Here is a 121121-nt window from a genome sequence, read left to right as displayed (position 1 = left end):
TCCTCTCTTCAATGGCTGTATGTCAGGAGGTTTTTCCACCTTTCTCCATGACTTCTTTGCTGACTCCTATGGTCTCTCTTGTTCCATGCCTGACCTGCTCAGAAAGAGGCATTTTGTACAGGTGAACGAGCAGCTTTGGAGGAAGGGGCTGCTGATAGCATCCATAGAGAACAGACACGCCCCAGGCCTCTCTCTAAATCTTGTATTTCTGGAGAAATAAGAAAAGGAGGCTCTTCACATGATCAGTGCGAAGAGCCTGAACATGGTTAGCGGGGACAGTGGGCTTAGCCCGCTCTCCCCGCAGATGATCAAGGCAGCAGCCGCGGGTGGCCGGATCGGCTGCCCACACGGAGCCAGTGGGGGATGTGGGGATCGGGGGCTGCGCAGCCCCTGGAAGTTCCAGGATGCCCCATGTGATGCTGGAGAGACACCCCCCCCCCAAGCCCGGGAGTCTTCTCGTGTGTTGCCGCGGTGCGGAGTCTTACTGCAGCAATACATGATCAAAAAAATGCGGTTAACAGTGGTTCTCACGCTCGCCCAAAAGCGGGCTAGGGCTCCCTTAGCCTGCTTTTGGCCGATCGTGAGAATAGCCTCAAAGTGTGCAAGCAAAATTCAAGCCTATTGCTTCCTCACTAGGAAGTAAACTTGAGAGCTGGTCTTGTGGTAGCAAGCATGACTTGTCCCCTTAGTTAAGTAGGCTCTGCCCTGGTTGCATATGAATGGGAGACTAGAAGTGTGAGCATTGTGAGATATTCCCTTTAAGGGATGGAGCTGCTCTGGGAAGAGCAGAAGCTTCCAAGTTCCCTCCCTGGCTTCTCTAAGATAGGGCTATGAGAGATTCCTGCCTGCAGCCTTGAAGAAGCCACTGCTGCCAGTCTGTGAAGACAATACTGAGCTAGATTGACCAAGAGTCTGACTCAGTATATGGCAGCGTCCTATGTTTCTATGTTCTTGCCTTCCCATGTACTTGTCAATGAGAGCAAAGGCAGTGGAATGAGGCCTTTGCTCAGTGGAAGGGCATATGGTTCAATTCCTGGCATCTCCAGGTAGAGCTGGGAAAGACTCTTGTCTGAAACCTGGAAAGCCGCTGCCAGTAAACATAGGCCATGCTGAGCTGATGGTCTGACTCAGTATAAGGCAGTTTCCGATATACTTATGGAATAAGTGACAAGCTCAAGGCCTTTATCTGTCCGTTTTATAAAATCAAAATGTTATACCATATATATTATTAATTCTCCAAGATGGGCCATGCGTGGGGACGTGGTAGAAAGGAGGCGATTGGCTGACAGAGGGGCAGAGAGTTCCGGAGCAGCAGGGAGTTTTGCGGGGTGGCTGGAAAGCAGTTTGACAGTTGGCTCGGGGGCGCCGTGAAGCAGCAGGGGGCTCGGAGGCTGGGGGTGGCTTTGGGAGCAGGACAGTTGGCTCTGGGGGCTGCGGGTGGCAGGCGGTTGGCTGAGCTGCGCCGTGAAGCAGCAGGGAGCTTGGAGGCTGTCAGGCAAGCGGGCAACAGCCCTTGGCAGTGGCAGGGGGAAGCAAGGACTGCGAGACAGAGATAGAAAGATGGAGGACAAAGAGAACGAGTGAGAGACTTGCGGGGCGGGGAGAGCGGGCAAGAGAGTTGCAGGGGAAGAGTGGGCAAGAGTGTTGTGGGGGGCAGCGAGAGTGAGCGAGAGCATGGTGGGGGCGGCGAGAGTGTTGTGGGGGTGGCGAGAGTGAGCGAGAGAGTTGTGGGGGCGGCGAGAGCAAGAGAGAGAGTTGTGGGGGTGGGATGCCACAGGCTCAGTGCAAGACCGCACAGATGCTCTGTGCAGGGTCAGCTAGTTAATGTTTAAAACACATAACTTGAAAAATCTTAGGCTACCGGTATTTAAATTCTGGCTGAGCAGGCAGGGCCCTATTGAACTAGCCCTCACCCATGACAGACCCTGAGGCTCTGAAACGTCTGAAAATCTCCTGAATGTTGGCTTCAGTGATGCTTCTCACTTTATGTGGTAGACGCACTTCCCACGTATGTTCTGTAATTTACACCAGGCCACTTCCTTCCTGTGCAGTTGAAGGCTGGGTGAAGCAAAGACCAATGTGAAGGCTGGTGGCAAGTTGTAGCTTAGAATAAGAAGGTCTCTTAATTGGCCTCCTCAAATACAGGCTGCAGCTAGGATGTATGCTGTGGCATGTTTGTTGAATATAATGTGTGAATAATTGAATGTGCATATAGTTGTGCATGTGCACACCCGTACACAAATTGCATGTTCATAGAACACAATGTGTGAATAGGCCTATCCTGTCTAAATCAGCTCTAACATCAAGTGTGACAGAAGTTTCATTGGTGCTTTGTCCCAATGCCTGGTTATTGGTTTGCTAGACAGGAGATGGCCATTCATTTTATCCGATAAGGAGATAAAAGTTTCCCATTGGATAAAATTCCATGCATAATGTTTGCTTAGCTGAGAATGAGTTTCAAGTGTAAGGAGATGATATCTTCAGCATTATTACCCTATATAAGGTATGTAGAACAAGAAGCTCTGCTTGATGGGGTCATGGGGATTATATTTTAACACTTTCCAAAACTGCAACTTGTGTGCAATTGCAGAATGCACAACCCTGCTTATTACATTTGGATCTGCTCTCAGTATTTAAAAAACCACTGAGAAAGCCAGAACTGATTTGTCCTAGATAAAGCATTGTAATATTTTCCATTCTGCTATGGATTTACTCTCACACTCTTTCTCACTACATAGTAGGGATGTGCACGAACCAGTTTGGTAGCCCAGCAGCGGGGGGGGTTACTTTTAAGGAGCAGGGAGGGTGCTCCCCCCCCGCCATGTTTCCTCCACCGGTGCTGTGCCCCAAATCGCGGGTATGGGGTGGCAGCATACCCTCTTGTACCCTCAGCAAGAGGGTACACTTTCATCCTGCACCAGCTATTTGGGACACAGTGCTGGTGGGGCAAACACGGGGGGGGTAGGGTTAAGAGCACCCTCCCAGCTCCTCCCAGTTAAGCCCTCCCCCCCGCCGAACCGGCCATCTGCTGGTTCATGCACATCCCTACTACATAGGTGTGATTTTCCAATAAACAATCTGATATTGAAATAAATGTGGGAGAGGGGGTTCAATTAAGTTATCCTGATTTAAATTTGCTTGCAAAAATGTCCATTATTTTATAGTATTCTAATTTTATTTTATTTAGCATTGCCAATTAGAGCTACCTTTTAAAGGGACAAAGATAAAGTATCAAACTAATTTGACAAGCGGATACATAGCATTATTGCCTTAACATTTCTCAGGAAAACATACGATTTATGAGTAAGGTATTGCTCATATCTGAATTAAAAAATGAAATGTAGGAATGGTCAAGATTGAAAAAGTCATATCTGCACTGTTCCTTGATTTTGAATGTTTACAAAATCTCATTTAAACTCTAAACTAACCTGAGCACACACACACCCCGCACCTCTCCTTCCCTCAAGGAACAGTATAGCTGGAGAGAGTGTATAACTGCTTATCTCCATGTCTGTTCACCTGCCATTTCCCTGAGCAGATTGTCATCTCCTAGGCCAAGGTGTGTGGTGGCCGTGTGTGGTGGTGGTTGGGGAGACAATGCTAGTGTTTGGGACCCAGGACCTGGGCCAATCAGTTCATGAGCAGCAAAGTTCCAGATTTCACAGCATGCCCGGTGGGTTGGTTCCAGGGGCAGAGCTCTAATAGTGCAGATGGGTTCCAAGAACCCGCACAACCCTGCCTCCAAGGCTGCTTTGCTCGCCTGCTGACAGTTCTTCTCCTGCAGCACGCTCCTCCAGCCCACTGCCACTTCATGTTCAACCCCAGCGGCACCACATGGAGTTGGAAATGGCACACACTGTTGCTGGGATGAGGAGGCCACCACCCACCACCATCGTCATGCATGCCACCGCCACCAGGGTAGGGCGTGTGCTGCTGCCTGGAGGAGAGAGCTGCCTGTGAGAATGCCCTATGCCCTCCCTATGCTTGTTTTAGCCTGTGCCTCCCTATGAGCAGTGGCTAAAATCCTGACTGTGCTTCTGAAAAGTTCAACTCACGCATCTCCACTGCTGGCTCAGCAGTGGGGGCAAATTTCAGTGACCTCCACTTCCCCCATAAGTGCTTTCTACCATCTGAAATATGTCCCTGAGGGTTTCAAAGCCATCGGGGACATAATTTTGAGTGACACAGAGGGCTTCCAGGGGAAGGGGAAGTCACTTGAAATTCCTCTGCACACACACTAGCACTGGTGCCGTGTCTGGAACTCTTCAGAAGCATCGCTGCTTCTCTTGTTGCAACAGTGCTTTATTAGTCAGGACATCAGCCCCTGGCCTGGCACATTATGCTGCAAAGCACAAGAGGGAAGGCTGCCACAGCAGCCTCCTCTTCTCTCCTTGTGCTTCTTACAAGCTTTGCAGGGAGTGTGAGGAAAGGCACTACAGTCTGATTGGTCCTGAAGAGTTGCTCCAATGGCAGCAGTGGGGGGCATCTTGCCACCCTGCTGGCATTACATTAATATGTTGCTTGAGGGGATTGCTTCACCTCGCCTCATGGAAGGTCTGCCTCTGGCTCTGTGATGGAGAACTATATAGTTACTAGATTTGTGTTTTTAATGCTGCAGGGCTAATAGCAGCTCTAGAGATGACAATGTAGATCTGGAAAACAGTGTGTGGGGGGAATAGTTAAACCCCTTTCCCACGGTACTGCTGTTTGGATCAGAATCAGAGCCTCACCCTACCCACAGCTGTTCAGAGTAAAAGTAAATAATGTGGGGTGATACAATCATAGCTCTCCTGTCACATGTTGTGAGGCCTTCAAAGCAGCCCTCTCAAAGTCTGGACTTAATTATACTAGCTGATATCCAGACTAAGTTAGTCACTAGTACTATTTAGGATTTACTCTAGAGGACTACTTAATTTCAGGAGATCTGCTTAGGAGTAATTTAGTTTGGGTGTCAGGCATTAAATGCCAAACAACTCTATAGGTTTTCTATAATTGTGTTTCTCAGCCATTTAAGTAGCAACTGCCCACTAATTTCAGAAAAATGTAAGATACGCCTCAATTTTCAAGTGTATTTTCTATTTGCACTAATGTATAGAAGAGCTGTGTTTTTAGGGCCATGATAAGACAGAAGCCCAATCTGCTGTGGGTAGGGTAGCCATCTTTTACACCAGGGGTGCACAACTTGGATGTTCCTGGGCTAGAGCTGATGTTGGCCAACACTAGGAGGGCTGAACACAGTACCACACAAAGCACAGCATGCCCAGTTATTGCAGGGAAATATAAAGTGCTCAGAGGCGTTCTTACCCCTGGACTTTCGGGCCAAAGTCCAGGATCTCCATACCCCCTAGAGGCCCCCAAGTCCTTTTTAGTCTGCTCCAGGTGATGTGGGGGCATTAAAAATGTGTTAAACATACTGTTTGGGTGGGTGGGTTCCTCCAAAAGCCTTTAGGTCTAGGCTCCAAAATTACCTAGGTGCATCTCAGAAAGTGCTGTGTGGCACACCTTTTTTCTTTTTTTGCCATTTTTTGAGAGCATGAAACCAGTTGTAGGCAGTATCCAGCAGCAAAGACTGAGGAGCAAAGCTAAGCAGGCACTCTTCCCTCCATCCTGGGCTTCTTCCCTCTCTCCCACTCAACTTGTATCCGCTGCGTGTCTCCTGGACCACATGTTGTGAAACCATGTTCTATGTATCTCATGTCCTGCTTGTCTTCTCTTGTGCAGCACCTTTTAATTTGACCATGTCACAGGCTGGATGGAGGTGAAAAGGAGAAGCACTACTTTCTTTGTTAGGTGACGCAGGTGATAGCACAGGCCCAGCTGCTCCCCTGCCTTTTCCCAACTGGTGTAAAATGGAAGATGGTTGGAAAAGCAATGCAGATCTTTGTTTCCATATGAAGGTTCGTCATTGGTCTGGAAAAGTAGACACATTTACCAAAGTGAACGGTAGAATTCTAAAATATCTGCTGCTGGACTATAAATAGTGGGTTTCTTTCCCCATTCCAGTGGGGCGATTCCCCTTCCTTTTCCATTGTTACCCATTCATGAACTGGCATCTTGGCATTCCTAAAGGTTGTTGTTAGCAGAAGTCCTGGAGCAAAAAGTGTGTCTGATACCTTTTTCTTTAATATAATGGAGATAGGAACATTGGAAGCTGCCATATACTGAGTCAGACCATTGGTCCATCTAGCTCAGTATTGTCTACACAGACTGGCAGCAGCTTCTCCAAAGTTGTAGGCAGGAATCTCTCTCAGCCCTATCTTGGTGATGCTGCCAGGGAGGGAACTTGGAACCTAGATGCTCTTCACAGAGTGGCTCCATCCCCTAGGAATATCTTACAGTGCTCACATGTCAATCAAGTCTCCCATTCATATGCAACCAGGGCAGATCCTGCTTAGCTAAGGGGACAAGTCATGCTTGCTACAAGACCAGCTCTCCTCTCCTAGGTGAAGATATAGTGAAGCTTCTTACTGATATGATGATGATGATGATGATGATGATGATGATTTTATTATTACTTCCCCTCCTTTTCCAGGCAACTGTGGAAGAATCATTTAATTGCTGCACACTTTGAGTATTTTGACAGAGTTTATCAGGAAAAGACGCAGAGCTCACAAGGAATTTCCCCTTAGGAACAACCTGGAATGAAGAGAGCACAGGGCTTAATTTCTGAACTGTACCAGGACTCCAGTCTGCCTTGGTCTTTTGCCCTATGATCTTTTCTCTAATCCTACATCTGTAGAGGCTTACTGCAGCACTGGTTTTGATTTTTAATTACAAGCTACTTGGAAGGCCTGTTGGGTGAAAAGAAGTATTTAAATATTAATATTAATAAAATAGTCCCTAGAGAGGAGAGGAGAAAGGCATATGTTCAGAGGCCCTCTCTCTATCATTATTATTTCACATGTTTCCACAATTTTGGATGTGAAGGCACATTATGCTGCAAAGCACAAGAAGGCACATGATGCCTCATGCAAAGGCACATGATGCAGACACCTTCCTGAAGCTAAGCAGGGCTAAGTCTGGCCAGTGCCTGGATGGGAGACCACTTGGGAACCGTAATGCATGCTGCTTTGACTGCCATGAAAGAAAGGCAGCATATAAGTATAATAAATAAATAGCTTCCTTATTATTATACATATTATTAAGGCAAACAGCAAACAAGGGAAGGAGGGAGCTGGTCTTGTGACTTGTCCCCTTTGCTAAGCAGGGCCCGCCCTGGTTGCATATGAATGGGAGACTACATGTGAACACTGTAAGATATTCCCCTTAGGGAATATCTCTGGGAAGAGCGCTTGCATGCTTGCATGCAGAAGGTGTTAATGGAAGGGTGACTGGTAGGTGCCCCCAATATTCAGGCTTGTGTGAGGAATTAGCTGTTAAAGGGGTCAGTTTTAATTTGTGCAAATGTTTGGATTCAAGAAATGACTGGATTTGAGACAAGGATATAATTTCAAAATTAAAAGGAAGCATTTATTTAGAAAAAGGGGGATACAGGAATAAAACGGTGTGATTAAGGCAATAAAAATACGTTACTAAGCAATTTAACTATAGCAAGGCGTTTCTAACTTTAAAGAGCGACAAAGTACATTTCTGAACAGACCAACTACAATGAGGCGTTTTTAGCTTAAGGTCTAATTGTGTATCAGCTGTGGTGGCACAGTGGGGGAAGCAGCTTGCCTAGAGTGTAAGAGGCTGTTAGTTCAAATCCCCGCTGGTGTGCTTCCCAGACTCTGCCTAGTAAATACATTTGTAGTCCCCTTTATTGGGCAGCAGCGATATAGGGAGGTGCTGGAAGGCATCATCTCATACTGTGTGGGAGGAGGCACTGGAAAACCACTCCTGTATTCTGCCAAGAAAGTCACATGGAATGTAATCGCTAGGAGTCAACACCAACTCGACGGCACAATCTTTCCTTCTCCCCCACCTCTAATTGTGTAAGTTTCCCAGGCGGGCAAGAGAAAGATGCTAAGAGGGGAAGGGGAAAGTTTGAAAAGAAGTTATCGATTGGGGTCCTGAGAGCCGGATGACCACTTTGCTGCGCCTGTCTCCAAGCAGCTGAGCTTCAAGCAGCTAGACACTCATGTCCTTCGGGGATGGCCAGATGGAGAGCAGAAGGGTTGCAAGGATCAATATAAGGAGGGATGCCCACGAGAATGGCTTCTCTGTGGGTCCAGCTTCCTATAGGTGCGAGGCAAGCTGGGTGGATTGGCACAAGGACCGATCCAAATAGTGATTTCAAGCTCCTTGTTGGTTGCAAGCGAGCATATGGAGTGCTCAGTGGGGCCCCAAGTATAGCATACGAGGGAGCATGAAGGTTGCTGGTTGGAGTCCCAAGTCCAGCACACACAGTGGAGTAGACAAGGAAGCATGAAGATTGCTTGCTGGAGTCTCTGCTGGAGTCCCAAGTGTAAAGCACAAGGGAGCACTTGACGTAGCGTGGGTTGGAGTCTCGAGTGAGAGGCACAGGGGAGCACACTGGGTCATGGAGCTGGGGATACTTCGATCCCAAAACGTGTCTTGGGGGCACTTTCCTATTGTCATGCTTTGCTGTCTAGAATTGTCCCGGTGGACCTGCACGGAACCGCATTGTTGCTGATGGTTCTTCCTGGGCGTGACAATGTGGGCATCACCTTTTGTGTGTAAGGCTGTTTGGGATGAATATCAGAGTATGCAGGTGTGTGAAAGGATCTCTGTGCCGGGATGGGCTCTCCAATAATCCCCTCAGTCGTTTCAATGGGTACACCTCTGAGCCAATGTCACGGACTCATCTCCTCTGTAATGGGGAGATCATTATTCCACCACCTTCCTTACTGCTGGCACAACCGGATGGTTAAGGGGTGTTAGCTCCTACGAAAGGAGGGGAGTGAGGTGGTTCACTTTAAGTACAGTGTGTCCTTGAAAGTTAACTCAGTACAGACTACTTAGCTCGGACTCCCATCTGGGGAGAGGGGGAGCATCTTGTCCCCATTCCAACTTGCTTTGTTTGCAGCCAAATCCAGGAGCAACTAGCCCACTGCCAACTAAGTGACTTGTCCCCATGTGTACCATAAACTGGGAGCTCACATTGCGGTGCAGCTCCTGAGCATATACAAAGTGCAATCTCCAAACCTGGAGATGCAAGCCAACAGGGAGGCTCCTGGTAGCTGGGTAGAATCAGTGTAGCTGGTAACAGAGGTTCCAAGTTCCCTCCCAGGCATCTCCAAGACAGGACAAGAATTTTTTTTATTGAACCAACAAACTACCAAAGCATACAGTACGTTGCCAAAGCACAATTATATACAAAGTGGTTGTTTGTACATCATATATCTACAAAGATTGACACACAAGGTTTGAGAGAGATTCCTGCCGGCCAGGGGCGTAACTACTATTAGGCAAGGGGAGGCGGCTGCCTGGGGCCCCCCACGCCTCGAGGCCCCCCCCCGAGGCAAGTCACATGACTATATGTTATGAAGTGTGTGTGTGTGTGTGTGTGTGTGTGTGTGTGTGTGTGTGTGTGTGTGTTTCAGCGAGGGGCCCATTTTAAAATTTTGTCTTTGGGCCCACTCCAGCCTTGTTACGCCCCTGCTGCCGGCAACCTTTGAGAAGCCGCTGCCAGCCTGTGTAGGCAATACTGAGCTAGATGGACCAATGGCCTGACTCAGTATATGGCAGCTTCTTGTGTCCCCATGTCCCTAAGGGAAAATATGGATGCATTCCAAATACAAGTATAATGGATGGTGCCCAGACTAACAAAGCCCTTGTCCAAATGTGTTATGCTAGTGCAAGGCTGTTGCACTAGCTAGGTGAGTTTGTGCTAGCACAGGGGTGGGAAAACTTGGCCCTCCAGCTGTTGCTGAACTACAACTCCCATCTTTCCTAGCCTCAATAAGTTGTGGCTGGGGATGATGGGAGTTGTAGTCCAACAAAAGCTGGAGGGCCAGGTTTGCCCACCCCTGCGCTAGCGTAACAAGGTACACAACCTGTGGCATGCCTCATATGTTCTGCAGGGAACTTTTGCACACAAGAACAGTTCCAAAAATCCCAGTGACCTTCACGCAGCAACACCATCTTTTTGTACCAGCACAACTTTGCTTGTTGCACAAGCACTTTTAAAGTCTGGATTTCTTTGGAGAGTGGGGGGCTGTGAGTCAAAGGTCCTGATAGGGGTAGTGAGGAGATCAGATTTCACATTTTGATTTGCACCAATTAGCTGATTTGCTTGGCTACAGGTTTCTATACAAATCTTCTGACTGATTAATCTTATTTGCTCTTTCATCTGCAAAGCTGGAACCTGATCAGAGCGGAGTCATTTGACTTTCCTCCCAATTGCCAACTTTTTGGGTATAAAAATCCCCTTCCCACCCTATCCTTTTTTCCTTTCAGGCTTTAGCTCTGCTGGAACCAAAAAGGATGGAAAGTTTTTGCGTGTGTGTGTGTGGGTTGTTTTTTTTTAATTTTCCTGGAATTGAAACAGGGACTGAAAGGAAAACCTTGAAGAAAGAAGCCCCTCCCCTCGTTGGCCTATGAAATGCTGCAGACACATTACCAGCCTCTGTGTGTGTGTGTGTCTGTCTGTCTGTCTGTCTTTCTAGCTCTGAATTGCTAGAAAGAGAGGTGCTGGGATCACACCCGCCTGGGGTCACAGCCTCACTGGTCTATAAATCAACTTCTTATCTCATATCCCAGAAGTATAACGACCGGTTGTGGTTATACACTGGTGAGGGAAGGATGTTGGTCTCGATCCCAAACTGGGTGATTAAACAATGGTGAAGTAAAATCCACAATCTCTTACTTCCCTGCTGTTTTTAGATGAATGTATCCACCTAATGGTTTCTTTAATCCCGTGGATAGCTAGGTATTAGCTGTGGTAGCTGCATGCACTGGTGTCCATTCATCGAGGAGATATAGAATATGGAAAAGAAAAGAAAGAATCCCACTGAGGTTTTTGCCTGTCCACTCTTGAACATGAAACCTCCTTGTTCAGTGACAGGCAGAAGCCTGCCTTGGATTCGTCAGAGTTGAACAACTATAGGCCTGTCTCCAACCTTCCGTGGCTGGGCAAGGTAATTGAGAAGGTGGTGGCCTCCCAACTCCAGGCAGTCTTGGATGAAACCGATTATCTAGACCCGTTTCAGACCGGCTTTTGGACAGGCTATGGGGTGGAGACTGCCTTGGTCAGCCTGATGGATGATCTCCAATTGGGAATGGACAGAGGAAGTGTGTCTCTGTTGGTCCTTTTAGACCTCTGGGCGGCTTTTGATGCTATCGACCATAGTATCCTTCTGGAGCATCTGAGGGTGTTGGGGGTGGGAGGCACTGCTTTGCAGTGGTTCCACTCTTACCTCTCAGGCAGATTCCATATGGTGTCCTTTGGGGACTGTTGTTCTTCAAAAAAACTGAACTTCGGTATGGTGTCCCTCAGGGCTCCGTATTGTCTCTGATGTTTAATATCTACATGACACTGCTGGGAAAGATCATCAGGAGATTTGGTGAAGGGTGTTATCAGTATGCTGATGATACCCAAATCTTTTTCTCCATGTAGACATCATCAGGAGAAGGCATAACTTCCCTAAATGCCTGCCTGGAGGCGGCGATGAGCTGGATGAGTGGTAACAGGCCGAGGCTGAATCCAGATAAGACGGAGGAACTTATTGTGCAGGGTTGGAACTCAGGAGATGATTTTAATCTGCCAGTTCTGGATGGGGGTCACACTTCCCCAGAAGGAACAGGTATGCAGTCGGGGGGTGCTTCTGGATCTAAGTCTCTCCCTGGTGTACCAGGTTGAGGCAGTGGCCAGAGGTGCCTTTTATCAGCTTTGGCTGATATGCCAGCTGCGTCTGTTTCTTGAGGTAAATGACCTCAGAACAGTAGAACATCTGCTGGTCACCTCCAGACTTGACTACTGCAATGCACTCTATGTGGGGCTGCCTTTGTACATAGTCCGGAAACTACAGTTAATCCAGAATGCGGCAGCCAGGTTGGTCTCTGGGTCATTTCGGAGAGACCATATCACTCCTATCTTAAAAGATCTACACTGGCTGCTGCTAAGTTTCCAGGCAAAGTCTTGGTTATAACCATAAAGCCCTAAACAGCTTGGGCCCTGTGTATTTAAGGGAACATCTTCTTTGCTATGAACCACAGCGCTCATTGAGATAATCTGGAAAGGTTCATCTGCAGTTCCCACCGGCTCATCTGGTGGCTACTTGGGGACCTGCCTTCTCCATTGCTGCCCCGAGGCTTTGAAACACGTTTCCTGCTTAAATTAGAGCCTCCCCATCTCTTACAACTTTTAAATAGGCAGTCAAGATGCATTTTTCACCCAGGCTTTTAATCAGATAGTTTTAATTGTGTTTTAATAGTTTTAATGTTTTAAATTTTAATTGTTGAAATGTTTAAATCTTTTTATTGGTTGTTTTTATTGTTTTGTTGTAAACCATCCAGAGAACTTGCATTTTGGGCAGTATAAAAATGTGATAGATAGATAGATAGATAAATCTTTGAATACCAGGTGTTGATGACAAAGAAAAGAGGACTGTTTCTTTCATGCCCTGCTTGTGAATTTATCTGAAGGCACCAAAGGCCTATCTAACAACAACAACAATATTGATAATAAAATGCAGCCACCCCAGGTCCTTGGGAAGGACTCAATGTCTAGATAAAACAAACCAGTCAATAACACCTGTCTGACTGTGTAAACAAATAATAAAAATTATAAACTACTTTTCAACAACAACAAAATGTTATCAGAGCAGTTTACATAGCAAAAGGAATGAGGAAATGGTTCCCTGCCTCAGAGGGGCTCACAGTCTAACATAACAAATGAGTTTTCAGTGAAGTTGGGGAGTGATGGTGCAGCACAAACCACTCTAGGGAGAGGATTCCAGGCCCTGGGGGCAGTCACGGGAAAGGCCCTGCCCACTGTTGGCAACAGAATGTGGGCCTTTGTTCTGCTCCAGCAGGGCTCTTCTAATGAATTTAGAGCATGGAACCAGCAGGTGGTAGTTTCCTTGAATTAATTAGTGGCTACAATCTTTCACTGTAGGTTAAATTAAACCCATTCTGCTTAAGTAGGTCTTGGTCAAAGCCTAAGGAGAGTGATTAATTTCTAAATAGGTGCTGGGGCTCAACTTCGTCTGTAAACCATACCCTGGAAGTCCCGATCTCAAATTCTTGACGCATGGGGCTAGTTGTGACTACTCACTACAACACTCTGCACATGCCTGGAGACTTGTTTCGATATTACTCCACACATCTGCTTGGAGCCTGACGTTTGAAAATGTCCCTCGAATGGCCAGTGAGGCTTCAGCCCCCAAACTGGCCCAGCCTGAGATGTATTCAAACGAAATCCTTTCCATTATAACTGGGAAAGTTACCAAAGCCCACTCAGGGGTTCATTTGGAGAGAGGTGCCGGAGCCCCAATCTGTGCAGGAGGAAGGCATTTAACCAGACAGCCTTCCTTCCGAATGTGTGGCTTACGCTCACTGTGCTGAGAGGAAGTCACTCTGCACGAGCTCAGAGACACACACTCGCCTCTCCACCATCTCGTAGCAAAAGCTGAGCCCTGGAAGTGGAAATTCGGTTCAGGGGCCGATCTCCCTTGAGCCGCGGCTCCAATCGACTCTCGATCCTGGCTCGGGGGCCTTGTGGATCGCCTCAAGGGCACAGGGAGGCGGAGAGAGGAGACGGCGGCCGAGACTGGCCCCCTCCCCTCCCCATTCACTCACTCGGCGCTGCCGCAGTCGCGTCTCCACGTGCCCTTGGCCGGGCTCCGGCGGGGACTGCAGCTGCAGGCAGCCGAGGCGTCGGGGGCCGGGATTTCTGCCAGGGGTGGCTCCAGCTTGGGCTAGCCGGCCAAGGCGGCGGGGGGGCGGGGGCCGCAGCTTGCAGTCTGGAGGTTGCAACAGAAGCGACAGCAGCAGCCACAGCAGTAGATCAGGCGAGAGCCCGTCCCGTCTGTGCGTCCGCCTGCCTGCGCCATGGTGAGCCAGCGTGCGCTCTGCTTGGGGGGCCGGCGGGGGAGAGATGGGGGGCGCGGCGGTCTGTCTCCCGGGGACTCCTCGCGGGTAGGCAAAGGTGGCCGAAGGATTCTTCGAGGCTTTCTCGTCCCCGCCCCCTCCCCCGGTCCTGAAGGACGGGCACTAGCGGTGCAGGGGAGGGCTGGGCTCCCGGCAGGGCATTGCAATGGTCGCGGCGGGGGCGCGCGCATGGGTGGCCCGGGTGGGTTGGTGGGAAGAGATCCGCGGCACTGGGAAGCCCGCAGCACTCGGGTGCCAGGCTGGGAGGCAGCGGGGGAAGAGTTCTTGCCAGGGGTACACCACGTATGACAGCCTGATCGGTGTTTACTCGCAAGGAAACGCCGGGGCTGAAGCTTGCTGGACGCTCCTCGCCATGCTCTTTAATCGGGGTTGTAAAACGGCCTCGGAGGGACATTTGTTTCTTTCTCCTCCCTGGCTTGGAACGCGTGCTTTATGGGTGAAGTGGAGCTTCCAGTCGGCATTGTGTGATCTTGGGTAGGAGACAAGATGCTTGCCTTTACCTCGGGTTAATTAACACGGAATGCCGGCGGGCGAGTCTGGGCATCGTGAAGCGCACTTCCCAAATGATGCTCCCGCAGAGGCTTCCTTTTGCATTTCTGGCACCCCTGCAAACTGCCCTGGGTTACAGCACACACATCTCTAACTTATGCCTTGGCAGCTTTGTTGAATGGGAAGGTGGGGCACAGATATGCATTATAATGAACAATAATGCTCCTACTTAAAAATTGGTGCGCTTCATTCTGTTTTCTGTCCTGGCTGCTCCCATTAGCAATATTTACAGTTTGTTCTAGACCAAAAAAAAAGGTGTTGATACAATCCATTATGGGGAAAAAATGTGCTTGGATTTTGGCCACGACTGCTAGGAGCTCCTGAAAAGTTGGATCTGATGGAGGGAACTGATCTCATCTCTGAGCCCCGACCAAACAAAGCTCAGGTTCATCTCCCCTAGTAGAAGATGGCAACAGTATCTTTTTATGCGCATTTAAAAACATAAAACCAGAACTATGATCTGAGGGGAGATGGGCCACAAGGAGCACTTCTGGCCTAGAGCAGGTATTCCCAACGCTGGCCCCCCAGATATGGTTGGACTACAATGCCCATCATCCCCAGCTACAATGGTCAAAGCCATGGTGGCTGGGGAATGATAGGAGTTGTAGTCCAACAACATCTGGAGCCCCTAGGTTGGGAACCCGTGTCCTGGAGGATGGCTGTGAACACCTGATGATGTGAAGAAATCCCAGGAGTACATTCTGAGGTCTTACAACAGACCATATGCATCTCTGCCAAGGTCCTTCCGGCTTCCTCTCGGGCCCTGCCATTGGCACAGATCTGGTTGGCGAGGGGACCAGGACTGGGCCTTTTCAGTCTTCTGAATGGTGCCCTATAGGTGCTTTGCCCGTCTCTCTCCCCCCATGAGCTTGAAAACCCTCTTCTTCCAAGAGGCATTTTAAATCTGGTTTTGATTGGTTTTCCAGTTTGATCAATGTTAGTCTTGGTGTCACTGTTTTTAATATTTGTTGCTGCTTCTTTTAATTATGTGGTGAGGTGTTTTTTGTTTTTGTTTTTGGTATTTGTTGATTTTATTGTAAACAACTCAAGTAAGCGGGGTAAAAGAATTTGAAGTAAATAAACACATCTTTGGCATGCACCTTTTAAAAAATTGTGAGGACTGAACTACACATTACACAAAAAAGCATGGGAAACCCCACAGGCTGGTTCTTTTAAGGAAAAGCAGCCTCTGGTCGGGGGAGGGATGTGTGTGTAAAAGAGGTGGTGGAGAAGGGTCCCCCCCCTTTCCCTTGCCTAACCATTTTTCCTGCTGTTTTCTCCCCATGCAGTTCCAGATGTGGGTTTTGAAGGGAGAACATGCATTTAGAACTGTGTAGTGGGGAGGGGAAGAGGTTTGAGGAGGGACAGTCGCGACAGTAAAACCAACAGTGAAACCGCAGGTGGGGAAAGGGTTAAGCGACCCCTCCCTCCCCTGCTGCTTCTCTGCCCCCTCCCAAAGCTCCTTCTCCTTTGAAGAAGCAGCTGCTGGGTTTTGTTGCACATGTTTGCATGTGACATAGTTTGGACAAAGTGGGCCTAGCAAAGGTTTTGCTGATCTTCTGAGGGGGGAAGACCAAGGGCTGAGAGCCACCTCTTCCCTTAGCTCCCAGGGGCGGCTATGCCTAGGGGTCCCTTCCCCCTTCAGACACCCCTCTGGGATGAGGTTGCAGTACTGCAGGTGGTCCCTCTGGTCCCTTGCTTCATCTGTTGAAAATGGAAGGTGCCCGAAATTAACCCTTTTGGTCTGAACTGGAAGCCTTTGAAAAGCCCCTAATGATCCTTGATACCTCAAGGGTGGAATTGGCCACGTAGCTAAAAGATGCTGCACTTGTTCAGAGGTAATTTTTCAGCTTCTTTTGTCTCCATAGCAACCATTCCCCAGGTACAGGGGTGTGTGTTGAAACATAATTGTGTGAGCCAATGGTGGGTGAATACCTCAGCAGCAATTTCTGCCACCAAAGCATTACTTCCGAAAGCTGGTGAGCTAAAAGGATTAACCTATATAATCATGGTGTGGGTTTGTGTTTTTTTTAAAGTGGGTCTCAAGTATCTTTGAGAGAAAATTTCAGATCCCAAAGATACATTTTGATCTGGAGTACTCTTTATCAGGGAATATCTTTGAAATAGAATACATGATGTTTAATTTAAAAGAGATGTGTATCTAAAACTGTAGTAACTACTTACCTTTTAGAATTTTGCAAAATAATTACAGTATATAGCATATATTTACAAATACATTTATCAGATAAATAGAAATAATAAATTCATTTTTAATAGATTTAGAACAACTCACACAAAAAGAAGTTAACCATATAAAATCCCAGATGTCAAGGTGCCTAGAGATTCAACTGTGGTGCCTATACTTGGATATTTGGAGGAAATTTTGCTAAGTGTTCATTGTTTGGCTGCTAACCTTTTGGGCTGGCTTCTAGATCTAAAGGAAATTCTTTAAGGCCTGATTAATAGAGCTCCAATTTATGATTGTTAAAACAACATTTCATGTGAATATCTTTTTGACAAGGATGGGCCCCCTTTACATGCTACTTAAGTCAGGGCAATAATTTCAGTTTTTAAAATCTGTATTCCCTATTTAATAATAATTTTAAAATTGTAAGCTCCAGCCATTACTAAGAAGGTATTGTAAACTTGTATTCTATTTTCATAGGTTGGAGGGATATAGGATTCAAATCAAGCCTGTAGTGCCAGCAGGTCTCAAAACTTTGCCAGTGTAGAGGAGGCTGATAGTCTATGCCCACACAGTATCAGGGTTATGCTAGTATCAGCAGGGCTACAGAATTGTTTTGCAAGAACATTATGAAGAGGAAAGTTAGTCCCCTCACCAGTGAGGCTGCTTGGAATAGATGTGTAGTCAGACTTCTCTAGAGAAATAAAGAACAAGTGTGTTCTCCTTAGTCAAGGAGCCTTTTCCTGAAATCTTCTAAAACTCCTCTGATCATAGAAGCTGCCACTGAATAACATGTATCTATGCACCACTGGTTTCTGCACTATATCTCTGGGTACCTGGTGGTACTGGAGGCAATTTCTGGTTGTTTTTGGAAACAGAGTGCTGGACTAGGTGGGTCCATGGTCTAATTAAATCAAAGGAAAAAACGTTTGGTTTAAGGGATAGTTATGGGTGTGGCAGCTCCAAAAAGCACGTGTATTTGCCCCATGATTTTCATGCCATGAGAGCATGAGGTCTGATGTCTAGTTTGAGATATTGTTCTGGTCTATAAAATCACCTAGCCACCTAATGATACAGTGGGGAAATGACTTGATTAGCAAGCCAGAGGTTGCCGGTTCGAATCCCCACTGTTATGTTTCCCAGACAATGGGACACACCTATATTGGGCAGCAGCGATATAGGAAGATGCTGAAAGGCATCATCATCATCATTATTTTTATTATTTATTTGATTTCTATACCGCCCTTTCAAAAATGGCTCAGGATGGTTTACACAGAGAAATAATAAATAAATAAGATGGATCCCTGTCCCCAAAGGGCTCACAAGCTAAAAAGAAAAATAAGATAGACACCAGCAACAGTCACTGGAAGTACTGTGCTGGGGGTGGATAGGGCCAGGTACTCTCCCCCTGCTAAATCAAGAGAATTGCCACATTAAAAGGTGCCTCTTTGCCAAGTTAGCATCTCATACTGCGTGGAGGAGGCAGTGACAACCCCCTCCTGTATTCTAGCAAAGACAACCACAAGGCTCTGTGGTTGCCAGGAGTCGAAACCGACTTGATGCCACACTTTACTTTTCTTCACAAAATCACCTAATGGCGCTGGGAAGTAAGTGGGGAAGTAACCTGTCTAGAGAGCAGGAAGCTGTTGGTTCAAATCCTTCCTGGTGTGTTTCTCAGAATATGGGAAACTCCTATATTGGGCAGCAGTGATATAGGCAGGTGCTGAAAGGCATCATCTCACACTGCGTGGGAGAAGGCAATGGTAAACCACTCCTGTATTCTACCAAGTAAACCACATGGCTCCGTGGTCGCCAGGAATCGACACTGACTCGACGGCACAACCAACCAACCAAATCATAACCATGGAAACACAATTTGACTAGGTCCTCCATGTTCCAATATACTACCTGCATAGGCTAGTGGTGACAGCAAAAGCTGGGAATTAGTGTTATCAACAATTGCCTTTTTGTTGGCTTTGGCTGGTTTGCCAGTTATGTCTTTCCCTAGCGAAATCTCACCAAGCCCTGGCCACTTCCAGCTTGGATTCCTGCAATATGCGGTGCAGAGGGTTGATCTTGAGAAGTGTTCCGAAACCTCAGCTGGAACAGAATATGGCTGCCTGACTAGTGACAAGGATGCACATTCCTCTCATTTTGTGTGTGCTGTGTATTGGTTACCTATATTTTTCGCCTCAATTCAAAGTGCTGGTGCTTACCTTTAAGTCACGGCTCTCAAACTTGTTCCCTAGATGATGTTGGTCGAAAACTCCCATCATTCTCGGCCACTGCGGCTGAAGAGATTATGGGAGTTGTAGTCCAACATCTGGGGACCCATGTTTGAGAACCCCTGCCCTAAGTGGTTAGGGATCTGGGCAACTTCAGCACTTCCTTTTCTAGGATGTGTCGGCCCATATGCTCCAATGATGTGGCCTGCTTTGAGAACCTTTGCCATGGTGGGTTCAGTGGGCTTCTCTGTTAGGAGCAGGACCTTCTGGGTAGTAGTACAGACCTTGTAGAATATCCTTTTGTTGGAGGCCATGTTGTATCTGTCAGATATCAAGTTAAAACCTAGCACTTTTTTTGCCTTTGGATTGGGCTGATGCTATACTGGGCTCAGCTGGGTGATCTGGGTAATTTTCTCTTTTTTGTGCTGGAATTGCAAATATTTTTTTAAAATATTTTATAGAGCTTTGCTTTATTGTATTTTTATCATTGCCATAAGCCACCTTCTCAAGAAAGGCAGGGATATAAATGTTTATAAAGAAATAAAATTCTTACTTAAGATGCCCATGTTCCATATACCCCTGAAAAGAGTGGACTGTGTTTGGTAAATTCATCCAAGCATGATTCTATCTTCCTCAGTAGCCTCATTCAGACCTTAAAAATCATGCCGCTGTAACTGTGTATAGTGATGCAAATATGTTGGAAGTCCCACCCTCAACCTGTCAATCACCACTGCTCCCCACTGCTCATGCTTAGATTGGCATTTGTGTGAATAGGGAAGCGACCTATCCATGGTGGTGGGCGCTTCCGTGATCTTGAGGCTGGGGCAATAGGATTGGGCGCTTCCCTATTCACACAAATACTGCTCTAAGCAGGAGTGCAGGGAATTATGGTGATAGATGGTCTGGGGCGGGACCTCTGACCCATTTGTGTCGCACTACATGGTTACAGCAGCACATTTATAAATGTCTAAATGGGGCTAGTATGTCATCACTTTAGAAATGATCATTTGAACCTTGACTAATCTCCTTGCAATGACCTGCCTCTGCTGAAAACTGCTGCTGTGATTATGGTGTGATGTTGGGTGACAAATAGCTTTGCCTCTGTGGCATTTGATGTGTGATGGCTTTTTCACACAGGTCAAGTCATTGCGTCACATTCCTTGTATGATGAGCATACATGTGTGAACTTGCACAAAGACATGGTTTAACCTGAGCCAGTTCTGGTTTTCCCAGGATCAGCCCTTGTAGCATAGCAGCCAGGAGCTGTGAAACAGGATGTCCCCAGCTGAAACTTTGCCTCTGCTTTGAACTTGCTAGATGGTGTTAAACATGCCACTTTCTCTCAGCTTCAGACCTTTGTCTATAATATGGGGATAGCAATAGCCCTAGTGAGACATCATGTGTCCATGCGTTCAGGTGACATGTATTTGTGTGAATGACGGTGCATGCGTTTCTTTTAAAAGTGAATTGGGTAAAGGTCCCCTCAAATGCAGGGTACAGAGATAGAAAATGTATTACTCTTCATACACTGAACATAGTAGTCCTCTTCAGACGTTCCAAAACAAAACAAAACAGGGAGGGAACTCAGTACTCAAGTACAGCATTCCAAGAGCCTGCACAAACTTTGCCCCGCAGCTGATGTGTTTGAAAGCTTCAGGCCCCTGCATTTAGTGTCTGCAGAGACAAGTACTGTAAGCATGAAGCAATTCTTCCAGGCATGGAAAGATTCTCTTCACGTGTGCAAAGCGTGTTCAGTGCTGGGCCAAGACTTTTGAGCATGCTGGTGCCGGAATGGGGTTTTCAGGTGTGTTCTTGGAATGCTATACTTGAGCATAGTTTTCTGGAACAACTGAAGACAATTGCGTGAATCACTGTCCGTGTGCACAGATTGTGCATTGAACGACGTAGTGTATGAACAGGGCTAATATTGACCTAGCTTATAAGAACAGCCCTGCAGGATCAGGATCAGGCCCAAAGCCCATCTAGTCCAGCATCCTGTTTCACACAGTGGCCCACCAGATGTCCCTGGGAAACCCACAGGCAAGAGCTGAGGGCATGCCCTTTCTCCTGCTGTTACTCCCCTGCAACTGGTATTTAGAGGCATCCTGCCTCTGAGGCTGGAGGTGGCCTATAGCCCTCAGACTAGTAGCCAGTAATAGACCTGTCCTCCATGAATGCATCTAAACCCCTCTTAAAGTCATCCAGGTTGGTTACTGTCCCCACATCTTGTGGCAAGAGAATTCCAGAGGTTAATTATGCATTGTGTGCCTTACACAAGCCTTATCGGCTTGTAAAGATGATCGAGAATATATGTGAGGCACTTGGAGTACTTCAAAAGCACTATATGAATGCTAAATGATGAAAACAGGAGACTGCCTTTTACTGAGTCAGGCCACTGGTCCATCTGGGTCAGTATTGTCTGCAAGGGATGGCAGTAGCTCTCCAAAGTTTTGGACAGGGCTCTTTTCTCTCCCTGTGGGGAGATGCCAAGGATTGAACCTGGGACCTTAATCTGCATGCAAAGCCGGTACAGCCTCCCCGCTGATCATGATGCAGAGAGTGTCTCCTCCTTACTACTGAGTGACCTCAGCTAGCCCTCAACACCCTGAGGAATAGGAACGGACTCCGTTCAGCTTAGAAGCCCTGCCTTCTCGTGAGTTTGGGGTCCTTGAGCCTCCTCCTTGCCCAACGCATGCAAATATGTGGCACCGCTATTCCGACGTGTGCTAGTGATTGTGAGAACTGAGCTGGAGGATGTGGTCACGCAATTCTGATTCATCCGCCTGAAACGAAAGAGCGAAATGGTTTGTTTTGTGCCGAATACAGAGGATGGAAACGCTCCGGGGTGGTTGCAGTCTGCCCAGCTTTGCTGTGCACCTGCACAGAACTCTTCTCCAGGCAAGGCAAGGCAGGAAGCTTTCTGGGTAATGCTGTATGCTGGCTACCCTACCTGGCCAGCATAATCGGCCCCCAAAATGGTGTGGAGCATTTAGGTTGTGGGATGGTCTTCCGACTTAGAAACATAGGAAGCCGCCATATACTGAGTCAGACCATTGGTCTGTCTAGCTCAGTATTGTCTTCACAGACTGGCAGCAGCTTCTCCAAGGTTGCAGGCAGGAATCTCTCTCAGCCCTATCTTGGAGAAGCCAGGGAGGGAACTTGAAGCCTTCTGCTCTTCCCAGAGCGGCTTCATCCCCTGAGGGGAATATCTTGCAGTGCTCACACATCACGTCTCCCATTCAGATGCAACCAGGGCAGACCCTGCTTAGCTATGGGGACAAGTCATGCTTGCTACCACAAGACCAGCTCTCCTCTCCATGACTTGTTTACATGAGGGAATCCCCTTGATCCCCCCCTTCAGGTGTGTCTCTGTTATGGTGTAAAACTGGAGCTGTTGTGGCTGATGGGAATATAACGCTTCCAATGCTCTGTGAGTGCCTTTGAGACTGAGAGAGAGAGAGAGATTGAGAGAGAGAGAGAGAGAGAGAGAGAGACTCTGAGAAGGAAGTGGGCGGTGGGGAGTGAGGGGGGGGGAGATACTGCCATTGATATTTCTGGAGGAGGACGGCTGTCTGTGTTTCTGCCAGCCGCCCTTCTCGCTGGAACCGTCTGCCTTGCACACCCTCCAGGACAGTGAGCCAAGAAGGGGCCTCCCCACTCCTTCCTGACTCCTGCCAGTGTCTGTGTGGGAAGGGGGCGGTGGGCGGGGGGAGCTGCCTCTTCCTGCCGGGGATAGAAAACTTTCCCTCACAGTGGCTGGCTTTGAGTCTGTACTTTCCTGCCGCCGTGCCAGAAAGTGGCAAGCGCTGTGGGGGCGGGCGGGGGGGGGGAGATGCACATGCCTTCTGCCATTTTACAGAACAGGCTTGGGTTGGGGCTCAGCGGGGCTTGATCCCAGTCGCCTTTTTCCTTCGCTTTGGAACGGAGAAAGTGGCGTTGCCAGAGTGCAATGCAACCAGGTCAACCAGGTTGTCTTTTTGAGCCTTGTTGTTGGGGGAAGGAGACCGTGACTGAACTCAGAGCCAGCGTGGTGTAGTGGTTAGAGTGCTGGACTAGGACCGGGGAGACCCGAGTTCAAATCCCCACTCAGCCATGAAACGAGCTGGGTGACTCTGGGCCAGTCACTTCTCTCTCAGCCTAGCCTACTTCACAGGGTTGTTGTGAAAGAGAAACTCAAGTATGTAGTACAGCGCTCTGGGCTCCTTGGAGGAAGAGTGGGATATAAATGTTAAAATAATAATAAGAAGAACTGTACCATCTCCACAACCTACAAAAGCATTGGGCTGTTGTGGTTACCTGCGGCAACAAGCTCAGGATAGCTTTGTGCTTTGAGTGCCTTCAGGAGAGCACTCGAGACACCCTTGTTTAGCCAGGTTTTTAGTTGATTTAAAACCTGATTTTAAATTTTGTTAAAAATCTGTTTTTAACGGTTGATTTCAAGTTTATAGATGTTTTAATTAGTTGTCAACTGCCTTGAGACCTGGTTGTAGGGGTATGCAAATGTCTTAAATAAAAATAAATAAATATCTGAGAGGGTCACACCACTTTATGGTAGAACATCTGCTCCCTTCTTCAACTCTGGTGTCTCCAGTTTGTTTATTTTATTCATTCATTCATTCAGTTTCTATATTGTCCTTCCTAAATTGGCTCAGGGCGGTTTATATTAAAATCAAAAACACATAATAAAACAATTAAAATTTTCAAAAAAATAAACCAGATTAAAACTCATTAGAATTAAAACTAGATATGAATAGAACGTCAGGCTAAAAAGTCAGGCTTTAAGGCTTTCCTGAAGGCCTGTAGGTAAAACATCTCACATAGCAAGCATGTGAAATACTTTCTCTGAAGAGCCACAATCTGCCAGGCAAAACAAAAAGATGCCCAGGGTCTTTGGACTATTGCTTGATTTTTGAGTCATGCTTTTAATTTTTTTAAAATGCCTCTGAGCATATGCAGAGTGCCTTTCCCTCATCACATTGCATCCTCCTGAATCAGCCTGTGTATATCTGAGTATAGGTAGAAGGGCTTCCAGGGAGGCTTTTAGACCAGCCCATCTTCTTTTTATTATCATTTTAAAATTATTTACATTTTATATCCCACTCTTCCTCCAAGGAGCCCAGAGCGGTGCACTACATACTTAAGTTTCTCCTCACAACAACCCTGTGAAGTAGGTTAGGCTGAGAGAGAAGTGACTGGCCCAGAGTCACCCAGCAAGTATCATGGCTGAATGGAGATTTGAACTTGGGTCTCCCCGGTCCTAGTCCAGCACTCTTAACCACTACACCATACTGGCTCCAAAACTGGGCTTGTCCGGGATTTGAACCCGAGACCTCTCGCACCCTAAGCAAGAATCATACCCCTAGACCAACGAGCCTCATTTAGAAACTTAAGTACGAAGATCGTCCCACTTCGTAAGGATGGTGTGAGCATTGACACCTTCATTGTAGAGTAAAGAGATTATGGCACCAAGAAGTCCGTTCTAAGGACCTGCAGTGCTCAACCCCCTCTAAACCTTTTTGGAAAGGTTAACTGGAAAGTGGAGTTCCCTGTCACCTACAAAATTCATGTTCACATTTCTGGCCTAGTACCTGGAGCACCTTCCTAATTCTATAGTTTTCGGAATGCTCAGAACAAAGCTGGGATATATGAGCAAACTCATTTGATCTGGATTCTGGCACCAAGGCAAGAAAGCAGGGTTTTGTGTTTTTTTCTTCCTGCCTGCAGTGACAAAGGAACATTTTGAAATTCTGTTCCAGTACTAGGTGCGGATGTAGTGCATGCTAGGAACCGGTAGGCATGGTGAGAAAAGAGCTATTGTGGCTTTTTATTAGGTACGATTGGAAGATTTGGCATAATGGCTGCCTCTTGCTGCTGGCCCCCTTCCCTCACTGTTCTCTCCCCCCCACCCCCATTTCCTTTGCTGGGTGGAGCTGCGGAAGGAATGAGCTCACAGCTGCTAATGTATTCCAGATGGAGCCTGGGTTGTTCTGCTCTTAGGCCTTGGCACCTTCCCAAGCGCTTTCTTTCACGCTGCCCCTTCATGCCCCTGATTCTTTTACACATTGCTGATCTCTGTGTGCATCACTGTGTGCCACTTCTTTGCTACCCCGTCCCATCTGGCGGGCCACTAGGGGGCAGCGGTCTGTCCCGAGGCACAAAGCTATCCCGAGCTAGTTGCTGCAGGTAACCACAACAGCCCAATGCTGTTGTAGGTTGCTGAGCAAGGCAGACACGGGATGAGGTCAGGTAGAACGGGCCCTGGCACCAGTGCTGCATCACGGGTTGTGGTGCGTCACACAAGAGCCAGGCAACAACAAAGGGACATTGCACTTGTACAGAGACAGGGCAGTGTGGTAGCACCGGTGCAACTGTTTGGGGCCAGGGTCGGTGGTGTTGATTATTGCAGGGCATTTGATGGTGTGGTGATCTGCATAGATTGTCCGATGGTTGCATTTTAGGATTGGGGAAGCAGGACAGGCCCAGGAGGGCTGTTGGTTGTTAACCATTTAACCAATTCTCATTCTCTCTCTCTCTCTCTCTCTGATGTGTTCACAGGAACCCGAACCAGTGGAGGAATGTGTCCAGAGCACACTGGCTGCCTTGTATCCCCCCTTCGAAGCCACTGCCCCCACCCTGCTGAGCCAGGTCTTCGAGGTGCTAGAGCGGACGTACCAGCACGACGCCTTGCGCTACACCCTGGACTTCCTTGTTCCTGCCAAGCACATTTTGGCTCGTGTCCAGAGTGAAGCTTGTGTGAGTCCCCGCCGGAGTCCCTCGAGTGCCTCTGAGTGGGAAATGGAGCTCTGGATGGGGCAACATAAAAGCAGTCTGTTCTGATTCTGGAATCCCAGGGTAGACCTCCCTCTGCAGTGTTCATAGATCTAAAGCTTGGCTCGGGAACCATTTCTTGCATTCTAGGGCTCGGTCCTAGAATGTGGTTGAGTCTTGGCATCATTGCTTTGCCTCAGCCCTGTGCATCAGTCAAGTGTTGGCAGATGTGGTTTTGCAAGGGGAAAATATTGTCTGTTCTTAGGGGGTTTAGGATGCTTAATCCATAACTGGGCTTTCTCTCTTTCTCGATACCCAAAGCTGTGTACATTCTGCGATTTCATGATATAGAAACGGTGCAGTTCCTATATAACGAGAACCTTAGGGTGCAGTTTCTGCATCCTGAGAATCTCAGCTTTTATGGAAAAACCCAATAAAATTTTTCGGCCTTAAGATGGTGAAACTATTCTTAAAAGGGAAATGGCAGATGAAGTGTCAGGCACCAGAGGGAGGAACTGAGCAGGATTTCTTATGGTCAGGGGGAAGCTCTTTGCTCCTTCTCATGATTCACGGAAGTAGGCTAAATAAATCAATAGATGCAAATTTGCATGATGCATACTGGTCACTGAATTCAGGGTTTCTTGGTGCAGATATTTTTGGGCGCACAAAGTATACACAGCCCTGGGTGCAATGATCTCATGTTCTCTCTTTCCCAACTCTTCAGGCCCAGTACAGTGGCTTTGTTTTCTGCCACGAGGGCTGGCCACTGTGCCTTCGGGAGAAGATTCTGGTGCAGCTGGGATCATTGCCCTGGCAACGCCTGTGCCCTGGAGACTTCTACCTGCAAGTGGTGCCTCACCGGGAGTGTGCCCCACGCCTGGTGCTGAAGTGCCTGTCGCTGGAGGGCCGGGGCATCCAGGAGCTGCCAGTGCCCCCCGACTCCTACCCTTTCCTCTTCACCGTTGAGTGGCTCAACGGCATCAACAAGGAACGCCGGGTGGGACGCCTGGAGCGCTGCCTGCTGGCGGCAGGGGAGAAGGTCCTGAGCCTGCCCTGGCCTGAGCTGGTCTATCCCCAGTTTGTGCACAAAGACGGCTTCATCGTGGGCCAGCGCTGCCCTGCGGACTTGGCTCCCGAGGCGCTGGGGGCACGGAGCCCCGGGGACGGACGCCATTCTGGCGGGGAGAGCCGGGAGTCCGAGGGAGAGTACGTTCATCTCCTGGAGGTCAGCCCCACCTTCCACCAAGCACCCAGGATCCCTGAGCCTTTCGGTGCGCAGATCCAGACCATGCCTGCTCGCAAGGGACACAACAAAAGCCGCAGCCGGCGCCACCGGGCCTGGCTCCATCATAAGTCCGGGTGTGGGGAGAACTTTGCCTTGCGTAAAGCCTGCAAAACCCAGGAGACTGGGCGGTCTGGCCAGGTGAATAGCGCGCAAGGGGAAAAGGTCGGCCAGCAAAGAGGAGCTCCTAGTCCGGTGCCGGGTCGAGCGTCCGAGGTCTCTCAGGCAGTTGGGAGCCAGAGTCCTGGGCTGCTAGAGCAAAGCCAGAGTCCCTCTGGGACTGAGACCCGGCCAGCCATTTTTGGTGGTGGTGGTGGTGCTGTTGCTGAAGACTCGGGGCTAGGGAAAGCAGAGCTGCCAGGGCCTGTCAACCAAGACCCAGCTCCTTCTAGGGAGGACAGCAGTGAGAACCCGTCTCCAACTTCAGCGACGCCCAAACGCACTGCCAAGGGAAACCGCCGCAAAAAAAAAGGTGCAGGGAGAGGGGCTGGTGGCCGACTCAGACAGGGAGGTGATTTGGCTAGCCAAGAAGCCGGGCCTGATCTGAAAGATCCTGGAAAGCAGGATGTCTGCACCGGTACCGGGAAACAGGATTCTAGAAATGGAGAACGCAGCATTAGTACCAGAGAGCAGGCAGTCAGCACTGAGGAATGCTGTGTGGGCATCGCCGATTGTAATGGAACCCGAGAGAAAAGTGGCAGCACTGGAGAGGAGGGTGTTGGCACCAGTGAGCTGGTTGTTGGCATACAAGAGTGTTGTCTTGGCACCAGAGGATCAGAGACTGGCACAGAAGATGTTTCCATTGGCATAGAGGGCAGTAGTATTGACAACAGAGAGAGGAGCATTGACAGAGAAGGCCCAAGCCTTAGTGCCAAAGAGCAGGCTACTCTAGTTGGTGCTGGAGAACCAAGCATTGGCCCAGAGGAGCAGCCTGTTAGCATCTCAGAACAAGGGATTGACAATGAAGGACAGTGCCCAAGAGAGGAGGGCAGCGTGGCTGCTATTGAAGAAGCAACGCTTAATGAATTGCCAGAGAAGAACAAGCCAAGTCTTGATGGGAGAAAGGAAGGTCTAAGTGTTGCATCTGAGCAGGGGGCAGAGGAAATGCAGGATAGTCCTTGGCTTGCTGCAGCTCATCCTGAGCAGACTGTAGACTGGGATCTTCTGCGATCAGGTGTCTTTGCCCTAACTGGTAAGTCAGTAAGTGAGCACTTCTGGGCTGGAAGCATCTTCTGGAAGGACTTGAGGTTGGCTTGTCTATCCTTCTTGTGGCTCTTAGAAGGTTCAGATAACCTTATCCTCTTTTAGGGCTTCTATATTCACAACGGTGTGAATATGCAGTGGTAGGATTATGGGGAAACTGAGTTTGATAGCAAATGCACCTCAGCTTTCACTGCAGATTGAATGGTTTTAAACCTGTCAAGCTGCTGTTCCAGGCAATGCTATTTTTGTCAGGGAGGGCATAGCTATTGCAGGAGACCCAACGTCTTCTTCTCCCAGGTAGTGGATCTATACACTTTCTGGGCATCATAGCTCTGTGGTGAAATACATGCTTGGCATGCAGAAGGCTCCAGGTTCAATCCTCAGCATCTCCAAGTATTGCTGGGGAGAGAATATTGAGTTAGATGGACCAGTGGTCTAACTCAATACATAGGTTACATAGGTAGCTATCTTATACTGAGTCAGACCATTAGTCCATCTAGCTCAGTATTGTCTACTCTGACTGGCATTGGCTCTCCAAGGTTTCAGGCAAGAGTCTTTCCCAACCCTACCTGGAGATTCTGCCAGGGATTGAACCTGGAACCTTCTGCATGTAAGGCAGATGTTCTATCACTGAGCTACAGCCCCATCCTCAGTATAAAAAAGCTTTCTGTGTTCATCATATTCCTTGGAAATCATATTGCTCAAACAACAAACTCTGCCCTTTCCCTTTTCTAGGTGTAACCATAGCTACTGCAGTAATAGGTGTAGTATGGATCATGGTTATGTGAATGACACAGACGCCTATTGGGTGATGCCAGTGAAGTCACTGCAATAAGAGACATTGACCCATGTTGCTTAGAGAATTCTACATACCCCAACACTGCAAGTGCACAATTCTCCCTTTGCTTTTTTCTCTTTGGAGACGGTGTAGTCCCAGTCTTGTGCTGGGAAACATGTCTACTCCAATATGGTTATTCCCCCACTTCCTTCCTGCCATGGTAAGGCTGCCTTTGCCCCGCTCAGTTACATGGGGATGGGGATATACTCAGTGTGTCTAAGGCTAAGAGAAACCGATAAACTGCTGCAAAGTTGGTTTTAAAGTGGCTCTTAACTCAGAGGTGGCTCTACTAATGAGGCAAAGTAAGGAGGCCACATCAGGAGGTAGATTTTGGTTGCCATTAAAGATGACGGAGTGGAAGACAGCCAGATCTTCCAGGAAGTTCTTCTGTGCAAGCCCCACTGAAATGCAAAGGAGCTGTGTGAGAGCAGAGGACACAGTTCATGTGAGAAGGATGGTGAGAAGTCTGGAAACCAAGTCCTGAGAGGAACAGTTGAAGAAACTGCACATGTTTAGTCTGGAGAAGGGAAGACTTGAGGAACATAGGAAGTTGCCTTCTACTGAGTCAGACCATTGGGTCCATCTAGCTCAGACTGGCAGCAGCTTCTCCAAGGCTGCAGGCAGGAGTCTCTCTCAGCCCTATCTTGGCGATTCCAGGGAGGGAACTTGGAACCTTCTACATGCCAGCATGCAGGTGCTCTTCCCAGAGTGGCCCCATCCCGAGGGGAATATCTTACAGTGCTCACACATGTAGTCTCCCATTCAAATGCAAACCAGGGTGGACGTGCTTAGCAAAGGCGGCAGTGCATGCTTGCTACCACAAGACCAGCTCCCCAGAGAGATACAAGAGCTGTCTTCCTGTCTTCAAACATCTGAAGGGTTAGGAACACCAGAAGCCGCCTTACACTGAGTCAGCTCAGTTTTGAGTCAGCTCAGTTTTATCTACACCAGGTCTGCTCTGACCCTTCTGCAGGTGTTGGCCTACAATTCCCATAATCTCTGGCTGTTGGCCACTGTGGCTGGGGTTTATGGGAGTTGTAGTTCAAAAACAGCTGGGGTGCCTAAGTTGAGCAGGCTTGGTCTACACTGACTGACAGTGGCTTCTCCAGGTTTTTAGGCAGGTGTCTTTCTTGGCCCTACCTGGATTGAACCTGGGACCTTCTGTGTGCAAAGCAGAACGTCTACCACTGAGCTATGACCCCATCCTCATATAGAAGAAGGAACAGAAGTGTTCCCTGTTGTTCCTGAGGGCAGGACTAGGACTAGAGGGTAGGACTAGAACAGGTTGGAATCACAAGGAAACAGATTCAGGCTAGTCATCACTGGGAAGAATTTCCTAACTGTAAGAGTTGCTTGAAAATGGTACAGTCTGCCTCATTCAGTGGTGGGCTCCAGAGAGGTTCCCAGCAGCCAGGAGACACAGTTGGGCAGGGGCTCCCCAGTGCCGAAACCATGCCAGCTTCATCTTCAAGGCCCCCCATTAATTACCTCTGGGGGTGCGGGGCCTCACCGCTAATTCACATCTTCACCACCAGGAGAGCGGCAGGGGTGGGTAGGCTTCTTCCTGGTTTCCCCCCACTCTGCTACTGCTGGAAGCACGTGGGCTTCCCATCTTCCAAACAGTGCAGGTGTGCTGTTTGGAGGAAGGGAAACCTGCACGCTGGCATTAGTATTGTCGGGGGAAGCCCGCCCACCGCTGCCGCTTCCCTGGCAGCAAAGATGGGAAGTAGCGGCAAGTGCGGCAGGGTATTGGGGTGACGGCAACTTGTGGACAAGGGGGGGACTGCCCTGGGGGCCCGTGGGGGGCCTCTCAAACCATGTGGGCCAGGTGCAACTGTCCTCCCTTGTCCAATGGAAGCTACACCCATGGTGGGCTCAACTTTGCCAATAGCTTTCAAACAGATCTGTCAGGAATGTTGCAACAGCTTCCTGTACTGAGCAGCGGGGTTGGGCTAGAAGGCCTCTAAGATCTGTTGCATCTGTAAAAGCCAGTGATTTCCCTGAAGCTTGTGCTGGAGATCTTCCCCATGAATTGCCCCCATGTGGAACTTGCTTCCAAGTCGGGATGCATAGGACCGGGCTGCAAGGTTTGCAGTGGCGTGGTGCCCAGCCTCCTGTTAGGAAGCACAACCCAGGTTGCCTCTGCCTGTGCTCGCGGGACTTCTGCCGAACCACTGTTCTTAGCCTGACTGCCCTTTATCCAGCATTTTGCCGTCTTACGAAACATCACGAGGTCTGAGCAAAACAAGCCTCCTTGCTCGCCACATCGCGATGCCTGCCAAAACCGCTGCCTGACCCGAAGCCACAAGACATAACCCAAAATAACACCAGACCCTGATCGTGTTACCAAAGGGCTGTGGCTTGAATGGGAGGCAGACCTCCTAGAGGGGACAGTCACGGAGGGGAAGCGTAAACAAAGCAAAGGAAGGGACGGGGGGGGGGAAGAGGGAGAGCTTAGGGGAGCACTGGAAGAGGCAGCAGACAGGCAGAGCAAAGAGAGGACCCGATTCGGGGACAGCTTGCAGCATATCTCACCCCCTTGCTGTCTTACCCACCAGGTCTTTCTAGTCGACTTTTCTCCAACAGCAGCCGAGCAGGCACCCCTTGTAGGGATGTGCACAAGCTGCTCATGCAGTACCTTGTGGGGAGGGGGAGGGGGAGGTACCGTTAAGATGCAGGCAAGGAGCTCCTGACCTGCTTGCCCTGCCCCGTTGCTTCCTGTCCCCCTGGCGCTTGTTTTAGAAACAGCTGTGCGGGGCTGCAGCACTACTTCCTGCAGTCCCGTGTGGCATTGGCAGGCACGTGGCCAGGGTGCCTGTGTGGTCAGCCGCACAGTGCTGTGTGTGTGCCAATGTAGTCCTGCTCGGCTGTTTCTAAAATGAGCGCTGGCGGGTGGTGGGGGAGTGGGGGTGAGCAGGTCATAGCTCCTTACCTGCATCTTGATGGTACCCCTTCCGGCCTGTTGAGACGGCTTGAATGCCGGCGTTCGAGCCTGTTCAGCGCTTGAATCTCATCCCTAACCCCTCGAAAGGGAGGGTTTGTGACTGTAGCTCAGTGGAGTGACTGAGCATCTGCTTTGCATGCAGAAGGTCCCAGACTCAATCCTTGGCATTGCCCAAATAGCGCTGGGGCGGCAGGGTGGGGGTGGGGAGCCCTACCTGAAACCCTAGAGAGCCCTTGCCAGCTAGTGCAGACAGCACTGAGCTCGATGCAGGGGTGGGCCAAGATATTGTGGTGCCTGAGGCAGGGCACCAAATGCTGTCTTGTCCTTCAGCCCTGGGGCCTTGCAAAACTGGCCAGGGTCCGGTTGGCCCCAAATTGCTGCTCTGATATGGGGGCACATTCTTGCCCAGCTGGCACCCCAATAATCTGCAGCCTGAGGTGACTGCCTCAGCTTGCCTCATGGAAGGGACGCCCCTGACTAGATGGACCTCCGGCCTGATATGGTATAAGGCAGCTATTTATGTAACCTAAATCAAAACTCAGAAGCAGGACATATTAGAGAGAGCTATCTCCTCTTGGTTGTTCCCAGCACGTGGTAATCTGAGAGATATTGCCAATGAACATAGAAGCTCCATTTAGCATCATGGCTGATAATCATTGCCCTTCTGTGAGTTTTCTTTCATCCTCCCATTGCTATTTCAGTCTTCCATCCAGATTTTTCACTTTTTGTGCCAGCAATCAGTTTGCAGCAGCAGCTAACCAGCTGGCTCTGGAAGCTCACAAGCAGGGCATGAGAAGCAAAAACATTGCCTGCTGTCTGTCACCAGCAGCTGGCAATCAGAGCTACACTGCCTCTGAACATGGAGGCTTGATTGATTGACTGATTGATTTATATACCGCCCTTCCAAAAATGGCTCCGGGCGGTTTACATCATTACATTACATTTTTAGCTATCAGACCTTTGATTAACTTATTTTCCACCGATATATCTAGTTCTTTTAGCCCTTGGTCAAAATTAGAGTGGATCATACCCCATTTGAGAAGTGGGGGGGGGGATCATAAAACTGTTTACCCTCAAACCATCTGCAGAGATACTGAGAAGTGTGATTGCTTGTTTTTTAAAAAACCCAGGGAAGATCTTATGTGTTCATCGTCTATGCTTTTTTCTCGCAAGACATGGAAGAAATCACTTCTGGTCTAAGCACCTATGGACATAAAAGCATGCTTACGGTATAACAAAGGCATGTTGTGGGGTCTCTTTGACTCCTAGTGCCTGAACTGCACTTTCTGTTAACATGGAGTGTAATGGGGTTGTTGATACTCCAAAACTGATAAAAAGGGCACTTTCAGATAATATTACTAGGAGGTGGTGGATGAAACACCACAGGACACTTAACATCATTAAGGTTGATCCTGACCTGGAAAATTGAGTTGCATAAAGTTTTATTATTATTATTTTCCTTCTCAAATGGGGTACAGTCCACCTTGATGGTGATCAAGGGTTAAAAAGCCCTCTACCCTAGTGGGAAAATGCAGTTTATTTTCAATGAATCTGCTAGAGACATTTGGGTTCACCATATCAGCTTAGTGATGACTGAACATTGCCTGTGTAAAACAGCTGTCGTTTGAAAAGACCCCTTAAGGTGGATGTATAAGAACATGGCATCAAAAACCACGGGAAGAGGTTAAGTATCAGTGGTAAGAAATTCTGTGGTAGTGTTGCTATGTGGGGGGTACATTTATATTAAGCAGGGAGACAACAACTGGTCCTTTTCAGTCCCAGCACAGCATCTCTCCAATGGCTGTTGCTGGTGTCTACCTAGTTTCTTTTTATACTGGGAGCCCTTTGGGAGATAGAGGACCATCTCCTCTGTGTTATTCTTTTTCTGTATAAGCTGCTCTGAGATCTTTTTGCTGTTGAACCTTTTGGGTGAGATTTCCCTGAATAATAATAATTAAGGGTGTGTGTGAAGTGAGGTCCGAGCACAGGTTTGGCGCTGCAGGGAAGGAAATGGTGAGCAAGAGCTTTAAGAAAGAGGAGAGCAGGTCCTTACTATCCCATGCAGCTTCCTGCTGAGACGGCATGTGTCCCAAGTGCTCACACACAACGCCAACATGCACATAGTGTCCATGCATGCGTGGGTGCCATTTGCATGGTCAACATGGTGTTGCTGACCATGCACATGGTGGCCGTGCTGAACCTGTGCTCGAACCTCGGTTCGTGCACACCCTTAATAATAAGAAAATACAATCTATATGCAGACTTAACTTTCATGTAATTTCCATATTTGCAAACCAACTACAAATCCTAAAAATAGGGCACTGGTTCTTCTGAGAGATCTTTTCAGGGTCTGGCTATCTGGAGACATTCCCTTGCCTCCAGGGGAAAAAAACCCCAAACCCTCTCTATATATTGTGTGTTGCATAGCTGCTGCTGTAGAGCTAATTGGAACTTACAGGAAGCTTGACAGAAGATGGCAGGAAATGGAATTTTTGGATCACTGGGAAATTATAGCTTTTTTCCAAATCTGAATGGCAGCATACCTCTGGTAAGATGAGGTATGAGGAAGTAACTTTTTTTATGAAGAATGAGCTCAGGGGCTCTTCCTATAATATATATATTTTAAAAATCTGTTTGGGTTTAGGAGATGGACATGGCTTGCTTAAAATCAGTGGCTTATGCTAAAATCCATCCTCTGCTTCTCTTTTAATCTGGTATGTATATGTTTATCCAGTGCTTTTCTATCAAGCATTACTCAAGGCAGTGTACAATGAAACTTAAAATACAAATACAAAAGACAGTGGCTGATGCCCAGACCTGAAGCGCCAGGGCTACAGGAGAAGTGTTGCTTATGTAGTGGTGGGATGCATTTCAATGACCTCCCCTTCTTGTGGAAGGACTGGATGCCTTCTGAAATTATGTCCCTGAGGGCTGTGTGACCCTCAGGGACATATAATTTTGGTGAGTTCATCAAAATCCACCCCCTCACATGAGCAGTGGAACTGAATTGGGCAAACTCTTTAGGAACACTGGTGTGTCTCCTGTAGCACTGGATGGATGTCAGTGATGGTCCCTGAACCCTCTTCCAGCATGTAACCACACATAACATTTCTTCCTTGCATTTGGTCCTTTCCACACATTACATGGCAATGCAAACCCAGTATTTGTAGAATGTAAATCCAAGTTTGCAACCAAGTGTACACTTGACAGGGTGCTGCAGCCAATCCTGGCTCTCTAATGAAATTGCCAATACAAAGCTTTAAGATGTACATTAAAACACACACGCACACACAAGCTCTGATTTTACTCAACTGGTAACTGTTTTGTTCTGGTTTCAACTCAGTTTTCCCCTCTGAACCCTGTTCTAAGATTTCTTTGGTTTTATCCTTTTCTTCTCCAGAGTAATTTCATACTAATATGATTACGACAAATATTTATATACCACTTTTCAACAAAAGTTTCCAAAGCAATTTACATAGATATATATATATATATATATAATTTTTTAAAATGGCTCCTGTCCCCAAAGGGCTCACAACCTAAAAAAGAAATATGAGATCGATACCAGCAGTAGCCTCTGAAGGCCGGATGTTGTGCTGGGCATGGATAGTAAATTCTGTGGAACTTACTTTGCTTTAGTTTCATCCCCACGTGCTCAGAGAATCTAGATCAGGGCTGCACAACTTGGGCCCTCCCACTGGTTTTGGGCTACGATTCCCATAATGGTGGCCAGTAGTCAGCCATGGTGGCCAGTAGTCAGGGATTATGGGAGTTGTAGTCCATCATCTGCAGGAGGGCTGAAGTTGTGCAGACGTGATCCAGATGAAACTCCAAATGCAGTTTCTTCCTCTTCATGATCCCTTGTTTTGATGCCTCAAGCACTGTATGCTGAGAATGGCTATCCCATCTGCCCTTCCACAGAGCCTGTGTTGGATTAGAACATTCTAGTCAGACGAGGAGGACACATTTACTTATACTCATGGCACAGGCCGAGGCATTTCCATAGGAGAAATTTACGCTGGGCAAGGGGAATTAATCTTTCTTTGCAAGGCTTCGGGGCTTTCACCTGTACTCTTCGTAGAGATTGGAAAAACCTAGGACGCTGCCTTTTACTGAGTCAGACACTTGGTCCATGTAGCTCAGTATGACCTTCACTGACTGGCAGCAGCTCTCCAAGGGTGCAGGCAGGGCTCTCTCTCAGCCCTATCGATGCCAGGGAGGGAACTTGGAACTTTCTGCATGCAAAGCAGATGCTTTGCTACTGAGCTACAGTCAACATGGACAACATAATTTTCCACAGGGAAAAAAACATTTATTTATGCTTTATGGCCCTATTATTATTATTATTATTATTATTATTATTATTATTATTATTAATTCGATTTCTATACCGCCCTTCCACAAATGGCTCAGGGCGGTTTAAACAGACAAATAACAAACAAATAAGATGAAACCCTGTCCCCAAAGGGCTCACATTCTAAAAAGAAACATAAGAGAGACACCAGCAACAGTCACTGGAAGTACTGTCCTGGGGGTGGATAGGGCCAGTTACTCTCCCCCTGCTAAATAAAGAGAATCACCATGGTAAAAGGTGCCTCTTTGCCCAGTTAGCAGGGGTTCAGTCCAGGGGGTTCCCAACGTGTGGAACTCCAGATGTTGCTGAACTACAACTCCCATCATCCCCAGCTACAGTATTGTGGCTGGAAATGATAGGAGGTGTCGTTCACCGACATCTGGAGTACCACAGATGGGCAAGTCCTGGCCCAATCCACACAAACAAGCAGCAATGCAGAGGCTGCTCTGCACAGCCAGGAGTAGCGCTCTCTCAGCACTTTTGTTTGGTGCTCTGCAATAGTGAAAATTGTGTGCCTTCAGCCACCATAGAGGTAAGAAAAATACCAGAGGGGTGCACACCCTGAATTTCTGGTACTAAACTTCTTCATCAGCCCCACTGCCTGTTAAGATCATCTGAGGAGGTCTGGTTGCAGATGCCACCGTCTCGGCTGGTGATGATTCAAGACTGGGCCTTTTCTAGAGTTGCCTTGGGACTCTGGAACGTGCTTCCTAACGAAATTAGAGTTTTCCCTTCTCTGAATGTTTTTAAGAAGGACCTAAAAACATACCTGTTTAGTCAGGCTTTTTAGTTGATAGTTTTAAAGCTTTGGTTTTTAAAATCGTTTCATTCATTCATTCATTCATTCATTTATTTTATCATTATTTATTTAATTATATCTCTGTAATGCCTGATATGTACATCTCTAGGTGGTGTACAAATTCAAAATATTTCAAATTCACAGATTAAAATACAGGATGATAAAAACAATACAATAAAATAGTTACTACAACAAGTTTTCAGAATTATTAAAAATTCTATTTAAAAGCCTGCGAAAACAGGAGAGTCCTGAGGTTTTTCCTGAAAACAAACAGAGAAGGAGATGCTCTTGTTTTAGTAGGGAGCATATTCCAAAGCCCTGGAATATAATTATGTTAATGTTTTGATGGTTTTATATTGTGAAACGCCCAGGGACTTGTTTGTATGGGGCAGTATGTAGACTAAATAAACAAACAGAACGCCATCCTTGTGCAGGGTTCCTTGTGGATGAAAAAGAGGAGCTGTGCTCTACCCATACATCTTTTTGATGCTTTGGTGATCCACGTTCCAGGCAAGCTCAGGGTCAGTCAGGACCTCTAGGGTAGGGCTGTGCAACTTCAGCCCTCCTGCAGATATTAAACTCCCATAATCCTTGATTATTGGCTACTATGGCTGGGGATTGTGGGAGTTATAATCCAACAACTGCTGGAGGGCTGACGTTGTGCAGCCATGCACTAGGCAGTTACACAGCCTCTGTGCAATTTGGATTGTGTGTGCTTACCTCTGGGGTTTTATGTTTGGTGGAATCAGGCCTGAGAGTGTCCTCAGGTCCACGGCAGACGGGCAGTTAGCGATGCCTCATGGCCTCCTTGTGTTTCGCCCCCAACAGGAGGGGTGGACAAGGCAGGGCGGTCCTTGCTGACTGTGGTGCCACAGCCTCTTCGGGATGAGCTGCCCCCAGGACAAGAGGATCTGGTCAACACCTTGAAATACCTACACTCACTTCTCAGGTAAATGTTGGTCTCTCAGGCAGGTGCACTCCAGCAGAAAACTGTGTCTACTTCAGAGCTTACAGCTGCACTATTCCTGTGTACCAGATATAAGTTAGGTTGTCAGGATTTCCCCAACAGCTCGAGGAGGCAGGCTGGACAGCCCAGGGAATTTTCCTCAGCTCCCTCATAAAACCACCACCCGAAAGGAGCTGTGGGGTGGGAGGAACGATTAAAAGTCAAATTGATTTCAAACCAGCTTCCATCTGTAATGTACAGTTGTTTTTGACACATGACCAAAACTTCCTTTGAGCCAGTATTTGTTTGCAAATATTGGAACAGAGGAAACTGCCTTATACCTTATGTAGACATTACTGAGCTAGATGGACCAATGGTCTCAGTCAGACCATTGGTCCATCTAGCTCAATAATGTCTACACAGACTGGCAGCAGCTTCTCCCAGGTTGCAGGCAGGAGTCTCACTTCTGCATGCAAGGATGCAGGTGCTCTTCCCAGAGCAGCCCCATCCCCTAAGGGGGATATCTTACACTGTGCTCACACATGTAGTCTCCCATTCAAATTCAAACCAGGGCAGACTCTGCTTAGCAAAGGGGACAAATCCTGCTTGCTACCAGAAGACCAGCTATTGTTAATGACTTTATTATTATTATTATTATTATTATTATTATTATTATTTTATTAATTATTATTACAGTTACTACTACTACAACTACATTTATATCCCCCACTCTTATTCACAGTCCAGAGCAATGTACATGGTTTATCCTCACAACAACCCTGTGAGATAGTTTCGGCTAAGAGATAGTGACTGGCCCAGAGTCACCCACTGAGTTTTGTGGCTGAACGGTTATTTGAACTCGGGTCTCCCCAGACATAGTCCAGCACTCTAACCACTAGCATAGGGGTGAAAAGGATGAACTGTGAGCTTAGTAGGCCCAGGTTCAAATCCTGCCTCATCTGTGAAGAATTCAGCAGGTGACTTTAAGCAGATTACTTGTGTCTCATCTTCTGCCCCCTAATCTGTAATATGGGGATAATACCAGTCTAACTTATGGGGTTATTGTTAAAGATCACAGAGATCTATATGAAGTCCTCTAAACACTTCGGGAAATCCCTATAATAACAGTACAGTTGTACAGTGCTTTCTTACCACTGATTATCTGCTTCTTAAGTCAGTAGAGACAGCCTCAGTTTCTGCATCCATAGAATGGGTACAACTGTGTCCGATCATAGGGTTAATTCAAGGCCAATATAAGGGAATGCTTCTAACTACCTCATAGCCTTTAGAATTGCTTACAAGTGAACTGTGCTGGCCGGATTCCATACACTGCAACCCTCCGCCAGCCCTTTGATTACCATGTCTTAACTCCTGCTGACATAATGGTGAGAACAGCAGCTCAGTTTCTCCCTTCTCTCTTCACTAATGTTCCAGGCAAGAGAGGAAGGCCCTTGGGCTGACAGTGCTGTTGGATCTGAGCCAGGTGGATGACTGGGCCCTCCAGGCCCCTGTGCTGCTTCCTGCTCTAAGAACCTTCCAGGTATGTCATCCTGATTTAACTACCAGAGCTCTCTTTCCATAGCTCCACGTTCTCTGCCCGTTCAGAGGATAGGCGGTCCAGTAGGTAGGCAGCTGATGAGCTGCCTATGCTGCACTTTCTACTGTTCATAAGCCTATTTTTAATTTTTTTTAAAAAAAGTCAAACTAACAGTAATTTATTACTGCAAAAAGTAATGATCTGAATTACTTTTCAGTAATCAGCATCGCAGCTCCAAGAGGCTTGGAAATTGGAATGCACTATGGTTTATTTTTTTAAAAAGAAAAAGTAATTAAAGGTCATCTTTTCCATTTCTCTGCCCAGGCCATCAAAATGGTCCTGTGTCAAAAAGCTTTTCAGTGTTCAAAAATGCGGTCAGAAATAGGCTTTGACATTTTCAAAAATTAGCAGTTTCATCACTGCATAGCAGTTACCGAGAGCTTCCTAGATCAGGACTGACCAATCTGAGGCTCTCTAAATGTTGTTGAACTACAACTCTCACCATCCCCAGCCACAGTAAATTGCAGCGGGGGTTGATGGGAGTTGTAGTCCAGAAACAGCTGAAGATCCTCACTTTGGACACCCCTGTTTGGGATCATTGGACTTCTCAGGCCTCTCCTCTGGCCTGACCCCAGCTGGGTGTCCTCCCTGCTTGAATCTCACAATCTCCTTCAATCCTCTGTGCCCATCCCATTCTGCTCTTGTGAAAATGAGTCTCCACGAAGCCTTTATCCTTTAGGAGGGTTCTCCACCACCGGTGACTCAGCTGCTGGTAATCCTTCCCCCCGATGACCGTTTTGTACCCCACGAAGAGGAGCTGGTCTTGGAACCTGCTGTGGTAAGTACCTCTGGTGGGGGTGAGGAGGAGGTTACATTGGAAGCTGTGTGTCCCCAACGGTGGAAAGGAACAATAGAGATTATGCTCAGAAACGGATGGGTCATGCATGGGCGGCTCTACAGTTGAGCAAATGAACACCAGCCGCCACTAGGGAGAGCTGTGCCCAGATTTCCAACTTAAATCATAAATTCCCCATTGGAATCAATGTGAAACTAAAAATTATTAATAACTGGCTTAACCCGCGCAGGGCATCTGTGCGCTAGTACTTGATTGCCCCCCTCACCTCCTGCCACAGCCCCCCTTCATCCTCACCTGAGCCGCACTCCTGCTCCATCCCGTTACTTCTATCCCCTTCACTCCTCTTGGTTGCGGCTGCAGCGTTGCTGGCGCCTATTGGCCAAGCTGCAGCCCTCTATCCCCAGAGACCTCCCCACTCTCACCCGAGCCCCACTCCTGCTCATCCCCACAGGAGCAGCAGCAGCGGTTGACCAGGCCCTTCCTTGCTGCTGCCACTGCCATGGCCGCACGTTCCCCTCCAGCTGCTGATAGGTCCAGGCCCGTGCCTTGCCTGCCTGCCTCCCTCCACCAATGGCTTCAGTAGTCCCAAATGGCAGCAGTGGTTGACTGGGCCCTTCCTTGCTGCCACTGCCATGGCCACTCATTCCCCTCAGGCCGCTGACAGGCTCAGCCAATCCCTCACCCTTCCTTCTTTCTCTCTTCCCCTCCCTTCTTTTCTTTCTTTCTCTCCCCCCAACTCACTCTTCCCCTCTTTCTTTCTCTCCCTTCTTTTCTTTCTCTCTCTCTCTCTCCCCCTTCCTGAGTTAACAGATCTTGTGCATCTTGTTTCCTCATCTAATTCACACAACGGCAGCCTCCTTCTCCTGAAGGGGCTCTTTCCCGACTCACAACTCCTCCGTTCACAGTCCCCTGCCCACTATCCTTTTTAATATATATATATACACATACATACATACATTTTCTCCTCTACAATCAAGAACATCTTCCAAACAGTAACAGTTGCATTCCAACTGACCTTAACCATCACAGGCTCCTCCTCCCTATCTGCATATGGAATCCCCACTGCCCAATCACCACAGTGCCACAGGCTCCTCCTCCCTATCTGCATATGGAATCCCCATTGCCCAATCACCATGGTGCCTCTGCTCTTACAGGCTCCTCCTCCCTATCTACATATGGAATCCACACTATACAATCACCACAGTGCTTCTGTTCGCAAACTCTCGTGAGAGCTGCACACTTTCTGAAGGTGTGCACACTTAATCCTCAGTGATTGGTCTGAAAAGGCCAGAAGGCTAGAAATGGAATCAAGAAGCCATTTCTATTAGCAAATGGCTTGCTTCTTAAGGTCTATTTCCACATTGGTGGTGTTTCACAAGTCCTGAAGCAAAGCAGCAATTCTTATGTTCCTTAGCTCACACCAGAATTTTTGTTATGCGTTTGTTGCTTTCTTAAGCTTGTAGGACACTATGAATTGCTTTATGCTTTTTAAGCCAAGCCATTTCCTACAAATAAAGATTGCTCCCCACATCCAGTTCTCTGCACAAGTCTGCTCCTATGCAAGACAAAGGTCTATTTTTACTTACCTTGAAGAAGTATCTATTTTTCTCTTGTGAAAACAGATAGATTGCATTTCCTTGTAAACTAGAAAATTACCATTCAGTCAGCAAAATGGTAATCAAAATGGCCAGATCACCATTTACTTATCATAGATGCCTTCTGTGATTGGTTTGAAAAGGCCAGTGAGCTGGAAAGGAAACCAAGTAGCCATTTGCTTTGGCAAGAAAGGACTTAACCTCTTCTGGATTTACTTCCATGTTTGTGGTGACCAACTGTGATCTTTTACATTTCTCCCTTCCTGAAAGAGTTCAACAATGTGCATTATCAGAACTTTTTGTTATGAGTTTGTTGCTTTCTTAAATTGATTGAAAACCACACATTTCAAGCCAAACCATTTCCTGCTAATAAAGTACATTGTGACAGTGTTGCTTCTTATTCTCTTGGAAAGAAACCAAATGGCTGCTTTCTTTAGCAATAAAGCACTTACCTTTCTTTGTGTTGGTGAGGTTAATATCTGAAGTTTTTCGGTTCCCTTTTTTCAGACACACTGCAACAAGTTATGTTTCTTATTTTGCATCATTCCTTACCTTGCATTATAATTTTTTGAGTTTGTTTTCTTAAACTTGGCAGAATCTATGATTTATTTTAGATTTTCCAGATGATTCCCAAAATGATGGTTGTCTTAATATTGTCCTTTTATCTTTCGTTTCCTGTTTTCTGGTCTATTTCCAGGGTGAAGATTCTTTTCCAGGCAGTGTGTTATCTTTTCCCTTACTATCTCTAGAATTAAGCCTTGGTAAAGGTTATTTACAGAGCCAAACAAATAAAGGAAGCAGAGGAATTTGGCATTTAGGATGCTGAAATATTATCCTTATCTACTGTATCACTTGATTTCAAATCAGCACTTACACATTTCTATTCTAGAACAGAAAGATACTTCTTACCTGGCAGCCTTACCACTCATTTGTATATTTAAAAGGAATACAAGTGCTTGCCGTGATTATCCCATCTGTTCTTGGGATAGGAAGAGAAGAACCAAGTTGCCCCTATGAGATGCTTCTTCTTCTGCATCTTCCACACCTTGATGGCTAAAGCCTGATGATGGAACTTTATAGCCATCACCAAGGAGACAATGAGTGCATCTCATTTAACAGAGAAATCACAGGCAATATCATACTTGCCACCTGCAGAAGTGGGGGCAGAGTGTCATCCTTCAGCACAGGGGAGAGATGTAGCTGGTGGGGGCACCAAGCATATACATGCTTTATATCAGTCCTATCCTAGGATTTCTAGTTTGAAGAGAGTGCTGATAATTTTCAGAGTTATTAAACTTTTTGAGTTTCCCATTGATCTCTAAGGGGAAATTATCTGATGAGGCCCATGTTCAATTCTTGCACACAGGCCCCTCCAGAGATTGTTACACCACTGGGATCATGGTGGAGATGGGGTGGGGAAGAGAAAGGGGTGTCATGAGGATTTGAAATATTTTGTATCAGGATCAAAGCGTGGCTCACTATACAAAAATGCTTAGTAGGCCACACACATTACCCAATTCCCACCATTTTAGCAGCTTCCATCAGGTTTGTCATTTATTTACCCCAAGGCTGCACAGCTTCAGCCCTCCAGTTGTTGAAGGACTACAACTCTCATCATCCCTTGCCACAGTAGCCAATAGTGAGGCATGATAAGAGCTGTAGTCCAGCAACAGCTGGAGGGCTGCAGTTGTGCAGCCTTGATTTGCCCCCAGACATTCCATCCAGAAGAGCTATGTAAAGTGATAGTGGCCCCTACTGGTAGTGGAAGGAATAATGACACAATGCACTTCTATACACTTGAGTGCTATTCAGTTACCTCAAGTGTACTTTGTGCTTAAGCATACTGCAGAGTGAAAGAGGGAAGAAAGAGAATAATTTTCCTTTAGCCAAAATGTCTAAATGTTCCATTGTCTATCTAATTAAATTTATTTATTTAAAATATTTATACCCCGCCCCTCCAGTACACTGCTGGTCGGGGCAGCTAACAAAATCAGCAAACTCAATACACTATAATAACAATATAAAACAGAAACTAGAACAAATCTCAGTTAAAACCATAATTTAAAATTATAAGTTAAAACATTACAAGTTAAAAATACCACCAGACATAGTTACAGCTAAAATGTTGAAATGCCTCTTTAAAAAGATGTGTTTTCAATAATTTCCTAACGATTCTGAGGGAAGGAGCATGATGGAGCTCTTCTAGGAGGACTTTCCAAAGCCAAGGGGCCACAACTGAAAAGGTCCTGCCTCTAGTCCCCACCAGTCAGCTTTCTCTTAGGCCCTGTGGGGCCAGGAGCAGGGCCTGGGATGCTGGTCAGAGGGCCCTGGAAGGTTTATATGAGTGGATGTGGTCCGACAGATACTCCAGCCTGTATCTCTGCACTGCAAAGCGTGCATGTTTGAGCTTGACCTGATTTTCTCCCAAGGTTCATAGCTGGCAGTGGTTGGGTGGAGAAGTTATAGTTGGCCAGCGTTGCACACAGGTGGGTCCTGGGAATGTCTTATGCCAGATACCATTTCTTTGACCCACAGGAGGTGCGGGTTTTCCCCCTTTCTGAACTGCCAAGTTATGTGGCTCTGGACCAGCTAACCCCGGCGCTAGGTGGGACCTTGCACCACTCCCCATCCAAATGGGTGGGGGCACACCAGGTAAGAGAAACTTGCAATGAAATGGACCTCATATTGCCCCAAGAGATTCACTTGTGGTTCATTCCAGACTCCTTCCGACACTATACAAAATACTCCGCCCCACACACCCATTCTCTCCCAACTGTGCATCAAGGGAAATGTATGTATTTAGCTACTATCAGCAGGTAACCTTTCCACAACTGACTCCTAGATTATCCCTGAAACATATAAGAACTTCCTTCCCTGTCCTCAGCCCCCTCATCTGGGTCCTGCACTACTGATTGGCCTCTCATGAGCTCATGGGCCACTAACCAAAAGTAGTGTACAACCACACACCACTGTGAATCCCCTGGGATTTGGCCTTTTTATCCATGGTTTTGTTTTGAATCTGCTGCCTTGACTTTAGAGTGATACCTTCTTGTATTTGCATTTCTACTTGTTTGTTCTTAATCATTAGCCACCTTGGGCTCAGTTATCGGGGAAGGCAGGACATGAATCCATGGATGAATCCATAAAAATAAACTCCTCTTAGTTCAAGGACATTGGGTCAGGGCTGGGCAGAATTAATATATTATTATTATTATTATTATTATTATTAATAATGATTTTTACATTTTATATCCTGCTCTTCCTCCAAGGAGCCCAGAGCGGTGTACTACATACTTAGGTTTCTCCTCACAACAACCCTGTGAAGTAGGTTAGGCTGAGAGAGAAGTGACTGGCCCGGATGTTGTTGAACTACAACTCCCATCATCTCCGGTCTCAATCAGTTGTGGCTGGGGATGATGGGAGTTGTAGTTCAACATCTGAAGGGCTAGGTTTGCCCGGCCCTGTCCAAGGTAAGTTGCACATACATTCTAGCCCTGCAGCTCTGTGATGCTCATCAATCTTTCTCTTTCTGTCTCTTCTTAGGCTCTTGAGCAACTTCAGACACTCTGTTCTAGTGTCCTCCAGGCCGTCTGTGAAGCCAGCACCCGCCTCCAGTCAGTGGGAACAACCACGAGTCAGGAGGTAATCCTCAAGTATACGATACTTAGCTCTGCAAATGGAAGCCCCCAACACCTGCCACCACTCAGATAGGCTGGCAAATGTGCCATCCGCGATCTCGAGAGAACAGCCTCCAGCTCTTCCATCGGTTACATTTCTGTGTTTAATAGCCTCTGGTTCTGTCTCTGGTCCATTCCTCTGTTGAGAGAATTAATCAAAGAGTGTCACCTGCCTGCCTGTGCTGCCATACATCGTAACTATTGGTGGTTAATAAGGCCTGCCTGGTTGCCCTGCCAGCGTTCTCTGATCTCTCATCCCTGCAGGAACCATCGGCACAGATCACTTTGCACCAAGAGACGATGCAGAAGCTGCTCACCAAGCCACAGCTCCTGGAGCTCCAGCGGCGTGGGGGGGCCTTGCTGGCACAACTGCCCCCATTGGGGCCCTTCAGGTGAGGCTTAGGGAGGGGCTGAAGGACAGCATGGCAGGAGTGAAAATTCTGTCTGTGCGTCACCCCCCAATTTTTCAGCATTGGGGACAGGGGGATTGCTGCAGAACTGCTGTTCCTTGGCAAAGTTATGTAAAATGAGAGCACCACCTATTGGCAATTTAAACAAAACCACACAATACACTTTGATGCTGTTCAGTTAACCCTCCTGCACGTGGAATGAGTTCACATTGAATTAATCCACTAGGGTGGTGTGATAATGTTCCTGGAGGAGCTGCTAATAACTACTTCAATCTTGCGGGGGGGGGCAGGGTATCCAGAGTACTGTCTGCTCCCACATAAATCTGACTATTGAGACTATCTTCAGAGCAAAGGCATAGGGGCAGTTGGGGAGGGAGGGGGGACAAATGCCACTGGGCCACTGGTGTCCAGGTGCTACCAGAGGGCCCCTTCCACCACCAGCACCCGACAGCTGCTGGACGCGTTGCCCCTTGGCCTGCCTCGGCCAGTGTGCACTTCACTCAAGGGCTTGCCAGCTAGGACAGGCTGATGGGCAGCACGTCCATGCCCTGTTATTGGGCGTGTCCTGCTGTGATATTGGCTCAAAATCACAGCGTCCCAAAATTGGTTTTCTTAGCAGCAAATATAAATATAAATAATATATATATATTAGGGATGTGTCGAACATTCTGCCTTGAAATGGGCCATTTCGTGTGTTCCGAGCTTGGAACAGAATGCCCTACGAATGAAGGGCTTGTTCTGCGCTCAGAACAGAACGACCCCATCCCAAGTTGGGGTGTTCCAACTGTTCTGAGTTCCATTTTGGAATCCAAAATGGTGCTCTTCTGGTTTGGCACAAGATCCCCTTGCCTTGGGGATCCCCTGCATCCTTGGGGATGCACTCCGCTATCCGTCCATGAGAGGAGGAAGGAGTCTGCTTCTGATCCTGGCATATGCAAACTCAATTCAGAAGAAGTCAGAATTTGCCCAGTTTGGCTGCTGTTAACAATATTTCCTCCCTTCACATATGAAGGGAAGGGAGAACCCACATACCCAATGCTAGGGAACATCTTTTGAAACTAGGATTCAATTCTTGCTCTGTGTAAGGTTTGAACCAGACCGCAACTTTTGTGGTTTGAACCAGACCACAATTGCTGCATGTGATGGACAAGGACACTTCCAGGCAGTTGAAGTCCGTTAGAGTCAGTTAGGAAAGAGTACTCAGTCAGAGTAGGGTGTGAGAGAAAACAAGAACATAGAAATGAAAACTTTTCAGTTGTGTATATTAATATGTTATAGAGATTAATATGCATGTATAGTTTATTATTCACAGGTTCCCGTTGATAACCATTATTTATGGGTTGTTGAGAACTGTCTCTGCTTCTTCCATTTGTCTGAAATAAAATTCCTAGCTGACTCTCTTGCGGGTTTTGATGCATTTTCATGTGATGAGTAGTTTTTCCCAAAGATGCAAAGCAGAAAAGGCAAGGGAGCAAACTGCTAATTCACCGTGGGTAGCACAAGGCCTTGGATCAGTCCTGTTGGGTACATTGGGTGCCAGTGAGCTGTCTGCCCCACTCAGTGTCCCCAGACAGAGTCTCCCTTGCCCAATCAATGTTTCTCCTCATGTTCTCGTTCTCTCTCTCTCTCTCTCTCTCTCTCTCTCTCTCACACACACACACACACACACACACACAATTTCTTTTGTACCTATTACCATTTCCCCTTGAAGCAAAAGAGAAAATTCTGCTATATGATGCAAAATGTCTGAGAGGGAGAATATTGTCACTGTCAGAGTGACTCCTAAGTTTGGGCCTCCATAGCATTAATCTCTATGGCATTAATCTTATGAACTCCTTCCCTCCTCACTTTGCACATAAGGGAGCTACCCCATTCAGCATTCCTTGCTGCTTTGGAGCTCAGTCATAGAGCATCTGCTTTGCATGCAGAGAGACCCAGGTTCAATCCCTGTCTCCAGATAAGGATGGGAGAAACTGAAACCCTGGAGAGCCACTGCCGAACAGGACCAGGGTTGTACAACTTGGGGCCTCCAGCTGCTTTGGGGCCACAACTCCCATCATCCCCAACCAGAGTGGCCAGTAGTCGGCGATGATGGGAGTTGTAGTCCAACAACAGTGGGAGGGCCGACATTGTGCAGCCCTGGTGTAGACAAGACTGAGCTAGATAGACCGATGGTCTGTCTCGGAACAGGGGACAGGTCTTCTTTGTTGCTGCCCCAAGACTTTCTGTTGAAATAAGAGCCTCCCCATCTCTGGCAACTTTTAAAAGGTTAGTCAAGACACATCTGTTCACTCAGGATTTTAATTAGATTTACAGTTTTAATAGTTAACACTTTGAACGTGTTTGACATTTTAGATTGTTTTAATGTTTTAATTCTGTTTTAATGGTATTTTTTATTGTAAACCTCCCAGAGACGTGAAGTTTGGGCGGTACAGAAATTGGTAAATAATTGAAATTACGCTGTTCATAAGGAAAGGCCCAGTGTGACCCAGTGTTCCTCTTTCCACAGCACAGAGGCTGTGGCTGCCACCAGACTCTACCAAGAGGTGGATGAGGCCCTGCACAGGCTGGTCCAGCTCAGCAACCGGCGCCTGGAGGTGCTGCAGAAGGAGCAGCAGCAGCAGAGTGCACCGGTAATCACCGACATGTCCAGTTCTGCATTTGTGGGGGAGCTGCATGGGGTCCTGGAGGCCTTAGGAGAACTGGCACCAGTGAGACCATAGTTCATTTCCCTAAAAGGGTCTAGACTTCTCCTTTGCCTCTGTCCCACCAGTTTTTAAAATAATAAAATGCAATTGCAACACCAGTGTATCTGTCCAGTGTGAACAGGCAAGGCAAAACACTATCAAGGCTTTTCGGGGCTCCTGTGCCTTCAGTGGTTTTGCAGGTTCAGCTCATCGTATTGCATCCTGTTGACCCCAGCTAGGGGAGTAGTGATTAATAGCCCCTTGAATATAGCCTCTCTGAATTGCCCCATTATCAATTTGGGAGGCTTTCATCACTGCTTTCCTCTTTTTCTTTTCTTTTCTTTTTTAACCCAAGAGCAAGACGACACTATTTCACTATTAGAAAAAGGAAAGGAGAAAAATGTGACAATTTCTCTGGTTAGCCCAAGCAGTGGAGTGGGGGGACCCTCAATGATTATGATGGAATGGTTACATTGCCTCTAAGGCAGAGGCTCTCAAGTTGGGTCCCCAGATGTTGTTGGAATACAATTTCTATCATCCCCAGCCACACTGGCCTTGACTGGAGATGATGGGAGTTGTGATCCAACAACGCTGAGGATCCAAGTGTGAGCACCCGTTCTCTAAGAAACGGTGAGACCCACCAAGAGCACTCTCCTGGGGTTGGTTAAGGCTGCCACTTCTCTCTCTGTCTCCCTCCTCCCACACAGGCTCAGCAGGAAGCGGCAGAAGACAAGACAAGGCCCCAGTCGGCTGGTGACAGCATGGGACAGAAGAGAGAAGGGAAGAGGCCAGCTGAGGGCTTGGCCGAAGGGGCATCCCTAGAGAGGACGCCGTTACAGAGCCCGAAATCCCAAGGGAGTGCGCAAGCCGGGCCAGAATCTGTCTCTGCCCCCCGGCCCCGTGCCTGCAGCATCAGCGCCTCCTCCTCCCCAAAGCATGGCTGGGGCTTGGGGGCCAGGTTTGGCTCCTCTTGCAGCCTGACCTCTCTCTTTCAGCCACACCCCAGCCCCAAGGCCTCTCCTTGCTGTTCTCCCACGCGAAGCAATGCCCTGGACAGCAGCAAGAAGAAGCTGGGCCCTCCCACCAGCCCCAAGAGGCCCATGTCCCCAGCCTCCCATCTGGCGCTGCGGGCCCTGAGTGACCCGGGCCGCCCCAGTGTCCACATCCGTGGCCTGGAGGTGAGCAGCCGCGAGCTGGCAGACAGGAGCTGTTCGCCGCGGGAGCATGTGCTGTTGAGCCGCAGCGGGACCCACGTTGCCGAAGCACCCTGGGGGGCCACACCCCGCACGGAAAGAAGGCGCTGCCTTGGGTGAGTAGGGGAGGACCCGGGAGGCGGAAGGGAGGTGGTTTCTGCTGACATTCGATGCTATGTTGTTGCTCCTCAGGGGTACAACTGGGGCTGAAGGGAGGGGAGTCTGAATTTTTCCCATCTGTAAGGGCACAGGTGCCCAACCAGAAACACATAGAGGCATAAGGAGGGGGAAGTGCTAGTTGCGATCAAGGTAGGATGGCAGTGGCCAACCCACGTTGTGCACCCAGCTCTGTATCAAGGGTGGAGGAGAAGCACGTCCTGCCCCATCCTAGCCAGATCATGGCTAGCACATGATCACGTCCCCCTCCTCCTCCCTCGATCGTTGCCGACACCTGACCTTTACTCGGGGGTGTGCATGGGGCTTGGAGCCTGGCCAGATGCTTCTCCTACCCAGCTTCTGGTGGTGAGGACAAGCCTATATGCAGACAATCCAGAGGGCGCCCCCCCCGCCACACACACCCCTTCTCATTATATACGGGATATAGTCCACTGGGAAGTTTACCAGGGCAGGCTTCGTGGGAGCTGTGGAAGAGCACTGCTGTGTTCATTTCAGCGGAGCTCATGCAAAAGAACTTCCTGGCTGATTGTGCTTCATGGATCTGTCTGCAGATTTTATCTGTCTACTGCCCTCAATGCAACCGAAATCTACTAGCTAATAATATCTCACCAGGCATATTGTAACCCCATTCTTTACTCATAGAAGTCCCCCGCGACCCTCTCCTCAAGAAGTGGAGAGCTGGTCTTGTGGAGGCAAGCACGAGTTATTGCCTTTGCTAAGCAGGGTCTGCCCTGGCTTGCGTTTGGATGAGTGAGACTACATGTATGCGCTGTCTGTAAGATATTCCTCTTAGGGAATGGGGCAGAGCATCTGCTTGCAATCAGAAGGTCCCAGGTTCACGGCCTGAGATGTCCAAGTAGGACTGGGAAAGACTCCTGCTTCAAACCATGGACGGCCACTGCCACTGAGTGTAGAGAATACCGAGTTAGGTGGACCAGTGGTATAATGCAGCTTCCTATATTCCAGCCGGACTGCCCAGGAGGGCCAACGGGCTTGGCATGTGACCATTTCCTGTCCCCTCTCTCCTCAGGGTCCAACAGCAGCTTCTGGCTGAGCTGCTGGAGTGTGAGCGGGAGTACGTGGGGGCCCTGGCCCAGCCCCCATCTCTGTCACAGGAGCCTGGGGGACAGGCCTTGCCTCCTGAGCTGAGGTGCTTGGGCAGTGCCCTCCAGGCCACACGGGACCAGCTGCTGACCTTCCACACCAGCTGCCTCCTTGGCGAGTTGGAGGGATGCATGAACCACCCGTCACGTGCTGGGGGATGCTTCCTGCGTCACGTGAGTGCCCCCCCACACCGCATCACTCATCACTGTTGCTTCCATCCTGCTGCATGCTGGGGCCTATTTTCTGTGCCATCAGTCCACCCCCCACCCACCCACCCAGTTTGCCTCACCTCACATTTGTTGGCCAGCAACCATAGCTCAGTAGTAGAGCACATGCTTAGCATGCAGAAGAGGCCACCTTGAATCCCTGGCATCTTCAACCAAGAAAGGGAAGAAAGACCCTGTCTGAAATAGCCAAGATGAAAAGCTTGGGTGGCGGGGGCGGGGGTGGGGGTGGGTGGGGAGGGAGAATTCCCAAAGATGCTGAGTACCTATCGATCAATTCTTTATAGGGGTGTGTGCAGATCATTTTTCGTGGTTCGGGCCAAATTCAGACTGAGCCACGGGTCTGCGAACAGGTTCGGTTGAACGGACCAGCTGAGCTGGTCCATTCAACTGAACCAGCTCCAACCTGTTGGGTGGTTCGAGGGACTGTGTAAAGAATCCAATGAGGATTCTCCTTTACGAGCAAAGGAGAATCCTTCTCAAAAGGCTTCTAAACCGGGGCTGGGGTGGGTGGGGATGCGCTGCTCTGCACTGGGCCTAGGCAGCTTCAAGGAGTGGTACCGTAGCATCCTGAAGGCTGGTCCGGTCCGCGATTGAGCTACTTGAACTGGCCTGATTTGTAACAGACCGATTCACTGTGAGCCGTTTGTGCACACCCCTAATTCTTTATTCAATCACTGCCTGATGCCTTTCGAGCTTAAGAGTGCTCTACCTCAAAGGCAGTTTTATAGTAATATCTTTCTCTGGGGATTGCAACATCAGCAGGAATATCTATGTCACTCAGATATTACTCGGCATCTTTGGGATCCCCCCCCCCCTTTTTTTTAATCTTGGCTTTTGGGTGCTGCATCATTTCCCTCCCTCCTTTTTCTTTTCCTGTCTGAAACACCCTGGAGAGCCATTGCTCATCAGTGTAGAGCAGGGTTTCTTAACCTTGGGCCCCCAGATGTTGTTGGACTACAACTCCCAGAATTCCCAGACATGGCCTTTGTGGCTGTGGATTCTGGGAGTCGTAGCCCAACAACATCTGGGGGCCCAGGGTTAAGAAACCCTGGTGTAGAGAATACTGATCTAGATGGACCAATGATTCAGACTAAGGCAGCTTCATATGGCAAAGCCTCCTCAACCACCAGGTGATGAATTCAGCATTGCTCAGCTCTCAAAGTCTTCTCCCCGCTTTGCCATGGGTTATTTTTTAAGTAATGAGGAAGACTAGAGCACATCTGAGCATGTGAGGAATGCCTTTTGTGCTGCACTGAGTAACCTCAGCCAGCCTCCCCCACTCCTGGAAGTCAGAGGTAGGCACTTCTAGGGAAGAGGGCCTGGCTTCAAAGCAGATCAGAGTCCCAGCACCTTTCCTTTTATAAATGAAGTTTTGCTTATAAAACTTCAAGTAATAAGCCATATTTCATTTCTAAAAGGAAAGGTGCAGGGGCTCTGATCCACTTTGAAGCCAGACTCTCTTCTCTGGAAGTCCCTCTCAATTGGTCTCACTCCTTCCGGGCCGGTGCTTGGGCATCCAACCCCTTGGTTATCTCCTCCTCCCAGAGGTAACTGCTGGAACTTACCCTAGATGTGTTGGAATCTTACCTTTCAACAGGGACCACAAGTAGTCTGTGAAGGGTCAATATCCCCAGTCTTTGGAACATCATCAGGACAGATGGCAACTATGCAGGGGTAAAACACATTTTGCCTTAGGGTCATTCTGTGCCTGTGCTCTGGGACTGCCCCCTCCTGATAGCCAACTGCACTTGGAAGTGCCCCCCACTTCCCAACCTATGTTTAGTCACCAGTAGGGGTATGCATGGACTGTTTGGCGTGGTTTGGTCTGAATTTGGTTCAAATTTGGACCAAACTGCACCAAAGTGAACCGGTTTGGTTGAACCGATCAGCTGGGCTGGTCGGTTTTATGAACCAGCTTGGACCGGTTTGAAGTGGTTCACGACTGAACCGCTAGAACCAGCCCGGTTCGCAGCGGTCTGGTTTACAGCCGTCCGGTTCGCAAGCAAACCGGTTCTGCATATCTCTAGCTGACAGCTCTCAAAAGAAAAACTTCTGGTACCTGGAAGGGGCATGGAGTGGAGCTCCTGGATCAGCGAATGGAGCTCCTCTGAGTGCTCTAGGGCAGGGCCCAGGACATAAGCAGTCTATTCAGCTAAGCTGTGTAGCTTTTTTAAAATATAAAGGCTAGCCCCTGTTTTTATTTTTGTTTTTCTCCTTGCTTTACTAGCAGCTGGCCCAAAAGCAAAAATGTCAACCAGACTTGTTTTTAGTTCTGTTGGCAGCCCTAGCTGTGTGTGCAAATGGTTCTTCGGAGTACTTCCACTGTAACCACAGCATGGCCCCTCTAGAATCACTGCACTGCCCGGTTTTCCTTCTCCTGCATGGTGACCTCTTTCTTCCTGTACTCTGAGAATGAGCTACCCGTGCTCAGCCTTGTTCTTGCCTCTCACTGTTGTTCCCTGGGAAAAATTCCTCCAGTCTGACATCCCTGATATGCTTGCTGCAAAATGTTTGTCTCCATTGATTAAATGCCTTTCCCCCTCCTCTTTTAGGGTTGCCACCTTTGCCTTTAACAATAGTCCATCGCACTTACATTTTGTAGAGAATGAAGCTAAAGAGATGAGGAAGGCTACACTTGCTGAACTTCTGCATGTCAGATTGTTGTTTAAAAGGCGCCATAGCAGGTCTGGGGTGGGTGGGTGGGGAAAGGCAACCCTATCTTTCCTCCATATCTATGGGACATCCTTCCCCATCACAAACTGGAGGAGGAGAAAGAACAATCCCTTCCTCCGTCTCTGGACTTTGCTTTGTTCCACTACAGCCGTCGGATTTCCTGGTTCCAGCTTGGCTGAATTGAGTGAGGGAACTTTTTTTTTAATCTCCTGCCTGTAGGGAGAGAAGCTTCAGCTTTATGCCACATATGCCAAAGACCACCACAAGTTCCAGGCTACTCTGGCTTCGCTTCGAAGCACCAGCAAGGTACGAGCTGCGGCCATGCTGAATGCAGGGGCGGGGTTTAACTCGGACCTTTGGGTGAGCTCGATTGACGGATGGCCTTGCCAGTTGCTCAAGGGATGGCTTTGCCTCACAATGGGCTCTTTTCACCCAGTTAATTGGGCTCACTTATTGGAGTGTGCGCTTGGAGAAAACGGCCCAAGATGCAAGCCTTGAATGGCAGCGTGATATACAACTAGTCAGCCATCTCTAAGGAGCTTTGCTTCTCTGTGTGTGTGTGTGTGTGTGTGGCGTTGTGCTGTGTTTTGGAATCTGTGCGTGTGTCTTCGTTCTCTCGCTAACCCAGTCCAGTCTTCTGGGGTTTCCTGCTAGGCGAGTGGAAGTAAGGACAAGGGGTTGACTGCTCCTAGCCCTGCCATTGCCACAGCCTCTCGAAACCCTACCGTGTCTCTTTCTCCCTGCAGAAGGGCCCGGCGGAGCTGCGTGACGATGGGCAAGTGATGCGCAACTTGCGCGTGCCCTTGGAGCAGCTGGAGCGGTACCAGCGCTTCCTGGGTGAGCTGCTGCGCGAGTGTGAGCTCCAGCGGGGGCCTGACCGCCAGTCCCTGCAGGAGGCCCAGCAGCTGCTGGATGCACAGGAGCAGCGAGGCAGGGACCTGCTGGCCGCAGAGCAGATCCGAGGCTGCGAGGTGAGCGCATGGGCGCTCCCAGCATGCAGTGCTGCATCCTCCCTGCCCATTCGCCCATGCATTGAGGGAGGAGAGCTGGTCTTGTGGGAGCAAGCATGGGTTTTTCTCTTGGCTAAGCAGGGTCTGCCTTGGTTTGCACTTGGATGGGAGGCTGCATGTGACCACTGCAAGGTATTCCCCTTGGGGAATGGGGCCAGAGCTCAGTGGAAGAGCAGAAGGCCCCAGATTCACTCCCAGGCATCTCCAGGTAGGGCTTGGAGAGACTCCTGTCTATAATCTTGGAGCGCCGCTGCCAGTCAGTGTAGACAAAACTGAGCTAGATGGACAGAGGGTCTGACTCGGTATAAGGCAGCTTCCTGGGTTCCATGTGCTCCTTCTTCCAGCCTTGTCCCACTCCCACCCAATGAACCCAATCTCTGGTGCTTTCCTTGCCATATTGCTGGCCCTTTCCCACACTTTGCCCTTCCTGCCATCTTTGTCACTTTTCTTGGATGGTTTGGGGAGACATCAGTGTCTTTACTCTGTTGGATGTGTCTGTGTGTCCCTGCAGGTGAAACTCTCCGAACAAGGGCCACTGCTACAGCGTGGTGAATTCACAGTGCTCTGCGGGCGCCGTAAATGCCAGAGGCACATCTTCCTCTTTGAGCGGCTGCTGCTCTTCACCAAGTGCAAGGGAGCCGAGGGTGGCTACGTCTGCAAACACGCCTTGCAGGTGGGTGGGATGACCCTCCTGGATCACTCCTTTCCTGGAGCTGGAAGCTGTGCAGTCTTGGAGAGAGGGCACTGACTGCTTCGTGATGTGGACTTCTACAGCTGAAAAAGAATTGCTAGGGGAGTTGTCATCTTTTCAGTGGAATGCATGTTTTTTCCAGATTCGCATATGACACAAAGCTGGAAGGAACTGCAAACCAGTTAGTGGGTGGGATTACAATCCAAGAAGACTGATCTGTCTGAAATCCAGCACGCAGATATGCAGCATTGAAAATTAGGAAGAAAAGTTCAAAATAGGGGGGAACTGGCTGGGTGAAATGGGGGGAAACTGGCACTAGGGATGTGCACGAACTGGTTCAGAGGACATTTTCCGGACCTACGAACTAGTTTTGGCAGACCGCTGGTGGCTTGGATGGGGGTGGGTGGGTTACCTTAAGGGACCGGGAGCCCCGGCTGCCCACTGCCATGTTTCCCCCATCAGCGCTTTTTCCAAAATTGCTGGTGCGGGGCGGCTGCATACCTCCTTGCCGCCCCGGTCAGTAATTTTGGAGATAGTGCCGGCGGGGGAAATGCGGTGGGTGGGGTGGGGGGAGAGCATCCTCCCGGTCTCTTAAAGATAAATGCCCCCCCCCGAACCATTGGTTGGATGCTTCATGCACATCCCTAGTAATTACTATCTAATCTGACGAGGGTGGGAAACAGAGGCCAGAATGTGACTGCTGCAAACTTCTGTATTTGAGCCTCTCTTCTAGTTCTGTTGCCTTTTGCAATAGGATTGGTTTCTCTTCCCTTCCTCTGTCCACTTCTCGGTGTTCTGTGCCTAGACTTCCTGCATCCTCTTGCAGCTGGCCTGAATTCCTACTTCCTTCCCATTATTCCATCTCTCTTCTTTGTGCAGACAGCATCCATGGGGCTGACAGAGAGCGTGGGGCCTAGCGGGCTCCGTTTTGAGCTCTGGTTTGGACGGGGACCAAACCGCCAGGCCTACACACTACAGGCAGCCTCCGCTGAGATCAAGCATCGATGGACATCCATTATAGCCCAGCTGCTGTGGAAACAGGGTATGAGGATGCCTAAGAGGTGGTGTTCAGGCATGCCTGGTGAGGTGAGGTTGGGATCAGAGCGCTGTTCATGCAGAGTTTCTTCGCGTAAAGAAACTCTCAGTGCGCTTTGCCATTCTCATTGAGGAAGAAGAAAAGTCAGGAGGGCGTTGGGAGCATGGATTCTTCTTCAGAGAGGAGTGCTTAGCACCCCTTCCTGAATGACCAAAATGGTGCCAGAGTGGGGCCTGTTCACCCTGCCCTGAGGTGCTTTTGTCTACTACTTTGAGAAGACCTGCCTCCTCTAGAGAATGCAAAGCAGAAGAGGATTCTGGCATATCTTTATGCAACATTACTGAAAATTTCCACTTCTCTCTTTATAGAGAAAATGTGCTCTTGTATATAAATATAAAGCATGTGTGAACTTTATGAAAGTTAGGTTTCCCCCCACCCTCCCGTCCACACTCCACTATCTGTGCTTTGCCTAATGCTGCTTGCTCTTGTCCATGTGAGCATAACCTGGAGAAGAAATAGAAGTGGGGTGGATAGTATTTTAGTTTAGGAAGCTGAGAGAATATTTCCGGGGGACACTGCTAAGGAGATGCTTAAAAAAATGATTGGGTAGGATGTTTCTTTCTCTCTCCTTAGCTGCCCATCCAGCTGTCCCTTTGAGCACATCTTCCTGCCCAGCCCAGCATTTGGCCCCTCTTAGCCTTGGTCCTGGGCCCCCTCCTGGGCTGTCATTGCCTGGCCACGTTGAAGAAGAGGAGTGGGACCTGGATGTCAAGCCCATTCCAAAAGGTGAGCTCATTGTTCTTCTTATGACTCCTGATCTTCTCAGAGAGTTCCTCCTCACATTTGTACTTGCCCATACTTCCTGTTTCTGTTGCCATTAGCAGAGACCTCTGATTCTGAAGGGGCCTCCCCAAGCCACCAAGAATCACCTGGCTGGACAAGAGGATCATTGCCTGGCAGCAGCTCCGCCTTAGGGCACCAGCAGTCGGTGAGTGAATGCAATTCTGAATGGTTCTTTGGCAAAGATGGGTGGCTGTTGTGGCCCAGTTAATGTCATCTGTAGAACCCCAGAGTAAAAGCTTTTCCTTCACTGTACTATTTCAAGTTGCATGTTTGAATGCTCCGTTACTGAAAAAGACATCCTGACCATAAGAACATAAGAGCAGCCCTGCTGGATCAGGCCCAAGGCCCATCTAGTCCAGCATCCTGTTTCACACAGTGGCCCTCCAGATGCCGCTGGAAGCCTACAGGCAGGAGTTGAGGGCATGCCCTCTCTCCTGCTATTACTCCCTTGCAACTGGTACTCAGAGGCATCCTGCCTTTGAGGCTGGAGGTGGCCTATATCCCTCCAACTAGTAGCTGTTGATAGACCTCTCCTCTATCAACAGCTACTTGTTATCCAAACCTCTCTTAAAGCCATCCAGGTTGTTGGCTGTCACCACAACTTGTGGCAGAGAATTCCACAAGTTGATTATGCGTTGTGTGAAAAAATACTTTGGTTTGCTGGTCCTAAATTTCCCGACAATCAATTTTACAGAACTATACAAAACTACAGACCATACAGAACTAGCATGTCAGGGAGAAGACTTTAGCTTAGGCATCTTCCTGAGCTGCTAATTTCCAATTCAAGTGTACCCTTCCAGCACACACCTGCAACCTGAAGTGGTACAGTCCAGGAAAGGCTTTACAGTTGGATTCTACTGATTATAAACTGGCATTAAGGTGGTGACTTCAAATGTGAAACTACTCTGCCTGGAAAGATACCTTTAGAGCTGTTGTAGTTGCATAGCCCATACCTGCTGAACCTATCCCTGTCACGCAGCCATAAAAGGGCCAGGGATGCACCCTTCCAGGTTAGGCACTTGGCAACCCTTTTTGTTTGGCTGAACAGGAATAGCTTGTGTGTGTACTTTGTGTGCAAGAAGATGGTGGGATACTCCTCTCCCACCTCCAGACGTCCCTTCCCCCACAGGGTTCACCACACTGTCCCTGATGGCCTTGTATATGTTTTCTTTATTTGCCAGAGCTCTGGCGCCGCCGGCGAACCAGTGACCCCACTCTGAGGCTGTGGTGGCCAGGTACAGCGCCCACGCCAAACTTCTCGGACTTTGTGTGCACACACACCTTTCCCTACTACTTACTGTCCCCCTTTCTCCCCAAAGACTGGCCCATAGAACTTACTTGTGTCTTTCTTTAATATCTGTATTTCCAGGGACACCTCTTTGTCTAAGGAGTTCACTTCATCCCTGTTAAATGTGTGATTGTGTGTCCAGCAGCTATTTGTGTTTCATCAGCCTGCAGCTTCTCTCTGTCTTGCGTGCCACTTCCATTAGCCATCCAACTATCTTTACATTTCTACTTCATTTAAAATTCATCTGATGCCTGTGATGCCACCATTGATCTTCAGTAGTCCTCTCCTATAATACCTATTGCCTTTGATAGCAGGGAATGCTATAGGCATGGGATGGTCCTCCAATAGAGAGTATCCAAATATTTTTAAAATAAAGAGGATTTGTTGTTTCACAAAGAAGAAGAAAAACCAGCATAACAAAAGGTGATCCTTTCCAAGAAGTACACAGTTCAACACACAACCACTTACAGTTTACTGTCTTTCAGCCTGAGTTCCTTTCTCCCAGGTTCTTCCTTGGCATTTAACTTCCAACTGACTCTACAGCACACACACATAGAATTCCTCCTGTCACTCCAAGTACCTGGCAACGGTTGCCATGCTTAACTCACTAACCTTCTTAGACCAAGCAACATAGAGAAATATAAACTTATTTTAAACTAAATTTTTGTTTAGTTTTCTAAATGGGAGACAGCTCTTCACAGTGCCTACAGAGCTGGTGTAGTATGTTGGCGAGCAACGTTTGCTGGGAAGCAACTCATTCAAATCTTACCTTGGGCATAGACTTGTCAAGTGACTTTAGGCATGCGAGTATTTCCCAGCTTCATCCCTCCACTTGATCTCTGGGGAAAATAATACTGACCTATCTTGGAAGGTCATTGTAATTATTATTGGAGCTATCTAGGTTGAATAGATCTGAATACCAAAAATGTGCTATGAAAGACTGAGTTTTATTATTACACAGTGCCGTACAGAAGTGACACTGTCCCTGTTAGGAGACTTAGAATTTACTTTTGGTAGAAAAGACCAGGACAGAAGAGACCTAGGGATTGGCAAGGAAAACTGGAATTAGGGTAGCAGGGAATCAGGTATAAACTATAAAAATGAGGACTAGAATCTTGGGTTGATGGGTAACCGGTGAAGCTACTTAAAAAGAGGCTTGGTGTATTGTCTTTGCATCTGGGTACTTACCTGTCTTTGTTTCTTTTGCAGCACTGGGTGTGGAGCCTACATCGGAAGCTCTTCTCCCCAAACAGCCATGGAAGGCAGGATGCAATCCCCAGAGGCTCTGGGAACAGGACAGTCTGAGCCCTCCAGTACCTTGGGTGGGGGACATGCCTGGGAACTAGTTTCCAGCAATACTGTGACTTGCTCCTATCAAGTGGCCCGATGGCTCTCCCAAGCGCTACTTTTTGCCACCATCCCTTAGGAACACCCAAACTCCTTGGCTGCAATCCTATCCTGGGATGGCTCTGTCCTGCCTGATGTACCCATCCAGTGCCTTTCCCATTTTCTCGGCCTGCGAAAGGACGGGAGATTCTTGGCCAAGCCAATGCTGCTGGTGATTAGAGGAGTTGTATACCAGGCAAAGAAGGCCAAACCCAGGAGCTGTACTGGCTCAGGCTGAGTTGTAGGCTGGGAGGAAGGAATTCTGTAGAGTCAGCCCTCATCCACTGATCAAATGAGGTGATACTCAGAGAGTAATGAAACTGCTCATTTGCCTGGTGCCCACCTCATTTGTGCCAATCTCTGATCACAACTTCGGTCTAGCCAAATTGCTATTTTGCTCAGTCTGATGGAAGATGAAAAGAAGAATCTGGGTTGCAGTTGCTAGGCAACTACAGATGCACTTCCTGTCCCACATCCAGGTTAACTAAAGAGGAAAAAGAGGAGGAAAAAGGTGGCTCTGGGTTGGTGAACAGATGGTAAGGTGGACAACTGGGAAAAGAACCTGCCTACCCTTACCCCATTCCATCCAAGTAAGGTGCTCTGCGGGTAGTCCAAGTTGAGTCAAGGAAGATGAGAGTAAAGGCATGGTGCAGTTAGTATTCATGGTGCTACAGCGGTTCACATAAGAGCTTTCTCAGTTCTACAACACTTCCTTGTGCAGGTAGGGAATTCATGTTTGAATGCTCCTCAGCATTAAATAACAAAACAAAACCTCCTCACATACAGAAAATTAGCATGCCCAGGAAAAGGGCTCTAGCCTATGTGCAGGGAGTTTCAGTCAAGTAACTCCTGAAATCTGAGATGTACAGCCCTTCTGGGACTGTATCCACGTATTCCTGCTGAACATGTGAATGTCATCCCCACTACTTGCATCTTTCAGCTTGTTTTAAAGATGATAAAAATCTGAAAGCAGTGACGTTACCACATGGTTGTAATGGAGGAAAGCATTTATACACAGATAATTCCCACGTGAAAAACTCAGTAGTGTGAGCAAAAATGCAAGAGACTGTAGGGCAAGAGTTCCCAACCTGTGGTACTCCAGATGTTGCTGAACTACACCTCTCATAATCCTCAGCAACAATTGTAGTTGGGGATGATGGGAGTTGTAGTTCAGCAACAGCTGAAATACCACTGTTTGGGAACCCCTGTTCTAGAGGGTTTTCTTCCTTTGTAGTGTGTGCCTTGGTTTGTTAGCTGAAATTATTTGCTCTGTGGATACCTTTCTGCAGAGCAGCTGCTCTCGTTTGTGGAAATTTGATCTGCAGGGAGCTGATGAATTAGACCATATTTTGAGCTGGGTAGTGGCATATTCAGTGGACCTCCTCCATTTTGACTCTGCAATTAGATAGAAACAGTCTGCATCTTTCTGATTTGGTCACTTGAGTTCTTCAGCTAATCTATCTCCTTTGGAAGATTTTGTGCACATTTGAACCCAGGGCCTCTCATTTGGAAGTAGCATAAACACTTTCCTACATTAAAAGGAGACGGTAAGGTCACTGAGCAGGAGCTTTATTGCCAAAACAACAAAGATAAGCAGGGGACTTAAAAAGAGGCAAGAAGAGAATTGGTGAATCCTAGTGGGAACCATTATGATGTCAGATTAGATTGAAGAACAGGTAGCTTTCTTGAGACTGGTCACCATTTAGCAGACTCACACCTTACAAGCATTTCCATCCAGACATTGAAAACGGTTTCTGTGTTACAACCTCCTCTTTGGCCTTTTTCAAATACTGAGCAGCCAATCCATACGAATTCCAGTGATTTAAAGAGTACTGATGTACAGTATATACTTTTATCCAGCTCACAACTAAAGAGCTGTGGACCTGTAACACCTCTCCTTCCCTGTTGGATCAGAATTAATCCCTCCATTTACATCTCATTTTTGATGAGACTGGTGCTAGTTTGTGCTTTGCCCTAATCACTAAAGCCAAAAATAATGCAGAAAAGTAGTTTTGAATGTGCAAAAGCCAAAGCTGGCAGAAAACTGGCCTAGTTCTGAAAAATGTACAGGGTGGTAAATCTGTGTCTGGGCTGTACCACTTGAGGGGCAAACCAGATACGAGTGGAAATCCAGTGTGTTTAAACACAAGCTACCTTAATCATGTGAAAGAGGGGTGGAGGGCTTGATTTTGAAAGCAGTATGGGTGTGTGGATGAATAGAGCAAAACCCTCACCCCGCCTGCAGCAGATCTTCCCTACCTGAGCTATGATATTGGAAGTGACCTCTGCTGGATGAAAAGTGCTTGGGGAAAGAGACTGTAGGGGAGGGTTCAGCACCCTCACCCATGCATCCTTTTTGCTGTTGAAATTGGAGTCCCCCCAACCTTTTCTTTGTGATTTGGGTGAGTGCCATTGTTCCATCATGTGTCGTTTGGCCCTCAGACTGCAGGAGCAGATTCACACTATTGCTCTTCTGTACAAAATATTCCCTGCACAAATGGCATTATTTTATAGGAATAAGCAGTGCTTTAAAACCTGCAAGCTGCACAGCTTGGTTCTTTAGGCCCAGCTGTTCATAGGAAAACTAAAAGAAGATGGGAACAGACCAAAGGTTAAGTTGTTTGAGGTGTGCTTTTTAGCTACTGCTGCCCACAAATTTAAGTCCTCATAAGGTACTAAGCAAACACCTTGGGTCTCTGTAAATTAATTATTACCTTTGCCAAACATGTAATCTTATTGAAGTAAGTCAGGTTTGTCTAACAAGACCTTATTTTATATAAAAAGCATGCTGAACTCTATTAGTCATTTCTGTTCTTAAGCTAGAGGGACCTGTTAGTGTTTTCCCATCACTTTACTTCTCTTTATCAGCTTAAAATGAAATCTAATTCATCGGGAGCATTTTTCTTTCCCCTCCCCCTCTTAAAAAAAAATTGGTTCAACAGTTTAATTCCAGTTTTCTAGAATTTCCCTTGATTTGGAGGGGCTTGTTATAGGGAAGAGGTTTTCTTCAAACACCTCCTTTGTAACCCTTGGTTAGTTATTGAAGGGTGCAATCAAATGCACATGTGAGAGTAAATCGCACTGAAATCAATGGGACATTTCTGGAAAAGCATGGTTAGTATTGTTAATGTCGTTACTTCTGAGCATGTTTAGCAAGACTGCTTATTTTCCCCTCAGACAAAACAGGGTACTTATGACCATGCTATCATTTATCCCCTTGCTTTCCCTGATGAGCTCCCCGCACAAGGAGTGGGGAAGGGATACAATGTCAGGCTGATGCGGCTTTCCTGCCTTAAAGGTATTTGGCTTGTTTGCTCCCTTCCCCACTCTCTCAGAGGCCTAGTGAGGTGGATAAGAACCTGACCTGTAGTTGCTAGGCAACCAGAATCTTCCTGTTCCTAGGACCCAGTCTCCTGAGCTGACCTGAGCAGCAACCCTGAGAGGCCTTTACAGCAGGCCTCCTGCCTGGAGGCCAACATCCCACCTATTGATAACATGGCCTGACAGGACCCAACTGTTCCTCATCAGTAGCATCCCCCTGACAGTGCCCACAGGCTTGCCTCTGCCAGGCTATGGTGGAGGATTTTGCTTGCTCCTGTCTCTCCCACTGGAGACTCCTGTCCCCCTGATGACATGGCAGGATAGAAAACGCCAGGCGGTGCCAGGACTGCAACCCCAACCAGGGTAGAACATAATATAGGGGGCTTCCAGCCAGCGCCTTCCTTCATCATGGCACTGCAGCGTAGACAATACTAGGTTGTACCGAGCTGCTCATGCCAATCTGGTGCTTCCCCATCCCTTATCATGGTACAGCAGGCTAGACAATGCCAGGCTGTGCTAGCGGTCTCAAGCGAGTGCAGTACTGCCTGCCTCTCCTGCAAATGGCACTCTCCAGAAGTCTGTGCCAGACTGATTCCCTCCCACGGGGGTACAGCATAGCAGACAATGCTTGCAGTGCCAAGATGGTGCCTTGCCCTCTCCTCCCCTCATGGCTCAACAACAGGCTGAGAAAGGCCGGTCTTGCCTCCTCGATTCAGTGGCCCCTAATCTGCTCCCACTGTTGCTTGGCTGTGCCAGGGTAGAAAACTCTTGCCTATGTCCTGGTCCTGCTTCTCAACCGCCCAGGGAGCAGCCTGTGCCTCCCACCCCAGATCTAGTGTCCCTCTGCATGCCCCCCACTAGGAAGCACAGACGGTTCTTTGTTGTGCCAGGGTGGTGCCACCCATCCGCGTGTATGTTCTCTCCGGGCCCTAATACAGAAGGCTACATAGTGAGTGCTGTTTCTCTCCCCACCTCCCCGAGCCAGTGGCCCTTCCACTCCTCCCCAGCCACCAGGGCAGAGCAGAAATGCGTGGCCACGGCGAGGGTAGTGCCACCCACCGCCACCCCTACGGCATTTTGTTTTCTGTTGCTGTCTCTGGCCTAACGGAGCAGGCTGTGCCAGACGAGTGTCTCTCTTTTCCTTTTCTTCCTCTAGTCTCTCCCTTGCTCCCTTCCCCAGCCAGTGCCCCCCTCCCTCGGGGCAGGGCTGCCCCCTCCGCGCCCGGCCGAGCCAGAGCGCACAATGGAGCCGGGCAATCCCTCGCCGCGCAAGGCTCAGAAATGCAAATCGCCGCCGCTGCCTGCGGCTCCGTACAATGGAAGGGAGGGAGGAAGGGAGCGAGAGAGAGGGAGGGAGGAAGGAAGGGAGAGAGAAGAGAGAGAGAGAGAGAGGGGGAAGGCGAGGAGGAGAGGGGGGAGCCCCATTGGCGGGGAGGCTGCTCGCCCCGGCCCAGCCCCGACGACGCGGCGGGTCCCCGGAGCACCCCCTCCTCCGCGCCGCCTCGCCGTGCGCCCTGGTGAGTAGCTGCGCTGCGCCGCGTCGTCCGCCCGCCCACCGTGCGCCCCCCTCCCCAGAAAACCCGCCCGACCGCTCGTCTCTCTTCCTCCCCCCACCCCCGGCGCCCAGAGCAGGTGCATGGCAGGAGGGGAAGCGCGGCCGAGGCTCCGGTCTTCATCCCGGGGGGGCATCCGGCCTTGGGGCTGCACCGGGCCAAGCTCTGGGCGCACCGCCTGAGCGCACGGAAATCGCTCGGCCTCGGCCTCAGGCTTCGTTATCCCCGAATGACCCGGACGATTTCCTCCATCGCTTTCTATCCCTCTCCTCGCACCGCTCCGCATCGCGCCCCCCCCCCGAGCCACGTGACCATGATTGAGATCGGGGGGCGCACCTCTCAAGTTGTAACGGGGGAGGCGGAATCTGTTGCACGGAAATCGGAGCGGGCGGGATGGGGGCGCTTAGGGCCATTTGGGGTGAAGGCAGCCCTGGGAGGAGGAATGGAGGGGGTTCCTAGAGCAGGTGGCTTGGAGCCAAGGCGGGGGTGGGGGGCGTGCTAGGGGGATTGTGCATCGTGGTTGGTGCTGCAGAGATGAGGGCCCAAGGGGCCATGCTCTCACTCCATTTTCAGGGTACTCTTCGCCCCCCCCCCACCTCCTACACTTTAGAAGAGGCTGTTTGGCACGGATCCCCCAACCCTCATTTTTAAACCCTCTCGGTGGCACTGGATGGAAAGTGGGGGGAGACTCAGGCAGGTCTGATGACCCAACGTTACTAAGTTGTGACTCAAAAGGCTTAAAAAGTCTGGGGGGAAGGGGAGGGGGGGATCAGTAGCCCTTAGTCACTGGAACAGCACCCTTTACTCATCCTTCCTCCCCGCCCGCCCCACTGGAATGTGCACTGGAGCATTTGCTGAGGCAGCTGCTCCCTTTGTTCAGGGCATGTGGGGTGGGAAGGGGGGGTCAGCTCTGTGTCTTGCTGGGACAGTCGCTCTCTTGTCTCTCACAGGCCAAGGCAGGACTGTGGTGTGAGCGAAGGGACTGGCGCGCTCCCATGGATATGTCCCCCTTCCCCCATTGTGACCTGGAAGTTGGCGGGAGACGACCTCAGCCAGAAAGAAGGCCTTGCTGCCATCCTCCCTATTCTTGGGGGGGGGGGGTGACCCTTGGGAGGCTGCCCACTTTTTCATGAGGGTGTCTTCCCCTAAGTAGCAGCCATCTTGTCTGCTTTTGAGCAAGACAGAATGGGTACCTTGCGCACACACCACCCATTAGTTAAAGTTGCAGTGCAGTAAAGTGTAACCCCTCCTCCCCAATAGTATACACAAATCAGCAAGACAGGGCAGGCTGCCTCACACTGAGTAGGCCCAAAAGACTTCATGTAGTGGTTTTAAAAAGAAAAGAAAGAAAGAAGATTAGTCATTTGGGTACTGCCATTGGCCCAGTATGGCAGTGTGCCAAAATGAATCAGCTATCTTTTATGCAAGCTTATGAACATGGCCAGCCTGCTAACAAGGCCTGCTATTTGATCTGGGCAATGCTGGGCACTGAGCAAGTCCACAATACCTTCACCTCATGTGGGACCACCATTTTCAGCGGTGGGGCGGTCCATAATTAGGGAGCCAGGAGAATACCTGGCTTGTTCTTCCTAAATCAGGGTTAAATTCAAGAACCGGTTTTTGAATGCCTCAAAGCCCGGTCCTGGAGCCTATGAACTAGTGATAACGAAAATAGTGCTTTAGAACATGTGCAGAGTGCCTCTACTTCATCACTAACCACAACCAGCCAGCCCCACATACAAATCTGGGATTATAGGCAGAGTGATTCAAGGAGGGCTAGGTCTCTTGAACAGTATCCTTAGCATCTTTGTTGAACTACAAGTCCCATGATTCTTTTGTTGCGGGGCATGTAGAAGCCATTATAGCTAAACTGGTATAAACAGGTATCAGTATGTAATGTGGCTGTGCCCTCCTAGGATGTGCTACTGCTTGTAAATCTTTCCTTGGGGGCAGAATCACCATCTGTGTTACAGAGAATGTAAAAGCAGCATAAGGCTGCACACTTCACATTAGAAGTGAAGTGTACTCTTGGCATAAGATTGTAAACAACCTGCTTAGATGGTAAACTTGAGAGCAGGGCCTGTACAGAGGTGTACCTAGGTAATTTTGGAGCCTGGACCTAAAGACCTTTGGAGGCACGCACACACACACCACACTCCGGCAAGTTAAGCATAATCTCCCTACAAACACACACACACACACACACACACAGTATTTTTGACATGTAGCTTCTTGAGGGCACAAACAGCAACTGAATTCGCAAGAATGTAAGAAGATAAAAGAGATATTTATGCAAATAGGCATTAGCAGAAACATTTCAACATGCAACTTAACAGATTCCCATCCCACATATTTCTTTCTCCACTCCCCTCTCTGTCTCTAAAGCACCCAGCGAAGGTCACAATCACTCTCGGCCATCCAGCACAGCGCGTGCCAGTGGCATGGCACAGCGACCACTCCACCCAGGACAGACTAAAGTGGATTTGGAGGCCCCCAGGGGGTGTGGAGGCCCTGGACTTCGGCCCTGAAGTCCAGGGGTAAGAGCACCTCTGGGCCTGTCTCCTATTTTTGTTTTCTGTAAGGTACCTAGAATTTGAAGGTGATCTAGAAATAGTATAATAATATAGTGTAGAAAGAAGGGCTGTTTGCAAGACGACAGGCAAATACAGAGCTTTGTGATGTGGCTACCTAAATGCAGTGGTTACATATACTGCCTCACCTCTTTCGCCGGGAATTAGTTCACACAAACAAAACAACAGACATGGTTGTAAAACCGTTCCTGGACTGTACCTGCAGGTGGGGAGTTGGCATGACTGAATGCTCTTCCATATTTTAAAAAAATCCCTGCAGGCAGAAAACTAGCTATTTGTTTTTTACATTTACATTATATGACGGTGAAGGGATCTGCCTTAACTTTCTTGACATGCTAGATTTGTGGGTCCCCCACCCCCTTTGTGTGGAAACATTCAACCATGCAATGGGAAGTTTGAAGTGGGACCAGCAGGAGCTGTTTGTGGAAACAAGACCTAGGATAGTTTGCTTTCTCTTTTAACCAAAGCAATATTCTATTTAACTTGGAAGCCAGTAAACTCATACACGCACAGGCGTAGTTCCGTGAAAGATATTGTTTTACAGTGTGGATATCAACTCCAGACAGACACTTATCATGGTTGCTCTCAGCTCTTTTCTTCTGGGAGGTGTCTGTTGCCCTTCTGGAGGTCACATGATAACAGTATGAATTCACAGCTCTGATTCATACATGCCCAAACCTACAGTGAATGTCAGCCAAGGTTTCAATCTTTTTTCCCTCTCCCCTGTGCAAAACCAAATGCCTAGAATGTACAGCTGACTGCAGGTTTCTCACCCAAGCCCTGCCTACACATACTGTACTTCCTTTTCTGCTAGCTTCCAAGATATGGAAAACACCTGAAAACACCTATTTTCTGCCAAGATAGTCACAAGAAGAACGTTTTCCTTCGTATTTAAGATTTTAAAGGTACACGCTTAACACCACTTACCTCAGATCAGATAACTCCTAACACACTTTAGCCAGCTTGTTGTACTCATAAATCAGAGTGGTTAAAGAGCGGATTTTTCTCAGGTGTTTATACAATGCATATTGTAGTAAAGTAAATGAATGCAGAGGTGAGAAACCTTTTTTGTTTTTGTAGACTGGGGTTCACAATGCCAATTTTAATCTGACTGGTGGGCTGGGCCAAATAAAACAAGTGTGCATGTCGGCATGCAGACAAATGTTATTTCTTACATACACAAATACAGAGACATTACAGTGTGGAGAAATGAACGTGCAGGTTAGGGGCATCTTGGCAGCAGGTTCCACTCCTGACCTACATGAGTTCATTTCAGGTGAAAAGAACACACATGGTTTGGGAGCAGAGTCTGTCGCTGTGATGACCTTCTCCCCCCACGCATGTTTGTTTTCCACCACTAGTCCTGCTTGCAGTTTCAGTGCGGGCACAGTCTGTGTACAATGTACACTTGTACAGAGCTGTATGCATGTCCAGTTATTCACACATTATGTTCAACTAGCCGACCCCGCACAGAGCATCTGTGTGCTCTTTGGGGCCGTCTGTTTCCCCCTCCCCCCACCTCCTGCCCCACTCTCTCTTGCCCTGCTGCCGGCGCCACAGCTGCTCCTCACTGGGCTGCCGAAAAGGGTGCCGCCATTGCTCCTCCTGGGTGGCGAACAGGGAAGCCCCATCACCTGTTTCCCTCCTGACCCGGCCTCCAACGGGCACCAGGGCTTTGCCCCGCCGGCTGTTCCCCACTCACCACTGCCTGCGCCGCCCGCCCAGCAACCTCTCTGTCTCTCCACCATTTTCCGGGGGGCCGCAGCCGCTCCTTCGCGGCAGAACTTTTGAGAATTCCGCCGCGATGACACACATCCCCATGGCCAGCTGGCTAAGAGAATTAATAATCTAGAACAAGGATTCTCAACGTTGGGTCCTCAGATGTTATTGGACTTCAACTCCCATAATCCCCAACTTAAGGCCACTGTGGCTGGGGATTATGGGAGTTGAAGCCCAATAGCATCTGGGGACCCAACATTGAGAATCCCTGATATAGAAGATGCACCTGCAATAGTACATGTCCTATGTGTACCCACACTTGAGGGGGCCTACACCCAGGTTCATTTTTAAAAGGAACGTATGTACAGTCATTCACGCAAAAGCATGTACATGTGTATAGCAGGGCAGGGCTTGAAAAATCTCAGGTGCTAGGAAGCCATGGTGCCTAGACAAGGATATTCAGAGGTAGTTATTTAATAAAATATTTATTTGTCCTAAGCAGCCCTGTATGTGACTTTCTAAGTATGTTACTTGTAAGGGGGACAAAGAGAAGCCCATTTACTCTCCCTCCATAGTGTCCATCACTAAGTCTGGCAATTTTGTCAAGTATCGGTTGTCCGGCTTTAAATTTTGGGGCTGGCTCTTAGATCCACAGAAGATTTGTCAAGGCCTGGTGTACAGACACCTGTACAGTATACTTTCTGGTTAGAGCTAGTGTAACATCTGAGAAGGGCTCAACTTCCCATCATAGACCACTGCTCTTGGAAGTAAAAAGCTCATCTTGCAGCAGGTCACTGTGTAACAAAACTCTTAAATCTTCCGCATGACACTAAACCTGTCACCAGCTGTCCAGATTCTTTACATATACTTAATATACACATTATACTAAGCCCTAAAACCCAGCTCCACATCAGATTAGACCCAGAGAGAATACATTGCAAGACTATAGATGATATACACTACTTCAGCCGCTGTGGCTTCTCCCAAAGAATCCTGGGGATTGTAGTTTGGTGAGAGTGCTAAGAATTCTATGCTAGAAAGCCCCCACCACTACAGAACAACAGTCCCCTGGGAAGAGAGCATGAGAGAGCCAGAGTGGTGTAATGGTTACATTGTCAGCCTAGGATGGGGAGACCTTGGTTCATAACCCCATTCAGCCATGATACTTGCTGGGTGACTCTGGGCCAGTCGCTTCTCTCCCAGCCTAACCTACTTCACAGGGTTGTTGTGAGGAGAAACCTAAGTATGTAGTACACTGCTCTGGGCTCCTTGGAGGAAGAGCAGGATATAAAATGTAAATAATAATCCCCAATTAATCATGAAACTCACTGAGGGACCTTGGGTCAGTCACTAACTCTTAGTCCAGCCTACTTCACAGGGTTGTTGTGAGGATAAAAAGAGAAACCATTTGATTTATTTTGTAATTAGTCAAAATAAAGTGACAGTTTAATCAGTTGACATCTGAAGTACTGCGTAAATATTTATTTATTTATGTACGTTATGGATTTATACATCGCCTTTCATCAAAAGATATCAGTGCAACCAGATGCAAATACAAGCCAATAAGTACTAAAGCATAAATAAAATGTGCATTAAATCTCTGACCTATTTCCAAATCCCTCTTGGGTTTTGGAGCTGGGTATGAGTCATGGGAACTTTTTAAGGATAAAAGGCTGTATTAATCTAGTGGAGATTAATTAATTAATGGCATTGGAGAGTGGGGTGCATGTTTGTAGGCCAGGTAAGGGAAGGGATCCACCTACAGTGAGGAATGGGTGGAGGGGCGGGCGGGCGGGGGAAGAGTCAAGAGCACATCCTGATTTCAATCCTGTGTATCTATTAGGATTTACAATCATCATGTGAATGGCAAGGTTGTATGAATGTATCCATACTCACAGAGCTAAGTAAAATATTGTTTTCCTGAGCACCAGCTTTTTGGGGTTCTCTTTCCCATCAGCACCAACTAGGCTGAAACTGGTATATAGCAACTCCATGGAGGAAGCTGTAGCTTGGCACACCCACTGCTTTCACGCTCTTAAGAAAAAACCCTTTGAAACCACTTTACCTGCCACTGCAACCATTGTCTCTACTTGCCATGACATGATCTAGAAAGATAAGACTGGGGCCAGATCTAAAGCATGGTAAGGAAGCCAGAGATGATAGCGGGGTGGGGTGGGGAATCTGTTGCTTCCCAACAGGTTTTTTTTTTAAACGCTGAAATCCTCCTTTGGAACTTCCCTTTGTTTTCTTCCTTCCAATTCTTGCCTTTGCTGAGTAGGGAGGGCGGAGATGACAGAGGAGGATCATATTGCTTGTAGGTTGCTTTGCTTCAGGAGGAGAGAGAGGTTCGAAAGAATCCTGATTTTCTGCCAGAAATTATAGGTTGGTTTCCACATGCATAGATCTGTAGAAAAGAAGCAGCTTTGCCTGGGGCGTGGGGGGCGGGGAGGTTTAGGTGATATATCTGTGAGGCCACACCTGCTTATGGTAATGGTGCCTTTCATCCCATGAATGCATCTTAGGGTCTTATGAGCCCTGCCATTCCTCTTCTACAGCATCAGTGTTTCAGACTTGGGCAGGACAGACATTAACGAGAGGCGCATATACAGTACAGTTTTACATGTCTTCCTATATAATAGGCCTGTTATTTAGAGTGCAATAAACCTGTTAAAAACATGGAGCTTTTATCAGGAGAAAAGTGGCAATCCTAGCTTTGTGCCATTTCTTTCCCCAGCATTCACACCACTCCTCACCTTCCATGCTTCATCCTTTTTTCATTTTCTCTGCGTTGTTTCTCTCAGGTCTTAGCTTCTTCTGCTGCTCCCTCCATTAGCTCAATGCCTCCTGGCCCACTGTGTTTCTATTCCTTTAGCCACCCCATCCCATTGCTTCTTTCTCCCATCCCTTTTCTGCCAGCCATTCGTAGCCCCTCCTGCCTCATGCAAAACCTTACTCACCGCAAACTTGCCAGCATTCCATTGCTAACAGCTTCACCCTCAGAAATTAGAATGTTTGTGGACATTCCATGGCATCATAGTATTATTATTATTATTTCTTGTTTACACAGTCAGACAGGTGTTATTGACTGGTTTGTTTTATCCAGACATCGAGTCCTTCCCAAGGACCTGGGATGGCTGAATTTTATTGTCAATGTTGTTGCTGTTGTTATAGATATCGTCGCAGAATATAGGCTGTTCCCAGTAAAGCTGCTTTTTGTTGTTGTTGTTGTTGTTATTACATTTATATCTCGCTCTTCCTCCAAGGAGCCCAGAGCAGTGTACTACATACTTGAGTTTCTCCTCACAACAACCCTGTGAAGTAGGTTAGGCTGAGAGAGAAGTGACTGGCCCAGAGTCACCCAGCTAGTATCGTGGCTGAATGGGGATTTGAACTCTGGTTTCCCTGGTCCTAGTCCAGCACTCTAACCACTACACCACGCTGGCTCTCAACTAATAAATCAACTAATGGCTGTGGGGGAGGGAAGGAGTTGCAAGCAAGAGCCATTTTTCAGCCTCACTTACTTACACTTACACACACACACACACACACACACACACACGTAAGATTCCAATTTATTCTTTTGGAAAGGGTGCTAGCAGAGGCTGGGAGAATGCCCTTCTGTAGCAGGTGATACCAATGCAATGCATTCATCTCCCATTTCATTAGTTCCAGAGCTGAGTGGTTCTGTTTTTATTGGTTTCCGTGGAAGCGTGGGATCTCTGTTATTCAGAGCTGTGGGTGTGCATTCTGCTAGACTCTGCAAAGTACTGGGGTGATTTACATGCAAATACTTGTACTGTGAAATGATTCTGAGTTTCGGGAAATGATTGGTGACATGTGAGTTGTTACACAAAGCCTGCCATATTTGTATCCCACCAGCAATCTCTAAGCAGCATTTTGGATAGGTTAGGCTAATGGCCACTATATCACCCCATGGACTCAACAGCCAAACTAAGATTTGAACCTGGATTTCCCAATTCCTAAGGTGGACTTGCTTGACTAACAAGCAGAAGGCTGCCGGTTCGAATCTCCGCTGGTACTATATCGGGCAGCAGCGATAGAGGAAGATGCTGAAAGGCATCATATCATACTGCATGGGAGGAGGCAATGGTAAACCTCTCCTGTATTCTATCAAAGAAAACCACAGGGCTCTGTGGGTGCCAGGAGTCAAAATCGACTCAACAGCACAATTTAACTTTAAGGTGGACTCCAGCCACTGTACCAAACTGGATCACCCAAGAGTTGCCGCCTGTGTACCCCACACCTTTCCCTTAGGAGATTCAGTGGGGTGAATTTTGCTCTTATTGATGATTTGGCTAGCATCATATCTGAGATGAGGAAAGAAATTCCTTCCCCAGTTTGAGGTCTTGGGTAAATATATGCCCTTTTCTGCAGCATACAGCTAGGCTAGAGATGCCAGGTTGCAGTCAGGCATTCCTACCAGTGGCTGACATCCTGACTAATCTCCTTGAGGAAGTCCCATTGGAATTAAAAAGATAAGTTAGGCATGCCTAACTTGTCCTTTTAATTTCTATGGGGACTGTGAGTAAATGTTGTCAGGATGTCAGCCAGTCTCTTTAAACAGTTCCACAAGAGTGAAAGAGGATGCAGTTAAGGCTTCTCTCTGACATCACTTTTGCCACTCACCCACCCAGCCCTCTTCTCCTTGCAGTGTAGTGAAATGTGGAGTTTGCTTGCTAAAGAAGACAGGAGAGGAGCAGCATAGAAACCAGACGGTATACAGGTGAAACTTGGAAAATTATAATATCTTGCAAAAGTCCATTAATTTCAGTAATGCAAATTAAAAGGTGAAACTGATATATGAGACAGACGCATTACATGCAAAGCGAGATAAGTCAAGCCTTAATTTGTTATATTTGTGATGATCATGGCGTACAGCTCATGAAAACCCCAAATCCACAATCCCAGAAAATTAGAATATTACATGGAACCAAGAAGACAAGGATTGTATAGAACAATATCGGACCTCTGAAAAGTATACAGTGTACTGTGCTTGATTGGCCAGCAAACTCTCCTGACCTGACCCTATAGAGAATCTATGGGGCATTGCCAAGAGAAGGATGAGAGACATGAGACCAAACAATGCAGAAGAGCTGAAGGCCACTAATGAAGCATCCTGGTCTTCCATAATACCTCATCAGTGCCACAGGCTGATAGCATCCATGCCACGCCGCATTGAGGCAGTAATTGCTGCAAAAGGGGCCCAAACCAAGTACTGAATACATATGCATGCTTATACTTTTCAGAGGTCCGATATTGTTCTATTTACAATCCTTGTTTTATTGGTTCCATGTAATATTCTAATTTTCTGGGATTGTGGATTTGGGGTTTTCATGAGCTGTACGCCATGATCATCACAATTATAACAAATTAAGGCTTGACTTATCTCGCTTTGCATGTAATGCGTCTGTCTCATATATCAGTTTCACCTTTTAATTTGCATTACTGAAATTAATGGACTTTTGCACGATATTCTAATTTTCCGAGTTTCACCTGTATAACCGTTGATACTGCTTGGCTTTTTCCTTGAGTCATCTGGACTAGGACCAGTCCTGCTTTAGCAAATCCCAGGCAAGCCGTCCCAGGCAAGACCCATTATGTCAAAAATTCTTGCTAGGTTCTGTGGGCTGTCTGTTCTTTGGGCCTCAAGAGTTGAAAGCTTAAGCTATCTTCTTTCATTATATTTCCTGTGTTTTCTTTCTTGAATATGCTTATTTCATATCTTTATATCCTGCCTCGTCAAAAAAACAACAACACAAACCTTTGAAGGGAGCTCACAACTATAAAAATAAGCAGAAACCAAACAGAAAGCAATAATTAAAAAAACCAAAAACAGAATGAAAACAACAATAGAACTACAAATTAAAAGGAACTCCGCAGCTTATAAAATGTTCTAATCAACACTTAAAGCAGCAGCAATAAAGCAGCCATATATTGAATGTAAATGCCTGGGTAAACCAAACATTCAGTGATGAGGAAAATGCACTCTGCACATGTTCAGGAATGGTTCCACATCTAATACAGCATACATTCCGGAGTTAAGCCCTGGCACAGTGGACATAGCTCAGGCTGGGTCTTCAGTCCCGGTGAAGCTTCTGTGAATGAAATCCATGACGGTGCCAGCTATTGTGAACGGCTGAAATGGCAGCTATGCCCAGGAGAACGGAGCCTTCCTATTGACATTTTCCCCTCTACTCCCACCTTCTTCCTGCAGCTCATGCTCCCGCCTACCTGCCTGTCTGGTGTGAGATGCCATTTTACATCTCACTGGCTATCCTTTCACCAATCAAGGACTGAAGCATGTGAGCAGGAGCACCATGGAGGTGAGTGGTTGGCTGAGTCGGGCTGCGCAGGGGGTGGAGCTCAAATGGTTTTTGCGCCCCCAAACTCTCACGCTATCTCCCATCCCAACCACCACCCATATGTTGGCCACTAAACCTATGGGCATGTCTTCCCACTGCATTTCCCAGTTATGGGTCTGTTAATTATCTACCTCCTTTCACCCACACCTCAAAGCAGCAATATGAGTTAAAAGTACAATATAATCATATACTACAATAAAACAAATAGATTCCATTATTTGAGTTTGATTATTATTGACTAGTCTTTCCCTGTCTTAGACTCATCATAGACAAGTCTAGCCATCTCTTCCTCTAAATGTGCCCCCATGACCCACCCTTCTTTGCATAAAGTTAGGCAACTGAACCTATAAATTATTGGTTTTCGCTCAGTTTGCAAACTGCTCAGTGTCAGAGAAGCAGGTTGGCCCACCTGCTGCTGGAAGGAGGCCTCTGTTCATCCCTTTCCCCTAAAAGCAAACAGAGCCTTTTCCCTGCCAGCCACTGCCCTGCTAATTGGGGAAAGTGGCACCCTTCAAAGGGGTGGCTCTCTGCTATTTTGCAAGAGGAGAGCTACTGTCCTTATTCAGCTCAATGCGGCATCCCTCCTAGTGGCAGCTGCTGCTGCTGTTTCCCTTGGGCTTCTTTTTTAGAATGTGAGCCCTTTTGAGAATGGGAACCATCTAACCCCTAACCCCTGCTAACTGGGCAAAGACGTACCCTTTTAAGGTGGTGATTTTCTTTATGGAGCAGGGGGAGAGTAACTGGCCCTGTCCACCCCCAGCACAGCACTTCCAGTGACTGTTGCTGGTGTCTATCTTATGTTTCTTTTTAGATTGTGAGCCCTCTGAGGACAGGGGTCCATCTTACTTACTTACTTTATTTATTTATTTATTATTTCTCTGTGTAAACCGCTTTGGAAACTTTTGTTGAAAGCGGTATATAAATATTTGTTGTTGATGTTGTTCTTATTTCTTTTGTCAGGTAGAGAACTCTTTTTTTGGTCAAAAAGTGGCATAATAAATAAATAAATATGAAGGGATGTTTTGGCTATGTGTCAACTGCTAGTGTGCAGATTGCTCCCTGAGCAGGAACTGGCCTAAACTCTTAAGCCCTATTCAGGCTTCACCAAAAGTGCCGCCTCATAGGAAGCTGCCTTATACCAAGTCAGACCAGAGGTCCGTCTAGCTCAGTATTGTCTTCACAGACTGGCAGCGGCTTTTCCAAGGTTGCAGGCAGGAGTCTCTCTCGGCCCTTCTATCTGTACCCTTCATTTGAGGGGCCTGCACCCAGATTCACTTTTAAAGCGAACACAGGTACAGCCATCCACACAAATACAAGCAGCATGGTACAGACATCGATCTGTACCCTCGTACAACATCGTGTCTGAACAGGACTCTACTGGTCTTCTGCTTGAGGAAGGGAACTTCTTTCCACCACCCCCACCCCCCACTTTCTTCTAGAAGCCTGCCAGAAGGAGAGAAGGGCTTTTGTTTTGCGTTTGGTCGACAGGCTGCATTTCAGCCACTGGTTTGCAGGCGGCTTCCTAGAAAGGCAAAAGGCCAGGCCTCTCACTGCAGTAGGTTAGCAGTACTCCCTTTACTTCAGTAGCAAGTTGTTGTTACAGTGGAGCCTGAACTTAAGGACACAGTACAAGACACGAGAGAGAATTCCTTCCGAGCCTAACTTCTTTTTAACCTCCTTGTTCCTGCAGGGTGCAGATTACCAGTTGCCTTCTGCCAGCCCAGCCAGCGTAGCCCTCCCTTCCCTGTCCTCCTCCTCCTCTTCCTGCGATGGAGCGGACGCCCTGGCCTTCAACGGGGAGCTGGACCTGCAACGCTACTCCAACGGGCCAGGGGGGCCAGGAGGCGAGGCCCGCCCTTTCCCTTGCCCCATCTGCGGCAAGCGTTTCCGCTTCAACAGCATCCTGGCCCTGCACACCCGCATCCACACCGGCTCCTACCCCCTCACCTGCCCCTACTGTGGCCATCGGGCCGGGCAGCGTGCCAGCCTGCGCCTCCACCTGCGCTCTCACTGCCCTGAGGCCCGCGCCCACCTCAGCCACCAGAGCCGCCTGCTGCTCGAGCTGGAGGAGCGGGCGCTTTTGCGAGGGCAAGAGAAGGAGGAGGGGGAGGAGGAGGAAGAGCCAGCCGCCCCCGTCCCGCCCCCGCCGCAGCCCACTTTCCGCTGCCCTTTCTGCAAGGGCAAGTTCCGCACTGCCGGCGAGCGGGAGCGTCACCTCCGCATCCTCCACCAGCCATACAAGTGTGGGCAGTGCTCCTTTGCCGCCGCTCAGGAGGCGGAGCTGCAGTGGCACATCCAGCAGGCCCACAGCCTTCCAGCCGCCAGGCCGCCCACCCCTCCTGCCCCTGTCCCCACCACCGCAGTCCCACCGACCGCTCCTGCCGCCACCCCTGCCACTCCCGCGGCCGCCACCCCGACTGAGTTCCGCTGCCAGGTGTGCGGCCAAGCCTTCACCCAGTCCTGGTTCCTCAAGGGCCACATGCGGAAGCACAAAGACTCCTTTGACCACAAGTGCCAGGTGTGCGGGCGCGGCTTCAAGGAGCCCTGGTTCCTCAAAAACCACATGAAGGTTCATCTCAGCAAGCTGGGCCTCCAGAGTGAACAAAGAGGGCAAGGCCCCGGCCGCTCAGCACAGAGCTTACTTGTGGGTTGTGAGGCCCTCTACCCTTCCCTCCTCTCCCCTCGGCCCACAGACAAGGCCAGTACGGGCAATTTCCTGGGCTACGGTGATGCCAGCTGTGCCGAGCGGCTGCAGGCCACAGCCCGGGCAGTGGAGAGTGGCCAGCAGTGGAGGGAGCGCCCTTATGCTGGGGAGTCCAAGCTTGCCAGAGAGGACCCTGGAGGGATCCATCGCTGCCCTGACTGCACCCGGAGCTTCGCCACATTCCAGCAGATGGCCTTGCACCGCCAAAGCCACCTGTCCCGAGACAGGGAGTGGAGCAAGGGACAGGCGCTGGGCTCTCACCTTCTCACAGGACACTGGCTCCCCACAAACGTGAGGACCTCTGCTACAGCCAACAACAGCCCAACTCTGCTGGCCCAGGGGGAGAAAGGCAAGTATGGGCAGGCGGGGCCCAAATGCGAGCCGGGTACCTGTGTTTTAAGCATGTGCTTTTGTGAACAAACATGACGGAGGTGGGGGGAGGGACTCCATATTCATCTTACAGGCGGAGAACCAAAAAGGCAGCGACACCGGCTGACACCCTGAAGAACAATGTGAGGAGGACCTGCAAGAATGCACCAGGGGCTCTGGCACAACTCTCCCTGTCCTGCACTCACCCGGTTGTGCAAGAGAGCGAATACTTCTGAGTGCTGCTTGCGCTTTGGAAGTACGCTGTGAGAGCAGAGACAGGCCTCTGATCCTCAGAAGTAGTGCTTGGAAGTATTAGCCCTCTTGGGGAACAGCATGAATACAGGAGGAGCGGGGCAGTTGCATGAGGGCTCCTGGCATGTCCCCACAGACCCTCCTGATGCCTGCAGTTGGTTAGGATACCAGCCACCTCCATCAGGACCAGTAGCATTTTAAACAAGGGAAGCAAATGTTTAAGTCACTCAGAACTCCCTCTGTGCCCCCTCCCCCTCCCTCCCCCACAAATTAAAATATTGACTTAGCACTGTTATGCTGATGTGACCCTAAAATCTCATGCTTTCTTCACCCTACAAAAAGGTGTGACGAGTAAGGTGCATGAATAAACCAATGGCATTATCTGTTTCAGCCTGTACATCAGAACCAGCATAGGAATCTAGGAAGCTGCCTTAAACTGAGGCAGACCATTGGTCCATCTAGCTCCGTATTGTCTGCACTGACTTTATTTATTTTCTTTTTCTTTTTACTTACAACAGCTCTCCAGGATTTCAGGCAGGAGACTTTCCCAGCCCAGGGATTGAATCTGGGACCTTCTACATGCAAAAAGACACTCGATGTCTATGTGGGGCTATGGCCCCACCCGCTAAGGGGAATATCTTACAGCACTCAATTGCAGAGCCTGCTTAGGAAAGGGGACAGTTCATGCTTGCTATCATATGACCAGCTGTCCTCCCTTAAAAGAATAAAATTAAAAATAGGAAGCTGCCTTATACTGAGTCAGAGCATTGGTCCATCTAGCTCAGTATTGTCTAAAATGACCAGCAGCAGCTTCTTCAAAGATTCAGGCAGGAATCTCTCCGGCCCTACCTGGAGATGCCAGGGAAGGCATCTGGGACCTTCTGCTCTTCTACTGAGCTTTGGCCCCACCCCTTAAGGGGACTATCTTACAGTGCTCACATAGCCAATCCAAATGCAAACCAGGGCAGACCTGGCTTAGCGAATGAGCTCATTCATGCTCACTACCACAAGACCTACTCTCCTTCAGCATATGAAGCAACATTTTCCAGATGTTTGTGAGAATGATGAAAAAAACTATACATTTGAAACACCACAGGAGTTGTTTTTGGCAGTGACACGTGTGATGAGTGCGCATACCTGTCTACCACTGTTGAGCTTTAGCTGAAGAAGGAGCAGAGTAGGGCCTATATGCCTTGGAGCCTGATCCCTGAGGCCTTGAACAGGTGGATGATATCATTGGTTCCGGGCAGGCCCAATTCCTTTCCCTGTACCAGGCATGCAAGTCAGCTCCTCCTTCCTCTTTAGTGGCAGCAGCTGAATATCACAGCCCACAGGGCTTCCAGGCTGCCACTGAATGTTTAGAAACATTGGAGTAAATATCAACCTAACAATGCAACTTTGATGTTTAACTTTATCCAGTAAAAGTTTTACTACCTTACCTGCCCACATAAACCCATTTTTAGCTTAATCCACCTTCGTAAAGATTCTGCCTAGAAGAGACAGACAGCCACAAGTATGGTTTATTTACATGTCTGAACTAAGCCTGAAGAAAACCTCTGTGTGACCCAAATGTTTGCTCTTAAGCATTAAAACGTCATCTGGTGTCACTGAACACTGTGTATCAGTGTGACCCAGCAGGGTGGAGGAAAGGCAGCAGCCCTGGACAGTGGGGTGGGCCGCATGGTGAAGGGGAGGGGACCCAGCATTTGCCACACTCTGTACCCTTCCCCATGTCTGAGACGACTGCCTCAGCCTGCCTCATGGAAGGGTCGCCCCTGTTTAGAATGTGCCTTTTGTTGGTGGGAGGTGGAATTTATCACCGTGGGTAGGATAATTGAAAACAAGTCTTGGTGATTATTTTTTTCAGTGTGGTAAATTCCAGCTTTCTCCACCTGAGGGTGCATTGAACGACATGTTCACTGTGCAAAAAATGAAGGTCTCATTCTACCCTGTATGTGCCTGTAACGTTTTCCCCAACACAATGCTCCTCAAAGCTCAAGCTGCTGGCTGGGGAATATAAGAAGCTACCTTATACCCAGTCAGATCATTGGGTCCATCTAGCTCAGTATTGACTGCACTGGCTGGAAATGGCTCTCCAAGGTTTCAGGCAGGTATCTTTCACAGCTGTACCTGGAGATGCCACCAGGGATTGAACCTGGGACCTTCTGCATGCAAAGCAGATGCTCTTCTCCTGAGCTGTGGCCCCATCCCCAAAGATAGCATACATGGATCACCCATGAAGGCGCTGATGTCTCAGAAATGTTAAAGTGCCTCAGATTTCCCCCATTGCTACCTTCAGCTTCACCATTTCCCACAAAGATGGTTTCCCCTGACTTTTGGCTGCGTAGCAAGGCCATAGGTTAACCCAGAGCCTGTTACATGAAAGTGAAGGGAAGAAAGTATTGCAAATCTAAAACCTTTGGAAGAAACAAGTAGCAGGTGCTTTCTTCACTTTAAATCCTAGGAATAGATATAAAGCTTGCCTAAAGTCAGCCGTGACAGCAAGGGAAAAGGGAAAATTACCCCAAAGGTATAAAGCATGGAATTGTGTCTTGGAGGAAGAGTTTTTGGCCCTAATAAAGAAAACTTTTTTGTGCCCTTTTGCCCTCACACAATGGTCTGGTTCACACAATCGTTTTAATCTCGGTTTAATGTGGGTTACCAACATTAGCATGATTATGTGAACCCATGATGGGGAAGTCAACTCTATTCCTCCCTGCCATGTTCCCAGTCGCAATCAATGCCTTGCACATCTGCTGCTTTAGTGTAAATAGCAAGTACTGTACCTAACTAGATTTGTTTGGTCCCCAAACACTTTCTTCTGTACAACTATTAAGGTCACAGGAATTTTGTCCCCTGCCGAATTTGGTGCCATTGAAATCACACCCGAGATTTTTAATTTCAGGGGTGTGTGTGTGTGTGTGTATGAGATGCAATTTTAGTTCTACCAGCTTAAGAGGATTTCTTAAGGTCATGTACACGACCATTGATGGCAGGCGGAGAGGGCACGGGGGGGGGGAGCAAGATCCAGCTTACCTTCCCCCCAGACGAACATGGTCCATGTGTGGGACACACTTTGGAGTTCTGGCTGGGAAAATGCGTCCCGGCTTCCAGGTATCCCACAGTGCACTGCACGATGAGCATGGTGCACACACACACACACACACACCCATCCCTGGGGTTGAGGGCATGCCCGTACCCTCTAACCCTGGTTAAAGGCTGGGGTTAAACGTCGGGCTAGCAGGGGTGGAAGCATCAGGATCAAGAATGATTCCGGCGCTCCACATGAGCAGCCCAACCCAGGCTGGCTGCTCTAGCTTAGGTTGAGCTGGTTGTGCGAATAGCTTTCTTTTCTTTTTAAATGTTAGTATGTGTGTATCCAACACTATTAAAAAAGAAAAAGAGTGGAAAAGATAATTGTGCATTCAAATATTGATATAACTAGGATCATATTTGCTTAAGAATTAGAATAAACCTCAGATGTTCATATCATCACCAAAATCTGTTGTTGTACATTATCCTTCCTATATTTACATCTCTAAAAGCTTACAAAACACTGTCATTTTTTCTACGAATTGTTGCATGGCATTTTCCTTTCTTAACTATATGCAAAAATTAGCTGTGAGTCATACAATATGGTAGGAGTACATTGTATTTTCTGAGGCCAGTTGGCTGACAGTGGTGCTTTTGAGTCATCAGGTGACAAAGTAGGGCAAATCCCAAGCCAGCGATGTATTCCACATGGCTGGCTTTGCATGGTACAAGGGGATTCTCGGCAGGAATTGGTGGGGATGAGGGACACTTGGAGTGTTTCTGACTGGGTGCAAGGCTCCGTCTCTAGGGGTCTGCAATGGGAGAAAAATGTTGAAAGAGAACAATATGGAAGCCACATGGGGAAGGTTAAGGAATCTTGGAATCTCATCCTAAAATCTGCCCTCTCCCTCTCCACTGTGTCTTTCCCAGACATGCAGGGGCAGCCACGCCTAGATGGATCCCGCCGGGGCTCTGGGAAAGACTGCCCGTTCTGCGGGAAGTCTTTCAGGTCCTCTCACCACCTCAAGGTGCACCTCCGCGTCCACACTGGTAAGAGCTGGGAGCAGCAACAATGTGCTGGCATTGCCATAAGCGGCAGAAGAGGCGCTAAGGATATATCCTCCATACTGGCTGGTCCAACAGATTCCCCCCCCGTTTGTATAACACCAATAATAGATGTAGCTCCCATGTAATACTGGGAGGCTTGCAAATCTCTGGGTTTTAAGAGGGTTGCCTGCATTTCCACACCTCCTAGTTTGTTTGTTTTTTACTATGATGTACACTTTTGTTTTACAATTGTCTATATATGTATTTTTGCTTAAGATTCTGAATTGTGATGTATATTTTACTTGATATGGCATCAGTATATATGCCGTGTTTATATTGGCAGTACATTGTACATGTTGTTTGTTCCAACTACGTTGGCGGGATGGTTTTGTCCTGATCTTGCTTACTGAGTTGGTGTTACTGGTCAGGAGGACCATACCTTGTTTGGTTTTGGTGTGTTCACAGTGAGTAAGATCCAAGCATCCAGGATCTGGATGCTGGAAACAGTCACTTCACCTTGCCTTATGACAGGGTTGCCTCTGAGCCCATCTGAGTGATCCGCGGCCAGTCACTCCCTCTCCTCATCTGTCTTGTAGGGCTGTTGTGAGGAGAAAATGAGATGATCCCCATTTCAGGCCCTGAGCTTCTTGGATGAAGTAAAAATAACAAACGTGATAGGTTTTTCAAAAAGCAATAATACCTTAACCAAATCCCTGGCTGACATGATATGCGGCATTACAAAGCCGTAACACTGCACCCTGGGGCTGCTGTGGACTTCAAAGCAAGCCCTGGCACTGTTCTGAAGCTGCAGATGTGGAAGCCGTGTTTCTTTGACAATGGGGACATCTGCAGAAAAGCTGCTTCCACACATGCGGCTTCAGAACATGTTGGGCCTTGCTTTAAAGTTCGCAGCAGCCCCAAGGCTCCATCATGCTGCGTATCATGTTGCCCTCTGTGCTTTAATTTCATCCTGGGCTTGAATCACATGGGCCAGCCGTGTTGAGAGTTCCATCCAACCAGGCTAAGGTGCAGCTGGCTGGGCCTTAGAGCAGGGCTTTTCTATAGTGGCTCCAGCCCTCTGGAACGGGTTCTCTCCTGAGCTGCTTAATGCAACATTACAGACTTTTGTCTTTGGGGGGAAGCCATGCAAAGCACTTTTCTTCAGGCAAGCTTGAGTTCCGTTTCATTATTTTGCAAATGTACGGACTTCCTTTCCTTTCCTTATGGAAACTCAAAGAGGATCATAAGAGCCCACAGTTGTTTTTTAATTGTAATTATTTATGTAGTGCTGGATTATTTGTATCAATGTACATGGCACTTTGAGCCACCTAATGGTGCAGCGGGGAAATGACTTGATTAGCAAGCCAGAGGTTCCCAGTTTGAATTCCCGCTGGTATGTTTCTCAGACTATGGGAAACACCTCTCTCAGGCAGCAGCGATATAGGAAAGATGCTGAAAGGCATCATGTGGGGGAGATGGCAATGGTAAACCCCTCCTGTATTCCACCAAAGCCAACCACAGGGCTCTGTGGTCGCCAGGAGTCAACACCGACTCGACAGCACACTATACCTTGCATGGCACATGGTCTTCAGGCCGAGGCACTTCTATTGTTCAGGCAGGTCCACTTTAGCAAAAAACCTTCAGTGTGAGAGCCATTTCTCACTGTGCTGACCTCCACATAGTAGGACACTTTTTTCAGTGCTGGGAGGACCCTGGAAGAGAGATAGCGCTGTCTTTTAAAAGTTCTAGGAGGAAAGTGCTGGGAAGAGCTACACTTCCCAGCACTCTGCTTGCCTTCCCAGATGGCACAGAGATCCCCTGCTATCAGAGCAAAGAGGCACCTTATAAAAGTGGTGATTCTCTTTATTTAGCATGTAAATAAAGGAACTTTAGGAACTTTTGTTGAAAAGCCGTATATAAATATCCGTCACACATACATACATACATTCATACATACATTCATACTTTAAGAGGGCTCAGTTTTCCTTAAAGGAGCCAGCATAGGTAAAGTGCAGCAGTGCATAGTAAGAATTATCATCTGCATGTGCACAGAGGAATCAGCTTTGGCTAAAGTTTCACACAGGCCCAACAGACAATTACTCAGGAAGCTTCACTTAAGGTTGATGGGGGCTGCCCCCCACCCCCCAAAAAACCGGGCCTTACAGTGAAGAACACTGCTTTCCACAGTACCATGAACAAAAAGATCATGGACACTCTTCCATGACACACCACGGAAATATAGCTCTCGAAGGACAACATATCATGAGGACATCCAACTTTTACATCAGCTAAGGGCCATTTTCACCAGACTTATCTGGTTACTTGTGATGAGTAAGAATGACCTCCAGGTTATCAGGCCAGGATAAAAGGTGTGTCGTAATCTTCTCCCCTCGCCAACCAGCCACCTTTTTTCTCCCTTTTCACTTGCAAATGCTTGCCTATCTCCGACAGATCAGGTTCTTAACGACAGATCAGATCAGCAGCTTTTGTTAAAATCATACCATATAAAATCAATGTACAATTAAACCACCCATGAACAGCATAATCTAGGTTTATGTAAGCTAGCTGGCTATGAAGTATTGTCATGGACTAAGAAATTTTACGGATTTGTTTGCAGAGCTGTCTTTTGAATCCTTACAAGGTTGTGCTCTGCCTCCTGCTTAGGGAGATAATAAAGTTGGGGTGTCATATCCAAAAGACACTGCTGAATACCTTCCCTGAGTCACTGTTCTTTATTTAGGAAAAATACATCCCACCTTCACAGAAGTAAATATAATCCAATATATAGTGTGGCAAATATAACTACAAAAATAAATGAATATCATTTTTTTAAAAGTAGACCAAAAATTACAAAGGCAACAAAAAAGCCCAGCCCCAACAAAGACTCAGTATCACAGGTCAACCTAAATCGGGGATGCACAACTTCAGCCCGCCAGCTGTTTTTGGACTACAACTCCCATAATCCCCAGCCACAGTGGCCAGGAGTCAGAGATGATGGGAGTTGCAGTCCAACATCTGCAGGAGGTCCAAAGTTGTGCAGGCTTGGCCTAATTAGACAGGTCTTCAATAAGCAAATTGGGAGCCAAACAGATTTCCCTGGAGAAGAAATTCCATATCCTGGAGGCTACCCCAGAGAAGCCACTAGGCCAGGCTTTAATCTCTTCCCAGAGATAAAACCTAGAGCAGGGCCTCCATAATTATTAATAACTAGTATTTTTAAGCCCGTTATGATAACGGGCGCTAGCTTTCTATCCCGTCTTTTCTGTCTCTCTCTCTCTTTCTGTCTCTTCCCCCCACCCTTGTCCCCTCTCTCTTTTTGTTTTTTGTTTTGTTGTTGTTCTCTGTTTTTGTTCTTCCTTATTTTGCTTTTACTTTTTTTGGGGGGGGGGGGTGGATGAATAACGGCCAAAATGGCCCATGAGAAGGTGGCCGCCCCCGCCTATCGCCCTCCCGCGCACCCAGCTGCCGGAGCCCACCTTACCCGCTCCAGCCCGAAGGAGAAGAGAGGAACTCGGAAACAGAGCTATTCTCTGTGTTAAGCTGCTGCCTATACTGTCGCAATGGACGCAATAGGCGTCCTTTGCGTCCATAGCGGCAGTTTGAGCAGTGACTTAGCACAGAGAGGAGCTCTGCTCGTGAGCTCCTCTCTTTTCCCTCGGGCTGGAGCGGGTAAGGTGGTCTTCAACAGCTGGGAGGGCGATAGGCGGGGGCGGCAACCTTCTCATGGGCCATTTTGGCCCTTAATCTTTTTGGGGGGGGAGCGGGGAAGGTGATTTTGGGCAGCTGGGAGGGTGGGTGAGCAGGCGGCGGTGGCGGCTGTGAGCGGGCGGGAGCCTCGTTGGCGGCTTTGCCGCCACCTCGCCCAGCTTCATTTTGGGCAGCTGGGAGGGCGGGTGAGCAGGCGGCGGCGACGGCTGTGAGCGGGCGGGGGCCTCGTTGGCGGCTTCGCCGCCACCTCGCCCAGCTTCCCTGTCCCCCGTCTCGGTCTTCCCCCGCCGCCATTGCCCTCGCCTTTTTCAGGGCGGCCGCTTCTGGTTGCCTCGGCCTCCTCTCGCCGTGCCGCAGCTCATGGCCGAGGCGGCGGCTCTGCCGCCGCCTCGGCCACTTTCCCCCGCCGCCACACACCAGCTAATGGCCGCCCGTGGCTGTGGGACACTGGTGTCTGAGGTCCTGTGTCCCTTGGGCTCTTCTGGGCCTGTGCTTCGCACAGGCCCAGAACAGCCCAGGGAGGCAGGGACGCAGATCCCCAACGTTCCAAAGCCATGGCCACTCACTTAGCCTTTTATTATATAGGATGGCCTTTTCAAATCTTTAATTTCTAATTTTGTTTCTAAACTGATTGTTGATTTTGTTCACTCATAACAAGCCTGCAAGGTTGCTTTTATTCCCATTTTACTGACTGGAGGCACTAAGGAAGGGTGACTCATCCAAGGCTGCTCAGTGAGTCTGTGGCAAAGATGGGATGCCCCAAGCCCTGGCAGATCAGAGTTCAACTCTAGCTATTTTCTCAGCCCAACAGGAAATAGCTGCCTTTCCTCTCCCTCCCAGATACTGTATTTACCCGAATAGACGGCGACTCTGAATGATGATACCTTAAAAGATAGAGGTTAAATAGGTTATACCTGTATTTACCCCAAAGAAGAGGACCCTGAATCTAAGACAGTGCCCCCCCCCCCATCAGCAGGCAAGAACGAAGAAAAAGCCTCGTCTTAGATTCGGGTAAACGTGGTCGTTGCCTTGCCAATTTCTCTCTTCCGTTTCTTCATGCAGGCGAGCGCCCGTACAAATGCCCTCACTGTGACTACGCTGGCACCCAGTCTGGCTCTCTCAAGTACCACCTGCAGCGCCATCACCGGGAGCAGAAGAGCGCTGCGGCGGCTGCTGCGGCTGCAGCCGCCACAGCGGCAGGAACACTGGAGCGGTGCCACGTCCCCCTTGCGCCGACCGCAGTCCCCCCCTTTCCCCCGACGCAGCTCACCAAGAGCCACGGGGCCTTCCTTCCTCTGGGGGGCTTGGGCGCAGCTCGGTCCCGCCCATCCCGCCGCAAACCCCTGCTCAACGGGAAGGCCGACTTCCAGCCCTTGGACCTGTCGCTGCGCCCAGCCCTGGCAGGAGGGGCCCTCCACCGCTGCCAGTTCTGCCCCTTTGCCACCTCGGCTCCTGAGCTCATGGAATTACACCTTCAAGTCCACCATAGCCGAAAGGCCCGCACCCGCCGCTGCTCTCACACCGCCCCTAAGCCCCGTGTGCTGATGGACGAGGAGGAGGAAGAGGAGGAGGAGGAAGAGGAGTCTGAGCCCCAGAGCCCACAGCTGAAAGGACCAGGGTCCCTAAGTCCAAAGGGGAAGACCACCAAACCTCAGAAGCTCTGGCATTTGGAAGACCAGGGAAAGCCACCGAGGCCCGAGTTGCCCCGAGGGAAGCGGTCCCCCAGTGAAGCAGTGGCCAGCAGTCTGTCCCCTGGAGCCGCCCCAGCTAAGCAGGATTGGGAGAGCCTGTCACGAGACTCTGAGGAGCCGAGGCCTGAGGAGGAATTGCCTGGGCCCATGGTCCCGAAGGGGCAACACCCGGAGGCATCTAAGACGGGCCAAGGCCTCATGGAGTTGCAGCTAGAGCCAGTGCAAGCCTGAGTATGTCTACTCTGCATCTTCGAACCAGTTTCAAACCTGTTTGACTGTCGTGATTACTCTCAGCCAAGGGACTCTGAGAATTGTAGTTCTGCTCTATGAAGTGGCACTTAAAAAAAAAAAAAAGGAATTCTCAACACCCTGACAAAATTATAATTCCCAGAGTTCTTGTGCAGGGGATGGGGGAGAGCTTAGTGGCAGAGCACACGCTTTGCCAGCAGAAGGTCCCAGGTTCAATCCTTGACCTTTTTTTTTTTAGCAAAATGAGGTAGCAGGGCTGGGGAAGTTTCCTGCCTGAGACCCTGAAGAGACACTGCCAGTCAAAGCATTCAACACTGGGCTAGATGGACCAATGGTCTGACTCAGTATAAGGCAGCATCATAAGCTCAAAAGACAGTTAAACTAGTTTTAAACCTGTTTACATTTGTAGTATAGATATGCAGAGACCAGGAGAGGCAACTAGTAAGATGCTACCCCACAAATGACAGGGTCACACACACACACTCATTTGTGAGAGGTGTTTGGGTAGAAGTTAGTCAGGTTGTCAACTTTTTTTAAGTGGGTCTCTTTGCCTTTATCCACAGCAAGACAGACAGAAATTCAAGAGGTGCAGCTGTTTTCTGTCATGTAGCTGTTAAAAGCACAGGAGCCTCGCCAGAAAAAGGAAAAAAAGTCAACCCTGGGAGGTAGAGGAGAGAGACTGTGATCTTGCTGGGGTATGGAATTGTTCAAGGAGCAGTGATGCTATAGCAGTCTTATTTAGTCAAACAGGGTTTGGGGGTGAGGTGGTCAGGGTACATGAAATTCCAACCCCTTATTTTCTCCTCAGTTCTGGGCTTGATGCTGCTTCCTTTTGGTGCCACTGTCTGAGGAATCAGGCCCTTTCATGACCTGGTTGATGCAAGCGTAGGGTCAATAGGCCCCATAAGGGACAAGACTCCTGTTCTCCACCTTTAATGGTTTTTAAAAAGGGGAGAATTTCTAGAATTTATGCAGGCGCAGCTTTTCTCTCTATCGTGCTGCTGTGGTGGAAGAAGTTGAGCCTGCCCCAATTCTCCCATCTCCAGTTATTAATGACACAGGAGCCCCGTCTTTATGAAACCTGTTTACCCGGTCAAGTGCCACAGAGGCAGAGAAGGCCACATCAACCACTGAGGGGCCAGTACCTGTGATGGGGTCTCATCTCCATAGCAACCAGGTGCCACATGTGTGTAGCAAGCAACCCAGTGCCAGTATCTTTATCTCTGTAGTGACCCAGCAGCAGAGCCTTGTTTCTGTAGTGACCTGGCATGGCAAGGAGCTTGACAACTTCTAGAGTTTTCTATTTTTTTATTGTTTTCTTGTAGAAAATTTGAAACTGGAATAAAAATTAAAATGAGAAATGACTAATGCGCCACAAAATGCTTGTTTGAGTGTGTGCTTGATGAACAAATTCTCCGAAACACCCCCATCAACAGATTATCCTCAGCAAGATGATCAGTGCTCCTTCAAGCTCCTTGTTTAAGCTCCTTGTTTTGGGATAAATGGCCCCCAAAAAGAACATGGACTGGTACAAATTGTCTGAGCAGCACAAACTGCTAGGCCTCAACAGGAACACATTAAGAACAGAGCACACCTGAGTAATATTTTCTCTGCTTTTTTAGTCCCACACACCCTCCACTTGATTTGCTTCTCTTTTTACCACCTCCTAACTACCCTACCTGGGCAGCTGAAATACATAAAAGTGGGGCAGTTGAAATATCTCAAGGACTAATTCATCTTTATCAAATTTTCTGTTTCAGAACATTTGAGAACTGTTGGCTACTCTCTTAAATGATGTTTGCACCAGAGCTTGATAAAACTTGAAATACGTTATCATTAGTACTAACATTTATATAAGTGCTTTATATAATGCTTTTTGCATATTCATTTTGTGACACATACATTATCCAATAATCATTACAGCAGCCCCCAAGGTAGCTTAGTACTATCCATATTTTATGAAATGAAATGCGCCTGAAGGCTTTATTCTCTTGGAATCCCTTCTTTCTTCCAGATATGAACTACGATTCCTTCAATGACAATGTGACCGCATCCTGCACAGGCTTAGAGGCACTGGGCAACATCCTGATTCAGATTGTAATAGTGCAAGGCTGCTCTGCTAGCTACTTGTTCTAAGCTTAGAGCTTGCGTTCCAGACTAGTGTTGCATTAGGTCAAGCAGGTTTGTGCTTGCACAACAGGTTCACAACTTGTGGCACACCTCATACGTTTCAAAGGGAACTTTTGCCGCTGATAGCACGATTCTGAAAAATCCCTGTACTTTTGCACAATTACATGATTTTCTTGTGCTAGTGCAGCTCTGCTCATTATGCAAGCACAGCATTAGGATATCAGTCACTGTCATTATATCTGTTCGAAGGACGATCCAAATCAAATTTTAGCCTTAAAAATTAATTCCCTACTGGGAAGTGATCCCAGAAATGGGCACTAGGAACCCACTGAGGAAAGCAAGTTACTCCATTCTAGAGTTTAGAGCACTTGAATTTCTCTTCCAGTGACAGAATGAACTGAAGACATGTGAACTCATCTTTAAGGTCCTGCCCTCAGCAGCTGAAGTGAATAACTGTCTGGCTCTTTTTTCTGACATCTTTTAAAGCATGTAAAAATTGTCACTGTTCTTTCCTTTTCCACTCCCACTCAACACCTGATAGGAGAGATCTTTTATCCATCTCGGGATAAACAACTTGAGATTTTTATCCTGAGATGAACTCTAACCACACAAATAAGAATTACAGTGCTCAAGGTTTGGTTTGGTTTGGTTTGGTTTTTAACACAATCAAGTATCTGTGTTGGTCCATTAGATGAAAAGGCCACAATCAAAAATAGGTAATATTTACATTAGGACCAAACCAAAAGCACTGGATTGAAGTTTTTGCCTTTGAATTCCATGGTGTGTCCAGAGCACTTGTGACCATGCTCATGCTCACAACTGGCGAAATAAAATGTAGAAACCTGCTGATCACAGACAGAGCTAGCAGAACTTTCCATCATCATACCGGCACTTTCCCCATCTGCCATCACAAGAACACCTAGTTGCATATGTATATAGCATTCTCAAGTGGGAAAAAATGGCAATACACTCTCTATGATTACATGCTATGAAGGTGAGCCCTTGTATTATCCTGTTTCTGTATACTGAATTTGAGGGGCTGAAAGGATTTTAGTCTGCCTAATGCCATCTAATGAGATTGTGGCTGAGATGAGATTTGAACCAGATCTGTGATCTGCCAAATTCACACATTATATTGCCTTATACTAATGTGTTCTTGAAGGGGAACGTGTCTGTGAAGCAGGAAAGCACTGCCTAAAACCAGCCTTGTGTTTTCCCTGCAGGCCTGTGCATTCCATTCATCCAAGACAACAAACCTTATTTATTTATTCAGTACATTTATATACTGCCCCATACAAAAAAGTCCCTGGGTAGCAAAAACCTTGCTAGTGTCTACAAGCCCTCTATTCTTTATGAGCTAATATTGCTTTGAATGCATGACTACAGTTTCAGGATAGCTCCTCATGGTATATATATACACACTCTTCAGTGAACGCACTGGATCTAGTCATGGAGGCTGATGATAGTAGAGCCAAGGGTGAGATACAAAAAGATTATGGGTGCATGTCCGTTTGTAGCTGGAGCTACAGCACAGTTCACTCCTGCTGCCATAGGGTTGCACTAAGGAGAGATTTGGTTCAATTAGTACTTGAAGCACCACTTGCAAGTGGTGCAAGCCAGTGTGGTGTAGTGGTTAGAGTGCTGGACTAGGACCGGGGAGACCCGAGTTCAAATCCCCATTCAGCCATGTTACTAGCTGGGTGACTCTGGGCCAGTCACTTCTCTCTCAGCCTAACCTACTTCACAGGGTTGTTGTGAGGAGAAACTTAAGTATGTAGTACAATGCTCTGGGCTCCTTGGAGGAAGAGCGGGATAGAAAATGTAAATGTAAATGTAAAGTTCCAGATAAGTTACTGCAGGAAGGTACAGCAGGAATTCTCTGCTGGTTCCCCTAAGATGCTTATTTATTTATTTTTCTGTGTAAACCCCTCTGGGAACTTTTGTTGAAAAGAGGTATATAAATATCCATAGCAGTAGTAGTAGCAGCAGCAGCAGCAGTAAAAATGACCATGCAAACAGTCCAGCAATAGGATAATTTCTTTTGTCATCCCAAGGAAGCAACTTCAGCCTGATTAGACACAAATGTCATTCCCCACAATTATTTTTTACCTACTACCTCAAGTCATTGCAAAAAACCATGGGGCAGCCACCAGAACTCAAACAGTGGTAAACAAGGGAGGAAATTTCTACTCAGGCTGGGACATTCAGGAAGGCACAGTCTGGATTGCAATCCCATTTCCATGAAGGGGGGAAATCAAGGTTAATAGTGCAATTATATGCATTGCAGCCCATGTAAGTGCTTAAGGGTGCATGTACAAACTTAATTATCTTTATGCAGCTATATGGGAGGGTACAGACTATGCAAGATCTTGTGAGACTGCTGGAGCCAATCACAAACAGTGTTGGAACAAGCAACATTCTGTAGGAGGAAACTCTAGGCTTGTAATTTGAGAGACAGAGAGGAATATGCCTTTTCTGTGAGGCCGGTGCTCTCTCAAGAACTACAAGAGCTATTGCCCGTATTTCTTTCATACAGACTTCATACAGACAGGAGTAGGGAACACCATAACAATGAGGGTCATCCCAGGGACAGTGTGAATTGATAGGATTTAGAGGCCTCAGCAGATATGGGAAGAGATGAGTCAGGCCTCTGGTCTCCAGAGTAAATAGAAGAACGGAATAGGGTGGGAACAGCATCTAAAGGGCACTTGTCAGTTTTTGTTAATTAATATACATACCTGCCCTACTGCCATGTCTGGCTACACATACTTTACAAACATACTGTACAATCACATACTGTACAATCAGGCACTTGGAAATATAAAGATTGTAAAGAAAATGATCTAAAGAAGCTAAAGGACACCAGTCAATCTTCCAATACTTTAAAACAATCAAGGCCTTGGGGGCAAGGGGGAAGAGGGGTGGGGCCATGTTTGTCTGGGGTCTAGAGAATTGGACCCTGACACAACCACTGTTTTTTCTTCTCAGCCAGGGGACAAGGTGATGAGGAACAGGAGTATGTGTGTTTCCCACCCAAACGGCAGTGCAAATGGTACAAAAGTGAAGTGCTCAGAAGTAACGTTATCATGAATAGGTGACATTAATGCAGGGAGATATTGACTACTGCTGTTGAAGCAAGGTGGGTGTGATACTCCTGGAGGCTCTCGAGAGCTATTCTGCCCAAAGCAAGAAGAGGACCATCTCCTCTCTTTTGTGAGAAGCAAGCTGGTTTTTTCTAATCCTTTTGCATGCCTGATGGAAGCCAACTTTCCATAACAATGGTCAGATGATCTGGAGAGGCATCTGTGTGGACTGCTGCATGGCTTCCTTCGATAAATCTCCGGCCACCAAATTGAGTCGGGATGGGTGTGAAGAGGTTGGTCTGAATGGCCCCATGATCACTGCACTTCGGGAAAGCCGAAGGGCAGAATGGGTGGGTGGGGTGTCTGTGTGACTGGTGACGAAGAAAGATAAAGCAACCTCTGATCCAGATCTAGAGCCATCCCCACAGGCCTAGATAACCTGAAAAGAGAGCTCACGTGCAAATGAAGGGGCAGCAGGAAGGGGCTGTCCGGCAGCTTCCTCTGCGTCCTCATATGAATTCAGGATACTCCACTGGCGGCATGGTGGGACTGGGACAGAGCATGTGGGAAGGATAACTCAAAGGTAGGTATGGGGAAATGGCCACTGCTTGGAAAGATCCTTTGCTGGGATCTTTACCAGTTTCTTACTGGAGGAGGAGTTGAGTTGGGGACAGGAGGAGAAGGGGAGATCTTGCATGCACAGCCATAGATTCGAGCGTTTGATCTAATCATTTAGCGTAGATTGCGTTTCTAGGCAAGTTCAGGAAATTAGATATATCTAATTTAATATAAATTTTAATTCGCGTGCTCGCAAAAGGGAAGTAAAACCACAGTTTGATTTTAACTTCTAACCATCTTGTTTTGTAATGACCATATATGGTAAATTTGAAGGTGAAAGATCTGCTTTTCTTGAGCATGAAGTTATTTTGGAATTATTTCTGCTGAGGAAAATGACGACTAATCCAGAATTTCTGCGTTAAAATACTAAAATGAAATAAAATAAACGCGTCCCCCAAGCATATTCCGGTGCAAAAAGCAGTGCATTCCGCTAATTTAAGTGCCAGGATTGTGTTGTGTAACTCATTCTTCAAAATATATACCTGCCGCATGGCATAAATGGAAAGATTTCCCTCTTCTTCCTCACGAATGCGTGTTTACTGGTACTGATAATTTTAACTTGTTTTGGTGATTTTGAAAGTTGGACTAATGGCACATAGCGCAGATTAGTTGCTTCTTAAGACCTCTTAACCCTCTTGCTGTACTCGGGTAGGTAGATCGGTTATTCTCCCTCATTGTTTCCATTGCGGGTTTTGTGGGAAAGCAGACACTCTGTTCTGCATTAGTTGCTATAGAATAATTAACGTAGTGCAGATTTTATAGATTTGCCACCTTCTGACATTCCCACCTTAATGTCACTGCCTCAGTCTTCCTTAGTTGCTTGCAAATTATCTAATTTGGGATCTTTGGCTCTTTGCAGCTGTTAAAATATCCACCAATGGTGATCTCACAAGCATGATAGTGCTGAATGGAGAAGGTAGGTTTGGTCATGTTTGCTTAATTGCTTATATTGAAGCTTTCTGAGCTGGGGGATACCATTTCAGTTGAAGAGGGGATAAAGGATTTCGCTTTGGGGAGGAGGGGCAAGTCTTGGTCAAAGCCCTGCTCTGGAGACAGAAGACAATCAAGGTTAATTTGCAAAAGAGCTAGGTATTTTAAGAGCATTTGTATTATCTTTAAAAAAAAAAGCACCTCGTCAGAACCAGAACACAGTAATTAACACGTGACCACTCCCTCCCTCTCTTCCTTTTGAAGCAAAGAGCTCTTAACCCAAATACCTAGCCTACAAATTCATTTTATTGTTTCTAACACTAGCTTCTCACTGTAGAACCAGTGAGGCTGGCTAGAGATATATAGGTGCTCCTAAGGAATTACACATAGGATATGAAAGCAGGGGAGGGGTTGCAAGGTGTAACTATCATCCCCCCCCACCACCACCATGTCCTGTTACAGCTGTGGAAAGCTATTAGTGAAGGATAATTAACATGCAGCATTTACCCAAAACCTTCTTTTTGGGGAACTTTTTTATTTTTAATAGCATAAATTGCAAATATTACACATATTGCATAATAACTATATTGCAACTATTAATTACTTACTATAGAAAACAAAAATTATCACATAATTATTCACACAATTATTATAGTCACATAGTCATATAACATTATGTTTAACTATAGATATATATACTAAAAATAAATATCAGAGGCATCTACAGGGAAAGAAATTGATACTGGTAATGATGTTTTAAATGTATGTATAATATTAAAGCATCAGTAATTCAACATCTACACAGCACATTTCCAGCTTCAAAGTGATTCACACACATTGTCTTAGTAAGCCCCACAACAGCCCTTGAAGGTAGGCCTGAATTGACAGGTTTAGTCAATTTCTAGGCAATTATATCTTGCAACATTTGCCTACTGTGGTTGCCTTTAGGAAAAGGGAGGCTACAATACTTTTAAATAAATAATTATCACGAAATAGTTGAGCAGTGGCTGATATTCAGACTAAGTTACTCAATAGTACTATTCAAGAGTTATTCTAAAGGACTACTAAATTTCCGGAGGACTTCCTCTAGTAAATTTAGAAAGAATGTCAGCCAGTTGTTCTTTTAATACACCCTCCTATGTTGCAGCTTTATTTTCGTTCAGTACAGGAATTTGTGTGTGTCTGTGTGTTCTGGTTTTATTTATTAGAGTTTTTGGTGAATTGAACCCAGCAGATAGAAGAGGTAAAACAGATATGCTGGACTTATCTGTCAGGTCAACTTCTGATGTTAACAGCATGCAAGCTTTTGAATATTACAGCACTCTTCATCAGGCAGAATGCAAATGTTTATTCAATTCAATCTTTAATGCTGATTTTTAAGCCATAAGTCATTACTGGTACCTCTAGAGCAAAACATCCTGTTCATAAACAGGAAGTATAACCAATGTTGTTCAGCATAAAAACAAAACAAGCACAAATGCTTATTTGCTTATAAGCCACTTGGACATATATTTTAGCTAAGGCAGCCCATTGATATGAAGGGAGCTTTAGTTAGTAGATTAATCAACTAAAGCTGTAATTGATTAATTAGTGGGGAATCATCAGAGAAATTTTGATTGGTGGGATTGTGAATTAGGAGCATGTTTATTGCTATGTTCCCGTAAACATGGAATTAAATAAATAAAGCTCTAAACAGCTTGGGCCCTGGGTATTTAAGAGAACGTCTTCTTCGCTATGAACCACACCACCCATTGAGATCATCTGGAGAGGTTCGTCTGCAGTTGCCACTGGCTGGTCTGGTGGCTACTCCGGGACGGGCCTTCTCCATTACTGCCCCAAGGCTTTGGAACACACTTCCTGCTGAACTAAGAACCACCCCATATCTTACAACTTTTAAAAGGGCAGTCTAGACGCATTTGTTCACCCAGGCTTTTAATTAGATACTGTTTTAATTTTTTAAATTGTGTTTTAATAGTTTTAACTTTTTAATTTTAGTTGTTGAAATGTTTTAATCTTTTATTGGCTGTTTTTATTGTTTTGTAAACCGTTGAAAGAACTTGTGTTTGGGGCGGCATAGAAATGTATTAAATAAATAAATAATAATTTAAAAAATTAGAATGCCTTCCTTCTAACAAGTTATAGCTTTGATTTACTAGAGTAAAAGTGCCCTTAAACTTTATTTTTAAATATTTGCATATTAGTAAAACCTTTATAATGTTAAGGTTTTAATAATATGCAGATAGATTTATTCAGTCAATTAAGCCAACTTAATTAGACAACTAAATTGTTGTTGAGTCAACAAAAAATCTTTAATAGGTTGACAGCCCTAATTTTTGAGCCCAACAGAAATACTTTCATTTCTACATTCTGTGTAGGCCCCAAACCTTGGGAGTGAGGGAGGGAAAGCTTACCTGAGCTTGGAGGGCCAGGAGAGCTAATCAGGAGAGCTAATGTCACTCTGTAATAACTTACGAGGTTTTATGGAACCTATCAAAAACAGCATTAGAAACATAACAAGCAAAATACTCAATAATGAGCGGCCAGTCTAGGCTCTCCTCTAAGAAAGCGCCTGCATGCTTGACAGAGAGCATGGATGCATACTTGAGCAGGAACCCCTGTGATTTGTAATATGAAAGGCAGACAGGTCTATGCCACCCTTTCTGACATGCTCTCTCAAGACCTACAAGTCCTAGAGTTCTTTGGTTCCTGTCAGTATTTCCTGTGCATTAAGTGGAAGGCACCAACAGCATTTGGCTATCAAATGGCAGATGGAGAGAGGGGCAAGCCGCATAACCATCAGGGCTATTGAGAATCCAGGAACAGTGGGAGCAAGTGCACTTGTGTATGCAGTAATTATGTGGTGAGCACCACCTCGGCAGGCCCTGCGTTTAAACAGCTCGCTACCAGCAGTAGAGTTCTTTAGAGTTCTACAGAGGTTGCCGATTTGAATCCCCACTGGTATGTTTCCCAGACTATGGGAAACACCTATATCGGGCAGCAGCCATATAGGAAGATGCTGAAAAGGCATAATCTCAAACTGTGTGGGAGATGGTAATGGTAAACCCCTCCTGTATTCTACCAAAGAAAAACCACAGGGTTCTGTGGACGCCAGGAGTCGACACCGACTCGGCGGCACACTTTACCTTGACCTCCCAGTTACTGGAATCTCTGTCCCTTAGCTTTGACGAAAAGGTAGAGTGGTGAGGCAATTTAGTCAAGTAAGCGTGGGGTGGGGAAAATAATCGAGACACTATTGAAACAGTCCAAAAATCCAAGGAAAAGTTTACTTGGAGTTTTCTTCTTAACTCTAAAACCGTGCAGAAATATCCGGTGAAAATAGAAAAATTTCAGTTCAACAAAGGCACAAGTAAGATGTAGAAACAACAAAGTCTACTAGCCTCTACAAACTAGGCCTGGCAGCAGTCCCAGAGAGTGCAAAGGACAGCTTCTCCCAAGGCTTTCTTCTTCCTCCTGCTGGAGGCCTGGCTCCCTCTCTGCTACAACCAAGCAGTTTCTGCCTCTCCTATGCTGCAGTGATTTCAGCCCAGTGATTTCGAGCTCTCTGCCTGCCTCAGGTAGCTTCTCCTACAGACTACTTTGATCTTCACTATTCCAGCTTTGCTCCTGTCTCAGTGCTGTCTCACTTTCCCCCTGTCTTCTTGCTCTTCCTTGCTGCAGCAGCCAAGCCTCCTTTTATTTATTTCCCTCTACTTTTTTAAAATGCATAACCAATCAAATCCTGCCATTTCCTTCCAAAAATAAAACAGTAAAACTCTTCCCTCCCAAAACACTGAGCAGGAGCTGTGAACATTTGATCCCTGCTCAGCTTCTGAACATATGACACAGGGAGTAAGCAATTACATTAACAAATAAATACAACAGTCCATAAAACACGAAGAGGATCAGACCTCATTCCTTCACAAATTAATACTCAATTTAAAAAACAACACTGGTTTAAGAGGAGAGCTGAGGTGCTTACAGTGTTAACTTCCACACCTTGAAAGCAGATTGTACAAACTTTCTACAGTCTTCTATATTATGCTGGCTTTACAAATTAGTCTCCATGTGCCCACATTTTGCCTTGGTCTTTCAGCCCAACAGTGGACTGGGGAGTGATGTGTCCCAGCAGGAATTCAGCAGGTGCAGCTCCCCCAATCACTTGCAAGAATTGCCCCTGATGATTTTATGCCTGATGCATCTCTGCAAGGCACAGTGCTTCCCAAACATACCTCCTGTGGTTAATGTGGGAGGGAAATTAAACAGATCCACAGTCCATGCCCATTACTTTCTGCAGAAACACCTGATGGATTTCTGCCATATACTGTGCCTGCATAATACATACATTTCCATTAGGGTTGCCAACTTTGACTGAAACGACTCCTATTTTTCTTTTTCTCTATATTTTTCTCTATATATTTCTCTATATTTTTCTTCCAGTATTTCCCCCAATATTTTTCATAACATCAAGCCATTAAAACCTCAAGGATTGCTTTCAGTAGTCACCTGGAAGTTTCCCACACCCGGCTTTTAGCCCGCATTTCCTCCGGAATGGAGGGGGTGCATTTAGACTTACCCTGAAGTCCTGTGAGGTATCACACAATTCAGGTTTTTCACTGTGTGTTAGAGTGCAGCCCAATTTATATATCCGGGATGTAAAAAATCCATTTTTTTGCATTGGGTTTTTTGGGCAGCTTCGAACTCGCATAAAAGCCTCAGTAAACCCGCAGTAAAGCTAGCTGTCTGGGAAAGCTCCTGGAGATTGATGCCAATTCCTGGAGACAGCCAGAAATATAAGGAATCTAAAAGGACACCAATCAGTCTTCTGATCTTTTAAAACAAATAGTGGTTGATTCACACAATCTAGGTTTAATGTGAGTTACCAACATTCGCTTGATTGTGTGAACACATGACAAAGTGAATGCAACTACAAAGTAGTTTATGGCCTGAAATGAATCAGATTCCCACTTTGGTGTGGGTTCACACAATCACACTAAGGTTGGTAATCCTCATTAAACCTAGATATGAAGAATCATATGAACCAGGTCAGAGTTTTTCATAGGGGGAAGGAGCCTATGTTACAAGTTCATACTATGGAGCCAGAAAAATGTGTTTGGGTGTTGATTCTATGTAGGGCCTTGCACAAGAGTTGTGTTACCATGTTTGTTTGTTTGCTTATGCATGTATGTGTGTAAAACATTTTTATCCAACTCTTCAACCAAATAAAAAACTTGCAAGGTGGCTCAGAAGGTTTGAAATAAGAAATTCAAATAATGCAATAAAATAAAAAGTACAAACAATATTAAAAGAGCAAAACAGATAATAACATCAGTACTAAAACAACAAAATAACTATATCAACAGTTAAATATTGAAAATATTTATTATTCCAAGAGCATCTTCATAAGTATGGTTGCCACATGTCCAAGAACGAAGAAATGAGGCCTGAACCTCCTCTTTTTGTATATAAGATTTCTGTATTGCAATTACTTTGCTATGTTAAAAAAGCTGTGCATGGGCCAAAAGTTCATATTTCCTGTTTCTACAGTTTGGTTTCGGAGGGAGAAGAATTGTACTGGTTTAATTTTGGAGGGGTTTGATTTGATTGAATATGTTTTAAAATAATGGCAGGAACTTGAGCTGAAAGCACAGTCAAGTGAAGTAGTTAAGAGTACAAGATGTCAGAGTCAGAAGCAGCGTTGGAGAGAATCAGATCTGGAGTTGGAAAACAGAACTGAGAAGAGCTTCTGGAAATAGAGCTGAGAAATCACTGGGAGAGTTGAGACTCTCTGGAGGACTGAATTGCTCTTGAAGCAGCTGAAGGAACAGTCTGGGAAGGAAGAGCAGGACCTGAGGCTGAGTAAGGGACCAGCCAGGCTTGCTGCAGAAGCTGATTAGGAGTGACTGCAAGAGGACTCTTGCGAAGGTCTCTGAGTTAGGAGGACCCACTATTAGTGTAGGATAGATTGGATGTGTTTTTCTCCTATTTCATTTGTTCCTTATGTTCATATGGTGGTTTCTTTGTACTAGACTTTCCAAAAGTACTGCTGTTTTGAATGGAACTATTTTAAAGTAAAGATCTATCTATCTCTCTATCTCTCTATCTCTCTATCTATCTATCTATCTATCTATCTATCTATCTATCTATCTATCTAATGTTTGTACTGTCTGATATGTATATCTCTAGGTGGTCTACCAAATTTAAAACAATATAAAAAGTAAGAACAGTATTTTGAAGTTAAAAATGTGTAGCTGCTGTCTGTTTCCCCAGGCCATGCTTAGGAGCTTTTCCATCCATCCTGCCTAACTTTGAATGAGACAGAGGTTGGGAAGGCTGTTTCAGTAGACCCAGCCAGGGGAAAAAATACAGAAGTCTACTTGGTGATGGTGGTGAAGCTTAAGATCACAGGTCACGGACCATGTGCCGTGACACATGGTGGCCCATTTATTGTGGCTGGGGATGATGGGAGATTTAGTTCAGCAACATCTGGATTACCACTGGTTGGGAACCCCTGCTTTAGAACACTCAGGGCCTGATGCCGTCCTGTGAGGGCCCCACTTAACCTACAAGAAGTATCTCCTGTGTGGATCAGCAGGAAGAAATGCAAAGTGCAGCAGGCCTTAAAACACGAGTGGGCTGGACTTCAGCTAAAACCTGTTCAGAATGTGTTGCTTTGCTTAGCGGCACAAATCAAAAGATCTGCTGAAGGCAACAATGGGAGAAAGCAAGTGGGGGCGGGGAGACGTTCCAAGTACAAAAATAAGTGTTCCCTTGTTAATGTCTACTGAAATCTCTCCAACAGATCTGAACATCTTTATGTGACGTTGGAGGAAGCAGAACATAGTTGGTCTCTTTAAGCGCTGGCCTGACTGCAGCACACTTTGGAAAGAAAATGGCTGCCGCTGGACTACCGTCAGATGGAACTATAGAGGCTGATCTCCGACCATTGTCAGCTGAAGAGGTTGAGGAGTCAGCAGGTGGGTTTGTACGGAGACCGAAGAGATGAAACTGCCAAAATACATTTGACATGGGGCCTGAGAGAGAGGATATTTGGGATTTAAATCTAGTGGGATAAAATTGCATTGCTATCAGGACTCTAGCTCATGGGCTTGCCCAAAGGCCTCTAAAACTTCACTGTATTGGCAGTTTCAATATCTATCTATCGAGAGAGCGGGTGGGGGGGTGCACGGACTCTGGCACAGAACTAGGAGGGCTTTGAGAGAGGACAAGACCTCACTTAGAGCAACTGCTGGGAGAGTGGGCCTTTCCAAATAATGGAAAAAAGCCCAGGAACTGCACACACAGCCACCTACTGGAGAGGAGAAAACTTTGTTCTTCTGTTCCAGGAGGGCTCTGAGGAAGCAGCAGGCTGAGAGCTGCTGGGGATATGGGAGGGCTGCAGCTTGTAAATAAGTTAGGACAAGTCAGTTGAATGCATCAGGGAAGTTATTTTTCTTTATTGATTGCTTGGAATCTGTGTCTCCAGGTTAATGAAAGCTCTCTTTTACAATCCATTTAATGAAAATACAATTGTTCATATTGCCTATCTTTTACATTTAACCTGATTTTTTTAAAGCAGGGTTCTCAAACTCATGGCTGTGGAGATAGGCTTGGGAAATGAGCAATGCTGGATTTCTAAAATAAGACACCTTCTGCTCTGAAAGTCCTGCTGTCTTGTGCTAGATAGTAGGTTTATTTATACAATCACCAGCAGGATAGAAGTGTCCAGCCTGAGCAGGAGAACCAAGCGTGCTCCTGATTTTTGGCCATGGGCTTGCAAACATTAAGGTAGGAGGTGGGGAGAATGATCATGTGTGAGACGGTAGGTTCTCTCCCCAACATTTTACCAAGGTAGGAGAAAGGGCTGTCCTACCCAGCTGCTGCCTTGCGCGCAATTATTCTCCCCGCCTCCTACCTTAACATTTGCAAGCACACGCCCGAAAATTGGGCACGTGCCCAGCTCTCCTACTCAGGCTGAGCACTTCTCATACCCAGCCAGTGGTTGTGTTAAGAAGCCTAGAATTATTTTATTTTTTATTTTAACATATTTGTATACCACCCAAAATTCACATCTCTGGGCGGTTTATGTGGGCTGGCTGTAGTTACAGTGTGGTTCAGGAAATGTTCAAGGGCACTCTTTGCTTGATTATTACATTACATACTAGCTGGGCTGGGTGCAGAGTGCCTGTGCCTCTAGTTCGCTTCTGCTTCCCCTGCCCGCCACCGTTGTTTTCTTCCTGCCTGGCCTCCGCAACCTTCTTTTGCCCGCCCTCGCCATTTTCTCTGGCCACCCGCCAACGCTGTTCGCTGCTGTCTTTCCCCCTCGCCCAGCCCAGCAGCTGCCGCCACCATTTTCTTCCTGCCCATCCCCGTCACCATCCAGCAGCTGCTCGTAAACTCTTGCGAGAGCTGCCACACATGGGAATAGCGACAGGTACACCTAAGAGAAATAAATACATACTAGCCAACCCCACACAGAGCATCTGTGCACTCTTTGGGGCCGGTGGTTACTTCTCTCCCCCCCTCCCCCCCTTCTGCCCCAGTCTCCGCTTCCGGGCCCAGCCGCCTCTCCTCCCCACCGCCACTTCTGCCCCCGCACTTTCTTTCCCCCCATCCTGGGCCTTGCCTCTGCGGCCGGGCTGGACCCGTTATCTCTGGCTTCCACGGCCGGGCCTCTGCCATGGCAACCAATCCTCCTGGGTGCGTCTCAGCCAATCAGGCAAATCCGCCACCCAGCCAATCAGCTGGGCGCTGGGATGAACATTCCAAGGCACACCCAGGAGAATTATATATTTAGATAAGAGAGAGTGTGTGTGTGTGTGTGTATTCATATATATTCATATATACATATTCATTCATTCTGTAGTAGACATGCAGTGTCCCCTGCAATGGGAGAATTTGGGTCTACCCTTGAGGTGCCAGCACTGTGCAGCTCCTTTTCTAGGAAGCTTGAAAAACAGATGATTTTTCTCTCTTTTTCTTCCTCCTGTGCAGCCTGGCCAGAGCTCCATCTTGACCCAGCTTCTTGGATAGAAGGTGACCAAGTGTGGGTCCTGGAACTTCAGCCTTATGCTCCTCCTAGTAAGTTCAGTTATCCCCGTACCCACCACCACCAGCAAATGGGCTAAGGCTTGCTTAGAAGTCATACCTTATGAACTGGCATCTCTCCCCTTTTAATTCTAGATATGTGTCAGTGGTTTGTGGGGATAGAAAGACAGCACATGCTCAGAAGCTCACTTCTTTAATATTCTCACTCTTTTGGGTTGACCTGGTATTCAAGGTATTCAAAAACAATTTCAAGGGCCTTGCCTCCTTTCCAGCTGATATGTTCAGGAAAAAAACCACGTACACCTTCTTGGAATGGAACCACTTCAAAATGTAGATAGTCAGCATCACAGGTTTTAGTTTTTCACTGTGTTTTGTTTTAGTTAATTTAAAAGATCTCTGCATGCAGAAAACTCATGTTTAAGGGAGAGCCAGGCTACAGCCTTCTCCTGGATATGAGGGCATTCCCCAGGCAGGGTGTTTGTTTTTTTTAACTTGGAGAAATAATCAAAAATCAGATCCCTTATCTGTATTTTGAAATGCTAAGTTTAATGAAATTATTGCAGTCACTGAGTGTAATCAATCAATCAAGCTGAGTATAAAGCTCTAGTTCCTATGGTTGCAACTCCCCTCAGTTTGTGTTTAGTAAAAAGTTGCAAGCAAAAACTTGGATGCCCTGCAGAACAGAGACAGCTTTGCAGTGACTGGCTGGACCCTGCCCCCTGGAGTGCCTGTGTCCCAGGGAAAGCTAAAAAAAAAGGTGAAGGAGTTAGTCTGCCTGGTGTAACTTGGAGACTCAACATGTAATCATTCTTTAATCCTGGAGCAGGCCACAAGGATCTGCTAGTCCAGTCCAGTTAGCTTTTTAATTATAATTACAGTTTAATGTTTGGTGTTATACCTTCTCTCTCTCTCTCACCCTTGTTCAGACCTTTACCCCTTTGGTAAGATAAACTACCTTTTTTGATTTTGGAACTGCTGGTCTGTGTTTAGCGTGCCTGATCCCAAAGTTTCCACAGCCCAGCTGTTTGGGGCACATTGTTGTAAAAAGAGGGTAGCTCTGGGGCTAGTCATCCTACACCATCAGGAGGGCTATTGTACTACAGTCTCAAGAAGAATGTACAGTGTGCCTCTTCTGATTGTCAAAAATTGATTCTTAGATTAAGGTTTGCTTGTGTTCATGGTCCCTCATCTCTGGCTTGGGCAAAATGATATTCTTGTCTTCTCCATCCTCTTGAAGCGGGGGAGAGCAGGCCTGCATGCACAAGAACCCCCCATAAAAGACCTTTGGGCATTTTACCCTGATCAAAAAATGCATAAACCAAAGCACTTGTTTAAAGTTCTGGGTTGGGCAATGGAAGAGAAAGGGTTGGTGTTCAGGTTTGCCCCAGACCGGGGCTGCACAACTTTGGCCCTCCAGCTGTTTTTGGACTACAACTTCCATCATCCCATCCACAGTGGTCAATAGTCATGGATTCTGGGAGTTGTAGTCAAACATCTTCAAGAGGGCTGAAGTTGTGCTGTCCTGCTCCACGCACTGACGTGTATTTGTTGTTTTCCTTCTTAGCAGGTGAAGGAGATTTGGAGGAAATGCAACAGCCAGCAAGTGCTGAGAAAGTGGAATCCAAGAGTTCCTTCATGCAAAGTAGGCAGAGCTCAGCAAAGGAAGAAGGAATTTCAGGGTGTCAACACTGGTCAGATGAAGTCACGAAAAGTCCCTCAGCACGCAGGCAGACCAAGAAAACATTTATAAGTGATGGGGAAACGTTCAGCCAAAGTGTGAATCTAACGACAGATAAGAATACCCATGCAAAGAATCGGTACATCTGTGACCAATGCGGAAAAGGCTTCCGATGGCCTTCCCAATTCAATCAACATTATAAATGTCATTATAGATCTTTACACATTGGGAATAAAGCAACTAGACAGCGCAAATGCCAATCAGAACCAAATCCCCCAAACCCACTGGTCCCTGCCCCCTTGCCTTTTCAGGCTGAGAATGTGTTTGCAGACGCTTCCAAAACAACCAGACCGAAGCCCTCACTAAGGACAGACCAGAATCGGCACACCTGCAACCAATGTGGGAAGGGCTTCCGATGGCCTTCACATCTCAATCGACATTATCAATGTCATTATCGACATTTAAGAGTTAAGAAAAAGGTAGCTAGACAGGGCCATTGCCAGTCAGAAGCTTACAATCCCATCCCCTTGCCTCTTCAGGCAGAGAATATATTTGCAGACTCTTTTGAAACATTCGGCCCAAAGTCATTGCTAATGGCAGACCAGGGCACCCATATGCAGAACCTGCACATCTGTGATCAGTGTGGAAAGAGCTTCCAGTCACTCTCAGAACTCTCCCACCATCAGCGCATGCACTCTGAAGGGGACGCAGCTCAAGCAAGCCAATGCCAATCAGAAGTACCCAGCCCAAATCCCTTGGCACCTGACTCTCTGCAAGACAAAGAGAATACATGTGCAGATTCTTGTAAAACACTCAGCCCAAAGTCAGCGGACCAGAGCACCTATACCAGGAATCAGCACACCTGCAAGCAGTGTGGGAAGGACTTCCGATGGCCCTCAGATCTCATTCGACATTACCAACGTTCACACTCTAGGAAGAAAGTTGCTAGATGGGGCAAGCGCCAATCAAAAGCAAACCCCCAAAGTCCATTGGTGCCTGCCCCCTTGCCTTTTCAGGCAGAGAATATGTTTGCACACGCTTCCAAAACATCCAGACCAAAGTCCTCACTAAGAACAAAGCACAATCGGTACCCTTGCAACCAATGTGGGAAGGACTTCCGATGGCCTTCACATCTCAATCGACATTATCAATGTCATAATCGACATACAGTCATTGAGAAGAAAGTAGTTAGACAAGGCAAGTGCCAATCAGAAGCTTACAGTCTGAGTCCCTTGGCACCCATCTCCTTGCCTTTTCATGCTGAGAATATGTTTACAGACTCTTGTGAAACATTTGGCCCAAAGTCATCGCAAATGGTAGACCAGAGAATCCATACGAAGAATCTGCAACTCTGTGGCCAATGTGGGAAGAGCTTCCAGTCATTCTCAGAACTCTCCCACCATCAGCTCCTGCACTCTGAAGGGGAAGCAGCTCAACCAAGCCAGTGTCAATCAGAAGTACCCAGCACAAATCCATTGACACCCGTCTCCCTGCAGGACAAGGAGAATGCATGTACAGATTCTTGTGAAACACTCAGCCATAGCTCAAAGCTAGTGACAGACCAGAGTACTCATGCTGAAGATCTGCAACTCTGTGACCAATGTGGGAAGGGCTTCCAGTCACTCTCAGAACTCTCCCACCATCAGCTCGTGCACTCTGAAGGGGAAGCAGCTCAACCACATCAGTGTCAATCAGAAGTACCCACCACAAATCCATTGACACCCGTCTCCCTGCAGGACAAGGAGAATGCATGTACAGATTTTTGTGAAACACTCAGCCATAGCTCAAAGCTAGTGACAGACCAGAGTACTCATGCTAAAGATCTGCAACTCTGTGACCAATGTGGGAAGGGCTTCCAGTCACTCTCAGAACTCTCCCACCATCAGCTCATGCACTCTGAAGGGGACGCAGTTCAAGCAAGCCAATGCCAATCAGAAGTACCCAGCCCAAATCCCTTGGCACCTGACTCTCTGCAAGACAAGGAGAATACATGTGCAGATTCTTGTGAAACACTCAGCCCAAAGTCAGCGGACCAGAGCACCTATACCAGGAATCAGCACACCTGCAAGCAGTGTGGGAAGGACTTCCGGTGGCCCTCGGACCTCAATCGGCATTATCGACGTTTACACTCTAGGAAGAAAGTAGCTGAACGGGACACTTCCAAAACATCCAGACCAAAGTCCTCACTAAGGACCAAGCACAATCGGTACCCTTGCAAGCAATGTGGGAAGGACTTCCGATGGCCCTCGGACCTCAATCGGCACTATCGACGTTTACACTCTAGGAAGAAAGTAGCTGAACGGGGCAAGTGCTTATCAAAAACAAATAGTCGGTTGGTGCCTTCCCTCCTGCCTTTTCATGAAGAGAATAGGTTTGCAGACACTTCCAAAACATCCAGACCAAAGTCCTCACTAAGGACAAAGCACAATCGGTACCCTTGCAACCAATGTGGGAAGGACTTCCGATGGCCTTCGGGCCTCGATCGGCATTATCAGCGTCGGCACAAAAGTTTACACATTGGAAAGAAAGTAGCTGAATGGGGCCGGAGCCAGTCAGAAGCTTACAGCCCAAGTCCCTTGGCATTCACCTCATTGCCTCTTCAGGCAGAGAATATGTTTGCAGGCTCTTGTGAAATGTTCAGCCCAAAGCCATTGCTAATGGCAGACCAGCGCACCCATATGAAGAATCTGTACTTCTGTGATCAATGTGGGAAGGACTTCCAGTCATTCTCAAAACTTGCCCAACATCAGCTTGTACACTATGGAGAGGAAGTTGTAAGTCAGGGCCTGTGCCAGTCAGATGTATTCCCAGTGGCCCCTGTTCCCTTGCCCCTGCAAGTGCAGAATACACTTGTTTCCCAAGAGTCTTCATTCAAACCAAAGTCACTGCTAAGGACAAGCCGGAGCAGCCATACTAAAAATCTGTTCATCTGTGACCATTGTGGAAAGAGCTTCCAATGGCCTTCTGGACTTGCCAGACATCAACGTGTACATTTTGGAAAGAAAGCCTCTGGACCCAGCCAGTGCCAGTCAGAAGCATCCAACTCAAGTCCCTTGGCACCCATCCCCCGGCCAGTGAAGACTGTGTCTGCAGACTCTTCTGAAGCCTTCAGCCAAAAGTCAATTCTAATGACAGACCAGAGACATCCTAAAAAACTACACTTCTGTGACCAGTGTGGGAAGGGCTTCCAGTGGCTCTCTTCACTTGTCCGTCATCAGTTTGTACACTCTGGGGAGAAAGCAGCTAGACGGGACGAGCGCCAATCAGAAGTATACAGCCTCAGACCTGTTGTGCGACTTCCCTTGCGCCTGCAAAGAGAGATTGTACCTACAGACTCTTCTGAAACAGTTGGCCAAAACTCAATGCTAATGACAGACCGCAGACGTACTAAGAAATGGCACTTCCGTGACCAGGACAGGCCCTCTTCAGTTGTCCGTCATCAGTCTGTACACTCTGGGGAGAAAGCAGCTAGACGGGACGAGCGCCATTCAGAAGTATACAGCCTCAGACCTGTCGTGCGTCTTCCCTTGCGCCTGCAAAGAGAGATTGTACCTACAGACTCTTCTGAAACAGTCGGCCAAAACTCAATGCTAATGACAGACCGCAGACGTACTAAGAAATGGCACTTCCGTGACCAGGACAGGCCCTCTTCACTTGTCCATCATCAGTCTGTACACTCTAACCCTAACCCTAACTCTGAGGAGAAAACAGCTAGACGGGACAAGCGCCAATCAGAAGTATACAGCCTCAGACCTGTCATACCTGTCCCCATGCGCCTGAGAACAGATTATACACTTGCCAGCTCTTCTGAAACATTCAGCCAAAATGCAAAGCTAAGAACAGATCGGAGTATCCAAACAAAGAACAAACATATCTGCAGTCATTGTGGGAAATGCTTCCGATGTGCCTCAGAACTTGCCCAACATCTCTGGTATCTTTCTGTAGGAATATCTAGAGAAAATCGATGCTGGTCAAAATCAGATGGCCCCAGCCCCTTCAAGCCTAATGCTGCTTTGCCACAAACAGAGAGTACATTTACGAATGGCTGCAAAACAGTCAGCCAAAGTGTCCAGCTAATGACAGACCAGAGCACCTACTTGAAGAAGGTCAGCATCTGTGATCAGTGTGGGAAATGCTTTTGGTGGCCCTCTCGCCTGGCCCTGCATAAACTCACTCACTCCAGGAGGAGAAAAGTTAGAAGAAGAAAAGCTATGAAGGAAAAATCCCAGTCACATATATTCAGCCCCTTAGATCCTGGCTCCAAACTCCTACAGATAGAGAATACAAATGTGTTTGAACCATTAAGCCAAAGTTCCAGCCTGTCGGAAGGCCAGAAGACCCACACCGAGAACACCTACTTCTGTAACCAATGTGGTGAAGGCTTTCAGTGTCTCACTGACCTCAGCCAACACGTGGACACCCATTCTAGCGAGCAGCCCTATGCCTGTGCCATTTGTGGGAAGGAGTTCAGGCGCAGGGTACAGATGGTGAAACACCAGAAGTGGCATGAGGAGAGCCGTGAAGAAGAAGGAGAGGAAGAAGGCCAGAGGCATCCGGGTGCATGTGAACCAGAAGCTCTCAAGCGGGACATAGCAACAGAGCAGCTGCAATGCCATTTCCCCAAAGGAACGGAAGAACTCTGCAAACCTTTTTCCAGTCCAAAAGTCTGTGAGTGTGGCATTTGCTACACTGGAGAAGGTGATAGCCCTGAACCTCTTCCTGCAAACAGCATCTGGGAAATTGGTGTCAGTGGCCACCCCCATATCCTATCCCTAAAGCGACCCTGTGAGTGTGGGTTCTGTGGGACCAGTGAGCAGGGCAGCATTGACGTGCAGCCCACTGAACCGTCTTCCCCCAGTGCTGATATCACAGTTTGTGTGGATCTGATGACCAGTTTGAGTTCCCATGAGTCTGTCACTGCCTTGCCTGAAGACTTGACCGCCTCCTGGGAGGCTGACAAGAGTGTTGCAAGCATGCCGAGGGAGGAGGCTTCTGCTGCAAGCACCCCCTCCACATGTGTGGGGTTGTCCCCTGCTAGGGCCAGCCAGGACCCCGAGGAGCCTCCTTTCCTGAGCACACCTACGGGGCAAGCTCCCCCTTTGGTGGAAGAGGACAAGCCTTACACTTGCCCCCAGTGTCCAAAGCAGTTCAGCTGCAGTTCATACCTGACAAAGCACCTACGCATCCACCAGGCAGGGAAACCATACAGGTGCACCATCTGCATGAAGTGCTTTGCCCAGCGTACATATCTGACCAAGCACATGCGACTGCACACAGTGGGGGCAGGGCATAGCTGCCCAGAATGTGGCACCTGGTTCACTCAGTTATCATACCTGCGTAAGCACATGCGCCTCCACACAGAGGCCCACCCAAGGATCAAAGGCAGGGCCAGCCCTACCATTGGGTGCAGTGGAGCAGCCTCCCCATGAGTACTGTTGGGTTCTGTGCCCACTTATTTCCTGAGCTGATTGGCTGGGCTGTGGGCCAATAGGACTCTTTTTCTTTTTTCTTTTAATGGACTTGTTTTTCCAGAGGACTTTGGAACATGGTTTGGGTCCACATAGTCCCAGAATACCTGTGTCTCTTGCTCTTCCTGCTGATAGTGGGGGGAAGCACAGTAGCCACTTGGAGGGTGTTTTAATCAATGGACTGTGTGGCTTTTGAGATTTTAAGTTTAAATAAATATTGTATATTGCAAAAGCTTCGTGAAGTTTCCTTTGTGAGGATGCTGTGGGAAGGAGAGAGTTTTAAGTGTGAGATAACATGATGATGCAATGACTTACTAGTGATGGCTAAGCCTATTTGGTTATGCTTTTTCATTGGGATGTGGAATATTCTCTGGCCACACTGACATGTCGGAGCCAAAACCTCTTTTAAAAATAAACCAGTTCAAAGCCCATTGGTATAGCAGAAACCTGAACCTCAGGATCAAAAAGATGTAATGTCAGCTTCAGTTTCCTGTGGGGGAAGGAAGACTAATTATTTTACCCTGAAAAAGTAAACTGCCCTTGAGTCTGAATACAGGAAGGAAATGCCAGATTGGCATTAATACCCGCCCAGTGGCCTTGTAGGGTTTCAAATCTTTGAAATTGTGTTGTTGGCCATCCCGGATAATAGATGTTTCTAAATTGTCATTTACACTTTACTTGTATTCATACAAATTGATTAAAGTCCTCTGTAGCCATAATTTGGGGGGTGGGAGAGCATTTGATTAATGGGGCTATATTGAGAGAGATTGCCAAAATGTATAGGAATGGCAAATTCTTCCAGTAGGTAGAGAATGGAAATAGTGCATTGTCAATCCTTCTTTCCCTTGGCAAACCTTTGGGTGTTCTGGGTGTGCTCTCCTGCGGTAGTTCTCTATTATTATTATTATTATTATTATTATTATTATTATTATTATTACATTTATATCCCACTCTCCTCCAAGGAGCCCAGAGCGGTGTACAATTAGTTCTCCACATCAATACATCAAATTTAGACTTGCTCTCCTGATAAATCCAGGGTAGATCTTTACGCATGTGTGTGTGAGAGGAGTGGACACCCACATCCCTTCAAGTTACTTCACTCCCCACCCCCTTTCATGAAGTATTATTCCTCTTACCTTCCCCACCCTCTGGCTATTGTTTCTCCACTCAAAGACACACATCCATGGATGAGTGGTGAAAACTCTACCATTGCTCGCTTATAGTACAGGCACATATCTTTTGTGGCTTGAGGAGAGATCTCTCCTGTTCCATGTAGTCTGATTCCCAAACCTACTTGACTTTCTTCTGCAAACCTGGTTGACTTTCTTCTTGACCCCTTCTCAGGGTCAAGAAGATGTCAGAAATTACATCATAGGCTGTCCAATTAGGTCACTATTGCCACTTCAAAATACAAGCCCTTCGCTTCCCAGGAAATACACAGGGGGAACCTACAGGGCCTCAGCTACCCTGGTAGCCCCATTCTCTGGCTATGGTTAGAAGGCAAAGCCTCACCTCTCTAGTTTTCTGGACTTGGGGATTTCTATTTGGATGGGATTGGTGTTAGGTCTGAGACAAATCCAGATCGAAGATCTGCTTCCACCTGCAGTAGTGTGTGGTTGGGATTCCCTCTGGTGTCTGAATCTGGGAGACAAGGCGAGTCCATATCCAGCAGGTTTGTAATGAAGAGGCCTAAGACTATGCCGGCTATTGGTGACATCCATTCAGAACACCCAGAACTTAAATAAAGGTCACTTAATATGTTTGAGGGAGCCACCTAATGATGCAATGGGGAAATGACTTGACTAGCAAGCCAAAGGTTGCCGGTTTGAATCCCCACACATATGATTCCCACTATGGGAAATGCCTATATCATGCAGCAGCGATATAGGAAGAGGGACAGTTCCTATTTTCTTGAATGCATCCCTGTTAAATCACTGCCCGTTTTGTCCCAGTGTTTGACTCATGGAGATGCCTTGTTCAGTCCTCCCACCCCTCAATGTGAATTGCTATAGCTGTCATTCTTCAGGATCCTGTTCCCTCCAAGTGGATGGCTGGATGGGTTCATTACGTCTCTAGCGCACCTGCATGCAAATAGGTGCACAACAGTTAAGACACCAGGGGTGTAACTATAATAGGGCAAGGGGAGACAGTTGTCTGGGGGCCTACTGCCTTGCCCCCTGCCCCAAGGCAAGTCACATGACTGACTCCCCTAGCCACACACCCGCCTGGACTTCCTTCAGTTGTATTCATCCTCCGAAACTGATGTGATTGTTTAGACCTGGAGCTACCAGAACAGCATGTCTTTCTCTAGTACCATTAAATGACTTGCATTGTCCACAATTTACAAAACCTTTTAAAAAATAATTTAGGATGATGTTCTATTGTGGCACATAGGATAGATAGATAGATACAGATACAGATACACACACACACACACGCTAACTTGGCAGCCCCTGCGAACTTGGCAAAGAGGCACCTTTTAACGTGGTGATTCTTTTTATTTAGCAGGGAGAAAGTAACTGGCCCTATCCACCCCCAGCACAGTGAGTGCTGCTGGTGTCTATCTTATGTTTCTTTTAGATTGTGAGCCGTCTGGGGACAGGGATCCATCTTATTTATGTATTATTTCTCTGTGTAAACCGCCCTGGGCAGTATAGAAATTGAATTAATAATAATAATATAATATACGCACACGCATATATAAAAATTCTTACTATGCTTTTTGTTACAGCCAATTACAAAAAGCAACTTTCCTGGGAACAGCCTATATTCTGCAACGATATCTATAATAACAGGAACAACATTGAGAATAAAATCCAGCCACCCCAGGTCCTTGGGAAGGACTCGATGTCTGGATAAAACAAACCAGTCAATAACACCTGTCTGACTGTGTAAACAATAATAATATACACGCACAAATATACAGGTGAAACTCAGAAAATTAGAATATCGTGCAAAAGTCCATTAATTTCAGTAATGTAAATTAAAAGGTGAAACTGATATATGAGACAGACGCATTACATGCAAAGCGAGATAAGTCAAGCCTTAATTTGTTATAATTGTGATGATCATGGCGTACAGCTCATGAAAACCCCAAATCCACAATCCCAGAAAATTAGAATATTACATGGAACCAAGAAGACAAGGATTGAAGAATAGAACAATATCGGACATCTGAAAAGTATAAGCATGCATATGTATTCAGTACTTGGTTTGGGCCCCTTTTGCAGCAATTACTGCCTCAATGCGGCGTGGCATGGATGCTATCAGCCTGTGGCACTGATGAAGTATTATGGAAGACCAGGATGCTTCATTAGTGGCCTTCAGCAATTCTGCATTGTTTGGTCTCATGTCTCTCATCCTTCTCTTGGCAATGCCCCATAGATTCTCTGTGGGGTCAGGTCAGGCGAGTTTGCTGGCCAATCAAGCACAGTACACTGTATACTTTTCAGAGGTCCGATATTGTTCTATTCTACAATCCTTGTCTTCTTGGTTCCATGTAATATTCTAATTTTCTGGGATTGTGGATTTGGGGTTTTCATAAGCTGTACGCCATGATCATCACAATTATAACAAATTAAGGCTTGACTTATCTCGCTTTGCATGTAATGCGTCTGTCTCATATATCAGTTTCACCTTTTAATTTGCATTACTGAAATTAATGGACTTTTGCACGATATTCTAATTTTCCGAGTTTCACCTGTATATAAATTTTTACTATGCTTTTTGTTACCACTATTCAGCCTCATTTAAGATTTCTTTACTTCATGAGCTGAGTTTCAGTTGCGGGGGGGTGCATTTTAAAATCTTATCTCTGGGCCCATTCCAACATTTCTACGCCCCTGTAAGACACTATGCAGTCCACAGCAAGTGGAATCCAGGCTTCAGCAGTGTGTAAGAGTGGGTGAGGGCTTGGGCAGTAACCCTTGGTATGAGAATTGGGTGTTACAGGGGTATCCCGGTTTTCATCTCTAAAATGTTAAGAGGGTATGCATTCAGGGAACAGACCCAAAATATCTGAAGGGGTCAGGCTTCATTGCTTCTCTTTGTGACTAGGAAAGAATTATTCAAAAATAAACACAGAATGGTCTGTTTAATTTATAAAATTTATGCACAGGTCAAAGTTCAGGCTTCCTCACTGCAGCTCTTTAATTGCTTTAGTGTCAACCTTTGGGGAAAGTCAGGAACAGGCCAAGAACATCCTGTTGTCTTCTTTCAACCCTTTCCTCTGGAGCCACAGGAAGGATGTCAGAGCTGGAAAAGTCCTTCCGTAAATTTGCCATGTATGGAGACCCAGCTGCCACTGGCAATGACATGACAGCGAAGAACTTCTTCAAGATGCTGAAGGAGTGTGATGTGATGGATGGGGAAACTGTGACCAACAACGATGTGGAAATTGCCTTTAACAAAGTCAAGTGAGCTGTGGGGAGGTCTATGAGCTCAATTCAGACATGTATGTTGTACATATGTGCAGATGTCTATACACATTTATGTTTTTGTCGGAATGCCTGAACACATGTTCACTTCAGAAACGAATCTAGGTATGGACTCCCTCAAAAGCAGGGTACGGTCAGGTTAGTGTACTACTGTACAGGTACTGAACATAATGTGTGAATAGGACTATGGTGTGGCTCTATTCTAGCCAAAGCGCTCTTTTTCTGTGTCTGGCAGCTCAACACAAACTGCCCTTCCAAGCAAAACTAGTTTTGCTTTTATTATGTGAACGTGACAGACTGCCAGCCTTCCCTCAGATTTTAGGGAGAACTTGGTGGGGAAAATCCTTGTTCACAACTGAGGCCTGGCTAGCACACTGGAGGAAATGAGGTGGCAGAATCCTGATGGGATAGAATGGATTGTGCTACTTCAGACTGCAAGTGAGAGGATGCTACTTCTGAATTCACAAGTGCTTTTTTTTTTTTTTTAAGCAAGCTAGCAACATGGGGGGAAATTCTGACCTGCCTATTCCATGCCATGGTAGCTTTCTACCTGCAGAAGTGTTTTTGGTTTTGTTTTGTTTTTTAAGTTGGAGCACTCAACATGGTCCCCTGTCTGGAACCTGAAGTAGTCGGTCCATTCTACCACTTCAGGATTTTACCACCTTTTCCTACTGCATGGGTAGACATGGACAGTGAATTCCATTCTTATATAACAGAAGTGGATAGGACCTTTGAAGTCCTAGACTGAAATCCTAGCCCTGAAATGTCTATGTAGCTTAGTTAAGCAGAATTCCTTCAGCCTCAGCCCCACACCTGCAAAATGGGGATAATAATACAGGCCTACTTTACAGGAGGGTTACTGAGATCATGTATGCAAAAGCACTTTAGACACTTGAAATGCACTATATAAACTATTATAAATATGCAATTTCACATACTCTGCAGCTTTAGCCAATTATATTTCCATCTTCCCTGTCTGCTGTGTCGATCCAGTGGGGATATAAAGAAAATAAAGTGAGCATTGCCAGGCAGTTAAATACTGCAGCCCTATTCAGATATTATGTTGTATCTGGGTTAAGATGTCTGTATAAATTAAGATGTCTGTATATAAGTAAATGTTTTTATGCAAATAACTGCACCAGCATTCATTTAAAAAGTGAACATGGGTGCAGACCCCCCTTAAATTCAGGATATGGATAGGAAGTATACTAGGGTACCTGTGTTCAACTAACATGTATGAATGACTGTACCAGTGTTCAGATTTGTGCCTGTGTATACGCTACATAGATTATAAGAGTACTGAACATAACATGGGGACACGGTTTGTGTGGCTTCAGAGAGCAACTTCAATGGAGGAGTTCTGGGTTCAAACACCTTCTCAGCTGTTAAGCTGAGTGACATTGAGTTAGCCACTGATCTTTGACCCTCTACCACCTCACAGCAAGGCCATGTAACAGGAAGAAAAATGCTGAATCATTCTCTCTTGCTTTCACCCACAAAGGCTGTTCAAACTGTTCCTTTAGTAGCTCAATCTAACTGCCACCACACCCACTTTTTAACATAGTGTAATCCCCCCCACTGTGGGGTAAATTCCAGGGAACTCTCCTTATCAATGGAAAAGTTTTTATAGAAAAAAATTTCCACGTGCAGCCTACACGTGATGAGAAAACCTGATAGAGTTGCTGAGCAATCAAATCTGAGATGTGTGTTGCACCGGAGACAAAAACCCCTTCTAGCCCCTGCTTTCCTGAGTTAAAAATCCACTCAAAGAGGCTGGTTAAAATTGCAAAGAACAAAAAGAAAAATAAACTTTATTTAAAATACTAATTTAATTTATTTATTTAAAATGCTTCCACCTGAGGCTTTCTCAGCTTTTAGTTACAGGTAAAAGAAACATTCAGTAGTTGCAAGAATATTTCAAAAAGCATCTCAGCTGCAAGGAACAGGGATATAGGTACCTTTAAAAGCACCCTTAAAGGTTACAGAGACTTGTAGCACCTTGGATGGACAGATGAGCACAGGCTCCGCGGAGGAAGTGCAGGATACACATGTAGCAAATAAATCAAAAATATGCCAGGGCTTAGAGGTAACAAGTTTCTTTTTCTGCAATCCAGGAGGAGCAAGGGAGCCCGCAACATCAACTACATTGAATTTCAACAGGCCCTTAAGGAGTTGTGTGGGAAGCGCTTCAAAGGAAAGTCCCTTGAAGAGGCCTTCCAGGCTATGTTCAAACTGATGGAAGGCAAGGAGCCAGACCACACTGAGAAGACCATGAGTGCTAAGCCTGTCCCCTTATGAAGTGGGAGGCAATTACTTTTTAAAATTTTATTTCCTAGAATGAATTGAATGACGCACAGGGCTGTGTCTATTTTGTGTTTCTTTGCACATGTGGGGAAAATGTGTGGAATGGGGCATCAGGGTTTGTTTTTTTTAAAGAGCAAAATTCTAGTCCTTTGGGCTGTGAAGATATGTTTCTAAGTGTATCATCAATGCTTGCAAACATCTCAGAAGACCGACAAATAAGCACAGGCGTAGCAAGGCTGGAGTGGGTGGGCACCACTATTCCCTCTAGCAGATTCCAGATGTTGTTCACTACAACTCCCAGCATCCCCAGCTACAATGACCATTGGCTGGGGATTATGGGGGTTGTAGTCGCCAGGAGTCGACACTGACTCAATGGCACACTTTACATTGATTTTAGTCAACAACATCTGGCAATCTCTGTTAGAGAGAACACTGGTAGGCACTAAGACAAAAAGTGAAGTTGCCCCCCCATGACAGGGAGCACAAAGGGCTAGTTGTTACCCAGCCCATGGGCTCCCTTCCAGTGTTCCTGTAACAGGGACTCCCAGATGTTGTTGACTACAGCTCCCAGAATCCCCAGCTGCAATAGCCTTTGGCTGAGGATTCTGGGAATTGTAGTCAACAACATCTGGGAGTCCCTGTTACAGGGAGCACTGCTCCCCTCCCTCAGGGACATTTGTCTCCTCTCACCCTTGTTCAGTTACAGCTACGCCCCTGTGAACATGATTGTCAGTGGTTAGGCTTCAGTGCACACTGCATAGTTGCATCCCCCTACAAATCAGAACAAATCATGCACAGCACGAGATTATGCAATTATGCTTAATGTTAAGAAATAATTTATATAAGCTGCAGAATTTCCCTTTTCCTGGAGCAGACCATGGATTGCTTGGACCTGAAATTTATATATTCCAGGTTCTTATAGTTCCTGATTATGGCTAGTATATGGTTCTTATAGATCCTGATTATTATATTGGTATATAATTCCTATACCAGTACATAGGATTTATATACTCCACCTAAATAGAGAATATAGTCCTGATTAATTGTCCATGAGCAATGGATGGCTGTTGTCTCAGACAGATGAAGCAATTAGCATAGCTAAATAGCTCCCAAACTCAATCCTTTTGCATTAATGTGAATTAGCTTAGTACTAATATGCACACACATACTGACTTGCTTTCCCCTTGTCTTTTAGAAATATATCCACAAAGCTATCATTTGGAAAATCCCATAAACTAGTATTTTTATTTATTTATTATGTTAAAATATTTTATACCACCCAAAACTTAAGTCTCTGGGCAGTTTACAACAAAATAAAAACAGAAAGTAAAACATTAGTTAAAACAAAACAAAAAGTTTAAAACAACACAACCATTTAATTTTTTTAAAACAGTATTTCAAAACAGCATTAAAAACCATTAAAACAATATTAATTTATTTTATTTTAACATATTGTAACTAGAATATGATTTTCTATTTTGCACTGATCAGTCCAACAAGACCCACTAGAGGTGGGAGAGAGACCTACAATGCCCTCTGAGAACACGGCCTGTCCTCCTTCGCCTTGCGAGGTGAGGCCAATAAACAACTGCTCTAGTATATGGGTGGGTGGGTGTCTAGTTGGGTCCAAGATCCCCCACTTGCATTACTATGGACTGCAGCATCTTTCCCAACCAGCTGGCTCTATGATTAGATTTTTTTCATGGGTGCATCTGGGGGCACCCAGCTCTCAGGTCATTCTGCTAGAAGCAATCAGAAGCCAGCAGGGAGAAGCTGATTGGGTGCTCTGTGCTGGGGAGTGCACAGCTGACAAGACACTGTGGCATCATGGGTATTTCCCCTGTTCATGAGAAATGCCTGAGCACATAGGTTGGGTCTCTCTTCCGAAAATATGGAGTTAAATACAGCTTTGGCAGTGGTGCCAGGATGCCTGCATTACAATTTTAAGCTTATTTTAATTCTCAGTGCAAGGAAACATGCCCCAGCAGCCCCCGCAAAGGCAACTACGGTCTTGGTCCTCAGAGCATCCTATATAAGAATGGTGGGCAACTGGACTCGGGGAGGTTGGCAGGAGGGTGACTGAAGCAGGCAGCATCCAAGCTATGGTGTATAATCACAAGGGGATGCTCAGTGGAGGAGGAAGCGAGTTCACCGGCTGCTATGGAATCAGCTTTTGAGGCACTGGCGGGAGTCAGGTCAAGAATGAGCAGAGCCGCATCCTGGCTATTATTGGGACTGGTGTCATTGTGAATGGGGCGTAGTGGGTGAAGGACTAGAACAGGGTTTCTTAACCTTGGTCCCCCAGATGTT

At 47.2% G+C, this 121121-nt stretch overlaps 3 protein-coding genes and 2 long non-coding RNA genes across 28 annotated transcripts; 3 read left to right on the top strand and 2 right to left on the bottom strand.

The window, feature by feature from the left end:
* The first annotated feature begins 13678 nt into the window (after nucleotides 1-13678).
* Nucleotides 13679-63293, top strand: ARHGEF40 (Rho guanine nucleotide exchange factor 40). Of its 5 annotated transcripts, none has more exons than XM_053258949.1 (20): nucleotides 13679-13959; nucleotides 25531-25728; nucleotides 26468-28217; nucleotides 37992-38112; nucleotides 39544-39649; nucleotides 40386-40484; nucleotides 44633-44749; nucleotides 45641-45739; nucleotides 46039-46166; nucleotides 48694-48817; nucleotides 49579-50180; nucleotides 51272-51518; nucleotides 54465-54551; nucleotides 54992-55216; nucleotides 55767-55928; nucleotides 56826-56988; nucleotides 57616-57768; nucleotides 57867-57970; nucleotides 59007-59060; nucleotides 60323-63293. In XM_053258949.1, the coding sequence occupies exons 1-19, from the start codon at nucleotides 13957-13959 to the stop codon at nucleotides 59043-59045; spliced, it is 4527 nt and encodes a 1508-aa protein (XP_053114924.1). In that variant the 5' UTR covers nucleotides 13679-13956; the 3' UTR covers nucleotides 59046-59060; nucleotides 60323-63293. The 5 variants fall into 5 exon arrangements, with proteins under 5 accessions (XP_053114924.1, XP_053114923.1, XP_053114922.1 ...); XM_053258948.1 differs by having other exon boundaries at nucleotides 57864-57970; XM_053258947.1 differs by lacking the exon at nucleotides 59007-59060.
* LOC128328832 (uncharacterized) lies at nucleotides 46558-59660 on the bottom strand. 2 transcript variants are annotated; one of them, XR_008309417.1, is made up of 3 exons: nucleotides 59164-59660; nucleotides 53160-53236; nucleotides 46558-47701 (listed from the first exon to the last, which is right to left on the bottom strand). It is a non-coding gene; the product is annotated as an uncharacterized LOC128328832 (long non-coding RNA). The 2 variants fall into 2 exon arrangements; XR_008309418.1 differs by lacking the exon at nucleotides 46558-47701 and adding an exon at nucleotides 48387-49246.
* A 1553-nt stretch (nucleotides 63294-64846) lies between the features above and the next one.
* ZNF219 (zinc finger protein 219) lies at nucleotides 64847-112303 on the top strand. 13 transcript variants are annotated; one of them, XM_053258937.1, is made up of 7 exons: nucleotides 93679-93959; nucleotides 94238-94388; nucleotides 95810-95866; nucleotides 101508-101802; nucleotides 102680-102854; nucleotides 104872-104958; nucleotides 106490-112303. In XM_053258937.1, the coding sequence occupies exons 5-7, from the start codon at nucleotides 102770-102772 to the stop codon at nucleotides 112030-112032; spliced, it is 5715 nt and encodes a 1904-aa protein (XP_053114912.1). In that variant the 5' UTR covers nucleotides 93679-93959; nucleotides 94238-94388; nucleotides 95810-95866; nucleotides 101508-101802; nucleotides 102680-102769; the 3' UTR covers nucleotides 112033-112303. The 13 variants fall into 13 exon arrangements, with proteins under 13 accessions (XP_053114919.1, XP_053114917.1, XP_053114918.1 ...); XM_053258944.1 differs by lacking the exons at nucleotides 93679-93959; nucleotides 94238-94388; nucleotides 95810-95866; ... (1 more) ...; nucleotides 104872-104958; nucleotides 106490-112303 and adding exons at nucleotides 64847-65337; nucleotides 75919-76027; nucleotides 77757-79119; nucleotides 83355-83474; nucleotides 88242-89101 and having other exon boundaries at nucleotides 102680-102757; XM_053258933.1 differs by lacking the exon at nucleotides 101508-101802 and having other exon boundaries at nucleotides 93679-93933.
* LOC128328831 (uncharacterized) lies at nucleotides 82875-95062 on the bottom strand. Of its 7 annotated transcripts, XR_008309411.1 has the most exons (4): nucleotides 85814-86866; nucleotides 85041-85183; nucleotides 83911-84069; nucleotides 82875-83236 (listed from the first exon to the last, which is right to left on the bottom strand). It is a non-coding gene; the product is annotated as an uncharacterized LOC128328831 (long non-coding RNA). The 7 variants fall into 7 exon arrangements; XR_008309415.1 differs by lacking the exon at nucleotides 85814-86866 and adding an exon at nucleotides 94789-95062 and having other exon boundaries at nucleotides 82875-84069; XR_008309413.1 differs by lacking the exon at nucleotides 85814-86866 and adding an exon at nucleotides 88450-88576 and having other exon boundaries at nucleotides 82875-84069.
* A 1375-nt stretch (nucleotides 112304-113678) lies between the features above and the next one.
* Nucleotides 113679-118849, top strand: LOC128331495 (tubulin polymerization-promoting protein family member 2-like). Its single transcript, XM_053264972.1, has 3 exons — nucleotides 113679-113743; nucleotides 116233-116486; nucleotides 118625-118849. The coding sequence occupies exons 2-3, from the start codon at nucleotides 116317-116319 to the stop codon at nucleotides 118803-118805; spliced, it is 351 nt and encodes a 116-aa protein (XP_053120947.1). The 5' UTR covers nucleotides 113679-113743; nucleotides 116233-116316; the 3' UTR covers nucleotides 118806-118849.
* The last annotated feature ends 2272 nt before the right edge of the window (nucleotides 118850-121121 follow it).

This window comes from Hemicordylus capensis, chromosome 6 (assembly GCF_027244095.1).
Source record: "Hemicordylus capensis ecotype Gifberg chromosome 6, rHemCap1.1.pri, whole genome shotgun sequence".
Lineage (NCBI taxonomy): Eukaryota > Metazoa > Chordata > Lepidosauria > Squamata > Cordylidae > Hemicordylus > Hemicordylus capensis.
Note: the sequence above shows the minus strand (reverse complement) of the source record. Positions and strands in the feature narration are given on the sequence as shown.

Coding starts and splice junctions, on each gene's coding strand:
- ARHGEF40 (XM_053258946.1), top strand. Junction 55,929..56,825: donor TCTGCAAACACGCCTTGCAG/GTGGGTGGGATG, acceptor TTCTTTGTGCAG/ACAGCATCCATGGGGCTGAC. Junction 56,989..57,615: donor CCAGCTGCTGTGGAAACAGG/GTATGAGGATGC, acceptor CTCTCTCCTTAG/CTGCCCATCCAGCTGTCCCT.
- ZNF219 (XM_053258933.1), top strand. CDS start 102,770: ATGGCTGCCGCTGGACTACCGTCAGATGGAACTATAGAGGCTGATCTC. Junction 102,855..104,871: donor AGAGGTTGAGGAGTCAGCAG/GTGGGTTTGTAC, acceptor CCTCCTGTGCAG/CCTGGCCAGAGCTCCATCTT. Junction 104,959..106,489: donor TCAGCCTTATGCTCCTCCTA/GTAAGTTCAGTT, acceptor TTTCCTTCTTAG/CAGGTGAAGGAGATTTGGAG.
- LOC128331495 (XM_053264972.1), top strand. CDS start 116,317: ATGTCAGAGCTGGAAAAGTCCTTCCGTAAATTTGCCATGTATGGAGAC. Junction 116,487..118,624: donor ATTGCCTTTAACAAAGTCAA/GTGAGCTGTGGG, acceptor GCAATCCAGGAG/GAGCAAGGGAGCCCGCAACA.